General features: G+C 40.7%; 7 protein-coding genes and 1 non-coding gene across 14 annotated transcripts in view; 2 read left to right on the top strand and 6 right to left on the bottom strand.

The window, feature by feature from the left end:
* The window catches only part of ADAMTSL4 (ADAMTS like 4), a 10,884-nt gene extending 2,306 nt beyond the window's left edge, over window positions 1–8,578 (top strand). For 3 of the 4 annotated variants that reach the window (XM_040230756.1, XM_040230757.1, XM_040230759.1), the window contains 17 exons: window positions 79–309; window positions 525–582; window positions 882–1,237; window positions 1,418–2,096; window positions 2,337–2,439; window positions 3,180–3,316; window positions 3,678–3,882; window positions 4,136–4,308; window positions 4,458–4,569; window positions 4,663–4,848; window positions 5,028–5,157; window positions 5,684–5,888; window positions 6,195–6,371; window positions 6,667–6,873; window positions 6,967–7,146; window positions 7,419–7,563; window positions 7,717–8,578. In XM_040230756.1, the coding sequence (XP_040086690.1) occupies window positions 290–309; window positions 525–582; window positions 882–1,237; window positions 1,418–2,096; window positions 2,337–2,439; window positions 3,180–3,316; window positions 3,678–3,882; window positions 4,136–4,308; window positions 4,458–4,569; window positions 4,663–4,848; window positions 5,028–5,157; window positions 5,684–5,888; window positions 6,195–6,371; window positions 6,667–6,873; window positions 6,967–7,146; window positions 7,419–7,563; window positions 7,717–7,853 (3,210 nt within the window). In that variant the 5' untranslated portion in view covers window positions 79–289 and the 3' untranslated portion in view covers window positions 7,854–8,578. The remainder of the gene's footprint in view (window positions 1–78; window positions 310–524; window positions 583–881; window positions 1,238–1,417; window positions 2,097–2,336; window positions 2,440–3,179; window positions 3,317–3,677; window positions 3,883–4,135; window positions 4,309–4,457; window positions 4,570–4,662; window positions 4,849–5,027; window positions 5,158–5,683; window positions 5,889–6,194; window positions 6,372–6,666; window positions 6,874–6,966; window positions 7,147–7,418; window positions 7,564–7,716) is intronic. The other variant, XM_040230760.1, reaches the window with a different exon arrangement.
* Window positions 8,579–19,903: 11,325 nt separating this feature from the next.
* On the bottom strand, window positions 19,904–27,667 carry MCL1 (MCL1 apoptosis regulator, BCL2 family member). Its single transcript, XM_040230787.1, has 3 exons — window positions 22,560–27,667; window positions 21,962–22,209; window positions 19,904–21,428 (listed from the first exon to the last, which is right to left on the bottom strand). Exons 1-3 carry the CDS (start codon window positions 23,245–23,247, stop codon window positions 21,312–21,314), a joined length of 1,053 nt encoding a protein of 350 aa, XP_040086721.1. The 5' UTR covers window positions 23,248–27,667; the 3' UTR covers window positions 19,904–21,311.
* Window positions 27,668–33,287: 5,620 nt separating this feature from the next.
* TRNAE-CUC lies at window positions 33,288–33,361 on the bottom strand. The gene has a single exon. It is a non-coding gene; the product is annotated as a tRNA-Glu (tRNA).
* Window positions 33,362–45,340: 11,979 nt separating this feature from the next.
* ENSA (endosulfine alpha) lies at window positions 45,341–52,234 on the bottom strand. Its single transcript, XM_040230810.1, has 4 exons — window positions 52,021–52,234; window positions 50,236–50,361; window positions 48,767–48,933; window positions 45,341–46,097 (listed from the first exon to the last, which is right to left on the bottom strand). Exons 1-4 carry the CDS (start codon window positions 52,075–52,077, stop codon window positions 46,082–46,084), a joined length of 366 nt encoding a protein of 121 aa, XP_040086744.1. The 5' UTR covers window positions 52,078–52,234; the 3' UTR covers window positions 45,341–46,081.
* A 12,823-nt stretch (window positions 52,235–65,057) lies between these two features.
* On the bottom strand, window positions 65,058–109,769 carry GOLPH3L (golgi phosphoprotein 3 like). Of its 2 annotated transcripts, XM_040230797.1 has the most exons (5): window positions 109,564–109,768; window positions 107,332–107,538; window positions 86,727–86,858; window positions 84,204–84,318; window positions 65,058–66,129 (listed from the first exon to the last, which is right to left on the bottom strand). In XM_040230797.1, exons 2-5 carry the CDS (start codon window positions 107,512–107,514, stop codon window positions 65,702–65,704), a joined length of 858 nt encoding a protein of 285 aa, XP_040086731.1. In that variant the 5' UTR covers window positions 107,515–107,538; window positions 109,564–109,768; the 3' UTR covers window positions 65,058–65,701. The 2 variants fall into 2 exon arrangements, with proteins under 2 accessions (XP_040086731.1, XP_040086732.1); XM_040230798.1 differs by lacking the exon at window positions 86,727–86,858 and having other exon boundaries at window positions 109,564–109,769.
* LOC120855943 (enhancer of rudimentary homolog) lies at window positions 102,193–103,411 on the top strand. The gene has a single exon (XM_040230813.1). The coding sequence runs from the start codon at window positions 102,704–102,706 to the stop codon at window positions 103,016–103,018; it is 315 nt and encodes a 104-aa protein (XP_040086747.1). The 5' UTR covers window positions 102,193–102,703; the 3' UTR covers window positions 103,019–103,411.
* Window positions 109,770–110,584: 815 nt separating the features above from the next.
* On the bottom strand, window positions 110,585–128,990 carry HORMAD1 (HORMA domain containing 1). 2 transcript variants are annotated; one of them, XM_040230788.1, is made up of 14 exons: window positions 128,958–128,990; window positions 127,961–128,105; window positions 126,371–126,434; window positions 125,935–125,971; window positions 123,861–123,881; window positions 123,568–123,594; window positions 120,673–120,740; window positions 120,030–120,181; window positions 118,622–118,881; window positions 117,118–117,184; window positions 116,957–117,030; window positions 116,135–116,218; window positions 112,371–112,439; window positions 110,585–111,228 (listed from the first exon to the last, which is right to left on the bottom strand). In XM_040230788.1, the coding sequence occupies exons 1-14, from the start codon at window positions 128,988–128,990 to the stop codon at window positions 111,148–111,150; spliced, it is 1,182 nt and encodes a 393-aa protein (XP_040086722.1). In that variant the 3' UTR covers window positions 110,585–111,147. The 2 variants fall into 2 exon arrangements, with proteins under 2 accessions (XP_040086722.1, XP_040086723.1); XM_040230789.1 differs by lacking the exon at window positions 123,861–123,881 and having other exon boundaries at window positions 110,713–111,228.
* Window positions 128,991–138,745: 9,755 nt separating this feature from the next.
* The window catches only part of CTSS (cathepsin S), a 24,371-nt gene continuing 19,523 nt past the window's right edge, over window positions 138,746–143,593 (bottom strand). For both annotated transcript variants that reach the window (XM_040230795.1, XM_040230794.1), the window contains one exon: window positions 138,746–139,559. In XM_040230795.1, coding sequence (XP_040086729.1) covers window positions 139,460–139,559 — 100 coding nt within the window. In that variant the 3' untranslated portion in view covers window positions 138,746–139,459. The remainder of the gene's footprint in view (window positions 139,560–143,593) is intronic.

Below are 143,593 nucleotides of genomic sequence, written 5' to 3'. Positions count from 1 at the left end.
GAGGCTGAGGGCAGACCTCCACCCCTTCAGCTTGGGTAGATGGACAAAGGCAGTGCGCCTTTTCCCTCTCACCTTTAGGATCATTAAGGGATGGACCAATCTTCACCCCACCATTCTCACTCTGAGTTGTCCTTCTGAGAAGTCGTCCCTCCCAATCCCCAGCTTTCCGGAGACGGGACCAGGCTTGGGTCCTTACAGAGCGCGACCCCCACCTGAAGCCCAGATGCCACTGTAGACTGTTTACTCCGGTCCCCTCCTCCCTGGGCCCAGGGCCATCAAGGGAGGAGCAATGGATAAGTGGGCGGGCAGGTAAGTGGTAGGGGGCCAGGGTGGAGGGAGTGACTGACTCAGTATGTAGAAGTGAGGGAAAGGACCTCTCTGGGAGGGGCCGGGGGAAGTGATGAGTAACTTCTGCTTTCTGAGAAGTTGGTGTCAGGATGTGGGGAGTCAGCTGGAGGCAAGGCGTGGTGTAACACCTCCTCAGGCTCCTGTCTGATACCTTCGCTCCCGCTTTTGGTTTGCAGGCCCTGGTTGTGTCTGATGCTGCTTCTGTCCCTCCCTCAGCTCTGCCTGGATCAGGAGGTGAGCCAGGGACTAGAGGTTACGATCCTTTCATCTCTCTGTCTCTCCACTACCCACTATCTCCAGACCACATTTGCATTTTCTGCAGCCTCTGATAAGCCCTGGCCCCTTTCTCTCACACTTGGCCCTCCAGCCTCTCCAACTCCCTAACTCCTTGCCAATCACTTTAAGTCCCACCTCTGCTACTGAATATGACCTTGGGTCAGTAACAACTGCCCCAAACCTCAGCATGGACTAGATTTTCTGTATAGTTCCCTCGAAAATCATTCTAATTTTGTCTGAACTTTTTGTCTACCTAGGTGTTGTCTGGACACTCTCTTCAGACACCCCCCGAGGAGAGCCAAGGCCCTGAAGGGGTCTGGGGCCCTTGGGACCAGTGGGCCTCTTGCTCCCAGCCCTGCGGGGTTGGGGTACAGCGCCGGAGCCGGACATGTCAGCTCCCTACAGTTCAACTCCACCAGGGCCTGCCCCTTCCACCCCGGCCCCCAAGACATCCAGAAGCCCTGCTTCCCCGGGGTCAAGGCACCAGACCGCAGACTTCCCGAGAAACCCTTCCCCTATACAGGCCACCGCCTCGAGGAAGAGGTGGCCCTCTTCGAGGTCCTGCTTCTCAATTAGGGAGAGAGGAGGCTCCGGAGACTCCAGGAGCCAGGAGGTGAGGGGTGGGGCTTTGAGGTAGGGGTGGTACCTTGAGGTAGAGGCGGGGCTTGGGATGAAGAAAGGGTAGCAAAGGATCCAGGGCTTAGAAAGTATTCCCTGGTGCTAGGAAGTAGGATGGGGAGGCCGGGTCAGAGATGGCCAGCGCTGTGACTCCACGTCTGCAACACCTTCTCAGGTCCCGGGTTCGAGACCCCATCAAGCCAGGAATGTTTGGCTATGGGAGGGTGCCTTTTGCTTTGCCGCTCCATCGGAACCGCAGGCATCCCCGAAGACCACCGAGATCTGAACTCTCTCAAACCTCAGATCTTCCATCCCTGACTCCGAGAACAGAGCCACCTTCCACAAACCACACCCAGAAAACAGAACTGTCTCCTACAGAATCTTCTGCCCACACCCTCCCACCCCAAGTAGAGCCAAGCCCCGAAGCTGCTCAGACAGCAGTGCCCTCTAGAGCCAGGCCTGCCCCCACAGGGCCACACCCCAGAGCCCAGGCCTCTGGCACAGAGCCCTCCTTTCATTCCCCATCCCCAGGAGAAGGTAGCTCCTTTCACCTGTCCCTTCAGCCAAGAAGGCCAAGTTCCCAGGGTTGGGCCAGTCCCAGGCTGGCAGACAGACACCCTAATCCTTTCCTTTCTGTGCCTTGGGGCCGAGGCCAGCAGAGCCGGGAGCAGTGGAGACCTGGGGGGAGTCTCCATGGGTCCCTCACGGAGTCTGCCCCTCCCCAGCCAGATGGCTGGCTGCCTCTGCTGAGCTCTGGCCCCAACTCCAGCCCACTCTGGAGCCTCTTTGCTCCCAGTAGCCCTGTCCCAAGATGTTCTGGGGAGAGTGAACAGCTGAGAGCCTGCAGCCAAGCGGTGAGTTCCTTCTTTGACCCCTCCCAGACTTCCAATTCTGCTTCCCTGACCCCAAGTCTGGGTCCTTAGCCCGTCAGATCTGGACCTGAGGGAGAAGGGCCTTGGCATCCGACCTCTTCAGGGCAGGGGGCTTGGAACTCTTCCCTAGACCTGACCTTCCTCTCTACCCCCCAAATCCAGCCCTGACCCACACCCCCATTTTCCTCCCCAGCTTTGACTCCTCTGTATCCCCCACCTCAGCCCTGCCCCCCTGAGCAGCCAGACCCCCGGGCCCTGCAGTGTGCAGCCTTTGACTCCCAGGAGTTCATGGGCCAACTGTACCAGTGGGAGCCCTTCACGGAAGGTGAGGTTTCTAGCCATCCCTGGGACAGGGGGGCTGAAGATTGGGGGATGACGGGGAAGGAGACTCAGCCCTCTTTGTCTCCTCTGTAGGCTCTTGTGTTTCTCCTGCATCACTGTCTTCCTTATTTCCCACAACGGGGGTAAAGAGACAGAACAGGCCCAGAAAGGGGTGAGGGTTTCAGACAGGGCCCCTGCTGTCAGATGTGGTGGAGGGTCAGCCGAGGAGTCGGGCTGGGAGAGGGCTGCATTCAGAGGTGCTCTTCAGCGGACCTCCTCTGGGAAGAAGCCCGTCCAGGAGGTGGAGTGGACACGATAGGGGCCGGGCATGGGCAGAGAGATCCTGTCCAGTGGTGACAGCCGGCTGGGGGTGTGCCACTGATCCTGGACCATGTTACATCACTTTGTCCCAACTTACCATCCTTTGGATTTTAGGCCTGTGTCACCTTGATACTAAGACAAGCCCTCTTGAGCTCTGAACTCCCATAATCGTAGTTTCAGGTATCTCTTCAGAGTTGCCCGCCCTTTTCCTGGTCTCAGTGATCCCAGCTGATCTGACTTGAGTTTTGTGTGACCCTCAAACTGACCTTTCAGAATTGTTGCGTTGCCTTTAACGACAGGGCCCCCGGCAACCTCAGGATGCCTTATTGCCAACATAAGGGCTGTTCTCAGGGTCCTGGAGTCTTTCCCAACTGACCTCCTGCCAGGGAACCTAGCTAACCACCCTTCTACCCTGTCTCTTAGTTCAGGGTTCTCAGCGCTGTGAGCTGAACTGCCGTCCCCGTGGCTTCCGCTTCTATGTCCGTCACACCCAAAAGGTCCAGGACGGGACCCTGTGTCAGCCTGGAGCCCTGGACATCTGTGTGGCTGGACGCTGTCTGGTGAGGGCAGAGGGGGAACATGCATGGGTAGAGGGGCAGTGTTAGTAACTACTACACACACACCGAGAGCCTCCTTGTTCATGATCACAATGGCGAAACACCAGGCAGAGATGGCAAAGAGGAGGGTTCTTACCTGCCAAGCAAGGCTGAGCAAAAGATGTGAACAGCGGGAAAGACTCCCCTGGGCCCATCCAAGCTTCCTGGAGGCTAGCTGGGAATGGGGGTGCTGACAAAGAAACAGTCTCACTTGTACAGCAAAGGTCGAGACCCGTGGTGAGCTGAAGGCTCCAAGAAGCCCAGGCCAGGGTGCGAAGTGATGTCTGGCTTCCAGCAGCCTCTGCCTCACTCTGCTTTCCCCCAGAGCCCTGGCTGTGATGGCATCCTCGGCTCTGGCCGGCATCCAGACGGCTGTGGCGTCTGTGGGGGTGATGATTCTACCTGTCGCCTCATCTCGGGGAACCTCACCGAGCGGGGTGGCTCTCTGGGTTATCAGAAGATCTTATCCATTCCTGCCGGGGCCTCCCGACTCCAGATCGCCCAGCTCCGGCCCAGCTCCAACTACCTTGGTGCGTCCCTGAGCTCCCCCGAGTCTTAGGTCCCGACTCCATCCCTGGTCAGTTGGTTCTGCCCGGCACACCCCCATTCAGCACAGGAAACAAGCCAGCAGTGAAGTCAGGGCTCCCCTCCCTCTCCTTCCCGGGTGGGGGCGATGAGGAAGCCACAGGAGCATGGGGGAGTGTGCAGGTTGTGGGGGTATGTGGGTTCCCCGCCAGTAGGGAAGACAGGATGACCTCACGTGTCCTGATCTGCCACCTCCAGCACTTCGAGGTCCTGGGGGCCGGTCCATCATCAATGGAAACTGGGCTGTGGATCCCCCTGGGTCCTATACTGCCGGCGGGACTGTCTTCCGGTACAACCGTCCTCCCCGGGAGGAGGGCGCTGGGGAGAGTCTGTCTGCAGAAGGCCCCACCACCCAGCCCGTGGATGTCTACGTGAGCGAGGGGCCTGGGCCTGGGGAGGCCGCACCGCTGCGGGAGGCCTTTCCTCTGAGGGGAACCTGGGGGTCTCAGGATGGGCAGAAGGCTGGCAGATGCCCCCTGGCCAACCCCGAACATTCATTACCTTCTCTTTCTCTCCCCAGATGATCTTTCAGGAGGAAAACCCGGGTGTTTTCTATCAGTATGTCATCTCTTCACCTCCCCCGAACCTTGAGAACCCCACTCCAGAGCCTCGTGTTCCTCAGCTCCAGCCTGGTAAGACTTTGACCCCCAGACTTAGAAGGAGGTGGGGTGAAGCTGAGCGTGAGGAGGCCCATCTGATTTGTCCACTCAACTCTCTCTGCCCAGAGATTTTGAGGGTGGAGCCCCCTCCTGTTTCAGCGCCCCGCCCTGCCCGCGCCCCAGGCACCCTCCAGCGGCAGGTGAGGATCCCCCAGATGCCCGCCCCCCCCCCTCCCAGGACACCCCTGGGGTCTCCAGCCGGATACTGGAAACGAGTGGGACACTCAGAGTGCTCGGCATCCTGTGGAAAAGGTGAGACCTCACACACCAGCCCCCGTGGCCCATATTCCCGGCTTGGCACTCCTAATCCCCTGCCCTGGGCGTGCATCACACCTTGACTCTGTGCCAACTCAGAGTTCAGTGCCGGGGACCCACTAACACTGGATACCGAGCCATCCCACCTTCCCGGGCTTCCCTTTATCCCCCTTCAGGTGTTTGGCGCCCCATCTTCCTCTGCGTTTCTCGAGAGTCAGGAGACGAGCTGGATGAACGCAGCTGTGCCATGGGTGCCAGGCCCCCAACCTCCCAGGAGCCCTGCCACGGCCCCCCATGCCCACCATAGTGAGTGTGCCCCCATGGGAGGGCTAGGGTCCTAGGGACACAACAGTTGCACCCATAGGATCTCACTTGGACTCTGCACTCAATACAGGGTCTCCTGGCCGCATTCTCTTAGTTTCTCATACAACTGAGGGTGTGTGTGGGGTGTGTGTGTTAGTCGCTTAGTCCTGTCCAGCTCTTTTTGACCCCATGGGCTGTAGCCAATCAGTCCATGGGATTTCCCAGGCAAGAATACTGGAGTGGGTTGCCATTCCCTTCTCCCAGAGGATCTTCCTGACCTGGGGATCTTCCCCGACCCTGGGATCGAACCTTTGTCTCCTGCATTGCAGGCAGATTCTTTACCACCTGAGCCACCGCAAGACAACCGTGAGCCCCACAAGGGATCCCAGACTCCAAATGTTAAATTAGCCCACTCGCCTCTGACAGGTCCCCGCTCCCAGTCTGTTGTCCCCTTTCCTGAACATGGCAGCCGCACATATCTCTGTTTTTGCCATCTGTGTCTCTGTCCCTTCCCCGCCTCTGCCCACAGCTGGGAGGCCGGCGAGTGGACGTCCTGCAGCCGTTCGTGTGGGCCCGGCACCCAGCACCGTCAGCTACGCTGCCGGCAGGAGTTTGGGGGCGGTGGCTCCTCCGTGCCCCCAGAGCGCTGTGGGCACCTGCCCCGGCCCAACATCACCCAGCCCTGCCAGCTGCGCCTCTGCGGCCATTGGGAGGTTCGCTCGCCCTGGAGCCAGGTGAGTGGCCCCGGGCAAGGAGGCTCTCGGACAGGGAGGATCCTGGAGGTGTGGGCACCCGTGAGCTAGAGCTGTGGTTTTCCCAACTCTGTATTAATCAGCAGAAACTTTTACAAATGAGATCTCGTATGAGCCTGTAAGGCAGCTAAGACATGCCCTGTACTCAGCCTGCTCCTCAGCCCATGAAGCCCTGTAACCTCTGAGCCAGGCATCAGAGGCCCATCCTGGTTCAGAAGCCCCAGAGAGGGAAGACGGTGGGTGAGGAAGCCAGGGAAGCCCAGCCCTCCGTGCCCCTCGTCCCCTCAGTGCTCTGTGCGATGCGGGCGTGGCCAGAGGAGCCGGCAGGTCCGCTGTGTCGGCAACAACGGGGATGAAGTGAGTGAGCAGGAGTGCGCCTCAGGGCCCCCACGGCCCCCCAGCAGAGAGGCCTGTGACATGGGGCCCTGCACCACGGCCTGGTTCCACAGCGACTGGAGCTCCAAGGTGGGCCCCCCTCTCTGCTGAGCCCCAACATCCCTAGTGCCCCCCATCTCCCACAACACCTTCTCAGGTGTCTTCCCAACGCAGTTGCATAAGCATTGACTGGGCAAGCACCTGCTGTGTGCTAGACAATGCCAATGTTGGGAACGTGGAGAAAAACTTACACTAAGGTCCTGAACCCTGCCTGACAAAAGTCCCCCAGGGCATTCCCTAACTCCCGGATCCAGGAGGTGTCTGTCCTTGACACCCTCCCCTCGCCCATGTCACCCCGACCCCTTCACACTCTGCTTCCCAACAGTGCTCAGCGGAGTGTGGGACGGGAATCCAGAGACGTTCTGTGGTCTGCCTTGGGAGTGGGGAGGCCCACGGGATAAGCCAGGAGGAAGCAGGGGCAGGAGCCGGTGAGCAGACCTGTGCACCCGGAAGCCGGCCCCCTGACATGCGTGCCTGCAGCTTGGGGCCCTGTGAGGTGTCGTGGTGCTGGTACACTGGGCCCTGGGCGGAGGTGAGCTGAGCGCCTGGGAGGGGCCCGTGGGTGGGATTCCTGAGGGCGAGGAGGTAGGAGTCATCCTGCTCCCCTCCCTGTCTCCTCCGTCAGTGCTCCTCAGAGTGCGGCTCTGGCACGCAGCGTAGAGACGTCATCTGTGTGTCCAAACTGGGGACTGAGTTCAACGTGACTTCTCCTAGCAACTGTTCCCACCTTCCCAGGCCCCCTGCCCTGCAGCCCTGTCAAGGGCAGGACTGCCAGGACCGGTGGTTTTCTACACCCTGGAGTCCGGTGAGTGCCTGGCTCCGCTGCCCTACCCAGTGTGGACTACCAGGAGAGGAGAGGCTTCTCTCCTTGGACATCCCTCTGTGCCCCCTAGCTGAGGCCAGGGGCAGTTTAACTTGTCCCCCTGCCTAGACTGGGAGGAGAGGTGGGCCCCTCTGCGTGGGGGTTCATAATACTCCAGGAGAGGCCCCCAACTCCTCCTCTGAGGAGGAGGCCTGCGGTGCAGGAGGAGCCTGGAGCACAGCAGAGGTCTGATTTGATAGCTGGGGTCTCCCCAGTGTTCTCGCTCCTGCCAGGGTGGCATGCAGACAAGGGAGGTCCAGTGCCTGACTGCCAATCAGACCCTCAGCATCCGATGCCCTCTTCACCTGCGGCCCGCCAGGAAACGATCCTGTAACAGCCAGCCCTGCAGCCAGCGCCCTGGTAAAGAGCCCCCTCTCCCCCATCCCCAGTAGAGCGAGTTAGCTGAAGTGTGGGTGGAGATTAGGAAGGACGGACGAGTGGGAGTGGGCAGCACGCCTCCAGCGGGATGGATCTTGGTGACTTCTTGTGCCCAATGGCCTCCTCTGTCCCCAGATGACCAATGCAAGGACAACTCTCCACACTGCCCCCTGGTGGTGCAGGCCCGGCTCTGCGTCTATCCCTACTACACAGCCACCTGTTGCCGCTCTTGTTCCCATGTCCTGGAGCGGTCTTCCCCAGAGCCCGCCTGAAATGGGTCCAGGAGACCCTCTCCTTGTGGTTTTCTCATGCCACCATCAGTCACCCCTCAATCATCCCACTCTGTATCCTCTGGCTCTCCAGCCTGTCCTGGTCTCACTAGAGACGTCCCCCAGGGTGATGGAAGTTGGCAAGATGATGGACAGTGACCATCAAGATGTGTGGCTGGGTCTGTGCCTGTGTGGGGTGTAATGGTGTGTGTGCACACATGCACCCAAATGTGTATGGGCCCGTATGGATGTGTGTGCACCCATACATCTGTATCACTTCTCAAAAAGAAGTAACACAGTCCCCCGGGAGGGGATGATGCCTGTTTCCCAGAGAGTTTTCTGGGATGAGAGGAAAGCAAGTTTGCAGCTCTTTGGGAATCCAAGCTACTTAGAGTCTGGCCTCCACATTAATCCCAATTTTGTGTCCTAACCCTCATTTCTCTTGTTCAGGCCATGTATCATGTAAACCATCCTTCTGTCCTCTGACCCCTTCTGCTGTTACCTAGTTTCTATCCCTCCCTCTCATAGCTAATGAGGGGTGGGGGTGAGCAATTGCCTTCCAGGAAGAGAGACTGTCTCCCAGAGCAGAGACCAGCTGGGCAGAGGATGGAAAAGAGCAAGTTTAGAATAACACATCCTAGCCCCTGCTTCTGCTCCCCACCTCCTAAAATGGTTCCTACTCCAGAACTAATTTATTTTTATTAAAGATGATTATGACAAATGAGAAACAGGCTCTTCATTGTCCTCATGGGAACCCAGCTGTACAGGCCACCTAAGCAAGCTGTGTGAGATGAGAATGAAGGGTGGGAAGGGGAACAGCGCTTGGAGCCCAGATGGAGAGAGTCTGGACGCAGAATGCCTAATGAAGGAGCCCCAGCCACCTGAGACCCGAATGAAGCCTTGGTCAGAGGCAGAGGGTCCTGGGGGATCGCAGGCCCTGCAGGTTGGTCATCGACCACTAGAGGTCACCACTCCCCCCAGCTTAGGTACAGAGTTGGGCACTTGGGTCCAAAACAGAAACTACTCGGTCTACGGTGGGTTTCTCGGTAGGCTGGGTCCTTCTGTAAAGTCTCTTGGAATCTAGCAGCACTTTTTTTCCATCTGGGGCTGAGCTGAATGACAGCTGCCTTATCAGGGGTCCTTTTTCCTGTTCTCTTTCCTTGGCCCTGACTTTCTGCCCCTCTCATCTTTTCTGCTATTACCCATTTCCCTATTAAGCTCTTGGTTTGTTGCTTTTTATAGAGTGGGAGGAAAGGAAATGATTCCCACCCCACCCCTCAACCCCGCACCCTCCGCCCCCAGCAGAAAGGGCTGGAGGAGGAGGAGCCTGGCCTGGCTCTAGGGGACTTGGGGGTGGAGTCGAGGGTGGAGCCAAGGCAGTACTGGATGTCCAGCCAAAGACACATTCTTCAGAGATGTCTCACCCTGGTCTCCTCCCAACCCAGCGCCCATGTCCGCTCTCAAGGTAAATAGTTTGTTGGAGGTGGTGTGAGCGTGGACAGCCTTTTCCATAACACAAATCCTTTCCCCGACCCCACCCCTACAATTCTGAGTCCTGATCACCACTTGTAGAAGCCACACTTCTGGGGGAGGGGTCCCCATGTCTAGGAAAGAGGGAAGTGCAATAGAATCGAGCTTCTCTCCCCATCAGGAGGACCCCTCCCCCGTCCCTTCTCCACAAGTCTCGCCAAATAAGATCATAAAGCCCTGCAGAAACAGCTGAACTAGGTGACTACTGTCCTGAGCATGTACACCTAGACACACCCAGACCCTGGGAAGGACCCCAGAGCTACCCGAGGGGACAGGACTTCTCCATTCTGGCAGCTCCCTCACGTCGTTCTGTTGCCTTGGGAAGCAGGCTTTCTTTGGGCTGAGAAGGAAGACTCCAGATACCATCTCGGGAGGACAGTGTATCAGGAAGGAGGCAGAAGAAAATGGGGGGAAGGAAAATGAAACTGACTCCTTCAGGGTGGGAAATGAAGAACGGGGTACCGAGGGGGCCCAGGATCGGTGTCTCTGCAGGCATCAGACGGCTCCTCTTTGGTGAACCTCTAAGGGGATCAGAGATGTGGGGGCACCAGGGGACTAGAACCTGAGCCAGCCCTGCAGACACTGAAGGCTGAAGGCGGAGTCCTGAGACCGAGGGTGTGGTGAAGAGCTGGGGCCCTCCCAGTGATTCCTGGAAGCTGAAGGCTGGGCGGTGGCCCCAGTTCAGCTGACTTCCCCGAAGTTCCTCCTCCCTCTTAGGGCCTCTCAGGACTGTTGCTGGGCAGGTTTGGAGTTTGGCCTTAGCCTGAGAACCAATCACAGGTGGGGAATGCAGCCACAGCCCCTCTTGAGGCTCCCCCAGCTTCAACACCTCCCTTCCCTGATAGCCCCCAGCTCCCTCACAGCCTTCAGCCTCTGACTTCTCAGGATGTGGGCTTTCATCTGGGGGGTTACCCCCTTTCCCCTTTCATTTTAAAGCTAGGGTTCAGTGCAGCCCCCAGGGATTCTTTCCTCTGGTTACTGGGGTCAGAATGGGAAGGGGAGTCACTGTGAAAGTTTTCAGGAAGCGGAAGCTGACCTCAAGCACCCCTTTTCCTGGCCTCTTTCAGGGGATCACTGTGGCCAGACACCTCTTTGCTGACCTCTGAAACCCTGTGGAGGGACTTGGGAGAGAGGAAGCTGTAACCCAAGTTCAGAGATGTGGTGCAGGGGCCCTTAGCCTTGCTGCTCTGGGGGGAATTTAGGGAAGGACTCAGAGGAACTAGACCCCTGAGAGTTGAGGTGGGGGTGGGGTGGCGATAGGAACAATCTTGATGAGCACAAGAGAGATCAAGCATGCAGAAGGCCAGGAGATTGCTCGGGCTTCTCATTTCTGAGTGTGCTGGGGGAAGATGACTGGTTCTAATCCGGGGACTTAGAAGTGAACTTCTGAGGTCTCTGTTCAGCTGGGTCAGAATTCCCCCCACCCCCCTCCCAGCTTCCCCAGGGTAATCACCCACCCAATTACGCTTCAGCCTTCAGACTAAATTTAGCTTCTAGACTTCCCCAACTGGGGGCCTCCCTGCAAGCAGGTGCTCACAGCTGCAGGGGTGGGTCTGAAGAGACCCGTACTTTTAACTGGTCCAGATTCAACCTCTGTGGTAAGGAGGAGTGAAGCCCAGCGCCAGGGCCCAGGTGCTGACCCACGTGATGCCATGAGTGTCTCAGAGGGTCTTAAGAAACCCTCTCTTAAGAGCCCTTGAGGCAGGATCTAGACAGACCTGGAGAGCAGAGGGAGGAGAGTGAGAATAAAATGCAAGGAACTGTTAATTCCTTTCCAGATTCTCTCCAACCAGATCCTCTTTCATTTTCTGCTTTTCCCTTCTCCCCCATTTTACAAATAGAGACTTCATTTGAACTTAACACCCTCCCCCACCAGAGTAAACTGAATCAGGAAAACCTCTTCTTAAAGCATGGAGAATCAGGCTAGAGATTATAATTTGGAGGTGGAGTGGGGGTGGGGGTTCCCACATTCCCACCCTCTCTCCTACCAGCATCCCTGAAATCCATATCTCTGGTTCTGGGAGTCAGCTGGGTGGGGAAGTTAGAGCAGAGGGGGGCTTATTTGTCACAGGCAGGTGATGAAGAGATGTCAGCTATAAAGGGTGGGAGGCACCTTCTACAGGAAGTAGAAAGCCTCAGGAAAGTACCTAAGACTAAGTCTGTCAACAAGAGAGATAAACAGTTTGGGTTAACCAAACTAGACAGTACAGATCTTCAATCTGACCTCGGCTCTTTGACCCTGGAGACTGGGGAAAATTCTAGAGGAGGATGTTTCATGGCTGAGGTCAGACCCTAGAAAGGATTGGAGGGAGCAACGCACCAAGGCAGTCCAAAGCAAGGTGTGTGTGAGCCATGGCAGTCAGAACCCAGGGAGCCGACCAGCTACACCAGCTGAAGGGGAGGTGCAGAGATGGCTAGGGACTGGAGAGGCCAAAGCGCCTTTTCAGGGAGCACCAGAGAGCTGTGTTTGAATGTCCTGGCAGAGAATCTCAGTATTGAAGAAACAGGTTCAATTTCAGGAAGGTTCCAGGTTGGAGTTAGGATGTATGTCTATGTGTTTGTACTCCTCTGAGCCTTTCCTGAATCTTAAGAGACAGCTCCACAGAACCTGGAGTGAGGAGGAAAAGAAACGGGGTGAGAGGCTGAGGTTACTCCTAAAAAGAAGGATGTGTGTGTCCCTGGTTTCCCTAGAATAAAAGGCAATGTGGCAAAGACCTTGCCCTTGATGGGAGGGGGCAGAGTTAATCTGCCCTAGGACCAGACCCCTTCTTTCATTTCTTCTTCCCTCCCCTTGCCTTGATTCTTGGTTGCCTGACTCTTTCATGACATCCTGACTCCTTTTTAGCTCAGGTAGAGGAGAGGGCAACCTCTTTCTAAAGTACAAAAATGTGACTTCCCTGATGGGCCAGTGGTTAAGACTCCACACTTCCAGTGTACGGGGTGTGGGTTTGATCCCTAGTTGAGGAACAAAGATTCCACATGCTGCAAGGTGTATTAAAAAAATAAAACCAGAGAGTATAAATATTTCCAATTTTGCAGGCCATCAAGCTCTGCTGCAACCCTTGACTCTGCTGTTGCAGCATAAAAGCAGCCCTGCACAATTTGTAAACAAATGATCATGACTGTTTCCATTGCTCAGTTGTGACTCTTTGTGACCCCACAAACTAGCCCACTGGGCTCTTCGGTCCATGGAATTATTCAGGCAAGAATACTGAAGTAGAAAGCCATTCCCTTCTCCAGGCGATCTTCCCGACCCAGGGACTGAATCAGCATCTCCTCCCTGCATTGCAGGCAGTCTTTACCATTGGGAGCCACCAGGGAACCCCCCCCAAACATGATTTTACTCAATATTAAGGTCCTATGAGGCATGTTTAGTCGCTCAGTCGTGTTCAATTTTCTGTGACCCTTTGGACTGTAGCCTACTAGACTCCTCTTCCATGGGATTTTTCAGGCAAGAATACTAGAGTGAGTTGCCATTTCCTCCTCCAGAGGATCGTCTCGACCCAGGGATCAAACCTGCATCTTCTGTGTGTCCAGCATTGCAGGGAGATTCTTTACTCGCTCAACCACGGCCAAGTCACTTCAGTTGTGCCCGACCCTTTGCAGCCCCATACACTGCGGCCCACCAGGGCCCCGTCTGTAGGGTTCCCCAGGCAAGAATACTGGAATGGGTTGCCATTTCTTCCTCCAAGGGATCTGATCCAATCCAGGAATTGAACCCACATCTCTTAGGTCTCCTGCATTGGCAGGCGGGGTCTTTACCAAGAGGGCTGTCCCAAACTTTGACACTGAAATTTTAATTGCATGTAATTTTAAAGTCACAAATTTTTCCCAACCAGTTAAAAAGGCAAAAACTGTTCTTAGCTCTTTTAAAAAATTATTTTTGGCTGCGCTGGGTTTTTGTTGCTGCTCTTGGGCTTTCTCTGGCTGCGGCGAGCAGGGGCTCCTCTCCAGTTGCGGTGCAGAGGCTTCTCAGTGCGAGGGCTTCTCTTGATGGAGAGCACGGGCTCTAGCAATGCAGGCTCAGCAGTTGGAGCTCAAGGGCTCCAGGGTCTGGGCTCAGTAGTTGTGGCGCACAGGCTTATTTGCCCTGAGGCATGTGGGATCTTTCCAGACCAGGGATGGAACTGGTATTCCCTGCACTGCAAGGTGGATTCTTAACCACTGGACTACCAGGGAACAACAACAAACAACAAACCAGGGAAGCCCCCCGTTCTTAGCTTCCGACCTACACAGAAACAGGCAATGGGGAAGATTTGGTAGGGCGCTAACCTACCCCCGGGATTTCTGCCATCTGGTTGAACTCCCACAATGCCCAGGCACAGAAAATCCTGTTTGCGTCCCCTCTGCTTCAAAATACAGCTGCAGACCCTTTTAATTTGATCTCCTATTTACTGATACCAGCTTCTTAGTGGTTTATCCCTGGGAATTCAATGACCTGGACATGGTCAAGAGTTAGTCCTTATGGGACGTTTCCCAAAATCCCTTACGTTCATTTTAAAAGCACTTGTGTGTATTCTTTTTAAAAATGATTTATTTATGGCTATGCTTGGTCTTTGCTGCTGCACAGGCTTCTCATTGCAGTGGCTTCTCTTGCTGCAGCTCCGAAGCTCTAGAACAGAGGCTCAGTAGTGGTGCACGGGATTAGCGGCTCCGCAGCATACAGGATCTTCCCAGATCAGGGATCAAACTCATGTCTCCTGCAGCGGCAGGTGGATTCTCGACCTCAGGACCACCAGGGAAGCCTTCTCTCTTTAAATCTTTGCAGTAATAAGATCGGAAAGACAAATATAGTTTACAGGGGAGAAAATTAAGCCCTGAGACCTAGTATTTTCACTTTAAATTTTTTTTTTCACTTTAAATTTTAATTCCTTTGATCTGTTATTCAATTTCATTCCCACAGAGCACACACTTTATCAAAATAGTTACTGGGCCGCAGTGATCCGAACTTGGATGGGATAAACTGTTTCTTTCATGATTTTGCTGCATTTCAGGCAAATCCTGTCTAAATTTCATTTTTCAACTTAAAGTTTTGAGGAATTGATTCAAATATATTCTGTGTTTAAGCCCCATGAAATAATTAAATATACATCATCTTTGTGTAAGATACACTGTCATGCAAACATAGGGTTATGTATCACTAATTGAGTCATGTTTTTCCCCCCCTAGGACAAACTTTATCAAAGTTGTGTTGATGTGTTCTGTACTTAAAAGCAACTCAGCTGAATTGCTTTTTTAAAAATAACCTACTTCTGGGATTGCTGACCAAATCCTTACTTTGTGTAAGTTTTTTTTTTCACTCAATAGCATTGAGTGAAATGGATTGATCATTATGGTTCATGAGGGGGAAAACAAGGTACAGAACCTCTACCCTGTTTTAGATCTGACCCCAACGACCAAACTTTGAGAGAAAGGGGCAAAGCAGCAGGTAGCCAGCCACTCCTCTGCCATTACCAAGCTCCTCTGCAGAGCTGCTCTTCCTTAGAGATGAAAACAAGCCACCTCATTTCAAAACATGCACACAGACAAAACCTCACGTCGTTTCAACATGAGGCTATTTCCCTGTTTCTGTTTCTCTACCCTGCCTCATGGAGGATTTCTGAGAAATGAAAAACTGTTACCTCCCCCAGTGTCAGTCTGCAGTTTTGTTTTTGGCTTAAAAAAAAAAAAAAAAGAAAACCACCGATGAAGAGTAGAGAGGAAAGGAGTATACAGCTTGGGCATACAATATTAACTCCAAACTTTACAAAGAGAAATGCCCTTCCCATTACCCTTCAGCCCCACCTTACCTTAGATCTGGGCTTTCACGGCCTAAGGAAATCAACAAAGCAGTGAAACAGCTGCTTCTTGCAGTAGCCCAGCTGTCCCCCCGTCCTGTTCCCACCAATGTTTCTAAGGGAAAATCCCTACCTAGCACCCCCCCCCACCCATTCCCAAATCTGAACACCTGAGTCATACCAGCCCTGTAGGCCTGTCAATGAAATGTGCAGCACAATGTTTGAAACCAGCTTCTCCTACTAAACTGGAAAACAGATTGTTTTTAGGGGCCCAGAATTGAAGGCCTTTCTTAAAGTGGAAACTCATCTAATTAAGGTAGAAATCCAGCAAACAGTTTTCCTTGGCTCTTTCCCAGCACACCTTGTTCCAGGATAACCTGAATAAACACAGGCATGTGACCACAGTGGGGGTGGTGAAATTCTGAATGGAATGCAGCTTCAGCTAGCTCGGGGGCTGGGACTGAGACTTCTGGCAGTCTGTGGATTTACACAGGCAGAGAAGCCAAAACAATGAGCTCATGGGCAAGAATGCAGCCTGTGGGGAAGTCTGGGCAGTCAGAGCAAACTGGTTTTTGAGCCAGGATGGGAATAGCTGTAATCGAGTCTCCCACGGGAACAGGATTAGGGAGAGTGGCGCCGTCATTCAGTTTCTTGGGGTCCAGTTAAATGACTTTTGGGGGCTGTTATTTTCCTTTCCCTATGTGAACCTGAGTGGGTGAAGATAGCTGGTGAATATGAGTGAACTAACTTAGGTGGTGCTCTTAAGACTTCATTCAAAGCAGGTCTGCCAATGCCAGCTCCAACACCAGGATCCAGTCAGCGATGGCTATGATCCTTGGGTTTTGTGTTCAAGACTGCCACTTTTAACAAGATAGAGGAAGCAACCAAGTCTTGTCTTCTTTACTTCCCAGATAAACACAATCCACTCAGCTGTATGTCATTTACACCAAATTCATACTTTTAAAACCAAAGAGACCTCTCTTTTCTTTTTCTGCCAGTGTTCTCCAATACTTCTACATAAGGCCCTAAATGGAAGCGACTGAAGAGAGCCTGTATTCACTGCCATGCAAAGTGAAGGGGAAGGGAGGCAGGGAGGGAAGATGAAATGAGTAAAAACATTATCTACAAATCTCCTTTTCATAGCCTCCACTAGAGGTTCTTTCCCTGTTCTACACTTCTGTGCACGTTCTATTCACTTTAAGGTCCAATTTCCAATGTTCCCTGCCTTGTCCCAGCCCTTGTTGCACTATATATATATTTTACAATACCTTTAAGCACCATGTGCACTGTACTCTTAATTACTTTTGTCTGTTATCACTTTGACTAGATTGTGAACTTTACCACTGTGCTACAGTTGCTTTCTTTCCATGGATTTGTTACGCATAAATTCTTCAGATGTATGTCCTAAGAACAAGGGCATTCTCTTACATAACCACAATTAAAACACTCAAATTTAACATTGATCAGTACTACCTAACATATTGCTTACATTAAAATTTCTCCAATTGTTCAAGTCCTTTATAGCTTTTTTTCCCCTCATCCAGGACCCAAAGTTCACTGTGCATTTGCCTGTGATGTTTCCAGTGTTCCCTAGGTGTTTTATTTTTAATCCATTCTATATATAAAAGCTTACATCTACTTGCCCCCAACCTCCCACTCCTTCCTTGTCAGTTTTGATTGAGGGGAGGAATTGGTCTTCCTAACTCCAGCATCCTAAAGTAGACAGTGCCCAGTAAGCAGTCCCCTGCCAGGTGATGGACAAATCTCAAACATCTGGCTGCCTTGAGCTCATTAAATGTTTCAGTTCCAAAACAAAAAGTCCCAGTTCACTGCAATATTGAAACATTCTTAGCAAGGTAACCTAATCCCTAACCAGGGAATGAGGAAGACAAGGTAAAACTGGTAAAAATACAGAAACCCAATGGGAGAAACAAGCCATGGAAATAGATACTCGGAAGGGGTAAAATCCATAGCAGTACTCTTGGCTCAAACACATTTCACAACAGCCAAGAATTATTTTTCTATACAGGTACAGAAATGAACTGCCAGAGATACCAGGTATAGCTGGGAACAAAAGCCTGCCATATGTATTTTTTTTCCCCCACTTCACAAGAATTACCAGTTAAACAACATGAAATTCCAATTCTGTTACATCTGCCTGGAGGCAGATTCCCAACCCCCATCCTTCCACATACTTCACATAACTAAGATAACACTGTAACAACTTTGAAACTAAGTAAGAGGGAGAGTCAAGCTTTCAAATCTTGAAACTGAGAAGCCTTTGAACAGTGTGGGAGGGTTCCAGAAGATAAAGTTCTGTAATCACTGAACAAGTAGGGCCAAAAAGAACTAGAATAAATTAAGACTGACTCAGCTGATCATCTTGAACTCCAGGAATTAATGGTCTGTGCTCTGGGCATTTGGCTGGAGCCATGCTACACACCAGTTGGCAAGTTATTACACTTTAAGAGCTGGGACTCAAGTCACAAAACAGGAACTGAAAGAACAAGCCTAGTGGTGTTTAAATGAGGAAAGTGTTGATTGACTCCCTGAGTGACTCATATTACTGGTTACCATTTGACCCAAGTTTTTAAGGTGTTAAACTAAGGAATATTGCCACAGAAATAGCTTCAGATCGCAACATAGCAAAGGGAGAAACAGTATTGTTCAGCAGAACCTGACACTGATCAGGGCTCCAGCTCTCCTGTCCTCTGCCAACTCTCCCCGCACACCTCTGTATCAGAGTTCAGCTGTAAAAAAGTTTTCTTCGTAAACTACCATCTTTTGGCAGTTAGGCTTCAGAAAGAGGAGCTGCCAGATGTACGTAACACGAAGTGGGGGAAGCACAGAATCCGGTTTGCACGCTTAGTATTTTGTGGTCAGGGCTTAAAACCAAAATGCAAACTCCATATTTGCACATTTCCATGGTGACTCCACTCTCTTTCAAGGTAACTGAAATAAAGACAGGACAGCGCTTCTGAAGCTGACTTGCTAATCCACACCTCCTTTTGGGGAGGAAATGGGAAAAGTACTGAAACATCAGTACCAACCACCTTATCAAAATTCTTAACTTTGGGTGTTAATTCTTCTAGCTCCTTCAATCATCTCAAAAGGTTGAGTGAGATAGAGTGATACAATAACTGCTATTATGAACCTCCTTACTTTCAAGTTATACCAACATCTGGTGGTTAAAAGAAACCAGGACAGGGTATTGATTTTTGTATTAAAATGTACAGGAACTGCTCCAAAGTACAACAGTAATACATGTAATTAAGAGCCCAACACCTCTAATTTGAATGAAAGGAGTTATTCTAAAGGGAACTGACCTTCACTCTAAGGCAAATCAGCTTTATGGAGCTTTTGCTGGTTAATTCACCTAGACTGTACTTATTTGCTCAGCTGACTTCCCTCAGATGCTTGCCTAAGAGGGGGAAGGAAAACAAGCATTGATTAGAAAACACCCATACCACACCTTGTATTTGAATAAAATATTTATTTTCTTCTCAGGAAAAACAGGAAGTTAGGGAAACACACTACATTTTATAGCCCACATTAGTTTGTTGGTCCTAACCCTTCTTGGCACAGCTGTTAACAGCATTAGCTGTTTTAACCAGAACCAAGGTGTTCACCCCCAACAGAATGTACACAGACAACACTAAAGGACTGCAGGATTTTCCCTGAGAGAAGCATCAGACAGAAGCTGCTCAGAGCCATCTTTCCAAGCAGCCCCTCCCTTTCCATTGTGGAGGATTTGCCTGCACATATGTAGTCAAGTCAGCACTTACAACATATGCCTCTTCTCCCTACAGAAGCACTCACCTTGCCCCAAACCACTTGGGCTCCCTAAACCCTCATCGCCAGCTGCTGACCAAAATATCAATTTTAGATCCTCCTTTACATTTCAGCACTCACACCTAGTAAAGCGGAAATGGGGCCCCTAAATTCCATCAGTTTACATCTCTGTGCTTATTTCCACAACTGGCTATGGGGAGACAGGCCTTTCAGTCACCTTAACTAGATCTTAAGATTAATTAACTATATAAAGTGCTTTTAGGTCCTTAGAGATAGACATGATATAAATAAGTGGTTTCTGATCAACAATGATAAATACACAGATAAAAAAATAGCTCTAGCTAGATGACCTTAAGGCTTAGAGATGGGCAGGCAGGGCAATTGTTCCCTTATTACATTCGCCGTCATTTTATTCATGTCTACTTTCGTCTGGAGTCCACAAACTAAAGGTCACATTCAGAGGCTCAAGTTTTCAAATGATCCTGGTTCCACTGTAGTTTTCTTCGGTTTACTAGTAACTTTTATATAACTTTGAGGTTTACCAAAAGAGCCCATCAGTTTTAAGTGAGCATATTCAAATGCAAAGGTACCTAGAGAAAATCACCTAAGAAGTTGTCCCCTTCTCTGAAAATCCCTAAGGGGACTTTTGAAAATTTCTCCCCAGAGTTAAGCAACACCCAGTAAGATACTAGTACAAGAAGGGACTCTTCTCACCTCAAGACTGTTACTGTCAGCATCCACTGTACTGCCATCTCCTAAGATAGAATTCAAAAATGAGGAAGGTCGGTGGACTCCGTGGGCAGTCACTTAGGGTCCTAATGCCAAAACTAAAAGGGCTAATAAGAGTTCAGGAATGGCAAGATAAATTTGTAGGGACTAATATAAATATGTGTTGAGGGAGCAGAATAAGCAGCAAATATTTAAGGAAAGATAGGAAATAAAGTTCAAGAATCATTAATAAAAATGAAATAAGTATTTTTTTATTCACAGGCTAGGCTTAGACCTGTGTTTTTAACAAGCAAGCCTAATAATAGCACCATGGTTAGACAATAGCTTGCTTTGCCAAGCCATTATTGTACAATTTATTGAGCAAATAGGGGGTCAAGTGTCTCTCATCCACCTGATGTGATCTTTTTATACATATTCCTTACAAGTCCCATTTTGAACAGCTGAAAATCTTTTAGCAAAAGCTTTGAAGATGAGCTCATGAACTCAGTTTAAACTGCACCAGTTAAATTAGGTCAAATGGAAGGAACTCAAAATAACTAGTTGCCCAATCAGAGCCCATCATCTGAAAGTCATCAGCCTGTGTGTTCCACCCCCCCAAAATAAACCTTAAAACCTTGACTCAATTATTGAAAACCCAGGTGTAACAAAGTGAAAGGATTAATTTCCATTAATTTCTCAGTCCCAGGTTAAAAAAACCTCAAACAGCAGTTTAAGAAATACTTACCCAAATCAAGATAGGAAAATGAAAGCCTGCATAGTTATCAGAATTGTTGTACTACACCAAGTTCCATACAATTACATCAGCTGGTTCTGTATACAATCTAGTATTGACTAGAACAAAGATTAGACTAGAAAAGCTGTTAAGAAATAGGTTCTTAACTATAGAGACAGAATTTAAGGGTATGAAAAAATGAAAGTAAAATTGTTTTATCTTTCTGATTAATACTAATTTCCAAAAATATAAACCAATTTTCATAAGCAAATTTCAAAATTGAACATTCCAAATTTGTAATTCTATTCAAACTTTCAATATTCTTGGCCATGACATTAGGCAAATAAGAATCCCTCAAAGTAGAACAGATATAAACATCCTGAGCATTTGGTCTATTGAAGAATCCCACTTGGGAAAGCTAACTACAGAGGAAAAAGCTTCCGTTCACACTCTGCTGTACAGTACTGAGGCTTCTTGTCATAGTTCTATTACTTGCAGCTTAAATTTTACATATGTCACTGGCGTTGTTAGTGCTTCTATTTTAACACTATAGAAGTTTATGAATTCAGTGGGCATATCTATGACTAACTAGCCTGTCCACTGGCCAATTTCCTGTTCTAGGAAAGGTTAAGTCTCTGCCCTCTACCGTCTTCACTAAAACGTCCATTTCCATAGCTTCCCACAGGTTGCCTGTTGCTGAAATGGAACTCAGCTTCTTTCAGATACTGACTCTTCAAGGGAAATTACTTTTCTCATATGTTTATTACTGTTAGCCACAATCCTCCTGTCACTTGGTTTTATCCATCGCTAGGTGATGGCCTGCACAGCCTGATGTCCAACTTCATAAATACGTGTGAGTTCACAGTGGTGATTTTGGTGGCTGTTTCGGTGGCTGAAGAATCAATTATTGCACTTAAAAGGCTATCTTATTAGATATGCCAAACCAGCTCCTACTCCGGCAACACCTGCAAAAGCCAGCAGCACATTTCTGATGCCGCTTTCTAGGTCCTCTACATGGAAGAACTCCACAAACCCATCCTAGAAAACGAAAAAGAAAAGCACATTTTCAAGCACAGGATTCTACTGACTTAAAAACACTATTTACAAGGAAAAGATGAATTAAAATATCTAAGATTTCCCTCCAAACCTAATGACGAACCAATTATTTACCCCCAACTCTGCAAAGGAGACACATTATGCAATTAAAGGGAGGTGGGGCCCGCTCAAGAATGTATTCACTACCATCCCCAAGGGATTCTTCTTTCATTTCTTCATAATCTGAATTAACTGGGGTGAGGAGTAACCAGCTGAATAATAAAATACCCGAAGCAAAAGACTCAAACAATAAAACAGCCTAAGAAAATCAGGATTTTTGATGCAACAGTTCAAGACACACCCACCATCCTTACGGGCCAACTACTTAAATCAACACCATGCAACCAGAGGTCCTCAATTAGAGCCTTGAAAACTAAGCTGTGTATCTTAAAAACCTTTAGATATCCTCTTTCTCTTATAAAATCCTCCATCCATTTCCATTCCAAGTCCCCTACTCGACCTTAAATCAAACTTACCCAGCCTCTTTGTTTGACTATCCAGTCTCGTTTTGACCTTACGAGAACATCTGTGATGCTTTCTGCCAGTGGTTCGATGCAGCTTTCTTGATTTATACTCTTCAAGTGTTTGGCCACAAAGGCACCAAAAGAAATAAGAGTCACAATCCTGCCCCAGTTTGTTACTCCGTCACTGAAAACATGAACCATCACTCGAGACAAAGACTTGACATCGTCTTCGTTTTTGATGTCCAGTTTCCGAAGCATGCCTAAGAGGAAGAAAAGCACGCACGTTCCCACGGTCGCTTTTGTCTACACCAGGGCACGATTCGCCTGCCCACCCACGGCGAGGGAAATTGCTATTCGGGCTCTACAGCAAGCACTCTGGGCGATCCCACTTGAAAAGTGACATCCCACCCTTTCCGGGCTTTGAACAGAGCTGCCATTTCCAAAAGAATTAAGTGGGCGGAAACAATGACTCACGACCAGAATATTCGGGTTTCAGAAATAGGAGAGTCCTTTCAATACAGACTCGTTTCTGTTTCCACCCACCGAAGATGGGTGAGTCCAGAGAGCTGGGGAAAAAAGGCAGCACGACTTCCAGGACTAACCCCCTTACCTTGGAAAGCCGTTTCGTGGTTGCGCTGCACCCCATCCCCGACTCGGCGCAGGGTCTCCAACGCCTTCCGGCTGGTGGCCCCAGACCCGCCCAGGGGCTTCGCGTCCTTGGCGCCGGTTGCCTGCTCCAGGAGGTACTGAGAGATAATCTCCAGGGACTGCCGATATAACTCGTCCTCCTCCTCCTCTGATGGGGGCGGCGTCGAGGGCAGAGAGCCGTCCGAGCCTGGACTGTTGTTACTAGCTTCTCCGACCAACAAAGGTAAAGGCCGGACGGCAGGCCGCTTCCCGAGAGGGTCTGGTTCGCACCCGTCCAGCTCCTCTTCGGGCGACATGATGGCGTCGGAGATCGGGGATTCCATCTCTTCAGGAGGCGACGCGAGGCGTGTGGGCGCGAAGAACAGCAGTCTGGTGGGGGTCGCGGTGACGTCGGGGCCCTCGGCGCCAATGGGCGAGGGCCGCGCGACCCTCCGGGCGTCGGGCGCAAGAGTGGCCGGGGGGCTCGGGCCGGCGCTTCCGCCAATCACCGTGCCGGCTTCCCCTCCCCCTACCTCTCGCCGCGCCGTGGCCTCCTTCCCCGCAGCCAAAAGCCGCCCCCCCGGAGAGGAGGCGCCGCTGCCCTGTCCTAATCCGGCTCCCCCACAGTAGAGGTTCAGTCCGATTACTGCGTTTCTCTTGAGGCCGAACATCGCGAACCGCTGCCGCTGCCGCCTGAAAAAAGTGGAGGCTGAGCCCGATTCCTAACTTGAAGAGAGCGGAAGTAACCTCTGAGAGAGGCGCTCCGAGATCACGGTTTTAGGGCGAGTCCTACGCAATGGCGTCAGCAGCTCTTAAAACACTTTATCTGTATCCCGTAAATGGGGAAGGCAGCGAAAGCTTCCGGCGGTTGCGCACGGCACCTAACCGGCGGGGTCAAGGCAGGGGCGGGGCCTGGGGCAGGGCGGGGTTTCCGGCTCCCCGGAGCCTCTCGCGGCGGGTTACGTAAAAACGGCGGCCCGGCGCCTGAGCTGGTGGGCTTGCGCTCTGGCTTCGCGCCCACCTGGGCCTCTTATTATTAATGGCTCTCTCTGTGCTTCCCTAAGCCGTGATATGGGAGCCGCTGCTGTTGTTTTTGTGCAAGAGATTTTTTCCCCCCCCATTCCCAAAGCCTAACTATCGAGTCACTCAGACTTTGAGGGAAAGGGATGAGTAAATTCTGCTAATATGGGGAACAACAGTCTTAGATAATATGGATTAAGTAAGAAGGCACTGTTGGGGGGGGGGTCTATAGTTATTTTGCACATCCTCAGCTCCTTGGAAATGGGGAGGCTCAATGGACTGCCCTATTGTTCCGTCGCTCAGTCGTGTCCTATTCTTTGCGACCCCATGGACTGTAGCAAGCCAGGCCTCCCTGTCCTACACCATCTCCCTGAGCTTGCCCAATCTCATGTCCATTGAGTTGGTGATGCCATCCAGCCATCTCCTCCTCTGTCATTCCCTTCTCCTCCTGCCTTCAGTCTTTCCCAGCATTAGGGTCTTTTTTAATGACTCGGCTCTTCATCTCAGGTGGCCAAAGTATTGGAGCTTCAGCATCAGCATCAGTCCTTCCAGTGAATATTCAGGGTTGATTTCCTTTAGGATTGACTGATTTGATTTCCTTGCAGTTCAGGGGACACCAGATTTGAACACTACAGTTCAAAAGCATCAGTTCTTCTGTGCTCAGCCTTCTTTATGGTCCAACTCTCACATCCATACATCCAAATGACTACTGGAAAAACTATAGCCTTGACTAGACAGACCTTTGTTGGCAAAGTAATGTCTCTGCTTTTGAATATACTGTCTAGGTTTGTCATAGCTTTTCCTCCAAGGAACAAGCATCTTTTAAATTCATGGCTGCAGTCACCATCTGCAGTGATTTTGGAGCCCATGAAAATAAAGTCTGTTACTGTTTCCAGTTTCCCCATCTATTTGCCATGAAGTGATGGGAGTAGATGCCATGATCTTAGTTTTTTGTATTTTGAGTTTTAAGCCAGCTTTTTCACTCTCCTCTTTCAACTTCATCAAAAGCCTCTTTAGTTTCTCTTCGCTTTCTGCAATAAGGATGGTGTCATCTGCATATCTGAGGTTATTGATATTTCTTCCAGCAATCTTGATTCCAGCTGATACTTTATCCAGCCTGGCATTTCTCATGTATTCTCATATAAGTTAAACAAGCTGAGGACTGCCCTATAGAATCACTTTATGTAAATCAACAAAACAAAATTGTTCTGCTCCAGCTAAATTTTATTTCTGTCTCCCTATTTGCTTTCTCCCATTCCCCATCTCTATACTCTGGTGCTATTTACCTACAAGCCTTGGTCTGTCAGCACCTCCTCTAAGACATTTGACTCTAGGGGTAAACTCCTTGAGGACAAGGATCCTGATACATACCATATGTATGAACTAACATTTATTGAAGTAACTTCTTTTTGTTAAAAGACCTGTAAAAATAATAGCTAAAATTCAAGAGCAAAATATTTGAGGGACATAAGCAGGAAAGGTGAGCAAGTTTCCTGTTTCTGTAACTATCTGTTTAGTAAGAAAATGGGACATTCATAACACACAATTATGTATTTGGGCAAGACCTAAAATCAGGGAGATTTATAATATGTGGTAGAGAGGATGGAGAGAAACATCTTGTGGTTGTAGTGAATAAGATATAGTTTCTCTATTTAAGGAGCTTCCAATCTTGCACAGCAACTAACTATAATGTGAGATGGAATTTATGCTTTATAGGAGGCATCAACAGTTTAATATTGGAGTTGAGAGGTTGGAAAATTTGCTTTGGGCTAGGCAACCGAGAGGAAGAAGACATGGAAGTATTTTCTGATCTGCTTTCTAGAATGCAGTTTTAGATCAAGGGGAGAGTGGTTGAGCAAATTTGTATGCTCAATGATGTGGTGGGAGGTGGGAGGGAGGTTCAGAAGGTAGGGGCCATACATATATCTGTGGCTGATTTATGTTGATACACTGCAGAAACCAACACAATATTATAAAGCAGTTATCCTCCAATTAAAAATAAATTTTAAAAAATTGTGGGTGAAAGCTTTTTCTTCAGAGGCTAAAAAAGGAAATGCATTGCAGGTGTCCCCTTAATTATAGCTAGAAATCTCAAGTGCTCAGTAATCTGATTGTATTTGCTTAATCAATTCAGTCTCCTGTGATCCAAGATGACTATTGCACATCTTGTCTTATGTCCTTAAGCCTCCCATATTCTTTCCTCCCTTCCTCACTCTCAGTTGTTAACTTACTTCACTGAGAAAATGGAAGCAATCACAAGAGATACTTTATTTCTTACCACCAGCTCTACTTATTTACTATTTCCATTCTGTTTGCCATCACTATGGTTAAAATGATTGAAATTTCTCAGCTATCTCAGATCAACTGCTTGTGCACTGGATCCCATCTTCTTTGCCTCCACAAATGCTTGCAGTTAATCCCCTGCATCATCAATTCTCTCTGTATACTGAATAATTCCATCACCAAACAAACAAACTTGATGTTCTCCCTCACATCTTTAGAAAGACTTCCCAGAACCTAAATTCTCTCTCTTTTTTTTTTTTTTTTTTGGTTGCACTGCATAGCATGCAAGATCTTAGTTCCCTGACCAGGGATTGAACCTGTGCCCCCTGCAGTGGAAGCTTGAATTCTTAACCACTGGGCTGCCAAGAAGTCCCTAGAACCTAAATTCTTGATGTTCCCCTGTGTAGCAAAAACCTTCAACTTCCTTTATTTTCTCTCTTGAACCCACCCCAACCAAGCTTTCATTCCAACTACTCCACTGAAACTATTCTTGTCAATGTCAGCAATGACCTTCACATGGCCAAACTCCAGTTGTTGATTTGGAGTCCTCATTTTACTCGACTTAGCAGTATTTAATACGTACTTAATCATTCCCTTTTTGAAACATTTTCTTCATGTGATTTTTTGGGCACCATAGTCTCCTGGTTTTCCTTCTTCCATACTAGTTACTCTTCAGTTTTTTTTTTCACCTTTTCCACTGGCAATCCGCTTGGATACCTTGTTTTCTTTTGAAACCCTAGCTATGCCTGACCCATGGCAAACACCCCATTGTTGAATGGCTAAATATGAATGTTTATTAATATGGGATATACAAAGGCTAGAAAAGCAGGATGGGGTCATATTATTGAGGACTTTGAAAACCAGTTGAAAAGCTTAGACCTTTTCTAGGCAGTTGGGGACCTCTAAGAACTAGAGTGGGCTCCCCTGGTGGTTCAGTGGTAAAGAACCTGCCTGCCAACGCAGAAGTGGATTCGATCCCTGGGTTAGGAAGATCCCCTGGAGAAGGAAATGGTAACTCACTCCAGTATTCTTGCCTGGGAAATCCATGGACAGAGGCGCCTGGTGGGCTACAACTTGTGGTCACAAAGAGTTGGATATGATTTCGCAACTAAATAACAACAACAAGAACTACATTACCATGATATAAGCTCTAATTTAGGTTCATTACTCAAACTGTTGGTTTTAGAATGGATGCAGAGAGAAAGGATTGGAAGTAACTAAATTATGAGACTACTGCAATATGATAGGCAAGAATTAATGGTGACCTGAACTCAGGTAGTGGTTGTGGAAATGGAAAAAATAACATGACATTGTGGAGGCAGTCTATAGGGCTTGATGACTAAGAGGATGAAACAACACAGTGTGACATTATCATAAAATAGGCATCCATATTATACAAGATCAACAGGCAGACCACCTTCCAGACTGCTCTGGATGGCCCTAGAGAAGCACTGCTCTAACCAGTGGGGGGAAGGGTCTACACAGCTCAGAGGCAAGGAGTCAGCATGTTTCCAGCATGTCCAGGAGGGCTTGTCCTCAGGGAATTTTAGTTCACTTAGAAGATCTCTGCTTCCCCAGTGACTCAGCTGGCAGAGAACCTGCCTAGCAATGCAGGAAATGCAAGAGACACGAGTTGATCCCCTGGAGAAGGAAATGGCAACCTGCTCGAGTATTCTTGCCTGGAAAATTCCATGGACAGGGGAGGCTGGTGGGCTACAGACCATGGGGTTGCAAAGAATCGGACATGACTGAGTGTGCACGCACACACACACATCAAGAATGGCTCTTGTCCTTCAGTTCAGTTCAGTCGCTCAGTCGTGTCCGACTCTTTGCGACCCCATGAATCGCAGCACGCCAGGCCTCCCTGTCCATCACCAACTCCCAGAGTTCACTCAGACTCACATCCATCGAGTCAGTGATGCCATCCAGCCATCTCATCCTCTGTCGTCCCCTTCTCCTCCTGCCCCCAATCCCTCCCAGCATCAGAGTCTTTTCCAATGAGTCAACTCTTCGCATGAGGTGGCCAAAGTACTGGAGTTTCAGCTTTATTAGCATCATTCCTTCCAAAGAAATCCCAGAGCGGATCTCCTTCAGAATGGACTGGTTGGATCTCCTTGCAGTCCAAGGGACTCTTGTTCTTAGGATAGCTATATTGGCCACAGTTCTTAACGGGAAAAGCATTGTTGACATCCTGACTATGCCATTCTTTCTTGTAGGCGTGTATTGAATCCTTTGAAATGTCCCCAAACTGTGAGCACATTTCCTCTTTAAAATGAGGCTTTGTTTCAGAGAATTCATTTACATAATTTCTTTCAAAATAGAAAAAGAAAAGTCTTAGTATAATATCTAAGATGTACTCTACTAGCTTTGTTCTCGAGTCCTTGGGGCCTGAAATTGGGCATACTTAGCATCTCATGTTGGCTTATGCTTGTGCGCAGACTCAGTTGTGTCTTGATTCTTTGCAACCCCATGGACTATAGCCCGCCAGGCTCCTCTGTCCATGGATTTCTCCCAGCATGGATCCTGGAGTAGGGTGCCATTTCCTCCTCCAGGGGATCTTCCTGGCTCAGGGATGGAATCCACGTCTCGTTTCCTGCATTGGCAGGCAGATTCTTTACCACTAGTGCCACTTGGGAAGCCCCTCATGTTGCCTTCTCCCTTTCTAATTAGAAAACCCTTGCTCTTATTCTTACTGTCTCTCTAACTCTTTTATTCCTCAGCCTAGTAAAGCAACATTTTGTCTTTATTTTGTTTTGAGGCCCTATATACAACTCAAGTTTGGGAAGACTCTCTACTCGGCTGTTAGAAATTTCTAGAATTCCTAGAGCCTCTTGTTCTTTCTTTAAATCGAGTCTAATCTTTTGCTTTTAAGCTATTTCTAAGGCCTCTTCATATCATACTTTATCACACGACCCTCTAATTTTTGAAGGTTGACAACCTGGCTGCTAATCAAACAGAATCACATCCCCCAAGACAATCTCATGACTCTCTGGTGGACTCATCTGAAAATGCTCTAACATGATATTAAAAGATCATATAGTCATCTTCTTGCCTTATTTCTAAAATGCACGTAACTTTCCCTAAACCTTCCCCCATAAATAATCTCTAAAGATCATTGTTGATTACACACTTAAAAGGTTGATCTCATGTTTTTAATGTCAAAATCATTAATTGAACTTGACATTTTCTACACTTCTTACTGAATATCGTATTCTTTCATACTGTGCCTTTAGTATCAGTATCTTCCTACCTTCCCATCGTTAACACTTAATCCACCATCTTTGCCTGTAAAATCATAATTTCAGGCCCTAGTCTCCACAGGTAACACTAGCATAGATTAGGGTTCAGTAGCCCTTCAGAAGGTGTGACAGACATTGCTGTTTGCCTTATCCAATATTCATTCTTATTCCTTTCGAACAAACCCAAAGTTGGCATGGTGGTTCCATAATGATCAGGAACTTATATTCCTTCTATTATGTTGTTCTGCTATCTTCAAACATACTTTTCTACCTCATGGTCCAAGATGGCTAGCTTTACACATGCTATTTGCATTCTAACCAGCAGGAAGTAGAAAAGGGTAGGCAAAGGGTACCTAGCTTTGTTTAATGACACTTCCCTGAAGTTGTGTATCTTTTTTGTTAACATCCTGTTAGCTCAAAATTATTGCTTCCCTGATGGCTCAGTGGTAAAGAGTCCGTCTGCAATGCAAGAGATGCAGGAGACATGGGTTCGATTCCTGGGTCAGGAAGATACCCTCCAGACGGAAAAGGCAACCCACTGCAGGACTCTTGTCTGAAAAACCCCATGGACAGAGGAGCCTGGAGGGCTACACTCCAAAGGGTCTGCAAGAGTCAGATAGGACTGAGCGATTGAGCACAGGCACACACCACTAGAGATTAGTTACATGGTCTCCTACCTGCAAAAGTCTTTATTCTAAGACTACAGTCTTTATTCTGAGTGTCTGTGTACCCAGCTAAAAACTGGGAATTCTGCTGCTGTAGAAGAAAGGAAGCATAACTAGCAGTCTCTTTCATTCTGTGTAAAACTATAGGGAGAAAATTGTAAAATTCTATTGAAATACATTAAATAAAACCAAATAGAGACACAAATCATGTTCACATACAGGAAGACTCATAATTGTAAAAATGTCAGTTCTCCTTCAGACTGATGTATAGGTTGGATGTAGTTCCAAATAAGGAAATGGATAAATTTATCCCAAAACTTACTTGGAAGACCAAAGGGCCAAGACTAGCTGAAGATGCTCTTGAGAAAAACAACAACGAGGAGTAGTAAGCTTGAAAGGGGTAGTGAACTTGGTTTATATTTCAATTTTAATTTTTTTCATTTTGGCCTGAGATATAGAACTCAGACTTCTCCTCTGTGAAGTCTGAGAATGGAGTCTGCTATTGTTCAATTTTCTGTGAAACTCTGTAATAACAAAAAATAGAAACAATCTATGTCCCAACAACAGAATGGTTAAACTGTTATACATTTGTATTATAGGACCCTTACTATAGCAGCTACAAAGAGTGAGATAGCTTTGTATGTACATATATGAAAAAATGTCTGAATTATAGTGAAAAAAGATGTAGAATAACACAAACCATCTGGTACTGTGTATGTTTGAAAAATCCTATACAACTACATATTGCTAAATGTATATATACATGTAAATAGGCAGAAAAAAATCTGGAAGGATGTATAACTAAAGGACCAGGATTTGAGAAATGATCAAGGAAGACTGCCTTTGTAGTTTTTCTTAATGAAGATTTTAATCTCTATTCTTTACAAGTTTTATAAAGCAAATGTATTCATATATTATTTATAAAATAAAAATAAAACTCTATTTCATCCTCAACATTACACCCCTAGGTTTTAACTAGTTTTAATGAGTCAACGGTGTGATAGGGTTCACACTGAAGAAAATCTGAGAGGACCTAGGCTCTCTCACAGTCCATGTCTACAGCCAGGAGGTGAGGATTTATTTCTTCTTGCCTCAGTCAGGTCACATCTGGACCAAACTTAGAGACACATACTGACACCATTGGAACTCATCCGGAAAGTAGTCAGGGAGATGCCAGAAAGTCCATTCCAGGTCAAGAAGTAATAACTGAAGGAAGGGAGAATGTTTAGACTAGTGAAATGAGATCTATAGAGAAGTTGTCCTCACATACTTGAAGAGTTTTAAGAGGGTGAAGATAGTAGTAAATTCTAAGACACTGGAGTTATTCAAGAAAAAAACTAAATGATCACTTGGCAGGGTGCTGCGGAAAAGATTAATTCAGGAGGAATTAGAACAAGTTGATCCTCAAGGTCCCAAATGACTTTGAGTCCATTTTAAATTCCCTTGGTCTCAGCCAGATTTACCAAACCCCAAGTCCCTAAAACTCCCTTTTTTTGAGTAGCTTTACTGTGGAGATGATCTTAGCCTTTCAAAAGCACTTCAAACTACAAACTGGAAGGAATAATCTCATTCCATGAGTGCCAATTAAATGTCTCACAGAATAACTACAAATATGATAGTTGGAATGTTTAACAAGTACCAATTGAAGGGATGCAATAAAAAATTAAAGTTCAATTCTGTAGTAGCAGAACATACTCATGATTTAGAAATATTTGAACAAACTCATCAGTCTTCATTATAGGTGAGCACGTATCCACCACCACCACCCTCTGCCCCCACCACAGTTAGGACCAATACAGCTGGCAAGCTGGCTTTGTGGAAGGGCAACAGTTGGCCTCTCCTCTCCTTCCTAGAGGCTGACACTGACACCTCTGGAAGGGAGCGGAGGAAAGTGGGAGGAAAGTTCTTGGTGGCTTCATGCTCTCATGCTGACGCTGGCGGCGACTGTCTCCTGGGCGTTTGTGTGGATCCATCAGAGGATTTCCTGCTGGGCCCTCCAAAGGCAGGATCAGCTTCCCTGAAGTTAAGTGGCATGACACAACGTATTTCTACAGCCACCACTCCCTCTCTTATCCTTTGGTTTTCCAGAGGTCCATTCTACACAGAACCTTTTGTTAAGAGTCCCACTATGTTTCCGGGAGTTCTCTTGAGCAGGATTGAAACTGGCTCCATACTCGGTTCCCAGGATTCATGGATATTTGACCCTTTGTCAGAAGGGGATGCAATTACTTCCGAAATGTATCTGTTACCTCAGACTCCCTTGTTAGCCAACTTTTGCCTTGAAATTCCTCTCCTGTGAGTCATATACAGTCTAATGATTACCTCTCACCGAGGAACAAACATCAGATGCTTCAGTGAAAACAGGAGAGTACTGCCTACACCTTCTCCCCCACATTGGATATGACTCATGACAGGGTCCTAGTTCTCTCAAAAGAAATCTCCCCTGTAAACCCTATCTCCACTTTTTATACTCTTAAAATGGATAAGAGGGTTCAAGAATTGTGGAGCTGGTCCTTGGTAATTTCCTTTAAACCTCTGCACTTCTGTCTGGTGTCACCCTTTGGAATTCCATATCTATTATATCTTGGTACCCCAGCTTAAACATCCAATTAAAATCGTAAGTGCAAAACATAAATAATCTCCTTTATCAATCCTGCTTTACATCCTCTACTATTCCCTTTGAGTCTGTGTGATTTAGTCATACTTCACAGACCAAGTCATAGGGTTGTCATCAACTTGGTCAGACATGGTTTGATTATACTTCCCTTTAGTGATATATTAAAAAAAAGCAAGCTAACGTCTAGCGTCCACTACAATGACCCCACTGCCCTTGAGAGGGAAAGCTCAGGACTCCCTCTTGGCTCCAAACCTAGTTCTCTATGAGGGTATGCATAGGACATGTGCTCTGGGTTGGGATGGGGGTGGTAGGCTGCCATGGACTCTGGAGTCTGTAATTATCAAATGACCTTAAATAAATTACCTTTTCTGTATTTCATTAAAAGTTTGTCAAATAGTCTTACTATTCAAAATTTAATTATAATCACATAGTTAATACAGAAATACTCTTTGTAAACAAAAGCAAAACATGACAGATGAGACTAAATTTCCTTTGATTATCACCTCCAGTTCCATTCTTCTAATTCCCTTCCAGATGTAACCACAATTCTCAATTTAGAATTTATCTTTCTTTTTTCAATCAAATGTTTTTTTTTTTTTTTTAAATCTGTAAAAATAGGACAGCAATGTCTATTCTGTGACATAGGACAGAGGTGAAAATGCAAGGTACATAATGTTTTCTTCTATTTTCCTCAGTGTGTTGGGAAGAACTCAGACTTCCTGTAGGAACATAGTTCCACACTAAATTCAAGCTGAAGAAGAGAAATCTTACCTATTTTCACGGGTGGAAGTACCTGCTCTCTATCTGATATTAGTAAATTCCAGTTTAAAAAGAATTCTTTATTTATTTGGCTGTGCTGAGTCTTAGTTGGGGCAAGTGGGATCTACTTCCCTGACCAGGGGTTGGAACCTGGGCCCCCTGCATTGAGAGCACAGAGTCTTAGCCACTGGACCACCAGGGAAGTTCCAGAAAATTCCAGGTTTTTGTTTTGTTTTCTCCCCCCCAAAATCAAGACATCATGCACAGAATCTATAGTAGGAATAAGCCCTAGCCTGTTACTCCGACATGGGCAGGCTCCTCTTGGAGAGGGGTCTGCTGGAGATGAGCAGACAGAGCCCAAGGCCCAGAGAACACTCCCTCCTTTATGTGCTTCCATTTCAGCCAGGCAATGGTTTTACGTCTTGTGTCATTTCTTTCCCGTAGCCTTCATTTCAGACTGCAGAGGGGAAGAGATCATATATGCAGATTTTCCTTCCCCAAACAGCTTTCCAACTGCGTACGACAAAGGCAAAAAACAAGGCAATCTTCCCCCGACACACAATTCTGCTCTTTCATCATTCTACAGGACAAAGGACACTCCCTCAATAGCTTTCTTCTTCCATCAAAGAGAAAGCAGGAGCTAAGATTTCCAAAGGCACCTGTGGCTGGTTCCCAGGTGCCCCAGAGCAGGCTTTAGTTTAGCATAGGAACAAATTCCATTCATTGAGAATGTACTTTGTCAGTCACAGGTTTCTTTATACATATCTAATTTAATTCTAGCAAAAGTCATCTAAGGTTTATATTGTAATTTTCCTCATATTACAGATTAAGGGGTGGAGGTTAAGTAATTCTGTTCTTAAACTGTGATTTCTTGAGGCAAAGGAGATGTTCAAGAACAGTACTGGTCAGTAGGAAGTGTTATTTGGGAGCAGGAAGAAGCAGCATGAAAACATGGGGAGAAAAGAAGAGGTGATGGGGTGAGAACAAATTAAGAGAAAGAAAAACACACATCCCAGGAAGAACTGCCAGTCATCGCCATTGCTCAGTCTGGGCCATGCCCTAGGGTGTGTGTGAGTGTGTGTGTGTGTGTGTGTCTGTAAACAAATCTTCATAGCAACCATCTGGTTTCTGTCTTTTTATGACAATGCAGGCTTGCAGTGCTAAATATGGGCATTGGTGAGGATGAGTGTGGGCTGGGGAGGGGAAGTAGGACAGCTGAGTCAAGGGGAAATTGTGCAGAAAGGGCAGATTCCTTTGGTATGCCCTTATCTCCCCTTCCCAGCCCACTGTCAAGATAGGAAAGGGGCTTAAAGTTCTGCTCTCTCCTTGATTCACAGCAGTTACAGCTGAGAGTTAAGCCTTGCATACGTTTTGTCTTATTTTAACCAATTATGTAAATTCCTATCCAGCCAGGGGGAATCCCCTTGGTGCAAGAGGGGAAGGGTAGAAACTTTTGCTTCCCATTTTCACCACAGGTGCCACTTTCAGGGCACCCATCTGAGGATCCCATCTGATGAAGGCCTAGAGGCCCCAGGGGGAAAGGTGAGAGAGAATCCAGGCACAAGGGTGAAGGAATAACAACAGGCACTGCTGAGAGGATTAAACAGCCCCAGGCATGAGTTACAAGAACCTCTTCCTTTAGTCAGCACAGTGGCTCCCAACCAGGGGATCCCAGGGGACACACGGCAATGTCTGGGGACTTTTTTGATTGTCCTCACTGAGCATCTAGTGCATAGAGGATGAGGAGGCTGTTAATATCCTGAAATATACAGCACAGTTCCCATAACAAAGTATCTGATCCAAAATGTTAATAGTCCCAAGGTGGAAGGTAATAACATGCTGGTCCTACGTAAGTCCTCTCCTTGGTCCCCTGTGGGAGCACCAGTGACAGGTCAGATTACTTGAAGGGAGCACCATGAGACGCCAGCTTGTTTCCCTCAGCCCTGAATTCCTCTCAGACTTCCAACTTGGGTATTTTGTTTGTTTACTTCTAAAAACAACAACAAAAAATTTCAGCTGGAGTCCCAAATATGCTGTGAGATCAGCTTCTAGAGAAGAGGGCCTTGAGCTGTCTGACAGAGCCTGTGCAACTGGGCAAAAGGCACGATCTCCTGGCCACAGTTTCACTGAACTCAATGATTTCAAACGTCCTTCTGGTTCCAAAACTCTGTACTTTTGGATAGTTTCTGCATGTACCCAGTTTGGGTCAGCAGAAAAGGAAATGATTCAGAAATGTAATAGAGGGAAGTCTGAGGGTGATTCAGACTTTCCTTATCATAATAGATGCTTCAGACATGGACTTTAACGTCAAACCAGGACTCATGATCACTGAATGATGCCAGGACTTCCCTTTGTATATTTGCATGCATACATGCTAAGTCGATTCAGTCGTGTCTGACTCTTTGTGACCCTATACTGTGGACTGTAGCCCACCAGGCTCCTCTATCCATGGGATTTTCCAGGCGAGAGTACTGGAGTGGGTTGCCATTTCCTCCTCCAGAGGATCTTCCTGACCCAAGTCTCCTGTCTCCTGTGTTGGCAGGCAGGTTCTTTACCACTACCGCCACCTGGGAAGCCCTTGTTTATTTTGAGTAGGTGGTATCTACCTGGGGTGATTAAAGGTGCTATGAAAGACAGTTCAAGGAATCCACCTGATTCAGACTGCGTATGAAGTTAGATTAAGTTATCTCTGCTGCCGCTAAGTTGCTTCAGTCGTGTCCGACTCTGTGTGACCCCAGAGACGGCAGCCCGGCAAGCTCACCCGTCCCTGGGATTCTCCAGGCAAGAACACTGGAGTGGGTTGCTACCTGCCCCAAATTTCCTTCCTAGGCTACCTATGTTTGAATTTCTACCATGAGAGTTTTATATGCAGTTAAAAATATAAATATTGTAGTGCAAGTATCAGTTTGATGTTACTAATTGGGTTTGGGACTGTAAGGTAGGTAGGTAGCTGGTACTTGATCAAGAACAATACTTGTTGCTCTAGCAGTTGACATGAATAATTCGAGAAAAGTTTTTGTACTGTGTTCAGCCTTTTCAATCTAAATAATAAAGATTTAATAACTAAGAGTTCATGTTTTGTATTACTCTCTAGTATCTACCCATGATAAATATATCAGAAGAAGGTTAAAAAAAAGTCCATCTGTTATAAAAACACCAAGTGCTTCTGTCACAAAAACTTCCGTTTATACCAAAGCTCTTCTCTTACCTGAAGGGGCCACTTTACCACAATGTGGCTGTCAGTGTTGAGTGTTCTCTTCCTGTCAGAAGTTAATGTTTCACAGAAAAAGCAATCCTTGGTTGGCATTCTGAGCACTTGACCTTTACCTACTCTTAGTCATGTGGCTCATCTAAAAGTCTTCCAAGAGGGAGACCCAGCTTTGTGTGCGGAGTAACCTTCCAATGTGGTTCTCTCAGAAGTTTCATTTCCTGGCTTATCCACTACTGCTGCCATTCAGAGACTGTTGAAAGAGGTCAAACTCTTTACTTTTTTCCAAATACTCACAGACTAATCTGAACATAAGTTAGTGAACAATTTAGTCCTTCAACAAATATTTATTGAACACATATGTGCCAAACACTTGATACTGGGGATGGAGCAACGAGCATGACAGAGTCCTGGCAGGAGGCCAATACTTGATAAAGGTGTGAATGAAGGACCCTCCTCCAGCTGTTTCTTTAATCTAGCTTACTTGTTCCTTTCTGAGCACTGTTCAAACTACTATCCCATTTCCTTTTCCCCAGAATGTCTTTTCAGAGATGGAAAGCTTAATCTTCCCCTCAGAACCTTGAGAGGCAGGCCTGAGGACGCTGCACTCCACAGCCCTGTGAGGCCTTCAGTCAAGACTGGCACCAAATAACTTTTGAACCAAAGCCTTAAGGCTAATTCATTGCACAAGTGGTTGCCATCTCTACGATCTTTGGACTCTGCCCCAAATGCAGAACTCTCCTACTTTCAACCTTGGTCCTGTCATTTCTCTGATACCTTACACAGAAACTCCTCTTTAGAGAACTTCCCTCAACCCACTCATTTAAATTACACTGAAGCTACCCTCAAACATGGCTTTATTTGCAGACCTACACGGTTTTCCCCTTCTATATCAGAAAGGGGGGGAACTGAGACACTCCTAGTTCCCTAGTGCCTTCCTCAAGCCCTGATTTTTCCAAGACATTTGCATGCAACCCCTCCTACTTTGGAGTTCATTCTGTCAAGCTAAATTCTCCTTCATATTCTCTGCTATTCTTGGTCACTCCTATACCAGGACTGGAAGTTGGCTTCATCTTCTCCTCCCCAGTCTTGCATAATTCTAGATTCATTTAAACACCTTGATTTACTGACCCAACACTCTAAGCCCATAATTCTTTTATTGTTGCTACTGTTGTTTTCTAAGTTAAGACACTTCAACTTTCCTTTTATATAAAAAAATACAGTTAGGCTTAATAAGATAGAACAAAAGCTCAAACACACGAGCCACCTACCCTGGCAGCTTGATATGGAAACTCCCTTAGTTCTTTAATACCCCAACGATCTTTACCTTTACTCCACTTGAAACACCTGTTCCTACTGCCCTTGTCATGACATGACATGGAAGAGTTCCAACTCTGAAATCTTAAACGCCAACATCATTCTGACACCATGTCCCAAGCTTCCAGCTTTATCACTTCTAAGTCATCTGCTCTTTGACCTTATTAAGACTTCTCTTGACCTGAGTTTATCATACTTTCCTTAGCCTACCTTCTTACCCAGTCTGAATCAAGTATTCCTTCTTTCAGAACACCTTCTATCCCCTTGTTCCTGTCAGTCCTCTTCATCTGTCTATAAATCATGATCCAGGATCTACACAATAATAAGTCTTCTCTGCTCTTGTACCCAGGCAGCTAGGTGTTGCTAGAGAAAACAGCAGAAATAAACGAACTGATACCATTCCAATGGTATCATTGAGAGTTGGACCATAAAGAAGGCTGAGAGCTGAAGAACTGATGCTTTTGAACTGTGGTGCTGGAGAAGACTCTCAAGAGTCCCTTGGACTGCAAGGAGATCAAACCAGTCAATCCTAAAGGAAATCAACTCTGAATATACATTGGAAGGACTGATGCTAAAGGTGAAGCTCCAATACTTTGGCCACCTGATGTGAAGAACCAACTCACTGGAAAAGACCCGGATGCTGGGAAAGATAGAAGGCAAAAGAAGAGGGTGGCAGAGGATGAGATGGTAAGATAGCATCACCGACTCAATGCACATGAACTTGAGCAAACTCTGGGAGATGGTGGAGGACAGGGAAACCTGGTGTGCTGTAGTACTTGGGGTTGCCAAGAGTTTGACACGACTCTGTGACTGAACCACCACCACCATTCCAGTGGGTTATGTGTTCCAAGGATTATACGTTCATGGTTTCTGTTAGATCCTCAACACTGTTTCCTAATTCTTTTACATAATAATAGTACTTTTTGTCATCTCTCTTTCGTCTTCCTCCCTTTCATCCTCTCTTCAATACTATGGCCACTCTTAAGTCCCCTAACTCCCGCCTTCCTGACTCTCAAGTAGTAACTTCACATCCTATTCCACGAAGAACAAGAAGGCGGTCAGACAAGGACTCCTATAAATTACCGACCCCTATTCACAAACAGCTGTGAGTTTACCCGTTGTTATATATATATATATTAATCATTTTTTACTGCTTTACAATGTTGTGTTAGTTTCTGCTCTACAGCAAAGTGTATCAGCTATGTGTGTGCAGAATCACCTATATATAAATAAATATATATATATATATATGTATGTCTCCCCTCTTTTCTGGATTTCCTTCCCACTTAGGTCACCACAGAGCATTGAGTGGAGTTCCCTGTGCTGAACAGTAGGTTCTCATCAGTTATTTTATGCACAGTGGTGTGTATGTGTCAATCCAATTCTTCTCACTACCCCTTCCTGCTGTGGGGTCCATAAATTTGTTCTCTATGTCTGTGTCTCTATTTCTGCTTTGGGAACAAAGTTCTGTACCTTCACCTTGAGTCTCAAGCACGATGAGGCATCTGTCCTGCTTTAGACCAATTTCTTACTCAGCTGGCTTGCTAACTAGATTAACCTCAGTACCTCACCTTGTACAGAGGCTAGCACATATGTCCTCAATTAATGTTTGCTGAACTATTGTTTAATTAACCACATCCATCTGAGTTGTTTCCACACCCCACCCTTTTTGGAGCCCTGCTTTTTGGTTATCATCCTTCTCTATGATGCCTCTACTTTTACTTGTTTCTTTTACTTGGTAAATATACATGCCTATCATTCCCATTCTAAAACAACAACAGACAAGAAAACCTTCACACACCACTCAGGTTTACAAGCAAGATTCTACCTCTACAATACACTGAAACTGGTCCCAAAAGATTACTAACTGGTAAATCAAATGGACACCCTTTCGTCCATCAGAAAACAAACAAACAAACAAAAACTGTGATTTTATTCTTGTTTTTAGAATTAAAAGTACCTATAATCATCAAATAGATGCTCATTGTCAAAATCTTGAAAAGTACAGAAAGTAGAAACACACACACACTCCTTAAACCATAATCTTGAAAGTTATTCACAATTTTGGCACACTGCTTTCCTGAAATTTGGGGGCACCGTGGTGGCTCAGATGGGTTCAATCCCTTGGTCGGGAAGATCCCCTGGAGAAGGGAATGGCAACCCACTCCAGTATTCTTGCCGAGAGAACCCCATAGACAGAGGAGGCTGGCAGGCTACAGACTATTTGGTTACAAAGAGTTGGATGCAACTGAGCGACTAACACTTTATTACACAGTGAGATTTAAACTTAACTTGTAACAGTAGTTTACACTACTGACTGCTTCCGTTTCTCCATTAACTCTGTTCTTAGGCACCCCATCATCCTGACTCTATTCTAGTTAGCCTGTTTTTCTGTTTCCTTCAGGTGTCAGCCTTCATTGGGCCAGTTTGTCAGTCTTTCTGCTCTCCGTCCATGGCTTTACTCGTGTATCCTGAGGTCTACAGAATTTGTATCTCCTATTCTGAAATTTTCTCCAACCTCTAGATGCATAAATCCAGTAACTTAACATAAATCGAGTAACCTACTCTTGGATGTCCTACAGGCACCTCACATCAACTCTTCTGCAAAATGAGCTCATTGTCTTCCATGCCAAACTTGCTCTTCCAGCTGTATTCTCTCTGGATTACGGCATCATAGTTCACCTAGTAACTCAGGCCAGAAACCTCAGAATTCTTTAATAGTGTCCTGTCTCTTTCCGAGTCCCACTCCTCACATCAATTTCTGCTGATTGTACTTCTCATGCATTTCTTGAGTCTGTTCAGTCTTCATCCCCACTATCATTACCTTATTTCCTCATCATATCTAACCTATAGTACTGTAGCTACATACAGGCTGTTATTGTACCTCAACTAACCCATGGTTAACACTTTACAAGTACAGAATTCTCCACTTAGATGTTTGTTAAACTTATGTCTCAAATTGAATTCATCATCTTCCTTTTCACAGTAGCTTTTTCCTTTCCCATCCCATTAGTAGTATCTTAAATACACCCATTTTACCATCTCCAGTCTCCTCCTGACACTACAATCAGAAAGATTATCTAAGGGACCAATCTGATCATGTCATTTCCTTGCTCAAAATCTTTATTCAGCATCTTCACACTGACTCCAGGATGAAGCCTAATGGGCCCTTTGTGACCTAACCCTTGGTTAATTCCACCCAGGTCCAGCCTACTATGCTACAGTTACTCAATTATTTTAAGTTTCCAGAATATAATACCTCTGCACCTTTGCGGCTGTTCCTTCCACCTGGAAGGCCCCCTTTCCCAATCTAACCCCTTTCCCTAAGTCCTACTACTCTTATCATATTTCAGCTCAGAAGCTACTCTCTGTGTAAGGGTTTTCCTGGCTGATCTCCCGTTTATTCAAATTAGGTGCCCAGACTCTCTACTCCCAGAGCATTTTATGCTCTTCCCTATCTTAGTTCCGAATCCTTGTACTCTAATTATTGTCAGTCTACCTATCTTCAGTATATCCCTCAATAGTCTGTAAGCTCCCTGGGCAGGAACCATATCTTAGGCACTGCTGCAATCCCTGAAGTAAAGGCTTTACATGCTCTATGTTGTTTAATTTTCACGGCAATCCCGTACAGTGGGTACTACATCATTCCTATTTTATAAAATAAGTAAACTGAAGCAAAGAGAGTTTAGGAAACTTGTCTCAAGTCATTCAGATGTATCAAAATCAGGATTTAAAATCAGGAAACTTGATGTTAGAACCAGTCCATCACTAAATCTATCACTTCTAAATCTCATTGGAGAGACTGGTGCTGAAGCTGAAGCTCTAATACTCTGGCCACCTGATGTGAAGAGCCGGCTCATTGGAAAAGATCCTGATGGTGGGAAAGATTAAGGGCAGGAGGAGAAGGGGATGACAGAGGACGAGATGGTTCGATGGCATCGCTGACTCAACGGACGTGAGTTTGAGCAAGCTTTGGGAGATGGTGAAAGACAAGGAAGCCTGGCATGCCGCAGTCCATGGGATCACAAGAGTTGGACACGACTGAGAGACTAAACAACTAAATTTCATCTCCACACAATTGGGCAGTGACCTATTTAAAACACAGAACCAACTAGATTTCTTCTTTACAGTCAGCTCCGTGGTTCCTATGCCTGCCTGCAAATCTTCTGTCTGCCTTTCTGGCCTGGTCTCCAGTCCCTCCCCAGGATTCACTTGATACTGTACTGCAAAATCAGCAGATTCCACATTGCCTCATCCTTCACTTAGTGTTAGTCCTGCTACCAAAATGCCCTTTCACATCTTTCTAGAAAAATCTCGTTTCTCCTTTGGAATTTGCTCCATGAAACCTTTCCTACTTTCTTTTGGGGTGTGCCATGTGGCTTTTGAGACCTTAATTTCCTAACGAGGGATTGAACCAGGCCAGGTAGTAGAAGCGTTTCCTGATCACTCTTTTCGCCATCCCATTGCAGCCACTGGAATTCTGCCTCCACTCTCAGCTGTGTCATTTGCCCAAGTTACTGATTTAGTTTTCTCACTTCTATAATGGCAGTACTAGCTACTTCGTAGAACTGTTGTGAGGTTTAAATGAAATGATGTAAATTAAGGACTTAGCAATGGGCTAGATGTAACTACTATTAAATGCTTATCCATATTCCTCTATGTAGCTAAACTTCTACTGCTGCAAGTTTAACACCGCAGCATGATTTCCTCATGTGTAGTTTCCACACCAGAGTGGAAGCTCCTTGCAAGTTGTTTAGTTTCTAATTTGCAACCCCATGGACTGTGGCCTGCCAGGGTCCTCTGTCCATAGGATTTCCCAGGCAAGAATACTGGAGTAGGTTTCCATTTCCTACTCCAGGGGGCATATTACAGGCACTTATCAACTAATAATTGAACTAGATTATTTAATACTACCTTTTAAAGCCCAGTTCAAATTCCATTTCTTCTACTATTTACCTAATGATTCCAGCCCCTTCCTTTCTCTGAATTCCTTTACCACTATCCTGCATTATATGTAGAAGTGCTATCTCAGTGAAGCTTCAAGTTCCTCCAGGGCAGATACCATCTCTTACACTGCTTATTTGCCCAGTAAGTGCTGCTGCTGCTGCTGCTAAGTCACTTCAGCCATGTCCGACTCTGTGCAACCCCATAGACCGTAGCCCACCAGGCTCCCCCGTCCCTGGGATTCTCCAGGCAAGAACACTGGAGTGGGCTGCCATTTCCTTCTCCAATGCATGAAAGTGAAAAGTGAAAGTGAAGTCACTCAGTCGTGTCTCTTAGCGACCCCATGGACTGCAGCCTACCAGGCTCCTCCGTCCATGGGATTTTCCAGGCAAGAGTACTGAAGTGGGGTGTCATTGCCTTCTCCTAGTATTTCCAATGGCAAAGAGTCAAAAACTGCTAGTATTTCCCCAAAGTCAGAGTTCAAATTCACTTGTGAATTAAAATATCACTGCCCAAGCATGGGGGGCCTTATCTTTGTAAGTAAGTCACCCACCTCTAAGGAAATTCAGCCAACAACTCATCTCCTGACTCTCCTCTTAGTTCACAGGAATTCTGCTTAAAACTACAGTAATCTGGACACCTTCTGGTGGCCCAATGGTTAAGACTGTGCTTCCACCACAGGGGGTATGGGCTTGATCCTTGGTCAGGAAATTAAGATCCCATATGCTTTGTGGGATCTTATTACATTAATTTGCTTTTATTTGCATGCCACTATCATACCTTAGCTTTGGGAAGAGATCTTTCCTTTCCTTGTTGACCTCCTTCAAGGTCCAGTAGAGGGCACTATACACATAAGGGCTGCTAGTGTGGGTGTGGCTGGCAGACCAACAGTAGATATCTTCAATGGCAATTCTCCCAGCTATTTTCCTTTTGCCTGTCTTCCATGTTCAAGCCACATCAGCTTAAAAATAAATGTGGCTGGACAATAATAATGGTGACTTCATCCCTGCCACCCTGCATATCAGATGGCTCTACTGAGAGACTTGTCAACACAATTATCACTCAACCATGCTGGAGGAGTGGCAGAACACTTGAATCCACTCTTTTTTTTTTTTTGAATCCACTCTTTGGAATAAAGATAAAACACTAAGCTAAAACAATGAGCAACAGCTTTTTGAAGCACTGAAGAATCGGGCTTCCTGACTGCCTAGCCCTGTCATATGAGAGTAAAGGAAAACGAAAGGCAGGTTTTAAACTGGAACAGAAAGAGCAATGACCATTTCTGGGCACCCCAGGATTCCTAAGGCTACAGCTTAAACCTAAGGACCAGGAAAGCCAAGAGTAATGGAAAAGCATGTAAAAGCCTAAAAGTTAAGAGATGTTAACTCAAGGTCTTCAATAAACTAGCACTGCCACCTTATAAATAACTTATTTCTATGTCAACGTCCCTTCTCTTTATATTAAATGGAACTTAACTAGATGCTTTCGCATTTGGAGCCTTGTTGACCTTATTGCCCAGCTGTTGCCACTTGGCAAACATAAAAGTAGGGACAATGTGCTCAAAAAGAAGTCATGGGACTAGTTTAAGGGGAGTAAGACTCAAGAAACCCCATCATAATAAACACTCCTAGCTTTACATACATACACACATCTCCCAGCTTTAAGATGTAAGTTTATACTACTGAAGTGTATAAACTTTTTCATGTATTTTCTTCCAGTTAGATAAGAAACCCCGTTAAAGGTGGGGCATGCCTTTCTTTAATGTATCTCCAAACCACCTAGCTCAGTGTCTAGCATGCTGTTCAGAAAGGCTGATGGTTAGCAGGCATCGCAGTCCCCTGACTAAATTAGGAGAGAGCAAGTCAGCTTCCTGAGAAGCTGAAAACTTATTTGGAAAGTTTCTGATTAAGAAGAGAGAATGAATCACACGCTGAGAACAACATTCCTTCTCTAGAAGTACTCCACCCTCTCAGTGCGATAGAAATTTCTCTAGAGCATCTAGTCTCTGGGAGTCTGTCTTCCCTGATGCATGCTCATTTGAGAAGGTAACTATGGTAAAATCTCCGAATCATAAAATCTCCTCTATGCCTAAAATCTCCTTGGGCAAATGGGCAAGTCTCCATCTTCACACATAGTAGATTGGTGTGAGTGTGACAGAAGAAAAGTGTGAGTCTGTTTCTCCTCTGGCAACACTTCTTTTGTATATTACACTCACAGGTAGCTTTACACCCATTTCAGTGGCAGGATTCCAGCGATGGTTAGCACATCATGAGGAAAGAAGTGACTCTGCCTCCTGCTGGCCACTAGCAGAAAGGCTGATCACTAGTGGTTACAATTCTTCAGAGACACAGGAGCTTGAGAAAAGGAAGACTGAAAGGGAAAACAGAGTGGCTTCCTTTCATGCTTAGCCTGGAGTGATCTTCAGGTGTCAATAAACCCTTCAGATCAAACACCGCAAACCCCTCATTCTGTGAGTCAGAACCTGAGGAAGATTCATCTTTGCATTAGCTATAGAAGTCCTGGTCTATATGCCAACGTCCCTGCACCCTCTCCCTAAATGATGGAAACGGAGAACCCAGACACATCCCATCTGAAGGGCCCCTGTTCCTTAGAGGCTCAGAACCCCACACCAGCTTCTCCTGAATGGTGTCTTCAGTCTTATTTTCTTCCCTTTGCCAAACCCCAATAAAACACACCAACTGCTGCAGAGAATTTCTGGGTTGGTTTTTTTTTTTTTTCCCGTGGATCTTCTTTTTTGTTTTTTATTTCAAATACTGAAAAAGTCCCCTGGGCTCTGCGGTGCTCCCCACACTCATCCCCTTTCTCCCACACTCACTGCACTTCTTCCCACAAAAATCTACTTCAAAGACAGCATTTTTTCCCCCACCCAAACAATTAACATTCAGTTCTTAGCTTGTTCTGCAGAACCACAGGAGTCATCCGCATCTTTCATATTTAGACAGTTTCTTTTATCTGACATCAAGTCCCAGTCATATCCAAGCTAGCAAGGCACTCTCTACACAGCTCAATTAGAACCCCTCACCTTTAGTCCATTTCACTCCCCCCAACCCAACCCCACCCCACACCAGCCACAAGGCCAAGAAGGAGGATAGTTAGGAATGTTTTTGTTATCAACTCTAAGTCCTAATTCATAACCCCTCGTATCTCCCACTCCACCCTCTCAACCCCCCCACCCCACCCCACCCCCAGGATTTCACTGAGATGTCTCCCAACCATTACTTGGAAAAAAAAGAAAAAACAAAAAAGAGTCAAGGTCTTGGTGCTCGGCCCAAGGGGCTCCATGCGCTGGGACACCGACGGGCAGGGGCTTCTGCCTCTCCAGCCCGCACCCGAGCCACCTCCTGACCCCTGGCTGCAAAAGCAGGGAGGGACAGGAGCCAGCACAGGACCCAGGGGGCAGCGTCTCAGGATCTGGCGGAGCCCCGGGCAGCATCATTCGACTTGGCCACTGCGGACGAACACAGAAGAAGAGAAAGAAAACACTGTCAAGTAGTAAGGGAAAAAGCCCTAAGTTCCACCCCAGTCTCTACCCCATCATTCTCCCACACTTATCAATCACGGGGATACACGGCACATCTCTTAATCCTATCCAGAGAGTTGTCTTTTTTTTTTTTAAAAGAAGAGGAAAATTTCGGTCTTCGCCTAGTTGCCAAAACTGTTCTCTGTCTTTTTGGAGATACTCAAGAAAACAAAGAAAAAAATTCTTTAGACAAGATCAAAATAACGAGGTTTTCAGAGCAGGCTCAGTTTCAGGGCCATGGCCAGAGCCACTTGTCACAGGGGAGATGGACGGACTGGGGTTGGGGGGCACAGGGTGATGAGGCGGCAGCTGCATGGAGGCCAGGGCCAGACAACACACGTGTTGTTTTGAATGGACTTAATATTCTAGGTTTAATCAAACAAAACGGAATTTCAAAATGACCCTTTTTTGCCATGGAAGGTATGCACTTCATGCTGTGGAAGCAGGTGGCATCTTTGTTTCCATGACCGGGTGGAAAGAGAGACCAACAGTCTTTCTGATTTCCCTATTTCTTCTATTCCTTCCTGAAACTGAGACTCACTGTGACTTCAGTCTTGAGGATTCACACTGATTGATAGAGAGAGCAGCTCAGACAGAAAAGAGTACAAAATTCGAAAAGATCGGAGATGAAGAAAACGTACAAAATTATATATATATTTATATATATAATAACATGACATATCTATGTACAACATGTCTGGGACGGTTGAGGAAACTATACAAGGATATTCGGCATTTTCCCCTTCCCACATGGACTTTAGACTAAGGAAGACAGCATGAGGAAATGAAGCAAGAAACACAAAAATTATATACAATTACAAGTGACAGTCAAGGAGTTGCCCTATGGGCCAGGGCATCACGGCATCCTGCTCTCTCCCTCCTTCCTCACCAACTTTTTCCTATCCAATCTGAATGACGGCCTGAAAAGTGAACGGCTGGTCAGCAAAGACGTGTAGACATACCCCAAGGCCCCATGTGTGCATCAGCAAGTTCATCAGTTGTTCTCATTGGGCCAGATGTGTGGCGTATCAGAACTGGTGGGCTGAGAGGTCAAGAGAGGACTAAAGACGGACTCTTCCTCTCTTGAATTGCTAGCTCTCACTTGGCCCTCTCTGTCCTAACTAGCAGACTGCATTCAGTGTGGTTCAGGCCAAGCTCGTGATAATGAGACAGACAATGCTGGCCACTCGCAGCCCCTCTTTTCTCCACCTGGTTCATGATCAGCATTGCTACCTCTCAGAGCACAGGAGCTGAGCTCCAGGAAGGCTGAGGTTTCTCAGTGCTCCTTCTATTTCTCCCTAACCGCCTTCCCCCGCTTTCTCCAACGTGAATCATCTCCTGAGAACCTGCTACTCCAGCCCCACAGCAGCACTAAGCCCCAGAGCGACCGTTCTTCCCTTTTCTTCCTGTCTCCCTAACAATACACCTGGGCAGCTGAGAACATCTGAAATGTGGGACTCCACACGTGCATGACTGAGCATGTTTCTTCAGGCCCACAGCCTGGCTCCCAGAGCAGCCTTTTAGCAGCCAAGGCCCAGATTTTAGGAAAGAAGCGAGAGCAGAGGCAAGAGGCTTCATGGCTAGCTTCTTAGAATTTTTTTTTCTTGACCCTCAAGACCATGACACTTATGAGGTCCTCTTGCCTGCATTTATAATCCCTAAATCTCAACTTCTCTCCTCATGTGGTCTTCAATGAGCTCTCCTCTGTAGTTTCCCCTATGGTCCTTCCTCACTTTTGGTTTTACAATGAACAGCACAGAGTTCTTCAGGATGTTAGAATCAGAATCAATCTGATCTACATTTGGATCTATATTACAGATGAAGAAGTAGAAATCCAGAGAGGTGAAGTGACTCGACCAAGGCTACAGGTCAGTTCTGTTTTCAATTGAATGGAAACAGAACCCAGATATCCTGACTGCTAACCCAGTGTTCTTTCCACTATCCCATGATACCTTCAAAAAGCAACATGCTGGAAGAGAGAGAGAAGGTGCCCATTTTACATGAATAATATTCTCCAGGGCAAATTGTAAAAGATACTGAACAAAGAAGGTTAGGTGGGCATTATAGTTTTAGGAAAGCACATCAGTTTTTCTTTTTGAGGATTTGCCAAACCTGCCATAATGAAAACATGAAAGCAATAGCAGCCCAAAGGACAAAACACTTAAAGCACAGAAAACAGATCTCGTTCAATCTATCTTTCCTAATCATATCAGGTTAGCCTCGGAATGTTAAACCTGTCATATTATTCCCAAGGCTTAGCCTCACCTATTTTGGAACACATTCTCTTCCAAAAGGAGAAATGATATCTCCCCAGTTTCTCACACAAATGAAAAAGAAAGTCTGCAGCATTATCCAATCCTAGGCTCCTATTTCTGAGCCCCTACTTGGGCCACATGAGGGTGTGGAAATCTCAATTTAACCAAAGCAGTGAACTCAGAGCCTCTCTTTAGCCCATGTTATAGTCTCAGCAGCCCCCAGAAGCAGCATAGTCATTTCTGGCGAGCAAGCTGAGAAGAGACAGCTAAGTGCCTATGTCCCTGCCTATGATATAGAAAAGTCCAGTGGGTGAGAAGGGGGGCAGAGGGGACCCAGGTTACCCCGCAAGCTTGCTGGTGACGAGCGAGGACTTTCTCTGGGGCAGATCCTGGGGGGTGGGGATGTGGTCACCGGTCACCAGGTTCTTGTCTGGTCCTGCACTGGGCAGCTGCTTATTCTTCATCTTGGCTTTGGCCATGTTGTAGTCTCCTGAGTCAAAGTACTTTTGCTAAGAGACAAGAAGGAGGTTTAGGTGAGTGAGGAGCTCTGGTCTTCCTCAAAAGCAAGGAGACTTAGGTCCACCATAAACCCTATAAACCTGCATCCACACTCAGATCTTTCAAGTCTTTTTTGATTAGCCTCATGTATACACAGCTTAGTATTAACTATATTTAATTATGCTTTCTCCCCAGTGTCTTCTGACTTTTTCACATTTGTAAGCAGTTTCCCAGCTAGGGTGTATATTTTTGGAGTTAAGAGATAGCTCCTATAGCCTTTTGTAGCCCCATGAGTCCACAATGCTTCAACCATATTTCTGACTTTAATCCCAAAGGTTTATAAAGGACCTATTAGCCTCCAATGGGCTTGGTATTGGGGAAACAGAAATGAATAAGATATATAAAGGGTCAACCTGGGGCTACCAGGAGATGATCAACCTCAAGCTAACAACCTCAAAACAAGAAATTATTCTCTCAGACTATGAATAGAAACTGGGCTTGTTTCTGAGGATAATGTACTTTCCTCCTACTCCAACCACTCCCACACATGTTCCATGGCTGTGACAGCCTGCCTACGCCTGTCTTGCTTACAGCAAGGTAAACTGCAAATCAGCATCACTTCATCATCTGTGACTAAGACTCAGTAACTGGGATTCTCCACAGAGATCTGTTTCCCTCTCCATTTCATCCGCATAGAGTAATACACTCCAGGTTAATGACTGACAATCCCTCAGTCAGCTTTAGGTACCTCTGAGGACTTAGGAACCCGAAGAGGAGCTAGAAGGCTATGAAGGTAAGACTCTCCCTTGGGAGAAGGACCACTCTGGACTTTTCCAGTGAGTCTCTTCAGGGAGCATTGTTAATGGCTGGTGCTAACTTCAAGGGTCTGAAGAAATCATTTCAAGTTGAGGAAATCTGTAGGACAGATTTCTGGGCCTTTCTTCGGAAATGATGCACCTCAAAATTTAGCTCTAATCCTACATCTGCAGTCCTAAAACTCCCACCATCCAAACAGGCAAACACCTGGAGGGTGTCAGCATTCCAGACTCTGACATCCTTCCCTCACTCTTCCAAGGCCATACCTAAATGCCCCTCCTTTAAGCTTTAGTATCCTGAGGGAAATCAGAAAATAACTGATACTCTTTCAGGAATTTACAGTATTTGCCTTGGGTTTGTTTTACAAGTTTCTAATTTTTCTTTACTGCTGCCCAACAACAAAACCTTCATATCAGTGTTCAGCAGAACTTCCACAGATCTCATCCCTAAGGCCCCTTTGGTTCCAAAGTAAGAGGGTAAGAGATTGTGCTCCATACCCCTTTCTGGAGTCTCTTCATGAGGAAGTCGGAGCCTCCAGGCTTTTGTCCTAGGCTTGGATATTTGGCTTTTAGCTTTGCCTCCTCAGCTTTTTCAGGGAGAACACCTTCTTTCTCTTGGGTGTCCTGGAGGAAACAAATGGGGTCAGTAAAATTAAACACTGAGAAGCAATGCTTCTAATATTTGCTAACTGTTACACTATTACCTTTTCCTGGAGATCTACCCATTTGTAAACATGCTATTCACACTCTTAAATAAAGCCAGACCTTTGTTCAAATCCCTGAAGCTCAAGATGACTGTATTGTGAGAAAAAAATATAAGCTGTTTGTCACACTACACCCAGGGAACCACCCCAGTGACCTGTGAGTACTCGTTTAAAAGTAATACCGAAGAACAATACTTTAATCAAAGAGCAAGCAATAGCTCACTTAGAACAGAAGCTAGGAAAGACAGAAAAGAGCTAGCAGGGATTCTGGTGATGCAAGATTAGTAGGGAGATCTCCAGCTGTCTGTAAAATACAGTACAGGTCAAATGGGAAATCAAAAGGGATAACTGCTGAGATGTTCCCTCCTAAGCTAGGCTTTTGATAAATCTCTCTATGGAGGATAGCTCTGTAGCCTTCTCCAGAAAGCACCTTAGCAATGGACAGTACTGGACAGCAATAATGGACAGCATTGTTTCCATAAACATTGTAGTAGGAAGGTGACAAGTAAACAAGAAATTAATCTCAGGAAAATTAAGATATAGTGGGTTCACCAGTACTTACCCACCACCTCTGTCAAAAAATCAACACCTTCCCTAGTGATGGAAGTTTGGGAAACATGCCAAGAGCCCAATTAACTTGCAGGGTCTCTTACTGTTGTTGTTACTCTCTGCTTCCCTTTCTGTGGGCCCTGCCGCCCTTTTCTTTGACTTTTTAAAAAAGGACATGAAGCCAATTTGTGGTTCTTTTTAGTGGAATTGCATTACTTTGCCTTGAAAACCTGGCCCATATATAACCCAGGGGTTATTTCATGAACCCGAGTCCAGTACTAAATGTTATAAATCAATACAAAACACCTAAAGAAGTTGGCGTGTTTTCATCACAGAATTGTGGGTGAAATAAGTCCCCACTATCTTAGAAGTCGGGGGGAAATATGGTGGCGTCTTTCTTTTCACGACTCTCTAGGGGTCTTTCCTAGGTTAACCTCCATTATTCTGTTTGAAACTCTAGCCCTCTTCAATTTTGTAAGGTCCTCTTTGAAGGTGGGCAACAGACCATCTCCAGCGATCAAAATGTCTCTTTGAGAAAGTTGCAGTCTTAAATTAGCCATGATAATAATTACTCTTCTCCCTTCCCCCGGTGCTGATCCCTTTTTAAACGTCTATATCTTGACCTGTATCTTTAGGATATAGAATGCAGGACCCAGCCTGGCTGTTAGTTCATTTTACCCCTACTAACCTATAACATACATCTCATCCCGAGACCACCAACCCCCTTTCATTCACCTACTCTTTTCAAACACCCGCCCCACGCTCAGGTTCGGCCAATTACAGCACAGCTTCAATACGTAAAGCAGTAGGTCTACTGACCAATCAGGAAGGGTACTATACTGATTGACAATCCAGCCAACTAACCAGAGCCAAAGCAGCAGGCCCTGTTGAAACTCACCCTGCATGACGCAAGACGTGGCCAACCCCTGCAGAGCCCGAGACCATGGCGACCAATCCGCACTGGTGGGAGACCGCCTCCCGCCCCATCACAATCGCCCCCAACTCGCCCACCGCACCCCCTCCATTTCACCTGCTTCTCCTCGCCGGTCTCTTCCGTAGGGTTCTCCTCTTCTTGTTTCTGGGACATGGTGGGACCGGGACTGTGGAGTGTGGGGGACCCGGGAAGTCAACCGGAGAAGGGAAGGGGGAGGGGAAACGGGACAACCAGCGCTGCTTCTTCAGCTCCTGTCACTAGGATTGCTCAGTCAAAATGGCGGCCCTTGCCTGTGACGTTGCGACCGCCCCTTCCTATGGGAGCCAATGGGAGCGGTGGATAGGGCAATGACGTAACGATCTACCAATAGTTGCTGGCTAAATGTGGGTTCTATGGAGGCGACGGGCAAGCTGGAACGCCAATCTGGAGAGAGTGACTCACAAGGACCAATTGGAAGCACGTGGGGGAGGTTAAGGGGTGGTGCTGGTAGCTTTGGCATTTTTGCTCCTTCGGTGGGGGTCGGATTTTCTCCCGCCCTACCTCGTCGCCCCAAGGGGACTTTTCTGAGCTTCGAATTGGAGAGCGAAAGGATGGAAACCTTTTATTTCCAGGTGAAGAGGATTAAGCTTCGCGCAGTAGCAGAAAATTAACAATCTCCAGAAAATAATATGAAGGTCAGAGTGGACTTTAAAGTGGTTCTCCTCACTCTTCCAGTGTGTCATTTAGGGTGTGGAATGGAGAGACTGAGTGGTCCAGCAGAATATGGATGGCTTACGTTTCCTCGTTTAACTCAACGTACAGTTTTTTTTATTCGTTCAGGGCCATCCCATGGAAACTGAGCTCGTTGAAACAGCACAGGTCTAGGTACATGGTAAACATTGCGTAAATACTCGCGAACATATTGAGTGTTTGAAGATGGCTTTAGTTTTACAAGGAATATATATGTAGTAAGGCAGTCTTTGCCATAGAGGGTTTTCACAGTATGTCAGGTGTACCCAAATCCTCGAGATTAAAAGAGACTCATCTTCCTAGAGTGTTAGTTAAAAAACGTCATTTTTATATTAAAACAGTCTAATACTAACACTGAAGAATTGATATTAAATTTTAATTTTCCAGGGAACGTGTTGTGGCAGCCTTAGGGCTATCTGTTCATTTTTCTGTATAATTAAGTACATTTCTAGTGGGAAAATCTGAGAATCTTAGAACACACAGGTTATTATACAAGGCAAAATCTGGTAATAAACTGGTAAAGGGGTTCAAAGAAAAGTTCATATTCAGCAAATGGCAACCCACTCCAGTATTCTTGCCTGGAGAATCCCATGGACAGAGGATCCTGGCAGGTTACATACAATCCATAGGGTTGCAAAAGTTGGACAGGACTGAGCGACTAAGCACCCTCCCCACCCCCCCACCCCCACCCCGCAAGAAAAGAAGACTTACTAATGGAGGTGTGTATTTGAAATCAGCTTTAATTTTGCCAGGTAAAGGTGATGGAAGGACATTCTAGGGGATGGGGTCAGTATGAAAGCTAGAAAAATAGAACTGAGTCCAGAATATGGAGGGCTTGAGTGTCAGGATAAGAAACTAGCAGGTAATTTAGTTATCTAGGAGAGATATTTAAGGCTTTTAGGCCAGAGAGTGGCAGATCAGAATTGTTCTTAAGGAAGATTACTCTAGTGGTAATGAGTAAAAAATCATTTAGAATTCCAAACAGAAAGATACTAGAGAGGGACAATCTAGCTAAGAGTCCTCTGCAATACTCTGGTTGGGAAGTAATTAGTATTTAATCTACAAACGAGGTAGTTTAGAATAGAAAACAGTGATTCTAATTGAGAAAGTCTGTGGCAATGGAATCTACTAGATTAGCAGCAAACTGAACATAGGGAATGAGCAGGCCGCGTGCCTCAAGGTGAATATTTGTAGAAACAAATTTAAGGAAAGGAATCAATTTGGAAATGAAATTGGAAGTAGATAGAAAATGAGGTGTTCAATTTTGAAAACACTGACTTTTTCAAAGCCAGTGAGCCATTTGGTGGAGATATCCAGGCAATGAAGTCTTAGGATAAGTGAACTCAGATCTCCATACCTGAAATTTTAGCATTATAGGACATATAGATCTGGAGTTTGGGATAAATGTTGAAGCCAAATATGAATAAAATTTGGACTTCTTCACATAAATATGGGTTTCCCAGGTGGCGCTAGTGGTAAAGAACCGACCCGCCAATGCAGGAGATGTAAGAGACATGGGTTTGACCCCTGGGTTGGAAAGGTCCCCTGGAGGAGGGCATGGCAACCCACTCCATGGACAGAAAAGCCTGGTGGGCTGCAGTCCATGGGGTCACAAAGAATTGGACATGACTGAAGCGACTTAGCATACACGCACAAAAATATAAGTGAAGTTGTGGGATTAGATGGGATCATCGAAAAAAGTAGAAAAGAGACCCCAGGACAGAAACTAAGGAAAAGTTGGCAAGGGCCACAGATATAAATGATCAGAGTGGTAAGGAGGAGAACCAAGAGAGAATTCCTTGAACAGTATGAAAAGAGAGAAGGCACAGAGAAGTTAAAAGTCAGAGCGGACGGAAGCTAGTTGTGCTGTGCTCAGCCACATCCGACTCTTTGCGACTGTTTGTAGCCAGACAGGCTTCTCTGCCCATGGGATTCTCCAGGCAAGAATACTGGAGTGGGTTGCCATGCCCTCCTCCAGGGGATCTCCCCCACCCAGGGATCAAACATGTCTCATTGGCAGGTTCTTTACCACTAGCAACACCTGGGAAGCCCAACGGAACTTTATAAAAATACAGGGCTGATTTCCTTAGCCCTCTTTCACCCCAATTGAATCAGCATCTCTGCACTTGGGTCTGGAAGTCCGTATTTAAAAAGAAACACAAAACTACCTAAGGAGAGACTGCAAATAAGGCTGATTTGGAATCCCTATGGAATGGCAAGACATGAGGCTGTTCTGGTTACTGGGGTCCCGGAAAGACTTGCAAGTCATGCGGAAGTGTTGAGGTTTCATGAAGACAAAGAGGGAATGTCTGATTTAAGTAGGGAAATGCTACTGTTAGATTTGGGATTCGGAAAGAGGTAACTGTGGAGATTGAACTGAAGTAGAGAGGAAGACTCTAGGGTTGTGGTAATCCAGGCAAGACTTGAGAGGCCTGATCAAAGGCAGGGCTGTGTGAATGGAGGGGAGCTGAAGAGATAAATGATATTGGATGTGGGAAGTGAAGGTGAGGAGAGAACTAAGGATGACTTCCAAACTCCTGAGTAAAGGATGGTACCATTTACAGAGCAGCAAATACAGGGAGAAGAGCACATTGGAGGGAGGAAGTGAGGAAAGAAGAGAACCTGAATTACTTGTTTATTCCTAGTCTTTTGGTCTTTTCTCTTATTTGTGTCTCAATTTTCAAGGGAAGATCTAAATCTTTTCAGAGTATGAGAGATGAGATATTCTGGAATAACACTGTAAAATTTGTCAGTGCTTAAGCAAGATTGTGAGGATCACAATAAACTGGAAAATTCTGAGAGATGGGAATACCAGACCACCTGACCTGCCTCTTGAGAAATCTGTATGCAGGTCAGGAAGCAACAGTTAGAACTGGATATGGAACAACAGACTGGTTCCAAATAGGAAAAGGAGTACGTCAAGGCTGTATATTGTCACCCTGCTTATTTAACTTCTATGCAGAGTACATCATGAGAAACGCTGGACTGGAAGAAACACAAGCTGGAATCAAGATTGCCGGGAGAAATATCAATAACCTCAGATATGCAGATGACACCACCCTTATGGCAGAAAGTAAAGAGGAACTAAAAAGCCTCTTGATGAAAGTGAAACAGGAGAGTGAAAAAGTTGGCTTAAAGCTCAAATTCAGAAAACGAAGATCATGGCATCCGGCCCCATCACTTCATGGGAAATAGATGGGGAAACAGTGGAAACAGTATCAGACTTTATTTTGGGGGCTCCAGAATCATTGCAGATGGTGACTGCAGCCATGAAATTAAAAGATGCTTACTCCTTGGAAGAAAAGTTATGACCAACCTAGATAGCATATTCAAAAGCAGACATTACTTTGCCGACTAAGGTCCATCTAGTCAAGGCTATGGTTTTTCCTGTGGTCATGTATGGATGTGAGAGTTGGACTGTGAAGAAGGCTGAGCGCCAAAGAATTGATGCTTTTGAACTGTGGTGTTGGAGAAGACTCTTGAGAGTCCCTTGGACTGCAAGGAGATCCAACCAGTCCATTCTGAAGGAGATCAGCCCTAGGATTTCTTTGGAAGGAATGATGCTAAAGCTGAAGCTCCAGTACTTTGGCTACCTCATGCGAAGAGTTGACTCATTGGAAAAGACTGTGATGCCGGGAGGGATTGGGGGCAGGAGAGGAAGGGGACGACAGACGATGAGATGGCTGGATGGCATCACTGACTCAATGGATGTGAGTCTTGAGTGAACTCCGGGAGTTGGTGATGGACAGGGAGGCCTGTTGTGCTGTGGTTCATGGGGTCGCAAAGAGTCGGACACGACTGAGCGACCGAACTGAACTGAAGCAAGATTGTATGGAAGAATGGCCATTATAAAAAGTGAAACGACGGAAATGTCTGGGTTTAATACATATGACAATAGTACCCTCCGATGGACCAGACTCAGAATACCAGGGAATTAACTAAGCTCAATCCTTTCTTGGGTTGGCTGCCCAAGAAACCCAACAGTGATACTCTTCCCAGGCCTGCCTGCTCCTTTGCCCTGAGATGTTTGAGCAGAGATCTGAATAAGGTGGGGAGTAAGCTAAGCAGCTACCCCTGGGGAGAACTGGTCCAGGCACAGAGGGAACAAGCAGATGCGAAGCTCCCGAAGCAGGAATGTATTTACAGTGTATCTGAGAAACAGCAAGACAGTCAGGGGAGCTAGAGCTAGAGTAAAAGAGGAGATGTAGGGAAGGAGCAGATTGCTTTTGGTGCTTTGGATTTTATTGTGTGATGGGCAGCCCTTAGATGGTGCCGAGCAGGGGTGGAACACAAGTTGATACAAGTATTAAATGGATCACTGTGGCTGTTCTGTGGGGAACAGGAGTGGAAGCAGCAGCAGGATATCAATTAGGCTCTTATAACAGTTGCAGAGGAAAGACGGCAGTGGTTTGGACTAGGAGGTCATAACTACAGAGAAGGTTGAAAATAGCTGGACATGGAATTTTGAAGGTACAACCAACAGAATTTGCTGTTATGAGAATACAGGATAACTTCAAAGCTTTTGGTCTGAGCAGCTAGGTGCATGATGGCACCATTTAATAATATGGGGACATCTGAAAGTAGGAGGTTTAAGAGAAGAAATAGAGATTTTGTTTTGGACACATTATACTCTAAAGACATCAACTAAGATGTGATATTTCTTTTTTTTCTAAAAGAGTTTGGTTCTTAAAAAATTACCACTTTTATTCATTTTTTGACACAGTGGTGAGGGGAACAATATTTTATTTTTTGGCCACACTGTGCAGCATGCAGAACTTACCCACCCAGGGACAGAACCCATGTCCCCTGCAGTGGAAGCAGAGTCTTAACCACGGGAACACCGGGGAAGTCCTAAAATGTGGTATTTCTGTACAGTGGAATATTAGTGAAAGTGAAGTCGCTCAGTCGTGTCCGACTCTTCACAACCCTGTGGACTGTAGCCCACCAGGCTCCTCCCTCCATGGGATTCTCCAGGCAAGAATACTGGAGTGGGCTGCCATTTCCTTCTCCAGGGGATCTTCCCAACCCAGGGATTGAACCCGGGTCTCCTGCATTGCAGGCAGACGCTTTATCCTCTGAGCCACCAGGGAAGCTGGAATATTATTTGGCAATGAAAATAAATGAAGCACTGATACATACTACAACATGGATGATCCTTAAAACATTATGCAAAGTGAAAGCAGCAGTCACAAAAGACACATATGTGTTTCCACTTATTGGCAAATCTGTAGAGACTGAAAGTACATTAGTGTTTACCTAGACTGGCGGAAATAGGGAATAACTGCTAATGGGTATGGGTAATGATGTGTTCTAAAATTGTTGTGATAGCACAATGCTGTGAATATACTAAAAACCCATCAAATTACTCACGTTAAATGGGCATATTGTATGGTATGTACATTTTATCAAAAAAAGTTATGTAGTTATCAAAATATGTGGTTATCAAAGCATTATGAAATTATTTTAGTAAAAATTTAACCTGCTAAAAATAAAAGGAAAATTAAGTGGTCAAGGGTGCTAATCTTTCTCTGTTAACCACAGGAAACCTGGCTATTCAGACTGTCTCTGTCAACACACCATAACCAACATAGGACAGTTTGCTAATTGCAGGAAAATAGTCCCCCCCCCCCCCCACAAATAGCTTCTTGATTGCTAGGTTCCTATAAGTCATTCTTAGTGTGAGTGTGAAGGATTGGATTATGTTTAACTTTCATGTACATTGCCATCAGTTTTCCAAAATATAGAAAATCTGATCTTTGAGAATCTCATACAGTCTGTGTTTCTCTCTCTCCAAAGTGCATGCATGCAAAAATATTGTACATATTTTCAGGGTATAGAGACCCTCTGAAGCCTACAAAGAAGTCCAGTTTCTATTAATTTAAACATTGTCACAGGAATTAACAGTGGCCTTCATTTATTGGGCTTCCCTCGTGGCTCAGCTGATAAAGAATCTGCCTGCAATGCAGGAGACCTGGGTTCAATCCCTGGGTTGGGAAGATCCTCTGGAGAAGCGAAAGGCTACCCACTCCAGTATTCTGGCCTGGAGAATTCCTTGGGCTGTATAGTCCATGGGGTCACAAAGAGTCGGACATGACTGAGTGACTTTCACTTTCATTTATTCAATACAGGAGACCTGGGTTCAATCCCCGGGTGGGGAAGATCCCCTGCAGAAGGAAATGGCAACCCAGTCCATTTTCTTGCCTGGAAAATCCCAAGAACAGAGGAGCCTGGTAGACTACAGTCCATGGGGTCGCAAAGAGTCGGACATGACTGAGTGACTTCACTTTTCATTTATTCAGATTTGTGTTCACCTCAATCATGTGCCCCAAATTTATGACTTGACAATATAAGAGCTCTATAGTATGGCTGATGGGAGCCTAAATTAGTACAACCATACTTTGGAAAACTATTGGCCCTATGTACTAAAGCTAAGTGTAATTCAAACCCTGTGGCCCAGCAATTCCACTCCGAGGTGATATATCCAGCTGAAGTGAATCCTCGTATTCACCAAAACGTGTTCATAGCCACTCTATTTATAATCACTCCAGATCCCCTGGAAGAGGGCATGGCAACCCATTCTAGTATTTTTGCCTGGAGAATCCCCATGGAGAGGGGAGCCTGGTGGGCAGGTCCATGAGGTCACAAAGAGTCAGACATGACTGAGTGACAGCACAGCATAGAACAATCCAAAATGTTCAAAGTAAAATAGATAACAGTCACAAAAAATACATACTGTATGATTCCATTTATATAATGTTCAAAGGCAAAACCAGTCTATTGTATTAAAAGGATCATGGTTACCTCTAGAGAGGGATATAGTGATTGGGAGAGGATACGAAAGGGGCTTTTTGCGAGATGATCATGTTTTGTTTCTTGACTGGGGTGCTGGTTACATGGGAATGCTCACTGTTGATTATTGAGTTGTATATTTTTATTTGTCTTGATTTATGTACTTTTCTCGGAGAAGGCAACGGCACCCCACTCCAGTACTCTTGCCTGGAAAATCCCATGGATGGAGGAGCCTGGTGCGTTGCAGTCCATGGGGTCGCTGAGTCGGACACGACTGACTTCACTTTCACTTTTCACTTTCATGCATTGGAGAAGGAAATGGCAACCCACTCCAGTGTTCTTGCCTGGAGAATCCCAGGGACGGGGGAGCCTGGTGGGCTGCCGTCTATGGGGTCGCACAGAGTTGGACACGACTGAAGCGATGACAGCAGCAGCAGCAGCATGTACTTTTCTCTTGTTAATTTCATAAAACATTTAAAAAGGTATCTAATGTGAAGAGTAAGATGGAGTCTAGAAGCAAAAGGCTTAATTGTCATCTAATTTTTAACACAGGATCATGTTAAAATGAAAAGTATTTGTTCAGGCTTTTAAATATTCATGTTTAAATATAATCAACTACTGTTACCTTCTCTAGTCTTTCCCTCTTTGATCATGAACAACTCTTCCTCCCTGCTCTCAAAGGGAAAGAAATTCAATCAATATAAATTATCTAAGAGTTTAGATAACTAAAGTTTCTAGCCTCACATAGCAGTTCAAAAAACCTGGGGTGACACAGCTGGGAGGGGAACTTTAAAAAATATATTATTAAGGCTAACCCACAAGTATTTTGAGGTATTATATTAATATCATGGCTTTTTATGTCCAGAAATCTTTGAGGAAGTACTCATCTTTTGATTGGAAGTGGGATCTCAACATCTCTGAAATGTGAGGAAAACTTTGGCTCTGAATTTCACCCCCATCAAATCGGGAGAAGGATATACATCTACTAGGTTTGCTTATGTGGCAAATGTATGGGGATTTGGTCCAGAAGCCCTTCTGAAGAGGGAGAAGAAGCCTCTTGATTCCTAGCTGAGTTTCTAAATTAAGTTTAGATAAAATATTCTTTTATACTTGGGAGGTTCACGTAGGTTGAGAAAAACAAAGTGGTGGGCAGATTATTGAAATTCAGGGGGGAAAATCTACACAGAAGCATGTCTGTTTGAAGAGTTCTTATGGAGTACTTGTTCCCCACCTTCCACCCTAGTGGAATCTACTTTTTTACAATCTGAAATGTAAAGAAAAACTAATGGCAGTGAATTGGGCTGCTAGAAAAAGATTTCTGCCAGGAAGTGACCCTTGGTTTTCTGACTTGCATTCTGTGAGAATTTTATTGCTTTCTGGGAGGGATGGCTCCCTTTCTCACATCAGTAAGAAGTCGTGTCTCTTTCCAAATTATATACACACCTGGAACTCACTGAGGAGAAAAGGAAGACAGACAAAGGCATTGAGAAGAACTGGGGATGCAAAACAAAGATTCATGCACACATGCAATAGGTGATAGAAAAATATTAAAAAAATCCATTCTACCTAACATTTCATCATTAAAGCAATGATTATTTAAAAATTAACATTTTTATTATTTTAGGGAATAAAATTTTTAGAAATTATATGAATATATGTGTTTTAGCTATATAGAAAATGGGAGGAACAAATTTTTAAAAATCTTTCAATTAAAATTCTTCATAGTTTTGTTAAAATTTGATATCAGAAAACATTCACACAAGAGAGTAGAGTGAAATATTTGAAGTGTTATAAAACAAAAACAAAAAATAAAACCACCCATGAATCAAGAATTCTATAACCAGTAAAATTATCTTTCCAAAGTGAAGGATGAAGACTTTCTCAGACAAAAACTGGGGAATTTATGTCCAGCACACTTGACCTGTAAGAAGTGTTAAGCTATTCAGGGAGAAGAATGATGTATCAGAAATTTTTACATAAGAAATCATCAGAGAAGGAATAAAGGTAAACAAAAACATTTTGCTAGTTTCAAAAACCCTTCTTTAGTCTACAATTTGAATATAATCTCTTAGAATGATCTCTTTTGGAAATAAATATGAAAAGCACACACAATTCATGAAATTCTAGCATGTAACAAATTATTTTATACGTTTTTAAAAAGTTCCTTTATTTTTGGCTGTGCAGGGTCTTTGCAGCAGGTTTTTCTCTAGTTGTGGTGCACAGGCTTCTAATTCAGTGGCTTCTCTTGTTGCAGAGCATGGGTTCTAGGGTGTGTGGGCTTCTGCAGTTGCAGTTCCCAGGTTCTAGAGCACAGGCTCATAGTTGTGGCCCATGGGCTGAGTTTCTCCTTGGCATGTGGGATCTTCTGGACTAGGGACTGAACCCATGTCTCCTGCATTGGCAGGTGGATCTTTACCACTGAGCCACCAGGGAAGCCCTATTTTGTACATTTTGTGTTTTGTTTTTTTATTTTCCTAGCCCAGAATAGCCTCAGCTCTTCCTTCTCAACCTGAGAAGATTCTTCAAGACTGAGTTTAAATGGAGGAAGCAGAGAGTAGTGGTTAAAAGCATGCATTTGAATTCAACCTCTGCATGGTGTCCTTAGGCAAGCCTCACTACCTCTGAATTTTCTTTAAAAAATAACCTTCTATGGTTTTTTATAATTCTGAGGAATAAATGAGAAAATATATGAAGTGGTTAACATAGTAGAAGTACTCAATACATGAAAGCCACTAGAGTGAATAAATATACTCCTGTAAGTTTTTCCTAATGTTCCCAGGAAGAATGCTACTCCTTTGTGCTTCTAAAAATTAAGTTTATACTTCTACTTGAGCATTTTTCACGGAGTATCTCATTTGCCCACTTAAATGTGAGTTGTTGGGAGCTGAGATTGTGTCCTATGTAACGCCTGTGCACTATAGCTAGTCAAATCTGTGTGCTGCAATGAAGACCCAGCACAGCCAAATGAATTAAAAATAAACAGTGTTCTCAAACTTTAACATGTAAGTTTTTAGAGACTATGTTTTAAATGCAGCTTCCTAAGCCCTCAACCCCAGTGACTGATTTACTAGGAACCCCTATTTTGGGAAAGCACTTACACCCACAAAAGTTACTTTGATGCACCATATTTTTATAAACATTGTTATACTTTGTTTTTATACTTTCTCTGAAATACAAATAGCAAGGAAGTAGACAATTCTAGTGAATACATTTCATGTTGTTTCTTATGCTGTGTGCCTGTGTGCCAAGTTGCTTCAGTCCTGTCTGATTCTTTGTGACCCTGTGGACTGTAGCCCGCCAGGCTCCTCTGTCCATAGGGTTCTCCAGGCAAGAATAGTGGATTGGATTGCCATGCCCTCCTCCAGGAGATCTTCCCAACTTAGGGATTGAACCTGAGTCTCTTATGTCTCCTGCATTGGCAGGTGGGTTCTTTACCACTGGTGCCACCTGGGAAGCCCCCCTTATGCTGTAGACATTATAAAAGACAAAACAATAAGCCAATAAGTCAATTATCTTTCTTTTCACATGTTGTTAACTCTGTTATAGTTAGGTTTGTTACCTACACTTGGAACTTAAAAGACTTTCAGCTCTTCAGTAAGTTCAGGTGTCACTTGCAAGTAGTTATTAATAGACTAGAATATACTCATTCTCTTCCTGGTACTAATGATGTAATTGGGTAACTTATTTTGCTTGAGATGGAGACACTGTTCTTCAGACTTTACATTAGCTAGTATTCGGGTTAATGTGCCCTGCCCTCCAGTATGTGTGTGTGTATATATATATATATATAGATAGTGTATATATATGTATAACTAATATTTGTGTATTCCTAATTTTCCACAAGGGAGTTCGGGTGGCTCAGTGGTAAAGAATCTGCCTGCCAACGCAGGAGACGCAGGTTTGATCCCTGGATCAGGAAGATCTCCTGGAAGAAGAAATGGGAACCCACTCTAGTATCCTTGCCTGGGAAATTCCATGAACAGAGGAGCTTGTGGGCTACAGTCCATGGGCTCACAAAGAGTCAGACATGACCTAGCAACTGAGCATGCATACACAGTTTTCCACACAGAATGAAACAGAGGCTGGTATCCTACGGTAAGCAGGGAGTGTTACTGGCCTTGTATGAAAAGTTATTTCAAGTTAAAATAACTTTAGTTGTAAAACTGCACAGAGAGACCAGGGAGCCAATAATTGATCTTTATTACACAGAAATGCGAAGGCCATATGCATTAAATGGTGTTTTGCAGTGAACATTATGCAGAATCAAACTGAAGACATCCTCCTCTTAATGAGATACAATATAAAAATAAACACTGACCAAGAGTTGCCAGAAAGAACTCAATTTCCACTCTCCCAATCAAGCTGAAACTCTCCACAGGAAAACCTGGTTTAAATTCATGCCAAACTGTTCGAATGGAAAGAAAAACTAAGTCAGGTAGAGACATCCATGGACTGGTTTTTATAGTTTTAGGGAGCCAGACTGAAGCTCTTCTCAGCTTCACATTTTTTAGGAATTTGTTTCATTTAAACTTTTTATCTTTAGTCACCTAAGTGATAACCTAAAGTGAAAAAAAGTTAAGTGAGTTGGGGAATTTTGTGGGGCTAGACAATTTTAGAGGAGGGAAAGTTACAATCATTCTTTTAATTACTTCTGATCAGGAAAATGTGATATCAGGTCTGGATCATCTGTATTAGCCCTTTAATAGACTCTTTGTCTGTAGTGGTCAAGAGGCAAGATCCATTCAAGTATCAGCATTAACAAATACTTGACATTAGCACAGTTTGGTGCCTGTCCTCTTTATATTCCCAAATGCTGGACTTTATATAGGATGCTTTTTTTTTTTTTTAATTTTACTTTACAATTCTGTATTGGTTTTGCCATACATTGACATGAATCCATCACGATGCTTTTAACATCAAATTGCCTTCTGAATATGATTTTTCTCAATAAGCTTCTCTTTGCATTTATTTACTACTGACTTAAAAAACGTTTTAGAGAAAGAGTTAGACAAAGGATTGTGTTGAGACAAGACTAATGACTAAGAGGGCATCTGTGGATTAAATAGATAAAACTATTTCCAGGACCTCTAAACGTACACAGAATAGGTGGCACTAGTGGTAAAGAACCTACCTGCAAATGCAGGAGACTGAGACTCGGGTTCCATTCCTGGGTCGGGAAGATCCCCTGGAGGAGGGCATGGCAACCCACTCCAGTATTCTTACCTGGAGAATCCCATGGACAGAGGAACCTGGCAGGCTACAGCCCATAGGGTCACAAAGAATTGGACAGGATTGAAGTGACTGAGCACGCACACCCATCAATTTATGTAGGAAGCCAAAACAGGGAACATGATCTAGAGTTTAGATATATTGTCTGGACTCAGGATGGTGCTATTCAGCAATTGAAATTTACAGCTCCCTAAATTCAATCAGAGTAGAGACATTTAAAGTAGCCTGGAGGAATCCAGATAGTTATGTGCTAAAGAGTGGAAATTCTGATGCCACTTTCCTTCTTTGCAAATTGTATTGGTGACTGCATAAAAGAGGTGGTTAAGAGATGCATTTTTTAAAAAATTTAGATTTCTGTTCTAATGAATGATGGAGTAGGACAATGCTGAGAGAGAGTAGAGAATATATTTACGGTTCTAGGACTGTGAGAACCAGGTAATCACATTGGGATAGTCTCATTAATTTAGAAAAGGAAAGATGAGAAAATCAGTAGTGGAACATACATTTATATCTCAGAGACCACCTGCTCCAAAAATCAGTTTTATTTCCATTGCCCCTTATTCAAAGAGATGGTTACTTCAATAAGCTACATTACTTAGCAGAGCCTGAGAGATAGGCTGAAAACATATATTTAAGACAGAAAACAAACTTTAAAAAATGAGATAAATGGTTTGCTCTACATCTCATTCACATTCTATGTCTAGAGAAATCCAAATCTCACTGAAATATTCTTGATAATCCAAAAGCACACTGGATGGAAGTGAGCCAAGAAATGAGAGAGAGTGTTTACCGGGTGAGTGCTGGTTCACCCAATTTATTCACCTCTGGAGTGGAAGTATAGGGAGATATAAAGCCTGCTTATAAGAGACAAGGTCTATGGAGAAGCCCTGAAGTTGCTTTCCCCGAATAACAAATTTGATTCAAGAGGAGAAAAAAAAATGATGGAAAACATCTCATCACACAAAACTCGGTGATGGTGTCTCTGATCGTCACTGGCCAGCAATGGAAAAGCAGAAAGCCAACAGCTGGCTTACGATTTATTGAAGGCTGCCAGTACAGCCCAGATCATCTCTGTGGCACTGTGCTTTGTCCCCTCTACCTCAGGGTCCAGTTCTACGAGGTCCTTGGCTCGATTCATGGCCATATCGTACTTGTCATCTGTCAGAGAGGAGAAGACATTCTCTAGCACGTCGGAGGAGTGGGCTAGCACCAGCAGTGCTAGCGTTCGCTTGTCCATACGCTGAGGGTCATTTACCCACCGCTCTAGAACACTATCTTGAAGTTTTTTCACTAGTCGTTGCTTCTCTGTTGTATTGGTCACTGGGTGAGTAGTCATGTCAAATAGGAGGAAATTCTGCTTCTCAGTGGTTAGAATACCCTTCTCTACTAGGTTCTTTGCAATTCTCTCTCTTACATTTCTCAGCTGGTACTGTAATTTGAAAGGGTTCCAGGTCTCACCTATGGGAAAAATAAATAGAATGCTTGAACAAGACTATAAACCAACTAGACTTCAGAAGACATCTATAGAATATTCTACCCTATAACAGTAGAATGCACATACTTCTCAAGTGCATATGAAACATTTTCCACGATACACCATATGTTAGGCCATAAAACAAGCCTTAATAAATTTAAAAGAATTGAAAACATACAAAGTATGCTATTCAGTCACAATGGAATTATAAATTGATAACAGAAGGACATTTGGGAAATTAAAAAGATGTGGAAATTTAAAGACACACTCTGAAATAACCAATGAGTCAAATAAGAAATCATAAGAAAAAATTAAAAACTACTTTTGAGTTGAGTGAATATACCAAAACTTATGGGATGCAGCTTAAAGCAGTATAAAGAGGGAAATTTATGATCCAAATGCCATATTAAAAAAGTGAAAGTCACTCAGTCCTGTCCAACTCTTTGCAACCCCATGTACTGTAGCCTGCCAGGCTTTGTCCATGGAATTCTCCAGGCAAGAATACTGGAATGGGAAGCCATTCCCTTCTCCAGGGGTTCTTCCCAACCCAGGTCTTCTGCATTGCAGGTGGATACTTTACCATCTGAACCACCAGGGAAGTCCTGTATTAGAAAAGATGTCAAATCAATAACCTAACCGTCTAACTTTAAAAAACTAGAAAAAGAAGAAAATACTAAACCCAAAGCAAGCAGGATAAAGGAAACAATAGAGTAGAGAGGAAATAGAGAAAATTAATAAAACTCTGGTTCAGTGAAAAGATGAAAAAAACTGACAAACCCAGAGTGATCAAGGAAAAGAGGACTCAAAATTACTAAAATTGGGAATGAAAGAGGAGACATTACTACTAAACTTACAAAAATTAAAACAGTATGACAACAATTTAGACAACCTAGAAGAATGGACAAATTCCTCGAAATACAATTACCTAAACTGACTCAACAAGAAAGAGGGAATTTCAATAGAACTATAACAAATAATGCCCTGGTGGCTCAGACAGTTAAGAATCTGCCTTCAATGCAGGAGACTGGGTTCTATCTCTGGGTTGGGAAGATCCCCTGGGGAGAAGGGAATGGCACCCCCACCCCAAATGTCCCAGTATTCTTGCCTAGAGAATTCCATGGACAGAGGAGCTTGGTGGGCTATAGTCCAAGGGGTCGCAAAGAGTCAAACACAACTGAGCAACTAATACACACACACAATAACAAGTAAAAGGCTTCCTAGGTGCTGCTAGTGGTAAAGAACCAACATGCCAATGCAGATACGAGTGAAGTTGCTCAGTCGTGTCCGACTCTTTGCAACCCCATGGACTGTAGCCTACCAGGCTCCTCCACCCGTAGGATTCTCCAGGCAAGAGTACTGGAGTGGTTTGCTGTTTCCTTCTCCAGGAGATCTTCTCAACCCAGGGATTGAACCTGGGTCTCCCGCGTTGCAGGCAGACGCTTTACCATCTGAGCCACCAGGGAAGACTCTAATGCAGATATAAGATGCGAATTTGATCCCTGGGTTGGGAAGATCCCCTGGAGGAGGGCGTGGTAACCCACTCTAGCATTCTCTCCTGGAGAATCCTATGGACAGAGGAGCCTGGTGGGCTACAGTCCACTGGATCACAAAGAATCGGACATGACTGGAACAACTTAGCACACATAACAAGTAAATAGATTGAATAGTAACTTTTAAAACTTCCCACAAAGAAAAGTGTGGTTAAGACAGCTTTTCTGGTAATTCTACCAAACATTAATGGAGAATTAATGCCAATCCTTCACAAACACTTAAAAAAAGAAGAGGCAGAGGAGGGAACACTTCCTTAGTCTAAACAGTAAGTATTCCTCTGATACTAAAATGAGACAAAACTTCACAAGAAAAATATAGACCAGTATCTCTTATCTATATAGGTAAAAAATACTGAACAAAATATGCACAAACAAATCTAGCAATATAATAAAGACATAGGGAACTCTGATAGTCCAGTGTGCACTTTCATTGCCAAGGGCATAGGTTCAATCCCTGGTCAGGGAACTAATATCCTACAAGCAGTATGGCTCAGCTGAAGGAAAAAAAACAAACAACCCCATCCCTAAACTACGTAATACGATAAAGGGGGACTTAAAACAGAAATGTAAGTTTGATTTAAAATACAAAAATCAATAAAATGAAAAGCAAAAACCAAATGATCATCTCCATAGACAAAAGAAAAGCATTTGATAAAATCCAACACTCTGACGTCATAAACACACTCCATAAGCTAGGAACAGACAGAAACTTTCTGAACTTGATAGAGGAATTTATGGAAACCTCACAGCTAGCATATTACTTAATAGGGAGAGACTGAATGTTGTCATCTTAGATCAAGGATAAGACAAGGAAGTCCATTCTCATCATTGCTATTCAGCACCATACTGAAAGTTCTAGGCAGGGTGATTAGGTAAGAAAAATAAATAACAGGCATCTAGATTAGAAAAGTTAAACTATTTTTATTTTCAACTGAAATAAATTCAATTTTATTACAATTTTAATTACAGCAAAATTATAAGTAACAAAAGAAAAAAATTAGGTGAAATGGATCAAAATTAAAAACCTGTACTTTAAAGGATACCATTAAGAAACTGAAAACACAACCCACAGAACTGGAGAAAAATTTTGCAAATCATGTATCTGAAAAGACTTGTATTTAGAACATATTTTAAAAGTACAACTCAATAGTAGAAAGCAAACCCAATTTAAAAATGGGCAAAGGATCTGAACAGACAATTCTCCAAAGAAAATATACAAATGGCCAATAAACACATATAAAGATGCTCAACATCATTAGTCATTGCTGCTGCTAAGTCGCTTCAGTCGTGTCCGACTCTGTGCGACCCCATAGACGGCAGCCCACCAGGCTCCCCCATCCCTGGGATTCTCTAGGCAAGAATACTGACATGGGTTGCCATTTCCTTCTCCAATGCATGAACGTAAAATCGAAGTCGCTCAGTCGTGTCCGACTCTTCGCGACCCCATGGACTGTAGCACCCTAGGCTTCCCTATCCATCACCAACTCCCAGAGCTTACTCAAACTCATGTCCATCAAGTTGGTGACGCTATCCAACCATCTCATCCTCTGTTGTCCCCTTCCCACCTTCAATCTTTCCCAGCATCAGGGTCTTTTCAAATGAACCAGTTCTTCACATCAGGTAGCCAAAGTATTGGAGTTTCAGCTTCAACATCAGTCCTTCCAATGAATATTCAGGACGGAGTTCCTTTACGATGGACTGGTTGGATCTCTTGGCAGTCCAAGGGACTCTCAAGAGTCTTCTCCAACAAAGCATCAATCTTTGGCACTCAGCTTTCTTTATAGTCCAACTTTCACATCCATACATGACCACTGGAAAAACCATAACTGACGAGACAGACCTTTGTTGGCAAAGTAATGTCTCTGCTTTTTAATATGCTGTCTAGGGTGGTCATAGCTTTTCTTCCAAGGAGCAAGTATCTTTTAATTTCATGGCTGCAATCACCATCTGTAGTGATTTTGGAGACTCCAAAAATAAAGTCTATCACTGTTTCCACTGTTTCCCCATCTATTTCCCATGAAGTGATGGGACCGGATGCCATGATCAAATTTGCTGGTATACTGAGTGCAGCACTTTCACAGCATCATCTTTTAGGATTTGAAATAGCTCAACTGGAATTCCATCACCTCCACTAGCTTTGTTCCTAGTGATGCTTTCTAAGGCCCACTTGACTTCACTTTCCAAGATGTCTGGCTCTAGATGAGTGATCACACCATCATGATTATCCGGGTTGTGAAGATCTTTTTTGTATAGTTCTTCTGTATATTCTTGCCACCTCTTCTGTTAGGTCCATACCATTTCTGTCCTTTATTATGCTCATCTTTGCATGAAATGTTCCCTTGGTATCTCTAATTTTCTTGAAGGGATCACTAGTCTTTCCCATTCTACTGTCTTCCTCTATTTTTTTGCATTGATCACTGAGGAAGGCTTTCTTATCTCTCCTTGCTATTCTTTGGAACTCTGCATTCAAATAGGTATATCTTTCCTTTTCTCCTTTGCCTTCACATCTTTTCAGCTATTTGTAAGGTGTCCTTGGACAATTACTGTGCCTTTTTGCATTTCTTTTTCGTGGGGATGGTCTTGATCACTGCCTCCTATACAATGTCACAAACCGTCCATAGTTCTTCAGGCACTCTATCAGATCTAATTCCTTGAATCTATTTGTCACTTCCACTGTATAATCGTTAACAGATTTGATTTACGCCATACCTGAATGGTCTAGTGGTTTTTCCTACTTTCTTCAATTTAAAGCTGAATTTAGCAATGAGGAGTTCATGATCTGAGCCACAGTCAGCTCCCGGTCTTATTTTTGCTGGCTGTATAGAGTTTATCCATCTTTGGCTGCAAAGAATATAATCAATTTATATTTTGGTATTGACCATCTGGTGATGTTCATTTGTAGAGTCTTCTCTTGTTTTGTTGGAAGAAGGTGTTTGCTATGACCAGTGTGTTCTCTTGGCAAAACTCTGTTAGCCTCTCACCTGCTTTGTTTTGTACTCCAAGGCCAAATTTGCCTGTTACTCCAGGTATCTCTTGACTTTTCCTACTTTTGCATTTCAGTTCCCTATAATGAAAAGGCCATCATTTTGGGGTGTTAGTTCTACAGGGTCTTGTAGGTTTTCATAGAACCATTCAGCTTCATCATTACTGGCTGGGGCATAGAGCTGGATTACTGTGATACTGAATGGTTTGCCCTGGAAACGAACAGAGACCATTCTGTCATTTTTGAGATTGCATCCAAGTACTGCATTTCAGACTCTTTTGTTGACTATGATGGCTACTCCATTTCTTCTAAGGGATTCTTGCCCACAGCAGTAGATATAATGGTCATCTGAGTTAAATTCACCCATTCCAGTCCATTTTAGTTCGCTGATTCTTAAAATGTCGATGTTCACTCTTGCCATCTCCTGTTTGACCACTTCCAATTTGCCTTGATTCATGGACCTAACATTCCAGGTTCCTACACAATATTGCTCTTTACAGCATAGGACTTTACTTCCATCACCAATCACATCCACAGCTAGATGTTGTTTTTGCTTTGACTCTGTCTCTTCATTCTTTCTGGAGTTATTTCTCCACTGATCTCCAGTAGCAACTGGGCACCTACCGACCTGGGGAGTTCATCTTTCAGTGTCCTATCTTTTTGCCTTATCATACTGTTCATGGGGTTCTCAAGGCAAGAATACTGAAGTGGTTTGCCATTCCCTTCTCCAGTGGACTATGTTTAGTCAGAACTCTCCACCATGACCCGTCCATCTTGGATGGCCCTACATGGCATGGCTCATAGTTCCATTGAGTTAGACAAGGCTGGGGTCCATGTGATTATAGCTGATAAGGTTCTTTAGAATGTTAATCATTAAAAGCAAGAGAGTTCTAGAAAAACATCTATTTCTGTTTTATTAAAAAAAAAAAAAAGAATGTTAATCATTGAGAGATTACATCTGGGATAATGGCAGCAAGCATTAGAAATTCATCTTTCCACCTAGACAATAATTATACTAGTAGCATCTATCTGAAACAATTATTTTTGGAACTCTTGAGCTTCCACAAATACTTAGTTCCAGGGGAAGCTAGGCTGGCAAATGTGGTCAATATCAATTTCAGTCAATTTCAGCCTTCAGTGCAGCAGTGACTACTTAGCCCCTAGTCCCATGAAAGGTAGCTGTGGGAACAGAAATCTGTAGTTCTGGTGTAGCCTACTGGAATCAGGATGAGCAATAAGGACCCTGTCTTTGAAATCTCAGGACCAGTATTCTGGTTATGGATTGTAGCTTTTGATGGCTGACATACAGCTAAAGGCTGCCACTGTTCCAATCCCCACCAGCTAAAGCAGCTTCAGGGGATTTAAAAGAGAAGCTTTTTTTTTACATTCAGAAACAACTGCATGTACACAGTATTTAAGAAAGCACCTGTGGTTGCTTAAGAAAACATGTAATCTCTGAAGTACAACCTTGGAAAAGACCTGAGATCTGAAGCTTTCACCTCAGTTGGATCTACAACACAGAGAAACCATAATATAATCAACAAAATAACAACAAACAACTCAGCAAAACCTGGGGAATGGGGAAAGTCTGATTTCCAGAGTTACTGTATTCTAAGATTTCAATATCCAGCTTTCAACAACGAAAAAATTGTAAGGCACACAGTGAAAGAAAAAGGTATGTTCCACTAAAAGGAACAAAAGAAAAAGACAAAATTTGTACTTGAGGAAGCCAGATGTCAAGTTTACTAGATAAATACTTGAAAACAGCTGTTTTAAAGATGTTTCTTTATGATGCTTTCTTTAGCAAATAGCTAAAGGAAGACATGGATAAAGACAGGAAAATGATGAACAAAATTAGAATACCAGTAAAGAGATAGAAATTACAAAAAGGAACCAAAAAGAAAATCTGGAGCTTAAATACAACAGCTAAAATGAAGAATATACTATATGGGTTCAAAAACAGATTTAAGCAGGCAGAAGAATTAACAAATTTGAAGATAATACAATTGAAGTAATAAAGTTTAGGGAAAAACAACAAAAATGGTGAATGAAGCCTAAGGAACCTCTGAGACACCATCAAATGGACAAATATTTTCATTGTAGGAATCCCAGAGGAGGAGAGAGAGAAAGGGCAGAAAAATATTTGAAAAAATAATAGCTGAAAATGGTCTAAATTTCTTTTGTGAATCTACAAATCTAAGATACTTAATGAGCTCAATGTTGACTAAAATATCCAAGATACACTGTAATCTAATTATTGAAAGCCAAAGATAAACAATCTTTTAAAACCAATTTTAAATTGAAGTATAGTTAATTTACGATGTTATGTTAGTTTTAGATGTGTGATATTGAGTTACACACACATGTATTTGGGCCTCCCTGGTGGCTCAGATGGTAAAGAATACACCTGCAGTGCAGGAGACGTGGGTTCGATCCTGGGTTGGGAAGATCCCCTGGAGAAGGAATGGCTACCCACTCCAGTACTCTTGCCTGGAGAATGCCAAGGACAGAGCAGCCTGGCAGGCTAGTCCATGGGGTTGCAGAGTCAGACAAGACTGAGTGATTTTCATACACACACACACATATATATATTTTAGATTCTTTTCCATTCTAGGTTATTATAATTGGCTGACTGTATAGTTCCCTGTGCTATGTAGTAGGTCCCTATTGTCTACCTATTTTATATATGCTCTGCTTAGTCACTCAGTTACGTCCAACTCTTTGTGACCCCAGGGACTGTAGCCTGCCAGGCTCCTCCTCTCCACGGGCATTCTCCAGGCAAGAATACTGGAGTGGGATGCCATGCCCTCCTCCAGGGGATCTTCCCAACCCAGGGATCAAACCCAGGTCTCCCATACTGTAGGCAGATTCTTTACTGTCTGAGCTATCAGGGAAACCCATGAATATTGGAGTGGGTAGCCTATACCTCTCCTCCAGATCTCCTGACCCAGGAATGGAACTGGGGTCTCCTGCATTGCAGGTGGATTCTTTATCAGTGGAGCTAAGCGTTAGTCCCAAACTCCTAATTTATCTGCCCTCCCCACCACTTCTGCTATCCACTTTGGTAACCATAAGTTTGTTTTTTATTTCTATGAGTCTATTTCTGTTTTATAAATAGTTCACTTGTATCATTTTTAAAGATTGCACATATAAGTGGTATCATATGGTATTTGTCTTTGTTTGTTTGTTAGCTCATATCTTTATTAACCAATATACAATTACTTGTCTTCTGGTTTGTTGAAACAATAGGTCAGACAACATTTGCCACAATAACGTCTGTCAAAGTGACTGGCCATAAAATACTCCAGGCACCACATTCCTCTGAGGGACACTCCTGGCGGAGGTGACTGATTTTGCCATTCTCATCCACTTTATAGTATTTCAGAACAGCCAATTTAACCTTCTTTCTCTTATGCTTATTCTTGGGAGTGGTGTAAGACTTCTTCCTTTTCTTAGCACCACCACAAAGTCTCAACACTAAATGAAGAGTGGACTCCTTTTGAATGTTGTAGTCAGACAAAGTATGTCCATCTTCCACTTGCTTGCCAGCAAAGATCAGTCTTTGCTGGTCAGGAGGAATTCCTTCCTTATCCTGGATCTTGGCCATTACATCTTCTATTGTATCCGAGGGCTCGACCTTGAGAGTGATGGTCTTCCTTGTCAGAGTCTTCCTGAAAATCTGTATCTTGGCAGTGGTTCCACCACAGATGGAGGGTCCCAAAGCGGTATTTGTCTTTTTCTGTCTGAGTTACTTCACTTAATATGATAATCTCTAGGTCCATCCATATTGATGCAAATGGCCTTATTTCATTCTTTTTCATGACTGAGAAATATTCATATTATATATCCATATCTATATATCTTCTTTATCCATTCAGCTGTTGACAGACATTTAGGTTGCTTCCAGTCTTGACTACTGTAAATAGTGCTGCTATGAACACTGGGTTGAATGTATCTTTTTGAATTAGAATTTTCTCAGATATATATGCCTAGGAGTGTGATTGACAGATTGTACTTAACTCTACTTTTAGTTTTTTAAGGAAATTCCATACTGTTCTCCATATTGGCTGCACCAATTTACATTCCTACCAAGTGTAGGAAGATTTTTTTTGTTCCACACCCTCTCCAGCATTAATTTAGTTTACAAAGATAAAGAATCTTAAAAGCAGGAAGAGAGAAGTGAGTTGTCATACACAAAGTACCTTCAATAAGATTATCACCAGACTTCTCATCAGAAACTTTGGAAGCTAGAAGACAGTGGGTTGACATACTCAAAGGGCTCAAAGAAAAAAATCTGTCACCTAAGAATGCTATATCCAGAAAAAGTGTCCTTGAAAAATGAAATTAAGACTTTCCCAGGTAAATAAGGAGAAGGCAATGGCACCCCACTCCAGTGCTCTTGCCTGGAAAATCCCATGGACGGAGGAGCCCGGTGGGCTACAGTCCGTGGGGTTGCTAGGAGTCGGACACGACTGAGCAACTTCACTTTCACTTTTCGTTTTCATGTACTGGAGAAGGAAATGGCAACCTACCCCAGTGTTCTTGCCTGGAGAATCCCAGGGACGGGGGAGCCTGGTGGGCTGCCATCTATGGGGTCGCACTGGGTCGGACACAACTAAAGTGACTTAGTAGCAGGTAAATAAAAATTGAGGAAGGTTGTCACCACTAGACTTGCCTTGCAAGAAATGCTAAAAAGTACTGCAGGTTGAAATAAAGGAAAGCTAGAAGTAACTTGAAGCAGTAATGAAGAAATAAAGACACTCAATAAAAGTTAAATACATGGACAACTATAAAAGTTAATTTTGGTTTATAACTCTTTTTTATTTTCTATATACTTTAAAAGACAGATGCATTAAAGAACACTTATTAACCTATGTTATTGGTCATACAATTTATAAAGGTATAATCTGTGACATCAAAACGGAGAGTGGTATGGAGCTGTATAGGAACAGACTTTTTGTGTTATTGAAGTTAAGTTGGTATAAATTCAAATTAGGTTGTCATAACTTTAAGATATAAAATGTAATTTTCCCATGGTGCAACAAAGAAAATGTCTATAGAATATACACTAAAGAACATGAGAAGGGAATCAAAATGTTTCACTATAAAAAAATCAACCAAACATAAAAGGAGATAGTAATGCAGGAAATGAAGGACAAAAATCTATAGGCCATATAGCAAAATAGTAGTGTCTCCTTATCAGTAATTACTTTATTTATTATTTATTTATTTTATTCTTGACTGCACTGGGTCTTTGTTGCTGCGCACAACCTTTCTCTAGCTGCAGCGAACAGGGGCTTATGCTGTAGTTGTGGTGGGAGGACTTCTGTTGCAGAGCACTGGCTCCAGGGTATGCAGGCTTCAGCAGTTGTGGCACATGGGCTTAGCTGCCCCATGGCATGTGGGATCTTCCCAGGCCAGGGATCGAACCAGTGTCCCCTGCATTGCAAGGCAGATTTTTTAACCACTAGACCACCAGGGAAGCCCCAGTAATTACTTAAAATGTAAACATACTAAACTATTTAATCATAAGAAAAAATTGGCAGGATGGCTTAAAAAACATGATCCAACTATATGCTGTTTATGAGAGACTCACTTTAGATCAAAGGACATAGACAGGTTGAAAGTGAATGGATGGAAAGAGATATTCCATTCAAATAGTAACCAAAAAAGAGAAGGGATGTCTATACTAATTTTGGACAAAATACACTTTAAATGTCTCTGTGTCACAAAAGAGACACAGAGACATTATATATTAATAAAAGGTTCAGTACAACAAGAAGATAAAACAATTATAAATATTTACACTCCTAATAACAGACTCAAAATACATGAAGCAAAATGGACAGAACAGACAGAAGTAAACAGTTTTGTATCACCCTACTTGCAGAATACAAGTTCTTCTTAGATTTATATGGCACATTCTCCAAGAGACACCATATGTTAGGCCATAAAAGAAATCTCAATATATTTCAAAAGACAGATATCATACTACAAAGTATCTTCTCTGACCATAGTGGGAAGAAATTAGACATCAACAAAAGAAGGAAAATGAAAATTTGCCTATATGTGTAAATTAAACAAGCTGCAAGGAGATCCAACCAGTCCATCCTAAAAGAGACCAGTCCTGGGTGTTGTTCACTGCAAGGACTGATGCTGAGGCTGAAGCTCCAATACTTTGGCCACCTCATGCGAAGAGTTGACTCACTGGAAAAGACCCTGATACTGAGAGGGATTGGGGGCAGGAGGAGGAGGAGATGACAGAGGATGAGATTGCTGGATGGCATCACCGACTCGATGCACATGAGTTTGGGTGAACTCTGGGAGTTGGTGATGGACAGGGAGGCCTGGCGTGCTGTGGTTAATGGGGTCACAAAGAGTTGGACGTGACTGAGCGACTGAACTAAACTGAACTGAAACACCAATGTGTCAAAGAAGAAATCACAAAGGAAATTAGAAAATACTTAGAAATGGATGAAAACACAACATATGAAAGTATATGGGATGCAGTGAAAGCAGAGGGAAATTTGCTGTAAATGCGTAAATTTAAAAAGTCTAAAATCAATCTCCTAACTTTATACTTTAATGGACTAGAAAAAGGAGAGCAAAATAAACCCTAAGTTAATAGAAGGAAGGAAACAGATTAGAGAAGAGATATACAAAAAGAGAGATCAGAAAAACAACCAACAAAATTAAAGAAACTAAAAGTTGTTTCTTTGAAACAATCAGAATTCACAAACATTGAGCTAGACTGCCAAAGGAAAAAAGATAGAAACAACTAAAAATCAGAAATGAGAGTGAAGGCATTACAATGGATCTTGCAGGGATTAAAAGAAGGATTATAAAATAATACTATGATGCTCACCATCACTCATTATCAGAGAAAGGCAAATCAAAACCACAATGAGGTACCATTTCACGCCAGTCAGAATGGCTGCGATCCAAAAGTCTACAAGCAATAAATGCTGGAGAGGGTGTGGAGAAAAGGGAAGCCTCTTACACTGTTGGTGGGAATGCAAACTAGTACAGCCACTATGGAGAACAGTGTGGAGACTCCTTAAAAAACTGGAAACAGAACTGCCTTATGACCCAGCAATCCCACTGCTGGGCATACACACTGAGGAAACCAGAATTGAAAGAGACACATGTACCCCAATGTTCATCACAGCACTGTTTATAATAGCCAGGACATGGAAGCAACCTACATGTCCGTCAGCAGATGAATGGATAAGAAAGCTGTGGAGTATTACAATGGAGTATTACTCAACTAGTAAAAAGAACACATTTGAATCAGTTCTAATGAGGTGGATGAAACAGGAGCCTATTATACAGAGTGAAGTAAGCCAGAAAGAAAAACACCAATACAGTATACTCACGCATATATATGGAATTTAGAAAGATGGTAATGATAACCCTGTATGCGAGACAGCAAAAGAGACACAGATGTATAGAACAGTCTTTTGGACTCTGTGGGAGAGGGAGAGGGTGGGATGATTTGGGAGAATGGCACTGAAACACGTATAATATCATATATGAAATGAATCGCTAGTCCAGGTTCGATGCATGATACTGGATGCTTGGGGCTGGTGCACTGAGACGACCCAGAGGGATGGTACAGGGAGGGAAGTGGGAGGGGGGTTCAGGATGAGGAACACGTGTATACCTGTGGGGGATTCATGTTGATGTATGGCAAAACCAATACAATATTGTAAAGTAATTAACCTCCAATTAAAATAAATAAATTTATATTTAAAAAATACTATGAATAATATTAAACCAACAAATTAGACAACCTAGAAAAATGGACAAACTCCTTGAAAAGTTCAAATTATTTAAACTGACAAAGAAACAGAAAATTTCAACAGATTTATAGCAAATAAAAAGATGAAATCAGTAATCAAAAATCAAAACATCCCAACAAAGAAAAGTCTGGGGCCTGGTGACTTCATCAGTGAATTCTACCTTACATTTATAGAAGAATTAACACCAATCCTTCACAAAGTCTTCCAAAAATCTAAAGAAGGAACACATTAACTCATTCTGCGAGGCAAGATTATCCTCATACTAAAGCCAAATAAAGACATCACAAGAAAAGAAAGTTACAGACCAATAAGTCTTATGAATGTAGATTCAAAATCCTTAGTAAAATATTAGCAAACTTAATCCAACAGCATGATAAAAGGATTATTCACTGTGATCAAGTAAAATTTATCCCAGGAATGTAACAGAAACTCAAACAGACTAAGGATCTAAATAGATGTTTTTCAAAAGAAGACATAAAAATGGCCAAAAGACACATGAAAATACGCTCAATGTCAGTAATCATCAAGGAACTGCAAATCAAAACTGTAATGAGATATCACTTCACACTTGTTAGGATGGTTATTATTAAAAAGATAAAAAAAAAACAAGTGTTCAGGGAAGTCTGCTCAATGTTATGTGGCAGGCTGGATGGAAGGGGAGATTGGGGGAGAACAGACACATGTATGTTTGGCTGAGTCCGGCTGGCCACCTGAAACTATCACAACATTATTAATTGGCTGTACTGCAATATATAATAAAAAGTATTTTAAAAAAATAGGGACTTCCGAGGTGGTCCAGTAGCTAAGACTCCACCCTCCCAATGCAGAGGACCCAAGTTTGATCCCTGGTTGGGGAATTAGATGCCTCATGCTGCAGTTAAGATCCTGCATGCTGCAACTAAGACCCAGTGCAGCCAAATTAGTAAATAAATAAAAATAAATATCTGAATATTTTAAAAATTAAAAAAAAATGTTGGCAAGGACATAGAGAAAAGGGAACCCTCATGCACTGTTGGTGAGAATGTAAATTGGTGCAGTCACTACAGAAAACAGTATAGAAGTTTATCAAAAAATTAAAATGATAACTACCATATAATTTAGTAATTCTACTTCTGAGAATTTTTCCAAAGGAAATGAAAACACTAACTTGAAATGCTGCAGTGAACTACCCATGTTCACTGCAGCATTATTTACAATAGCTAAGACATGGAAACAATTTAAATACCAATTATGGATGAACAGGTAAAGAAAATGTGGTATACACACACACAAACATACACATACACACACACACATATACATACATTGGAATACTAATCAGCCATAAAAAGAGGAAATCTTGCCATTCATAACAACATGGAGGGGTCTTGAGGGCATTATGCTAAGTGAAATAAGTCAGACAGGGAAAGACAAATACTGTATGATCTCACTTGTATCTGGAATCTAAAACAAAACCAAAAAATTCCAAAATTTTAGATACACAGAACAGATTGGTAGTTGCTAAGGGTGGAAAGGGGAAGAAAGCCACAATGTGTGAAGATGAAAAGATATAAAATTTCAGTTATAAAATAAATCCTGAGGATGTAATATATAGCATGGTAACTATAGTTACTAACATTGTATTATGTATTTGAAAGTTGCTAAGAAAACAGACTTTCAAATGGGCTTCCCAGATGGCACTAGTGGTAAAGAACCTGCCGGCCAATGCAGGAGACATAAGCAACGCGGGTTTGATCCTTGGGTTGGGAGGATCCCCTGGAGCAGGGCATGGCAATCCACTCCAGTATTCTTGCCTGGAAAATCCCATTGACAGAGGAGCCTGGTGGGCTACATACAGTCCATAGGGTCGCACAGAGTTGGACACAACTGAAGCGACAAAGCACTAAAGAAAACAGATCTTAAAAGTTCTCATCACAAGAAAAAAAAGCTATGTGTGATGATGGATGCTAACTAGACTTATTGTGGTAATTATTTCACAATACACATAAATAGTAAATCAACATGATATACATCTGAAACTAATATAACATTTATGCAATTATATTTCAATAAAAATCAAACAATGTATCAATAATACATCATTTAATATAATTTTAAAAAACCCCACATGACCATGTCACTTGATTCAGAAATGCAACTTAGAAACCAACAAAATTCTGTACTGCAATTATCTTTAATTAAAAAAAAAAGAAAAGTAACAACAAAAACAAACACCCTTTCATTATAAAACCTTCTAGGAAACTAGGAATAAAAAAAAATTCCTCAATATGATAAAGAGTATTCAGGAAAGCCTTACGGTTTATCTCTGTCTGCAGATGACATGATCCTATACATAGAAAATCTCCTCAAATACTCAAAAAGCAACTAGAACTAATAGACTCGACTAAGTTGCTGGGTACAAGATGAAAAAACAAAAATCAGTTGTTTCTGTATATCAGAAATGAATAATCTGAAAATGAAATTAAGAAAGCAATCCCATTTATAACAGTGTGTAAGAAAATTAAATATTTAGGAATAAGTCTAACCAGTGAGGTGAAAGATTTGTACACTGAAAACTATAAAACTGATGAAAGAAAATTAAAGAAGACCTAAATAATGGAAAGACAGCCTAAGTCTCTTTTAATGGACAGGAAGATTTAACACTGTTAAAATGGCAATAACCACCCAAAAAGATCTACAGGTTCAACCCAATCCCTATAAAATTCTAACAGCCTTTTCCACAGAAGTGGAAAAGTTGATCCTCAAATTCATAAAGAATTGCACAAGACCCAGAACTGCCAAAACAACTTTGAAAAAGAAGGATAAAATTAGTGGATTCATACTTTTTCAACTTCAGAACTTATTACAAAGCTACAGTAAGTAAAACAGTATGGACAAACATACAGGTTAATACAACAGAATAGAGAGTCCAGAAATAAACCTTTGCAGATATGGTCAGCTGATTTTCAACAAGACTTCCAAGGCCATTCAAGGGGGAAAGAATAGTATTTTTAACAAATGGTTCTGGGAAACCGCATATCCACATGCAAGTTGAACCTTTATATCATATTCGAAAATTAAGTAAAAATGGATCAAAGAACCAATTTAAGAACTAAAACTGTAAAACTCCTAGAAGAAAGCATTGGGAAAATCGTTATGACATTAGATTTGGCAAAGATTTCAGTGATATGACACCAAAAGTCAGGCAACAAATAAACTGGACTTCATCAAAATTAAGAACTTTTGTGCATCAAGAGTTACTCTTAATAAAGTGAATAGATAACTGATAGAATGAGAGAAAATATTTACAAATCATATATTTGATAAGGGATTACTGTTAAGACTATAGAAAGAGCTTGAAAACTCAACAAAAACAGAAGCCAATTCAAATATGGGCAAAAGACCTTTCTCCAAAGAAGATACATAAATCATCCATGAAAAGATGCTCAACATCATTAATCATTAGGGAAATGAAAATCAAAACCACAATGAGATACCACTTCATATCTACTAGAATGGCTATAATTATAAACAAAACAAAACAAGCGCTAATGAGGACGTAGAGAAACTGGAACCTTACCATGCTGGTAAGAATGTCAAAGACTGCAACTTCTGTAGAAAACAGTTTGGTGGTTTCTCAAACTATTGAACATGACCCAATAATTCTACTCCAAGATATATATCCAAAAGAATGGAAAGCAATGACTTTATCAGATATATGCACAACAAGGTTCGCAGCAGCATTACCCACAATAGCCAACAGATGGAAATACCCAAGTGTTCATTAACAGATGAAATTAACAAAATGTGGTATATCACATACAACAGAATATTACACAACCATAAAAATGAATGAGATTTTGATGTAAGCTGTAAGATGAATGGACCTTGAAAAAATGCTTAGCTTTCAAGTAAATCAGGCATAGAAGGACAAATACTGTATGATTCCACAATGGCACCCCACTCCAGTACTCTTGCCTGGAAAATCCCATGGATGGAGGAGACTGGTGGGCTACTGTCTATGGGGTCGCACAGAGTCGGACACGACTGAGCGACTTCACTTTCACTTTTCACTCTCATGCATTGGAGAAAGAAATGGCAACCCACTCCAGTATTCTTGCCTGGAGAGTCCCAGGGATGGGGGAGCCTGGTGGGCTGCTGTCTATGGGGTCTCACAGAGTCGGTCACGACTGAAGTGACTTAGCAGCAGCAGCAGATCAGGTAAATTCATACAGACAGAAGGTAAATAAGAAGTTGCCAGGGAATGAAGAGAGGGAGGAAGAGGGATATTTGGATGATGAGAAAGCTTTGAGTGTAGAGAGAAGTAATAGTTATATAACACTGTGTTTTTAATGTCACTGAATTGTACACTTACGATTAAGATAATAAATATGTGTATTTTACCACAATAAAGTTAATTATATACCCCCGAAATGAAAACGTGTCCACACAAAAACTTGTCTATGAATGTTCATGTTAGTCAAAAAGAGGAAATAATTCAAATGTCCATCAACTGATAAATAAATAATTAAAGTAATATAACCATCCAATGAAATATTATTTGGAAATAAAGAGTCAAATTAAAACTGGGGAAATTTGTGACTTCACTGGCTGTCCAATGGTTAAGACTCTGTGCTTCCACTGCAAGCAGCAAGGTTTGATCCCTGCTTGGGGAACTAAGATTCCACATGCCACGTGGTGCAGCCAAAAAGAACAAAAAAAAAAACACAAAAAACCTAGGCAAATTCTAACAAGATTGGTGAATCATATCAATTTCAGTACTCTGATTATCATACACTAAAAATTTGAGAAATTTTACCAGTGGGGGATTCTAGACAAAGCATATAAAGGTATCTCTCCATATTAATTCTTACAACTGCATGTCAATATATTGGGTTGGCCAAAAAGTTCCTTCGAGTGTTTCTGTAAGATGTTATGGAAGAAACAGAATGAACTTTTTAACCAACTCAATACAAATGTCTCAATAAAAACGTCAGTTTAAAAAAACTGCTCCAGAAGGTGGTACTGGCTATGACCTCAAAGTGCCCTGTGGAAGATTCTCCTATAATTTTATGCCATAGGCTTAGTTATTCATATTAAAGTTTTTGAACTTGCCTTTGAGGAAAAAAGGAATGGAGTGCTGATACATGCCACAACATGGATGAACCTTGAAAATATTATCCTTGGAAGTCAGTCACAAAAAACCAAAAGTTGTATGGTTTCGTTTATATGAAATATCCAGAATAGGCAAATCTACAGAGATAGAACGTAGATTAGTGGTTGTCGGAGCTGGGCAGGAGGGCTGGGAAACATGGGGAAAACTGCTAGTGAGCATAGGGTTTATTTTGGGGATGATGAAAATGTTCTAAACTTAGGTTGTGATGATGGTTGCACAACTGTGTGAATATACTAAAATCCATTTAATTGTATACTTTTAATGGGTCAACTGTATGATGACCCTGTATGTGAATTATACAACAACTGTATGTGAATTATACATAAACACAGATGTTAAAAAAATTTCTTGTGAGCTTATGAGGTGTACAGAGGTAAGGTGAAGCTTTGGAAAACTTTATGTATTGATTAATCATGCCTTTTTTGGTCCCTCAATAGTACAGTTTATAAGTAAAATATACATATTTTACTCAGCACCCTAAATTTCTATACTTCTTCTCCCAACCTTAAGAGTAGGGTAAAGATTATAAAATGTGGGATATTTTTAAAATCATTCTGCATCTTCTTACCGGTGAGTAGCTCTATCCATGTTTGGACAGTTTCTGTGGGTTCAGTTGCTTTGATGTGTTTGAGAGTTTCATCCAGTAAAACATCACCCGTTGGGCTGTCTGACTTTAGCAGTACCTTTCAGAAAAGAAGAAACAAGAGACTCTGGTTCACCTACTTCATTCAAATTAAAATCACTGAATATGCTATACATATGAAGTGAAGCGAAGTGAAGTGACTCAGTCATGTCCGACTCTTTGCAACCCCATGGACTGTAGCCATGGGATTTTCCAGGCAAGAAGACTGGAGTGGGTTGCCATTTCCTTCTCCAGGGGATCTTCCCGACCCAGGGACCGAACCTGGGTCTCCGGGATTGTAGGCAGACGCTTTACCATCTGAGCTACGGGTTAAATGTCACAGGAAAAGCAAAGCAGCATAACATATTGTGTCTGTTTCCTCAAGAAATTTAAAATCTAGTATGGACAGATAAAAATAACATTTGAACTGGGCCCCAGTGGCAAACGATATAAATGGTAATGGAGAAAAAAGATTCAATAATAACTCTTTGAGCCTGGAAAACCAACTTGTGAAACAATTAGTAAAGATAGGAAACTCAGGTAAAGTTGATGAAGCTTGGTTTTAACTGATACGGGATAGCCAAGTTGAATGTCTGGACAATAGTTAACTATGTTCCTGGAGGTGGAAAAAGAAGACAGGTCTAGTAATTTGAAAATTAATAACGTAAGGGTGATAGATGAAGCTGTAAAGGTAAATGATCTCTCTAAAAGGATACAAAGTGATATAAATTGAGATTTAGATATTAAGGAATGGAGAAGTAAATGAAATAGGGTACCACTAGAGAAGCAAGAGGATATAATATAACAAAGGTCAAGAAGAGAGGAAATTTCAAATAGGAGGTAGTCAAAAGTATCAAACACCACATACAGGTTAAAAGAGAAAAATAAATTGAAGACTGAAAATTAGCTGGTGACACCTAAGAAGGTAGTTTCACTAGAGTGCTAAGTATGACAGTGAAGTTGTGAGTGGAAAAAACAAGTAATAAGAAAATGGAGAGAGTCGTATAACTCATGCTAGAGAGGACTTGCAAAATAATTGGAAGGAGGGAAACGGAATGGTTATCTGAGATTGACCAGAGTTAAGACTGCATCTGACCCACATGTTTACCTCCTCGTTATATAATACTGTTTCATAATATTACACCTATAGATAAATACAGAAAAATAATCAACACTATCTTAGATCTGACTTTTCTGCATAAAAAGGGAAGACAAAACCATGAACTTCTTACAACTTTTTAGACCAAGGATACTTAGATTTCTATCTCTGTTACAGGATAATTAAACCTGTTAGACAATAAATTGTGGAAAATTCTGAAAGAGATGGGAATACCAGACCACCTGACCTGCCTCTTGAGAAATCTGTATGCAGGTCAGGAAGCGGCAGTTAGAACTGGACATGGAACAACAGACTGGTTCCAAATAGGAAAAGGAGTACGTCAAGGCTGTATACTGTCACCCTGCTTATTTAACTTCTATGCAGAGTATATCATGAGAAATGCTGGACTGGAAGAAACACAAGCTGGAATCAAGATTGCTGGGAGAAATAGCAATAACCTCAGATATGCAGATGACACCACCCTTATGGCAGAAAGTGAAGAGGAACTAAAGAGCCTCTTGAAAGTGAAAGAGGAGAGTGAAAAAGTTGGCTTAAAGCTCAACATTCAGAAAATGAAGATAATGGCATCCGATCCCATCACTTCATGGGAAATAGATGGGGAAAGAGTGGAAACAGTGTCAGACTTTGTTTTTCTGGGCTCCAAAATCACTGCAGATGGTGACTGCAGCCATGAAATTAAAAGACGCTTACTCCTTGGAAGAAAAGTTATGACCAACCTAGATAGCATATTCAAAAGCAGAGACATTACTTTGCCGACTAAGGTCCATCTAGTCAAGGCTATGGTTTTTCCTGTGGTCAGGTATGGGTGTGACAGTTGGACCGTGAAGAAGGCTGAGTGCCAAAGAATTGATGCTTTTGAACTGTGGTGTTGGAGAAGACTCTTGAGAGTCCCTTGGACTGCAAGGAGATCCAACCAGTCCATTCTGGAGGAGATCAGCCCTGGGATTTCTTTGGAAGAAATGATGCTAAAGCTGAAGCTCCAGTACTTTGGCCACCTCATGCGAAGAGTTGACTCATTGGAAAAGACTCTGATGCTGGGAGGGACTGGGGGCAGGAGAAGGGGACGACCGAGGATGAGATGGCTGGATGGCATCACGGACTCGATGGACCTGAGTCTGAGTGAACTCTGGGAGTTGGTGATGGACAGGGAGGCCTGGCGTGCTGCGATTCATGGGGTCGCAAAGAGTTGGACGTGACTGAGCGACTGAACTGAACTGAACTGAACTGACAATGGGACAACTGAATAAGTGATATTTTTATTGTCTCACGTCTCAAATCTTCCTATTCTTCCAAAATGGACTGTTGGTATCTGCCCTTTCATAAGAGGATATTCATGGAGGATGCTCTACCTTTCTGTCTAGTAGTCGCTTCTTACGCATGGTTGGGGGTTCTAGATAGATTCGACCTCGCATGGCCAGCTCTATCAGGATGCCGCCTCGCAGGCCAGATGATATGCAGTCATTCCAGAAAGATGTGTAACCCTAGGAAAGGGGAAAAGAGAAAAGAAAGAACGTTCTGAAAGGGGTATGGACTTGCAGCAAGCACCCAAAGAATGTTCCATTTTGTTCTGTGATTCATTTCGCATCACATTACATGAACTCAAGGCAAAATACAGAATAAATGAAAAAAAAATCTCTTTAACTTCCTTAATCCACCCCTCCCCACAAAGTATGACTTTCTAACTTCAAGTTCTTTGTGAATTCCTATGGTTGGGCTGTTAATAACTGGCATGCCAAATTTCAATTTTTGAAAAAAATTTTGGTTTCTTTGCTTCCATGACATTCTAAATTTCACAGTGGGATACAAATAAGTAGAAAGATGTATACTGTTTGAGCTTTTTTACCTCCAAGGTATGTATTAGTTGCAGGCTATTTTGATGGATGGTGTAGTAGAAACCCACCTCTGCCATTGACTAGTTAAGTGCCTTGGTATGTTACTTAACCTTTCTTAAGTGCAATGTCCTCATCTGTAAAACAAGGACACTAATGTCTATACACGTTTATTTTGAAGAATAAGTAAGATATATATTATCAATATAAGACACCATTAAAAAAAAAAAAGAAACCATTTAGCATAATACCTGGCATATTGTACGCACTTACATGTTAGTTTCCCTTCCTGAGGAACTACAGGGAATACAAAGATATACAATTAATAGCCACTATCTTAAGGATCTGAAAATGTAGCTGGGAAGACCTGAAAACTTGAGAGAAGCTTTCTGTGACAATATAAAATTTAAATAAAGGCTCAACTGAAAAATGGAGTAGAAGAAACAGGTATAAATTACTATAGAAGGCCTGGTTTAGATGATACTTTTTCAAATTATAAATTACTTTTGGGCTAGAGCAGTCAGGAACTCTTATGGGACTTGAGCTGGGATTTGAAGAATAGGTTGGATTTAGCAGGGAGTGAGGGTTTTCCAGATGAAGGAAGTCATTCAAATTCTACCTATTCTTCAAATGGGCATTTTAAGCAAAAGCATCAAGGAAGGAGACCTCAAATATGTTTAGAGATTTAACTCAAGGATTTAAAGAGAACTCATGAGATCAAGTTGGTCGGGCTAGGCTGTAGAAAGCCTTGAAGCTTTGAACTTTTTACTGAAAGGCAATATTGAATTCTGAAGGTTCTAAGCAAGGAGTTGTGATTAACACAAGGAAGACCTATCAGTTTTGAACTGTGTAACACGTTTTAGCTGTCTTTGGGTGTAGCTTTCCCTCTCACTGGAGAGAGGCTGGGTGTGATGTTGGCAGATTCTAGCATGGCTTTCAAGCATGAACAAGACTAAGTCACTATTCATAACAGTAATGTCTAATATATATTGAACACCTAACTATGTTGTAGATTTGTGCTAAGCTTCTTTGCATGCATTATATGATTACATCTTCACAACAATCCTGTAAGGGAGGTTCTACTATTATCCACATGTTAAAGATAAGGAAACTAAGGCTTATGGAGGTTATGTAACATGACAGGTGTGGATTCAATCCTTGGTAGGAAACTAAGATCCTGCATGCCAAATGGTGTGGCCAAAAAACATCCAGTTTTCCTCTTTATTGATTTAGAAGTTATACATTCACTTTTCTTTGGGAAGTTATCATTGAAAATTTAACATGCATGATAATTTAAAATTAATATACTATTATTAAAACAAATCAATACATTAATCTCTCCTAATTGGCCAATATTTTATCTTTTACTTCACAAATTAGACATCATTATTTTATACAGGTAGCACTTGTTTAGATTTACTCAGATGCTTACCAAATTCTTTGCTCACCATTTCTTCTTGCATCTCAGATCTCCTTTCTGGTACCATTTTCCTTCTTCCTAAAGTAGAATTTCCTTAAGTAAAAGTCTGTTGAAGGCAAATTCTATTTTGTTGATCTGAAATGTCTTCATTTTACCATTGTTTTAAAAATATTGTTTTTCTGGATATAAAATTCTGATTGATAGTTTTCTCTTTATCATATTGAAGATATTATGCCCTCCTCTTCTAGCTTCCGTTGTTGCAGTGAGAAATCGATCATTCTTATTGATTGTGGTAGGTGGCTTGTCTTTTTTCTTTGGTCCTTTCAGATTTTCTCTTTTGGTGTTTTTCCATTTGACTACAACATAAGTGTGTGTGAATTTATGTATCCTGTTTGGTATACACTTCCTGTATCTGTAGGCTCATTTATTACTTCTCAAAAAATGTCAACTCTTATTTCTAAGAATTTTGGCTTTCCTCTATTCCCTTAATTCTTTCAATTTTTCTTATTCTAACCTCCATGCCTTTTAACCTCTCCTATATATTTTCCATTTCCATTGTCCCTATATTGCTTTTTCAAGAGTTAGTTCATATCTGACCTCAAATTTATTCTCCATCTATATTTAATATGTTAAACTAACCCCAAGAAAGTGTTAGTCGCTCAGTCGTCTCCAACTCTTAGCAACCCAATGGACTATAGCCCTCCAGGCTCTTCTGTCCATGGAATTCTCCAGGCAAGAATATTGGAGTGAGTAGCTATTCCCTTCTCCAGGGGATCTTCCTGACCCAGGGATCGAACCTGGGTCTCCTGCACTGCAGGCAGATTCTTTACCATCAGAGCCATTGCTTTACATCTCTTAAAGTTCCATTTATTTTTCACATTTACCTGGTCATTTGTGATCATTTCTTCTTTTGTGATTCATTTTGTGTTCATTTTATGATTATTTCTTTAAAAAATCATAGACATTTCACATTGTTTGATCATTTTAATATGTAAGGTCCTTGAATGAACCATTGTTACTTCTGCTGATTCTTTCTCATGGGTGTATTTTTCTTTGTATGTTTGATGACATTTGATTAAGAGGCCCATATTTAATTTTTTGTAAATCTATGAGATTTTGGAGGCCTAAACTGAGAATGTATTCCTTTACTTTTTTTTTTACCACAATATGTGGCACATGGGATCTTCCCTGATTAGGGATCAGACCTGTGCCCCCTGCATTGGGAGCTTGGAGTCTCAGCTACTGGATCACCAGGGAAGTCCCTGAGGATGTCTTCCTTTAGAGAATATTTGCATTTGCTTCTGCTGTGAGTAAGGCATGGTGGGACTGGGAGACTACCAAGAATACAGTTTTGGTAGGGTGGGGGGTTGGGGAGCACACCATATGACTTGTGAGATCTTAGTTCCCTGACCAGGGATCAAACGTGGGTCCCTGGAAATGGAAATACCAAGTCCTATAAACTGGACAACCAGGGAATTCCTCCAACAATACATTAAAAAAATTAAGCCTTACCACTATACTGCAGAACTAGAGGTCTTCTAATTCCATTTTCCCCATAACCTTCAAGCTCAAATAAATTATATAACTCCCTTCCCCTCTGCTCCTCCCAGTCAAATCCAAATTTCTTAGTGAAAGTAGTAGTGAAAGTGTTAGTCACTTAGTTTTGTCCAACTTTTTTTGACTCCATGGACAGTAGCCCACCAAGCTCCTCTGTTCATGAAATCCTCCAGGCAAGAATACTGGAGTGGGTTGCCATTCCCTTCTCCAGGGAATCTTCCCTACCCAGGGATTGAACCTTATTGCACTTAAATCAGGAGGCTGCTTACTTGTTTCTCTCTGGCATATTTTCCCTAGAACACTATTCTCCAGCTTTCTGGAACAATTTTAAGTACTCTTAATGCACCTTTTTTGCCTACTGGCCTTTGCACACACAGTTCTGTCTAGAAGAAACAAAACTTCTCTACTTAGCTCTTCCTTGTTCTTAAGGATTGAGTACAAGGGTCACATCTTCCACATAACCTTCTCCAACATTATCTTTTCCTCCACTCCACCCTCTGGGTTAGGTTCTCACCTGGGTGTGTGTGTGTGTGGGGTCTACTTCTCCTCTATCATTTATTATTTCATATTGTAATCAACTGCTTGTCCTCAGTAGAATATAAATTTATTATATATTCTATATAAGGAGAGAATATATGACAGTATTTCTCAATAAATGTTTCTGGAAAGCACAAATTTATGATTTAAAGTAAATATGTTAACTTGGTAAAAGCTCAGCCTGAACTATAAGCATTCCTAGGTTTATCCAAATTTCCTGAGGGTCTGATCTTAGACTCAAAGGTGGGATTAGTTCTCTTCACTGCTTGCCTCATGGCTACTTCAAGAGTAATTCTTATAACTCCTCTTTAAGGAGGGAGTAAGCCTACCCACCCCCGCCCCACTCCTGAGTAATACTTGGCTTTATAGAAGTTAGCTGCCTAGTTAAGGTTAAACTATAACTTTACTTTAGAATATATAATTTACTTAGGTATAACTTTTAATCCTGTTGACTATGAAGCTCAACAGGTGTACAAACATTTCAACTAGTAATATAGCAATTAGAGGGAAGTTTTCCTAGTTTTTTCATTTCTACCTTACCATATAACTTCTGTTTCAGTAACAACGATATCAGATTGTCAACAGAACTATAAATGAGAAGTACTGCAAATAAAGAAACAATGGCCAGGATGTACAAACTGTGTTTTTCAATAGCACCCTTTCCCAACATAGTATCTCACACTATATAAAACTCTTCAAATCAGTTTTTTAACTTTTTATTGAATCATGTCATAATAGTAAAAAAGTATAAGAATATACATGAAGACTTTTAAATACAGTTATAACTCTGAAGTCCACTAAATTTATCTAGCTGTCTTGGTAAATTCTCAAGCCATGTATAATGAAGATTCCGTGTTAAAGGGTCAGTGCTTTAGTATGCAGGATGATCTAGCATGTGCATACTGAAGTTTATCATTCAATCATTACATTTAATTACCAAAGGCTAAGTACATGAGGGAAAAAAGAAAGATTTTAGAATCTACTGAGACACCAAAATTGCACACTGCTTCTTGATGGACAGAAAATACTGGAGGACTGGCAGAATGAGATCTTTGAATAGCAGAGTTTGTCTTGATTATAAATGTAATACATAATTGTCAAAAAAGAAGAGATATTTTAGAAATGTGTAATTTAGAAAGTAGAAGTCTCATAATCTTATCACTTCCACGTAACAGTTTAGTGGATATTTTCTAGACTTCATACGCATAATGTATTATATTATACGTTTGCTAATATTACATACAGAAATATGATTATACTGAGTGGCAACTTTCCACTTAGGCATTATTTTGGATATCTTTCCACATCACTAAACACACAGCTACCTCAACCATTGTTATGGGCATAGTACTGCTTTTTAGATACACTGTAGTTTATCTATTCAAGTCCTTATTGATGTATGTTTGGGTTGCTTACAGTTTTTTGCCATTATAAAAAAATGCTGTAAAGAAATATTCATTTGTATGTGTGCTTCTGTTGAATAAATTCTTAGAAGAAATTTTTGAGTCAAAGATTATACATATTGAAACTTTTGATAATGCTATTTTATTCTTGTAAAAGTTTGGGCAATAAGATTTCAATAAATTCTGAGAGTCAACACCTTTGCGCTGAATTTCCACTTAGTCAAGTGTTCGTTATTCAAACCTCTTTAAAGACACACCTTAAAACAACTCTGAAGGTTAAAGATTTTAAACTTGCCTCCTTGGGGTAAAAAGAGGAAAGAAACCAAAGAAGCGTAAAGCATCATTAAAAGGAGCTTTAACAAATGTTAGAAAATCCTTAAAGTTGAATGAAAAACAGGCAAATATACAATTTCATATTCAAGATTATCACAGTTACATAAAATACTGTCTACTTTAAAAGGTGGTTTTCTAATTTTTCCAAATTAAAAAAATATTTTATTAGGAAAAAAATCTTTCTCTCCCCCAAATCTGAAGATTCAACATTAAAATTGCTTCACTTTCCATTACAGAGGGAATTTTGCTGTGTCTTCCTGAAGCCTTTCCTACATGCCCGATTCCAAAGGCCAATGTCTGCAAGATGATCGCTAGGATTATCAAAAATTATACAAGAAAACAAGTTTTACCAGCAAAGGGAATTTTATTTCATTTTTTCCCTCTAAAAATTACTTTAAGAAGAGTTAATCTACTATTTTCCTTTAAAGTACTCTATTAGGGACTTCCCTGGTGGTCCAGTGGTTAAGATTTTGCCTTCCAATACAGGGGGTGCAGGTTCAATCCCCAGTCAGGGAGCTAAGATCCCACATGCCTCATGGCCAAAATCCAAAAACAGAAAGTAGAAGCAATATTGTAACTAATTCAATAAAGGTTTCAAAAAAAAAAGTACTCTATTAAATGAATGGCTCCAAGATCTGATCTATTTTCCTCTTTTATAAATTAATGTGATTCATTCTAACTCCAATTAATATTTCTAAGTCTATAGAGCCAAAAGAGACATTTTAGAAAAGAGATTAAGCATTACTAAAAGCTCACTTTGCTTAATCATAATGGGGAATAGGAACTATGATGTTATTGGATGTTATTCTAATTTTTTAACAGATGATTTCAGCATGATTAGGAAGAATGGATTATAAACCTAGACTAATGGATATAATTTCTCAATAAACTACATGAAGACTATATCCTTTTAGGATTACTCAGAACATTGGGTGGGAAGATGCAAAGCTGATCATAATAATCAATTTATTAGTTTTCTCAGGGCTGCCAATTGAGGTTTTGTGTGTGTGTGAAAGCCAGGAATCCTAACAACTAGGCCACCCAGGGAACTCCTTTTTTTTTTTTTTTTTTTAAAATAAAAGCCACTATCAAAAGTTCAGAAAATAAAAACAAATAACACAGTGGTTGTATTAGTGGTAAAGAATCCACCTTCCAAAGCAGGAGAAGCAAGAGGCATGGGTTTGATCCCTGAGTTGGGAAGATTCCCTGGAGTAGGAAAAGGCAGCACACTTCAATATTCTTGCCTGAGAAATCCCATGAACAGAGGAGCCTGGTGGGCTTCAGTCCATGGGGCCACAAAGAGTCAGACACAACTGAGCAACTAAGCACAGTCCCTTGTCAGTGAAAAAGAAATCCAAAATAAAAGAAAACTGGTTAGCTTTGAATATTCCTACCTTAGCTTTACACCTCATTCTGACCAGTAAAAATGTCCTTAATTTTTATTCTAAACAATTAAAAAATGATTGTAGTACTAGAAACAGTAACTAACATATATGCCTTTCTTTTCCCACAATGTTACTCAGCAGTATACATACATTTTAGAAAATACAGAAAGAAAAAAGAATCATATAAAATAAAATAAAAATTGTTCATAACTTTTATCATCCTATTATTTGCATATATGTATATATAAAACCAGATTTTTCTTTATATATATACTACACATATCTTTTCTAATACCCACCAATTTTCCCATCTGCTTCTTCTCTCACCACAGTTTTGGGGCTTTCCTTCATAGAACATTTGCGTAAATTATGGAACAGAATGTACACACTATAGAAAAGAAAGTGAAGTCGTTCAGTAGTGTCCAACTCTTTGTGACTCTATGGACTGTTGACTGCCAGGCTCCTCTGTCCATGGGGATTCTCCAGGCAAGAATCACACACTATAAATTTTCATAAAATACTGAGGCACAGAGGTAGAAGAAACTGTGAGAAAATTTCATAACTTTTCCTAACAAGGAATCAATAGAATATAGCCTAAAATGGAACCATGGTTTAAGAAAACATGATCCTAACACCCTTTTTAAAAAACATTTTTGGGAAATTCCCTGCTGTTCCAGTGGTTAGGACTTGGTGTTCACTTGCCAAGGGCCTGGATTTGATCCCTGGCTGGGGAACCTTTAAGATCCCACAAGGTGCGTGGCCAAAAACAAACAAAAACTGCAATACTATCACACCTAAAAAATTAACAATTCCTTTATACTATAAACTATTCTGTAAGCCTCCAAATTTTATTAATTGTTTAACACATTTTTTAGGATAATTGGTTTGTTTGAATTAGGAGCCAAACAAAGTCTACACATAGTCTTACGTTTTCCACAAGCTCTTTTTTAACCTTATTTGGGTCTTTTAGTAAATGACATTTATGAAAAGTAAGTGATGAAGAAAAGCAATGTTCAGGTTAACCTCAATTTCTTCTTTATGTCAATTTCAAGTAACATGACATCATATTTTTTAAAAATGGAGTAAATCATACTATATGTGCTATTTTTTAAGTAAAATGTAATAAACACAATTTTACTGAAATTTAACACAAAGAGAAAATAAAGTGAACCTGAAGGAAATACTGAACTTCAATCGTTTTCTTATTACAAGAGATTTTCTTAACAGACTTATTTCTATGGTTAAGAAAACAGATTATTAAGAAGTTGAGTTTTGTTGTTCAAATGTTTCAATTTTAGACATCTAATTGACTTCTTACTATAAAAGATAAAGTTAATATCTCTCCTACACTTTCTCCCATCTTTATTCCTTTACTTCCCAATTTTTAAATTATAAATTTATATGGATACTACTCTTTTATTGATATATAGATTTAATTTCAGGTATACAACATAATGATGCTATATATATATATATATATATACACATATATACACACACACACACACACATTGTGAAAGGATCCTGGCAATAAATCTTAACATCAAACATAGTTAATTACAATTTTTTTCTTGTGATGAGAACTTTTAAGATCTACTCTCTCAGCAACTTTAATATATACAATACAATATTATTAATTATAGTTATCATGCTTGAAGATTATATCTCCAGGACTTTAACTGGAATTTTCTACCTTTTTGATTGCCCATAAGACTTAGAAAATGAAGTAACTAAAGACATTGAGAGGTATGATAAATGCAAGGGAATTTAGAGAACCGCAAGGTCACTTTTTGATTTGTAATGGGCTTTGAAAGGAAATGCAGAATTTAACATAAGTTATGGGGATAGTAACACGGCCAGAATATATAAAAAAGAAATGTGGGGATTCTGGGAAGTTGCCTTATAGGAAGTATCAGAAATCTGTTTTCCCACCAAGACACAATTTTATCAGTACAATCTGTCTGATATAAGTATTATCGAACTTGGGAAGCTCTTGAAGGTTTGCAACTTCCAGGGGGAGCCATGGATCACTAATTACAGTTAATTCTAGTCAATTTCAAATTTTAGTTTAGCACAGACTACCCATCTCCCATCCCCTAATCCCATGGCAGGCAGCCATGCATGTGGCTTATATGCAGCTTATATGCTCCTACTAGGAGCTAGGGTAGGCAATATCATGGAAGTGCATACACAGAGACCATTGTAACCTCCCTTGTTTGCTGCAAGCCCTTCACCTTCTGGCTGAAGTGACTGCCAGGTGATTTAAAGGGTTGATGTCTTTTTCTTCCTCTTTATTTTCTCTTGTCTCCTTTTTGGAGTCAGATACCAAAGACTAGGACATTCAAAAGCAACTACATACACAGGGGAAATTTAAATCAACTAAAAATGAATTAAAGACTTAAGCATAACTCCTGAAAAACAGTAAAACTACAAGAAGAAAACACAGAGGGTAAGCTCTCTCTCCAGGTTTTTTGGACTTGATGCCAAAAGTACAAACAACAAAAGCAAAAAAATTTAAAAGGGGACTACATCAAATTAAAAAGCTTCTGCACAGCAAAGGAAACCATCAATAAAATGAAAAGGCAACATACGGAATGGGAGAAAATATTTACAAACCATATATCCAATAGGTGATTAACATCCATAGCATACAAGGAACTCATATAACTCAACAGCAAAAAACCATATTGTGCAATTTTAAAATGGGCAAAGAACCTGAACAGACATTTTCCAAAGAAAATACACAAGTGGTCCATAGGCACATGAAAAGGTGCTCAACATCACTAATCATAAGGGAAATACAAATCAAAACCACAATGAGGGACCTTCCTGGTTGGTTCAGTGGCTGGGATGCCACGCTCCCAGTGCAGGGGATCGGGGTTCGATCCCTGGTCAAGGAGCTAGATCCCACATGCCACAACTAAGAGCTGGCATACAGAAACTAAGGATCACATGTGTTGCAACTAAGACCTGATGCAGTCAAATAAATTAATTTAAATAAGTTAATTAAAAAAAAACGACAATGAGATAACAACTCATACCTGTTAGAATGGCTATTATTAAAAAGATGAGAGAACAAATGCTAGCAAGAATGTGGGGAAAAGGGAATTTCTATATACCGTTGGTCGGAATGTAAACTGGTATAGCAACTATGGAAAACAGTGTGGAGGTTTCTCAAAAGAAATTAGAAACAGGATTACCATATGATCCAGCAATTCCACCTCTGTGTATATATACAAAGGAAATAAAACCACTATTGCAAAAAGATTTTTTCACAATAGCCAAAGTGTGGAAATAATCTAAGTGTCCATCAATGGGTAAATGGATCAAGGAAAAAAATATTACTTAGTCTTAAAAAAAGACAGAACCAGTCACTTGTGACAAAATGAATGAATCTGGAGGGCATTATGCCCCAGAGATATTTCACCTAGAGGTGAAATAAGCCAGAGAGAAAGATAAACACTGCATGGTGTCACTGACATGTAAAACAAACAAACTGAGCTCCTAGAAACAGAGTAGAAAAGTGGTTGCCAGGGATTGGGAAGTAGGGGGAAACAGGTAGAGGTTAGTAAAAGGGTGCAAACTTTCAGTTACATAATGAATAAGGTTCTGATGTATACCATGGTGACTATATTGACAACACTATATTGCTATCTACTTTTTCTTAAAGTACACTTGATTTACAATTTTGTTAGTTTCAGATATATAACAAAGTGATTTGGTTAGATAGATACAGATATTTCCTTTTTTCTGATTCTTTTCCATTATAGGTTATTACAAGATACTGAATATAGTTCCCTGTGGTATACAGTAAATTCTTATTTATTTTATATATGGTGATATGTATCTGATGTCACTGTACTGTATAACCAAAATTTGCTAAGAGAATAAATGTTCTCTTATACACACACACAAAGGCAAATATCCATCAGGTGATGGCTGTGTTAATTAATGTGATAGGGTAATATTATTGCAATGTATACATATACAAAATCATCATGTTGTATACTTAATTTCACAATTTTTTTCAGTTATACCTAAATAAATCTGAAAAAACAAAACCCAGCAAATCTGATTTCCAGAGTTACCTATCATTACACTCAAATGTCCAATTTTCAGTCAAAAAATCATAAACAGTTCAGTATCACTCAAACGAAAAAAACAAACAATAGAAACTGTTCCAGAAAGACCAGATGACAGACCTAGTAAACAATACTTTAAAATGATAGATTCTCAAATAACTAAAGGAAGATGTGTAGAAAGTCAGGAAAATAATGTATGAAGGAAATGGAAATATCAGTAAAAAGAAAACCTAAAAATAAATCAAAAAGGAATTCTAGAGCTAAAAGTATAATTACTGAAATAAAAATTTACTAGAGGGATTCAAAGGAAGATTTGAGCAGGCAGAAGAGTTAACACACCTGGAGATAGGACAAACTGAAATTATTGAGTCTGAGGAACAGAAAGAAAAAAGACTGAAGAATAATGAACATATCCCAGGGAATTGTGGGATATCAACAAAAGTGAAGAACCAACATACACACTTTGGGTATACTTTTGCTCTCTGCAGAGAGTGCAAAAGGGGCAGAGAGATTATTTGAAGTAATACTGGTCTAAAATTTCCCAAGTTTGATAAAAAGGTATGCATATAAACATCCAGAAGCTCAGTGAACTCCAAACAGAATGAACTCAAACATATGCACACTGAGGCACAGTAAAAGCAAACAGTTGAAAGTCAAAGAGAGAATCTTGAATGCAACAGAAGAGAAGCCACTTGTCCCATACAAGAGAGCCTCAATAAGATTATCAACAGATTTCTCATCAGAAACTTCAGAAACCAGAGGCAATGGGCTAATATATCCAAAATTCGAAAAGGGGGGGGGGAAACACCTGTCAACCAAGAATTCTCTATCCAGCAAAATTATCTTTCAAAAATGAAGGAGAAATTTAGAAATTTCCAGATAAACAAAAGCTCAGAGAGTCCCTTTCCACTAGGTCTACCCTGCAAGAAATACTAAAGGGTACCCCACAGGCAGAAATGAAAGGACACTGGACAGTAACTCAAAGCAGTATGAAGAAATAAAGATGTCAGTAAAGTAAACACATGGACAATTACAAAAGCTAGTATTATAGTAAAAATGATTTGCAATTCCACTTTTTGTTTTCTACATGATTTAAGAGACTAATACACTTTAAAACATTAGTCTAAAAGCGAGTATTGGTGTAACTTTGGTGTTATTCTATATTCTGTTTTGTACATAATTTAAGAGACTAATGCAGCATAATTAGCTTAAGTTTGAGGGCATAAAATATATAAAGATGTAATTTTGTAACATCAATAACTAAAAGGGGTGGGGTGGAGCTGTACAGAAGCAGTTTCTTTCTGTTATTTAAGTTGGTATAAATTCAACTTAAAATGTTATAACATTAGGATGTTAAATGTAATCCCCATGGTAACAACAAAGAAAACAGTTACAGAATATACAGAAAAGGAAACAAGAATTGAAACATGTCAGTATATATATGCTCAACTTGAACATAAATTTCGCAATTTATTGTTCCAGTTTAACTTTGACTCCCATAAAGAGAGGATAATATGTGCTGTGCAGGATCAAGAAAGAGAAAGTGCAAACTTTTTTGAAAACTCTATTGCTATACTAATAAAATATGAAGAGGTAGACAAAGAGATGAAATGGCTCACATCAAGTTTATAGAAGCAGTGGTCAGAGCCAAAGTCCAAATTTAAGCGGATGGCTTTTGTCTTAACGTCAATACCAGAAATGTTAAAACAGTATGCATCTGGGTACTGGGGAGCATATACAGAGGCAGGCTCTCAATGAAACAGCTTAAATTATATTTTCCTACTGTTAAAATAGGACTTTGGTCTCCCAGTTTATTACCTTTTGAACCAATAGTAAATAATCCTTTGGGATCACTTGACTGATATTAAAAAAAAAAATAGCAAAACAAAAGTTCTTTTTTTGGGGGTAACAGCCTATGTTAAAACCATAAAAGTTGACAAACAAGTCTTTCTGATACACTTGCCCTATTCACAATGGCAATACTAGGGACAAGAGATTTATTGTTCATTTTGTGTAATCAGGAAACTAAAAGACCAGGTTGTGACCTAAATTATAAATTACACTTTTAATCTTTTGATTGTAATAAAATGTTTTTGGACTAAGCAACTTTCAAAGAGGAGCAATTTTCTCCACCTATAGCCATTCATCCACAAGTTGTATACTAACTTATTGCAGCTGATTTTGTTTTTAACTTACAGATTGTTTCTTCACTGAGATTTTTTTTTTAACCAGCTTAAAAAAAATTGGCACTTCCAATCTCCCATTGCTAATAAATTATAATGAGTAAATTACAATTGATGAAGGATTAGTAAGTTTGAAAAGATAAGAATTAACATATTTTAGATTTATAATTTAAAATGAAAGTTTTATTCAGTTTATCATTTTTTTATAGGTATGAATGGTGACATTGTTTGAAAGAACATAATTGGTAAAAGTACAAGAATATTGTTAGCAGCACTATTCATAATGGACTCCTGAGTGTCCATTTACTAGTAGAATGGCCATATATTCATATAATGAAATACTACACTGTAATGAACTGAATTAAATTATATTCAACAATATGGATAGATTTCAAACATACTGAACAAAAGAATACATGACAGTATTAACCCCAAAACATAAAGTTTAAAAAACAAGCAAGACCGAAATATATTATTTAGGGATTTATACACGTTAAAACTATAGGGAGGTAGAGCAGCGTGTGATTAGGGGAGGGCACAAGATGATGCTTCCAGGATACTGACAATGTTCTATTGCTGGTGGTTACATGAGTGTTTGTTCTTGGGGACTTCCCTGGTGGTTCAGTGGCTAAGACACTATGCTGCTGATACAGGGAATGCAGGTTCAATCCCTGGTCAGGGAACTAGATCCCATGTCTCAACCAAGGGTTCACATGCTGCAACTAAAGACTCCACATGTTGCAATTAAGACAGCCACATGAGTGTTTAAAACTACTTGTTAAATTTTACATATGTGTTTTAAACACTTTTTTGGATAGGTTGTATTTTATAATTTTTGAAAAGTTAAACAATGAAACACACAACTGGATGTCCAGCTCTGGTACTTCTTTATAACATCTAAGTTCATTTAAAGGAAATGGGATGCATGTGGTTATTCCAGTTATGGATCACTGAAATTATTTCAAACATGCAACTGATGTTCTTTTTTCCTAGAAACTGTCTCTCTTCACTGACTAACTCTTGCTCATCTTCAGAATTCAGATGAAGACATCACCTCCCATAAGTCTTCTCCAGTATCTTTTCTCTCTCCCTCTCCCACCTATTATTTTCCACACCTATCCAAGTTAGGTATCTTTCTTTCTGTTCCCTCAGTGCTCAGAACATAGTATGCATATATCCCACTGTAGCGCAACAGTCTGCTGACTTTTCTGACCCCTCTCCTAACTTCTCCAGCCACTCTCAGGACATAGACTATAAATAATCTCAAAAGCTGGGACTATTGTTTTTGTTCTAATATTCAGCACTTGTCGTATATGAGATATTTAATAGATTTTTGGTGACTAAACGAATGAATGAAAATATATTTCCAGGGGACTTTCTTGTGGTTCAGTGGTTCAGTGCAAGGCAAGGGATACCAGTTTGATCCCTGGCCAGGAAGATTCCACATGCCCCAGGGCAACTAAGCCTGTGCATCACAACTACTGAAGCCTGCATGCCTAGAGGCCTTGTTCAGCAAAAAGAGAAGCCACCACAATAAGACTGCACACTGCAACTAGAGAGTAACCCCTTCCTCCCACCTTCAGCTCTCTGTAACCAGACAAAGCCCATGTGCAGCAACAAAGACATAGCACAACCAAAAAGAAATAAATAAAAATTTAAAAAAGAAAACACATTTTCATAATACCAGTGAACAATACTGTCAATTTTTACTACAGTGAGATGAGAAATACAGTGAAAAGCTTTTATGTTACATTGCATAGTTATTGTTGTTCAGTCACTGAGTCACGTCTGACTCTGCAACACCAGCAGCACGCCAGGTCTCCCTGTCCCTCACCATCTCCCGGAGTTTGCCCAAGTTCATGTCCACTGAATCAGTGATGCCATCCAACCATCTCAGCCTCTGTTGCCCTCTTCTCCCTCTGCCTTCAGTACTTCCCAGCATCAGGATCTTTTCCAGTGAGTCCACTCTTCGCATCAGGTAGCCTAATTATTGGAGCTTCAGCTTCGGCATCAGTTCTTCCAATGAGTATTTAGGGTTGATTCCCTTTAGGACTGACTGGTTTGATCTCCTTACAGTCCCAGTGACTCTCAAGAGTCTTCTCTGGCACCACAGTTTGAAAACATCAATTCTTTCGTTCAATTCTTTGCCTTCTTTATGGTTCAACTCTCACATCTATACATGACTACCGGAAAGACCATACAGCCTTGACTATATGGATCTTTGTTGGCAAGGTGATGTCTTTGCTTTATAATACACTGTCTAAATTTGTCATAGCTTTCCTTCCAAGAAGCAATTGTCTTCTAATTTCATGGCTGCTATCACCATTGCAGTTGATTTTAGAGTGCATATAAGTACTCAATAAATGGCATTATTAAGATAAGAGTTTTGCAAGGAAGGGAAGAGGGTTAAAAAACACTATCCAAATTTAAAAGATTATGACCAAAAGTCAAAAGCATTAGTAGGTTCATGCTTCTTATAGGTGACTTAGTTATAAAGATTTTCATAAAGGAGAAATTTAAAATATACTAGCAATTCAATTAAAGCATTATGTGCGGCGGCGGAGTAGGCATCGGCTGCAGCGGGAGACTTTGGCGCGATGTTTCACACCATCTTGCTGGTACAGCCTACCAAGAGGCCAGAAGGCAGAACTTACGCTGACTATGAATCTGTGAATGAGTGTATGGAAGGTGTTTGTAAAATGTATGAAGTACATCTGAAGAGAATGAATCCCAACAGCCCCTCTATCACATATGATATCAGTCAGTTGTTTGATTTTACTGATGACCTGGCAGGCCTCAGCTGCCTTGTTTACCGAGCTGATACCCAGACATACCAGCCTTATAACAAAGATTGGATTAAAGAGAAGATCTACATGCTCCTTCGTCAACAGGCCCAACAGGCTGGGAAATAGTTGAGTTTGGAAGCATTAGGGGAATGGGAGTGGGCTTGGAACACAGGTGTGTGCAGTGTGCTGTAGTGGAAGTTTTGTATTATAGTTATCCTGTTTCCATTTTGGTATACCCTTGCCAGAATTGAATGTATTAGATAAAATGTGATGATCTTATTCAATCCGAAAACCCCTTTGCACCTCCCCTTTTTTTTACTTAAACATTTTTATGATGATTTAGATGGAAGTTGGTTTTTGTCAGTTAACATTGGTTCCAGTCCCTCAAACTGTTCATACCTGCTTTATAACATCCACTATACTAACCCTCCTTCAAATTGGGGTGGGGAGTGGAGGCACAGTTTAGTTACATCCTCAAGATAAAGTCTTGGTGAAAAACAAATAAATGTTCTTTAGTTATATTTTTCAAAAAAAAGAAAGAAAGCATTAGCTGTCCATAAGTCAATATTAGTATCTATAAAAAAACTTTTAACAAAGGCGATAATGACAAACAGGATCTTGATTTTAACAGGAAATAAACCTATTTTATTGTGGTCACGCTGGTAACTCAAGCTTAACTTTCTCAGTTAAGCTTAGTGTTATTGAACCGAGGAAATATCTAATTTTAAATGTATTTGAAAGGTTAGACTCTTCAACACATATTTAAATTTCCTGATTATTTCACAAGACAATGAAGCTTAATATTTTAAACCAGTCTATGGCAGCTACTCCTCAGAAGAATTTTGAGAAAGTATGACAGTAATATTTCACAAGCAATTTGACTATAAGACCTACCATAATTTATTTCTAGGCCTACAATTCTTGAAATATTAGTCTCATTATGTTATTTTCTTACAGCTTTTTAAAATATAATCTAAAAAAGTTATAGCATTAGGTTCTACACAGAAAATTTAATGGAAATCTTCAGCAAAAGTTAACTTTGGGATGCAAAGGTTAACATTTAAGAATTTTTTTTTGACATGTCACAAACAAATGATGTAAAAACATGAAATTACACATATACCAAAACATATACCAAAGAAAATAGAGCAAAAATATTCTCCAACTAGACCCAAAAATGAAATGGATGTTGCTGTTTTTATTAGGCTGATTCCCTTTTACTTAAAGGAAAGAGTCTACAAGTCTTGCCTGGCACTCAAAATCATTTCTACTCTGATCTGAAGCTAATTTGTCAATTTTGAGAAAACAACGAGATCACTGTTTTCTAAGACTACCACCTGCTTCACTCATGCTGTTCTGGGTTGTAGTTTTAGCAGCTAAGTTGTGTCTGACTCTTTCGCGACCCCAGGTACTGTAGCCCGCCAGGTTCCTCTGTCCATAGAACTTTCCTGGCAAGAATACTGGAGTAGGTTGCCATTTCCTTCTCCAGGGGATCTTCTCGACCCAGGGACTGAATCCATGTCTTCTGCATTGCAGGCAGATTCTTTACCACTGAGTCACCAAGGAAGTACATATTTTAGTCATACTGGTACTCAATTATCTCACAGATTCATAAAGCTCAAGATACCATTGCTAACTCATCCAAAAGTTGATGAGTTCCGTTCTCTCCATTTATGTAAATCTATGGGCTTCCTCAATAGCTCAGTAGATAAAGAATCTGCCTGCAATGCAGGAGACATAGGAGTCTGGGTTTGATCTCTGGGTTGGGAAGATCCCCTAGAGAAGGAAATGGCACTATTCTTGCCTAGAAAATCCCATAGACAGAGGAACCTGGCAGGTTACAGTCCAATGGGTCTCAAAGAGTCAGACAACTAAGTGTACAAACATAACACCCATTCTTAAAGATCCAGCTAGTTTCACTGCCTTTTGTTCTTCCCCAAATTATTCCAACCTATGATGATCCTTCCTCTCTCCAACTTCCTCTGCACTTACTGTTCTAACATGGAAAAACTTGGTGTTTTTAAATTGTTGTTTACTTTAAAAATCTTTTGAATTGTGAAATATAATGCACATAGAACAGAGTACACAAAAGTGAAACAATCAATGATTTATCCCAAGGTGAATATCTATGAAATTTTCTCCAAGTAGAGAGTCAGAAAACTGTTAGAAAAGCCCCTTCATGCTCTTTTCTAATCACTAACATTCCCTCCTCCTCTACTTTTCACAAAAAGGTAACCACTACCCTAACAAATATGGTAATCCCCTTTTCTGTATAATTTTACCACCTAAATATGCAACCCCAAGCACCATAGCTTAGTTTATTTTATATTTACCTTACTATTTGTATAATGCTATGCCATGCTTAATGCTTAGTTGTGTCTGACTCTCTGCGACCCTGTGGACTGTAGCCCACCGGGTTCCTCTGTCCATGGGGTTTTCCAGGTAAAAATACTGGAGTGGGTTACCATTTCCTGCTCCAGAGGATCTTCCCAACCCAGGGATCAAACTGCGCCTCCTGCACTGACAGGCAGATTCTTTACCACTAGCACCACTTGGGAAACCCTGTATAATGCTAAGCACATTAAATGTTAATTAAATAAATCAACAAGTGGTTTGAAAGATAAGAAAACAAGTTGAGCTGGAAATCAATGTAATATTTTTAGAGCTAGTTATGCTACTGGCATTTTGGAACAACTATTACAACTTTAATAAATCAGAAAGTTTGACTTCTCCTATTTTTGTATGCCTGAGGATTTATCATTTCTCATTCTTTTTGAGTCAACTGAAAGCTAAAAATTTATCAACTATCCCCCAAAATAAAATTAGAACAATTCAAAAGGTGGATATTATCTACCCATCTTTACACAGTGTTTTACCAGTGTATCTAACACCTACTATGATCATCTCTCTAAACAAGCTTCTTTTTTTTATCTTATTTCCTTAAGTTTATATTAACTATTATAAACTTAGAAACACAAGTTTCTGTGTCCAAAAGACAAATCCAAAGTAAGTTTCACTACAGAACCGAAGCAAAAATTCTAGTATCAAGGTTCAGCAGGAAATTAATCATTCCTATTCAAAACTAAACCAAACAAAACAGCTTTTTATATCTAAGTTCTTCTTTTATAGTCAGTGAATGTTTCTGAGGCACTGTGTAAACATCTCAAAATCTTTATACCACCTAATCTTCAGACCTACTCTCTGTCTTAGCGAGTCAGTTTTGCTTTTTCACTTATTTAACTTTTATAAAACTAGAGCCTCACCAACCTTCTCAGCAACAGGAAAATATACTTCCAGGCAATATTTTCTGGTATATTTGTGTCTTGGCCAAGTACATATGGGCATGTCTCTAGTATTAGTTTTAACAATACACAGGCTATAATGTCTATAATGTTTTGTAATCTTGTTCAAGTTGGTAATTTGACATGACAAAAAACAGAAGAGGGAAAAGTGATAGAGAAAAAAAATTAAATAGCATAATACAAAGTAAAACAAGGGTATTCTCAAGTTGAGGAGTCAGTGTAGTAAAGAAGAGATATTACTAGACGTATGTAGCCAATTCATTTCTAAGGACAATTATCAAAGCCACATTTAGTATTTTTTAAATATAAAGTAACATTTAAATTTGATGTTTTCAAAACTGAGGGCAATAATAAATATGCCTTTTTTGTATATACCAAAGTCTTCTTGGAAAGGAAGTAGATTGTTTAAAATATTACTTACATTATCTGTATAACCTCTTCATAAGGGAGGAAAGTGACAGGAAAACACAATAAATAGTTAAATCACAAATGAAGGATAATGTATACTACTAGTAGAAAAGCAAAAAAAATATTTGATTATATCACAAGACTTGCTATCTCAAAACTAACCTCACTATAAAATAAATGTTCTATTAATAAGGGAAAAATAAGATAAAAAGAGAAAGCTGCAATTAATTTTAAAATATTTTCTAAAATAATCCTCATCAATTGTTGATCTTTAACTTCTAAAGATCCACAGAATGGAAGTTATTCTTACTGTATTATAAGAAACCTACCCATTATTTATTTTTGTAAGCAGCTAACCACACATGTTCCTTGTCTTTTCATTTAAAAGACTTTTCTCCCTAAAGCTCAAGAAGACTTCAATGTGTGTGGGTCCCCTTTCTTAGTTTAGTAAGAGGTCATTTCACCATCAATCTCACTTGGGAAACTACAAACACTTTACACTGTGTCTTAAAATTTTGGAGTAATTCTGTAATTACACTTCAAGTGATTATACTTCTGGATTTTACCTTCCAAGAATCAGCCATCCTCCCAGACTTCCCCATGCCCCAGATGGCTGAAGCACAATGCTAAGGCCAGTTTAGCATTAATGAAAATATTTTATCAGATACTTCTTAAAAACATTCCAATATTTAAGTCTTTGAGACAGCCAAGCAAACTGAACTGCATTACCTCTTTATCTTTTAGTCCCAGGAGCAATACTTCTTCCATAAGGGTGAGGCGGATATCCTTAGAGTCTCCACTGTCCTCATTGTCTTGATTTCGGTCTTGATTCATATCTTCCTCACTTTCTACCTTCTTTTCAGAATTCTTCCCTACTTCAGTACGACGGGCCCGGTGAGTTAAGGTGGTCATTCTCACCTGTTTCTGGAGAGGGTGCTGAAAAAATATATGTACGCTTGTATAAATAAACATCTAAATATTAATGCATGCATACTAAAAATGTATACAGATAAGAAATATTTACAAACTTAAATGAGAAAGGAAGGAAGGAGTAACGACCAGAAAAAATTAGGTAGATAACACAGTATCTTTTCCAAAGTATAACAAGTTGAACTGCACTGGAAGCACTGACAAGAAATCCAATCAGTAATTCTAAAGACCAGGAGAAATGATATTGTTTTTTAAGCCTGCTGATTTCTTGTGCATAGCCTATAACCTAGGAGGGAATTTCCATTATTGTGATTCCTTTTACAAAATGGATTCTCCACAAGTTAAATAATATGGAACAGCAAAAAAATGTGAGCATCCAGCTTCAAAGAGCATACAGTAATTTATATATAATTTCTAAAAATATTCAATGATGCATTATAAAACACAAAAATTAGTAAAAAAAAAAAAATTAAGAAAAACTAAATAGAAATACATGTTCTAATACTTCCTTCCCAAACCCAAATGACTCATTTCATGCAACCACTTTGGAGATCATCAGTCTAGAGAATAACACTCAGAATATTATGTATAGCATTTCCATATAACTACAAACTTTCATCACTATTCCTAGGCTAACCATCTTGCAAATATATAAACAGGTGACAACAAAAAGTACTGGCAAGAGAATGTTAAAAGATTAGCAAATTCTTTCTCAAATACAAAAAAAAATCAGCCTTTTTATATCATGCACTATAGGTTTTCGCTTTTTTTCTGCCTTTTCATACTGTTCATGGAGTTCATTTGGCCACCTGATGCGAAGAGCTGACTCACTGGAAAAGACCCTGATGGGGGGAAAGATTGAGGGCAAGAGGAGAAGGGGCCACAGAGAATTAGATGGTTGGATGGCATCACCGACTCAACAGACATGAGTTTGAGCAAACTCCAGGAGATGGTGAAGGGCAGGGAAGTGTGGTGTGGTGCAGTTCATGGGATCGCAAAGAGTTGAACACGACTGAACGACTGACAACAACAGCCATTTTAAAAATCTACAGTCAAGAAAAATTCCACTATCATGTGTGATAAAGTTTAAAGTTAGCATACTTCACATCAACCTAAATGCCAGTTCTTAAGGTGAAGTACAATAAGTATTTTAAACCAGCAATTATCGAAAAGAATAGCTTTTTCAAGGTCAAAAGAAGCACATTCAAGAGCCTCTGTGACTGGATCTCATTCTATCTTCTAGCAATATTTCCCATTACTCCAAATGTACTGTTAAGCCATTTCACAAACATGTCATGCCTTCCTTTGTAGAGGATGGAGTTCTCTCCCCCTTCCTTTCCTCTCTAAATTCTACTCATTCTTTGAAGTCTTACTGAGGACCCACTGTAAGTGTCCCATGGCTAGGTCTCTCTCAGCTGTACTTTCAAACAACTTTATTTATACTTACTTCCTTTAAAGTATTTATAATAGTCTTTCTTTTGGTATGGCTGTCTCTCAACTGTAAACTTCTTGAGAGCAGGGATATTGTCTTCTTGGGTTTCTATATTCTCCATAGCAACTACCACAAATGTCTTTAACGTTGTAACTGCTCGACAAATATATACTGATTAAAATAATATTCAGAAATGCATGAGAACATTTAAAACATAAATAAAGTGACTTACAAAAGATTCTTTGTTCAAGGCTGTATTTCAAATAATTCTTGGTGGGAGGCAGGCGTAGGAGTGAAAAAAAGAACCATGAAATAAATGCTTATGGGCACTAACCCTATCTGGCACTGTGAATAGGGCTTATTTTCTAATCCAAGCTAAGAAACTTAGTATCTTCAGGGCAAAAAAAAAAAAAAAAAGGAGTGGGGATTTTCTTTGAAGAATTAATCATCCCTGGACATTTACTAGTTAAAACGCCTATTAAAAAACAAACAAAAAAACCGATGGCCCCCAAATTAAATATGAACCTCCTTCTCTCCATAAAGTAAAATATTTGGAGGGATTTTTTTTGGACGTTAGATGTATTTCCCCCGTTGCTTACCTGACGTTACTCCTGGGTTACAGCCAAACGCAGGTTGCAGCTTGCGCTCTATTTTATGGGGACATTTGTCCCCACCCCCACCCACTACCCCCGTCCTGCTAGGTGAAAAAACTTCTCAGCCACGCAGAGAGAACAAACTTCCTGATCCTTCGATGCAGAGAAGGAATAACACATCAGCTTCCTCAGGATCACTAGGCAACCTACCTTGGTGTTTCTTCATTGGACCAATCAGAAACCTCCAAGGTTGAGTTCAGCCAATTAGAGCTTGCGAGGGGAGGCTCTCCCCCCAGCTATTGTGTTGCGCTCCAGACAAACACGACCAAAAGGAGGCAGGTTTGGGTTTAACCTGACAGCTGGTCAATCCAATGAAAGAACCTTGGTAGCGAGAGGAAAGAGGGCTGCGATCCCCACCCCCATTAAACCGGCCAATCAAAGCGTTTAGTGAGCTATCACCAGCTTCCGATCTACAAAGGTTTTTGTTGGGCAATCTCCGTGTAGCAGGTGTGTTCTGAGATGAGTTGGGATCCAATAAAGCTAAGAATACATAAACATTTAAAAATTGGTTGTTTTCGACAATTAGCTTATCGCTAACTTTCCTGTTCCAGAAAAACCCGATCTGGGTCAGTTTGTGGACGTTTATTTGGTTTACATTAAACAGGATAGGCACATTTCTACCACAGCATTCATACTAACATTTCCCATTACTGTTTCTTACTGGCAAGTTCATGGATAATGTATATTTTTTAGAATATGGCTGCTGAAAATGCAAGAGGCAAACAGACTAAGTTTTAAGCCTTCCTTTTCTAGAGCACAAGAAATACTAAAGTCTAGAACCGGGTCTCAGGTTTCTCACTGAAGGCACAATATCTTTCACATTACCATCCAAAAGTTCTAGGAAGTGTGCTCAACTCTTGAAAGAAATATCTACCAAAATGATTTCAAAATTAGTGCCTAAACATTTTCTACTATTTAAATAAAAATTAGAAGCCATGAAAGAGTCTAGACGCTGAACCATATTTTATTTATGCTGCCAAAAATGCTAGATTTTAAAATCAGTCATTTTGTCTTGTAAAAATTATTTTAAAAGGTAAAACACCATTTTAAATTGTACATTATATATTATCATGTTAATACGCTGTGTCAAAGTACTGAAGACATTGTTTTAATAAGACAATTAACAGCCAGTTAAACTGTAGTTTTAACAGGTAAAAAGTGAATTTCTAGAAAAATTTAATACAAAAATAAACATCATTTACTTCAAAAAATGGCTTTTAGAGGGCCTTAAAAAATTAATGTGTTTAAAGGAACTGTCTGCCAAAATGGGAGATACATCAATATCGAGAGGATAATTAACAGAATTATGACACTGGTACCTCTTTTTATACAGAAGTTCTCTTGAATTTGTCTCAGATAAGATTAAGGATCACAATATGATAGTCAGTTAAGGATTCATTTTAGTGTGCTGACTGCTTCAGACCATATATAAGTTTTCAGAGGTAGGACAAACACACCTTAAAATAGCAATATAGCAACCTTTAGTTTAAATGTTGTGAAGAACTCTGCAAATATGCAGAAAAAAAATTTTTATATACGCTCCTTCGGTTCACTAAACTTTCTTCTTTTTGGCACTGACTCCTGACTGGAAGAATCAAAGGGATGAAGGACCTGTCAAAAGAAAACAATTACTAAGAATACTTTCCAGTTTAAATATCTTTAATTTTAGAGTTTTTTTTAATGTCTCTGAGTTTCCTTCTTCCCTTTCTTCCTTCTTTCCTCCATTCCTTCCTTTTCTTACTTTTAAAATTTTGTTATTTATACCTCCTAATGGCTGCTGAATACAGTCTTGCAAAGTATAAGGTTTTCATTAGGGATGCTGGAGTACTTAGAAGATTTGATATTATGTCCTCAAAATAGTAGAACTTCCCTGGTAGCTCAGTTGGTAAAAAATCTGCCCCCAATGCAGGCAACTGCCTTCAATGCAAGAGATCTGGGTTTGATCCCTGGGTTGGGAAGATCCCCCGGAGAGGAAATGGCAACCCACTCCAGTATTCTCGCCTGAGAAATCCCACAGACAGAGGAGCCTGGCAGGCTACAGTCCATGGGGTTGCAAATAGTTGGACATGAGTTAGCAACTAAACCACCAACTCAAAACAGTAAAATATTTTGAAGGGAGTGAGAAGAGTCAGACACGAATGAGTGACTGAACTGAATAATACTCAAAATTCTGGTTGAAAACATATAAATATTTATCTCAGAAATGACAAATACATCATCTGATTTGCTAAAATAAGGTTCCAAATATAATACAACTTGTTATAGAATTTAGGTCAGAAAAATTTTCTAAGGTACTAAGAGGAGATGCTATATTTTTGGAGAACATGTGGATTTAGTAACTTAACTTGTTTCTACTTCAGTTTTAATCTGTAGAAAGCTCAGATGAAATCTGTGGCCCAATTTTAATTCTACATAAATAAAATGGCCTGAGTATTCTTGTACTTTCATTTTTTTTCTTATTCTATTCATATTTTTCCTGATGTTGATTTTTATTTTATACATTCCTCCAACTATTTCAAATCATTCATGGAATAAGACAGTAAATGTTTACATGGGAAAATTAATAAAACAATGTACCACATTTTATTTTAAAATGACCCAATTTTTTAGAATCGAATATATTTAAACAAGATCTGAAAACTAGAGCTTTGAGGTATATCTGGGGATATCATATTTATCATTAACTTAATCTACAGCAATAATATTCTGATACTTGCCATTTCATTCAACCTATATATTATTATAAGACTTACTGTTTTCCCAGATTCAAGCTGAGTTCTCTTCCGATTTTCCTTAGATTTTACTTGTTGATTTCCATTAGCCTCCACAAAGACAGAATAATTACCAATTGGTTATTTCTCAGAGAACAATCAGCATGATTGTTCAACCACAGGCAACTATATGCAGTTTTTTAAAAAAAACTTTACTGAGATATAATTCAGATACATAAAATTCATCCATTTAAAATATACAAACTTCAGTGATTTTACGTATATTCACAGAGTTGTACAACCATCACAGCAGTCAATTTTAGAGCACTTTCATCCTGTAAAAGGCTTCCCAAGTGGCACTAGTGGTAAAAAAAATCTGCCTGTCGATGCAGGAGACACAAGAGACCTGAATTTGATCCCTTAGTTGGGAAGATCCCCTGGAGTAGGAAATGAGAACTCACTTCAGTATTCTTGCTTGGAAAACTTCATGAACAGAGGACCCTGGTGGGCTACAGTTCATGAAGTTCCAAAGAGTTGGACATGACTGAGCACACAATATATCCTCTAAAAAGAAATCCTATACTCTTACAGCTATCACTCTACTATTCCCTCATTCTTTCACCAGCATTGACTTTGTCTCTATAGAAATCCTTATTTTGGACTTTCATATAAATGGAACCATATAATATTTCTGCATGTGTGTGTGTATGATTGGTTTCTTTCACTGAGCATGATGTTTTCAGGGTTCATCCAAGTTGTAGCATGGACTGATACTTCATTCCTTTTTACGACTGAATAATAATAGTCTACTGTATGGATATACCACATTTGTTTATCCATTCATTTGTTAAGAACATTTAGGGGTTTGCCCCCATCCTTTGGCTATTGTGAATAATGCTACACATACAATTTTTAAAATGAATATTAGATGATGACAAGTTATTCATTTTCATAGTATTATCCTCAAAAAGTACATATTTATTTTCTGATGCTTGAAATGTACTTTTCAATAACTTCCTTACTATATATATTAAATATCTTCACTTCCTGCCTGTTTCTAACCATAATTCAGTCACTATTGACAAAATTAGGAATACTTTGGTGGAGTAAAGGATAGTAAAGGATACTCATCTTAAATAGAAGCCGCCTAGAAAGAACATTTTGCTGCTAGAGGTAGTAATTTTTGGAATTATTTTATTTCTTGCTTGCCAGTTCTAACTTTCCATCAAGAATGTGGGAAAAAAAGGACACCTAAAAATGGCACTATCATCAGTGGTGTTCTGGTAAATGTTTAACAATCAGTTCTCTGGGAGAAATAAATCCTGAGTTAAGGCATGGCCAACGGACTGGAAAAGGTCAGTTTTCATTCCAATTCCAAAAAGGGCAATGCCAAAGAATATTCAAACCACGTACAATGCGCTCATTTCACATGCTAGCAAGGTAATGTTCAAAATCCTTCAAACTAGGCTTCAACAATACACGAACCAAGAACTTTCAGATGCGCAAGCTGGATTTAGAAAAGGCAGAGGAACCAGAGATCAAATTGCCAACATCCCCTGGATCATAGGAAAAGCAAGGGAATTTCAGAAAAACATCTACTTCTGCTTCATTGACTATACCAAAGCCTTTGACTGTGTGGATCACAACAAACTACGGAGAACTCTTCAAGAGAAGGGGGTACCAGACCACCTTGTGAGAAACCTGTATGCAGGTCAAGAAGCAACAGTTAGAACTGGACATCAAACAACAGACTTCTTCAAAATTGGGAAAGGAGTATGTTAAGGCTATATATTGTTACCTGGCTTATTTAACTTATATGTAGAGTACATCATGTGAAATGCTGGGCTGAATGAAGCACAAGTTGGAATCAAGATTGCTGGGAGAAATATCAACAACCTCAGATATGCACATGATACTACCCTAATGGCAGAAAACAAACAGGAACTAGAGGGCCTCTTGATGAAGATGAAAGAGGAGAGTGAAAAGGCTGACTTAAAAGTCAACATTCAAAAAACTAACATCATGGCACCCAGTCCCATCACTTCATGGCAAATAGATGAGAAAAAATGAAACAGTGACAGATTTTTTTTCTTGGGCTCCAAAATCACTGCAGATGGTGACAGCAGCCATGAAATCAAAAGACATTTGCTCCTAGGAAGAAAAGCTACGTCCAACCTAGACAGCATGGCATCACTTTACTGACAAAGGTCTGTCTAGTTAAAGCTATGGTTTTTCCAGTAGTCATGTAAGGATGTGAGAGTTGGACCATAAAGAAGGCTGAGCACTGAAGACTTGATGCTTTCGAACTGTGGTGCTAGGGAAGATTCTTGAGAGTCCCTTGGACAGCAAGGAGATCAAACTAGTCAATCCTAAAGGAAATCAACCCTGAATATTCATTGGAAGGACTGATGCTGAAGTTGAAGCTCCAATACTTTGGCCACTTGAAATGAAGAGCCGACTCGTTGGAAAAGATACCAATGCTGGGAAAGACTGAAGGCATGAAGAGAAGGCGATGACAGAGGATGAAATGGTTGGATGGCATCAACGACTCAATGGACATGAGTTTAGCAAATTCTGGGAGATGGTGAAGGACAGGAAGCCTTGGCATGCCACAATCCATGGGGTTGCAAAGAGTCAGACATGACTGTGCTACTGAACAACAACAATGCTGTGAATACTTTCATTATGTCCAGTTTCAAGGTAGGTAGGAAAAACATAATGTCACTGAATGAAGAGGGGGAAAGAAATCCTCCAGCATACCACTGTTAGAGTGTGCCATTTGTTTCCTAACTTTGGATATCTTTTTTTTGCTGAGCTGTACAGCACGTGGGATCTTAGCTACCTGACCAGGGAATGAACCTGTGCCCCTGCAGCAAAAGCATGGAGTAAATAACCACCGGCCTGCCAGGGAATTCCCTGATATAATAGCTCATATATTTTATAGAATGCTTTTTATTCACCTTTGATCCTTGGAGAGTAACTTAAAAGACCTAAAATAAAATATAAACCTCTATTTGCATACGTGCTAAGTTGCCTCTGTTGTGTCCTATTCTGTGACTCTATGGACCACAGTCCACCAGGCTCCCCTGTTCATGGGATCCTCCAGGCAAGAATACTGGAGTGGGATGCCACTTCCCACTCCAGGGGATCTTCCTGACCCAAGGATGGAACTCGTGTTCTCTTGCGTCTCCTGCATTGGCAAATGGGTTCTTTACCACTAGTGTCACCTGGGAAGCCCAAATCTCAGTTTAGTACAACTCAGATAATAAACTAAAATAAAGTAGTGGTGTTTTTTCCTTAAAATATTAGGTTCCCTTTATGTAAGATATGTATGTATATATACTTTAACATATAATTATTTTTAATGTCTTATCAATAAGATAACCCACTCACAAGATAGAACATGGGAACACTTTAGCATTCCTGGGAATTTCCTGGGAGTCTGGGAATAGAGGAGGGTAGTGTCACTATCCTGAGGAAGTCTGGAGGACAGTGTCACTTCTCAAAGCTCCTCTGCATTTCCCTCTCCACTGCACCTTCAGTGAAATTAACCATTCTTTCCTTTGTGTCTCTGTAGCCTATTCTGACTGCTATCATAGTGCTATATCACTGCTTGTTTACCTCAAATTACTAAACTTTAAGCTAAGAGCATATTATATTTCCAATACCTAGCAAAGTGACACATATTAATAGTATGTGCTTACTAAATGTTGGTCCAATAAATGAAGTATTCAAAGCAAAATAAACTCAACTACGGGGAAAATTACAAGGTTAGAATGAAATCAAATCTAAAGAGATGCCTTTACCATTTTATTCTGAAAAACTTTTCCACTTCTTGTTTTGCTTTCAGACACATCAAGCTCAGATGTTTTACTGACTAACTGTTCAACCTAGAAAAGAAAATAATTACATGAAACCACTAAAACAATACAAGAGAAGCTTTTCATAATAATGGGGGTCAAAAACTCAATCACATAAAATTTAGGGTCTTGCTATTTTGAGTTAATTAAAGTCAATAATTTTGTGTTGATTTTTACTGTCATAAAAAGTACAAAGGTAAAGATACTGAAACTGACTCTGTACACTGTACATTGACCATTCATTGAATTGAGAAAGATTGAAATTATCACTAGATACCACTCTTTCAGAAGATAAGAACTTCAGCCCACACCCACTGGAGAAGGGGTGTGCAGAAGAAGGTAGGCAATCATCAGCCCCATTATTTTCAGGTTGAATTTTTCTAAATGTTATTTCAGGATTTTACTATATATAGAAAACAAAATTAAACATGTTCTGCTCCAAGGCAACAAAAATGTATTATACACTCCATTTGCAAATACAAAGGTGGTTGATTTAAATTAATAATTGCTTAAGATACTATTTACCTCTGAAATTCTGAGATTCTTTGAACAGTACTTAGGTTTATTACTAAACAAATCAAACAATAATGCACTCAAAACTTTTTAACATATAATTTCCAAATTTTGTTAGTAAGCATTCTTAATAACTAATTTTCATCTAAAATACCTAAATATAAGAAAATCTGAGAAATAATCAGATAAGCATGTAAGAAGCTGTCTTTTGAAAAAATTCAAGTTAAAAATGAGATAGAACTATGAAGTTTATACCTGAGAATGAGAAACTGAAAAATCTGGACTTCCTTTAGATTTCACTTCATCTTCCTCACAAAGGAAACCTGCTTCTGTTAAAAAAATAAACAAATAAAAGAGTTGAAATGGTATAAAATTGAATTGGAAGTGAATTAATTTACATTTCATTAACTTCTCACCTCTATGTACAGAACAGCCAGGGTTTGTTTCCTGCTCTTCCATTTTAGTTTCAGTGTCAAACTCATCCTACATAATGACATGAAGGAAAAAAATGGACACATTCCAAAAAGAAATTAAAGCAACTGGGTAGTATTTATTAACGAGCTTGTTTTACATGAAGGTTAAATATAACATAACACTACAATGACCTCACGCTTTTTACAAATAAAGTGGTCTTATACTTATTATAAGGCAGCTTATTTATCCAAAGTATAAAATCCTACTTTTCTTTACTTTGCAAGATTGCTTTAAGGTAGATAGTAAAAATACACAACTTTCTGAAAAATGTATGATGATTCTAAGAACCCCAGATCTTACTATCGTTTGAGACCATTGAATTAGACATGGTAACACAATAAGCTACAACTTCCATAGCTCTGAAATTTTTGTATAGATACTAGTATAAACTCTGAACCCTCTTCAGGGAGTTGGGAAAGGATAAGCACAGTTATGGTAAGACATATAAAGTATGTCTACTTTATTATTCCCCTTGTGACATACGTCAAAGAGCTTTAAATATTTTAAAGAATGCTTCATAAATCCCAGCCATTTTTGTTTATAAAGCAAGACTGGCATTTAGGTTTTAGGAAGACGATTCCTTCTTGACTGAACTGGTTGAAAACTGAGTTTTCTATTTGTAAGGATTTGGCTACAGAGCCTAAAACAGAATAGTTAGTCCCTATCATAAGAACTGTGATCATAATTTAGAATAAAATAAGAGAAAACCACAAAGGTGAGATTAAAGAACAAACAATAATGATGAAAGATTTTCTGGGAATGAGGCTGTAATTTTAAAAAAAATCTTTTTTAAATAGTTCAATTCATCCATCCATTCAACCAATATTGAGAACACATTCTGTAACTCTAAATGCTAGGTACAGATGAAATACAAAGCTGAATAAGACACTTTTCCTGACTTCCAGGAACTTCCAAGCTCCTTCAGGACACTGATTTTCAGGCCCTGAAGAAATTCAACCACAGGCTTACATGAGCACTTAATAAGGGTGTTGAAGAAAAGATTCCAGCATTAGTCTGGGTGACTGGAGTCATTCAGTGGTTTTCTTTTCTTTTTTTGAACCCGGACCCAGATAGTGAAAGTGCCAAGTCCTAACCACAGGACCACCAGGGGATTCCATGGTTTTCAAATTATGCTCCAGACAAAGGGGATTTCTTAAGAGTCCACCATGAGGGTAGGTGAGATGGTGAATGGCTGGGCCTCTAGGACCATTCCCTACTTCATTCACAATAGTTGTGCTTTTAAATTTCTGAGAATAATATTCTTCACACCCATGTGAAAAGTTTTAAAACCACAAGCCTAAACCTTCTTTATGGTACCTGTCAAACTTGAGTTTATGGTATAATAAGTATTTATAGCTATAATAAGTATTTATAGCTATTGAAGTACTCAGAATTCAATAAAACATTCATTACTACTGTACTTTGTAACTCTTTAAGTATACTTACACTTATGTAATGCTCCTGGTCATCTTCTAAATCATCTTTGTCCATAAGAATTTTTTGAAGTGGTGTTTTTAATTGTTTTGGTGATAATATACCTGAACCAATATTTTCCATTCGTTCCCTCTCAGTGGTCACTTTTACTTTGAAGGTGTGAAAAGGTGTTGGGACTTCTCCCACATTTAAGTACATAGGCTCCCCTTCAAATATCACTCCTTCACAATCACCATCCTTAAAACCAGGAGGCTGGTAATCTGGGGGTGTAACTGCAGAAAAGTAAGTATAAACTATGTTGTTCATGAAATTGAAGAAAATATATTAATTTTTATTATTATAGAATATACTGCATATTAAAGAAGTTTTAAATAGTATAGAAGGACATACAATAATAAGTAAAATGCAGTCTCCTACTATCTCCAAGTTCCTATTTTATTCCTTAAAGGTAAACTTTTTTCCTTACACTTGACTAGCTATGTGACTTGAGGAAACTATTTGTCATTCTTGATTCAGTTTCCTCATCTGTCAAGAGGGGAAAATACTAGTACCAACCTCATAGGGTCACTGTGGTATTAAAGTCTATAAAATGATCAGAACAGAACTGACACAGAGGAAGTATTCACTAAATGTTAGTTATTATTGTTGATGCTTTGTGTTCTTCTAGAAGATACTATGCATGATATATATATATATATATTCTTAAAAAACACAAATGAAGTCATAGTCTTCTGTACCTAGCTGCTTTTAACATCACTTTTAAATCTGCTTTAATATTTTTTGGATAATAATTTATCAGCACATTCTTTTAAATAGCTTGCACAGCATTCTATCATATAGATGCACTATAATTTACTTACTCAATCCTCCAATAAAGAACATTCAAGGTTAAATTTCCAGTTTGTTTCCATTTAACAAATGCAATAATGCATAAACATATAACCTTGCATATTTGTCTATGTATATTCCCAAGATACTTTTCTAGCTACAGAATTTCAGGATTAAAGAGAATTTAATATTTTAAATATTTTAAAGAGAATTTAAAATTTTTATATTGCCAAATAGTCCTCTTAAAATGTTATACGGCACATTAATGGTTACATTCCATCAAGAGTATACAAAAGTGCTTGATTCCCCCCACATCCCTGCCAATAATGATTTTATAAGTTGTATGATCTGGTAAGTCATTGCTTCATTTCTTTAGTTATGAGTGAGGCTGAGCTTCAAATGGGCATGTTCTTATCACTGGAGAAGTGTATGTTTTTTTCAAATACCAACACGAAATATAAATTTTATAATTGAAATATTATATATATAAAAAAATTTAGGTGCCTAAAAATATTTGGGATGGAAACCAACTGTTTCATTAATAAGAAAATATACAGCTACCAACTAAAACAGGATGATCTGGAAAAAGTACCTTCATCGTAGTAAAAAAGTTTCATGGTCAAACAAACATCATTAGGTAAAGGTCCCAGATTTTGCATTAGAATATAAATCTTGCGAATGAGAAGAATACTTGCTTTCTTAGTGTCAGCAGATGACGTATTAGGTTCACTGCTTTGGTTTTTACTAGAAGAGAATCACAGTTTCTTTTATGACATCCATGGCTTCTAATAATGTAACTTCATGTTTTACTACTTAAGATTCTTATTCTTATTAATGTATCAAGTTGTTAAAAGTTACAATTTCATGTGTTTAATACCACTATTATAAAAAATTTAATATCATTGTTAATATTATAATTCTAAACTAATTTACATATGTTAATACACATTTTATGTAAGACTTTTTAAAGGAAACAAATGATGAATTTTATTGTATTTCTAATCACGTAAGCATACAATAGATTTCCTACTCTTTGGCTCTGTTTCACAATTAAAATATATACAATTATCTGTAGAATTCTGGCTTGCAGCCACTCCAAAGATATTTTGTATCTCTGATAGTACATTAGGGATGTTCGAGAATTTCAGAATTATTTCTAAAGTTTAGCTATAGAGTATTATTATGAATAAGTGGTAATCTGCAATATGAAGAGAAAACTATAGAATAATAATTACCTTGTGAAGTCCATGACTGGTCCATTACTGGTGTACTTGAATTTAAATTGGTAACATTCTGAAATTGTCTAAAATAGAAAATATCATAGTTGCAAATCTGATATATAATACTGGTGGCTATCACGATGGTGTGATCACTCACCTAGAGCCAGACATCCTGGAATGTGAAGTCAAGTGGGCCTTAGGAAGCATCACTACAAACAAAGCTAGTGGAGGTGATGGAATTCCAGTTGAGCTATTTCAAATCCTGAAAGATGATGCTGTCAAAGTGCTACACTCAATATGCCAACAAATTTGGGAAACTCAGCAGTGGCCACAGGACTGGAGAAGGGCAGTTTTAATTCCAATCCCAAAGAAAGGCAACGCCAAAGAATGCTCAAACTACCACACAATTGCACTCATCTCACACACTAGTAAAGTAATGCTCAAAATTCTCCAAACCAGGCTTCAGCAATACATGAACCATGAACTTCCAGATGTTCAAGCTGGTTTTAGAAAAGGCAGAGGAATCAGAGATCAAATTGCCAACATCTGCTGGATCACTGAAACAGCTAGAGAGTTCCAGAAAAACATCTATTTCTGCTTTATTGACTATGCCAAAGCCTTTGACTGTGTGGATCACAATAAACTGTGGAAAATTCTGAAAGAGATGGGAATACCAGACCACCTGAGCTGCCTCTTGAGAAACCTGAATGCAGGTCAGGAAGCAACAGTTAGAACTGGACATGGAACAACAGACTGGTTCCAAATAGAAAAAGGAGTACGTCAAGGCTGTACATTGTCACCATTTATTTAACTTATATGCAGAGTACATCATGAGAAATATTGGGCTGGAGGAAGCACAAGATGGAATCAAGATTTCTGGGAGAAATCTCAATAACCTCAGATATGCAGATGACACCACCCTTATGGCAGAAAGTGAACAAGAACTAAAGAGCCTCTTGATGAAAGTGAAAGAGGAGAGTGAAAAAGTTGGCTTAAAGCTCAACATTCAGAAAACGAAGATCATGGCATCGGGTCCCATCACTTCATGGCAGATAGATGGGGAAAGAGTACAAACAGTGTCAGACTTTATTTTTCTGGGCTCCAAAATCACTGCAGATGGTGATTGCAGCCATGAAATTAAAAGACGCTTACTCCTTGGAACGAAAGTTATGATCAACCTAGACAGCATATTAAAAAGCAGAAACATTAGTCAACAAAGGTCCGTCTAGTCAAGGCTATGGTTTTTCCAGTGGTCATGTATGGATGTGAGAGTTGGATTATAACTCAGAAAACTGAGCACCGAAGAATTGATGCTTTTGAACTGCGGTGTTGGAGAAGACTCTTGAGAGTCCCTTGGACTGCAAGGAGATCCAACCAGTCCATCCTAAAGGAGATCAGTCCTGGGTGTTCATTGGAAGGACTGATGTTGAAGCTGAAACTCCAATACTTTGGCCACCTGATGTGAAGAGCTGACTCATTTGAAAAGACCCTGATGCTGGGAGGGATTGGGGGCAGGAGGAGAAGGGGACGACAGAGGATAAGACGGCTGGATGGCATCACCGACTTGATGGACATGGGTTTGGGTGGACTCCGGAAGTTGGTGATGGACAGGGAGGCCTGGCGTGCTGCAGTTCATGGGGTCGCAAAGAGTCAGAGACGACTGAGTGACTGAACTGAACTGAACTGGTGGCTAAGTAGCTATATATAGATTTTTTTATGTCTCACCATTTAATAATTCTTTCTGCATGATAATACATATTCATCCATTTAAACTTTCCAATCCTAAATAGTCAATTCCAGGGCCTGGGATTTGGGACTTCAGTGCCGGTAAGATACTTATTCCCCACTCACTGCAATTTATGTTTTACATACCAGAGGGAAGGAACTCCTTAATAGGCAGGTAAGGGAGGTAGCACATCTTTTCCAATAACAGAATGGTTAAGCACAGGACTTAAATCCTTACTATATGGTAAGCACAAGCATTACTATAAACAAAGCTAGTGGAGGTGATGAAATTCCAGCGGAGCTATTTCAAATCATAAAAGATGCTGCTCCTAAAGTACTGCACTCAATATGCCAGCAAATTTGGAAAACTCAGCAGTAGCCACAGGCCTGGAAAAGATCAGTTTTCATTCCAATTCCAAAGAACAGCAATGCCAAAGAATGTTCAAACTTCTATACAGCTGCACTTATTTTACATGCTAGCAAGTAATGTTCAAAATCCTTCAAGCTAGGCTTCAACAGTACATGTACTGAGAACTTCCAGATGTACAAGCTGGACTTAGAAAAGAATTTAGAAAAGACTCCAGGTGTGTGGACTCAGAAGTTGTGTAGCACTGGCCTAGTAGCTCCAGGGCACATAGGATCCTCCTAACCCGGGGATCAAACCTGTGTCCCTTGCATTGGCAGGTGGATTCCTAACCCCTAGATCAGCAGGGAAGTATACCGTTTTGTTTCTCTGGTTTTCCCTTTCACTTCTTACAACCCTTTCTTTAATTGTCAGATGAACAGGTAGATGTGATTGGACTAGGGTTTACAGTCAAAGATCAAGGATTAGTATCATATTTTTCTAAAACTCAACTCCTTTTATGATTCTATAGAAAGAATACCATTAAAAATAAAAACACTGTAAAAGATCAGAAGTCAGGAGATTTAGGTTATTTCTAATGGTTTGTATCTTTGTGGCCTTGAATCAGTCATACAAATCTCCCTTATAGTTAAGGGTGTTAATCTGTTTAAGGGTAACAATACTCGCCTTGTCTTAACTCAGAAGTCTTTATGAAGTTCAAATGTGAAAATATATGTGAAAGTGAATTGACAAAAGTACAATTAAAGCATTAGAAACTATTATACTTTTATGTTACTTATAGATATTAGAGGCATTATGTTTCTTTACTAACTTAAACATACCTGAGGGTCTTCTGGATTGGTGTACACCTATTTAAAAATAATTTACAACTGAGTTACATAAGTTACATATAAGGAGAACTAAACTGGATATTTTGATTAAAATATTAAATGAATTCAGTAAAGCAAAATACAGAACGACCCACCCCCCCACAACAAATATTACTTTTTTCTAATGAACAGATCAGTGGTTTGTATCAAATGATATAATAAATAGATGGTTTCAGCATTATTTAATTAAGCAACGCTGAATTTAACAGTCTTTTATAAGGAACATACAATTTAAAAATACTTACAGCTAGAACAACCATCCTCAGCTGAAATATAACAAAGAACAAAAATCTTATTTTTATTCTATATTTTTGCATGATGGATCATAAGAATTATTTGTCCTATTTCAACATTTATTCCTAATAAAAATAATCTCACAAAAAACAAACTTCATTTGTTGCAGGTAAAGCGGTATCTCAAATATCCTTCCCTATTCCCCCAAATATTTATTTCTAGTTATCTTACTGAAGGTCGAAATTTCTATCACTGACTTAAGCAAATGAGGCATTACTGCCAGTTAAAAGGAAAATACATATTGTGATATAACTCATTAAATCTTACCCAATATGAGAACTGGTTGTGAGAAAAACAGTTCAGGGCCCTGCTCATTGAGTAAAGGGAAGAGACTGTGGGGCCTAACAGAATAGAGAATCACAGGAAATCATTCATTCTAGTAATTTGCCAAAATCCGAGTCACCCTTAATTTGGATCTTTTCCTTATACTCCAGAACCAATCTATCAACAAATCCAATAAGTTCTATTAGATACATCCTGAATCTTTTCATTTTTTTTCCTTTGTCATCCTGGTCTATATGTGTGTGTGCTCAGTTGCTTCAGCCGTGTCTGACTCTGGGCTCCTCTGTCCATGAGATTCTCCAGACAAGAATACCAGAGTGGGTTGCCACACCCTCCTCCAGGGGATCTTCCTGACCCAAGGATCGAACCTGGGTCTCCTGCATTACGGGAGGATTCTTTACCACTGAGCCACCAGGGAAGCCCCATCCTGGTCTAAGACACCATTATTTTTCATCAGTACTTCAGTAATGGATTAAGTGCTATTGACCTTAATTACAATCTTTTTCTCCTTTGATGGCATATTCTCTAAATAGCAAAGTGATTTTTCTTTTAATTTAAAATATAAATCTAATGATGATACATTTCTACTCAAATCTTTCAATGGCTTTTATTGTACCTAAAATAAAGTCCAAGCTCAACCTACTCAGCCCTGAATGCTCTGGCCCTGTCTATCTCCACAGGTTCATCTCCTGCCACTCTCTTGCTCTGCTCATCACACTCCAATCATTCCAGCCTTCTTTTTATTCCTTGAACTGGCCAAATTCCCCTCCAACTCTTTGCATTTGCTGCTCTGGCAGGAATATTCTTCCAATATCAATGCCTAACTGGTTTCTTCTAATTCAAGTCTCAGCTTCAGTATCACCTCCTCAGAGAAGCTCTTCAGACTACCTAGCCAATCTAAAGTTACACCACCTCTCCATTTGCCACATTCTTTTCCTTAAAATGTTAATGGCATTTAATACAATTGGATGTTATTTAATCTCCTTGTTTTATTGGCTGTTTTCCCATTATAGAAGAGGCCCTCTTTGTCTTGTTGACCATTTTAACTTACCAGCTCCTACCTAGAATATATGTGCCTAGCACAGAACAGGCACTCATTTAATGAATATTAAAAACATAATGTCTTAATGAAGAAGGCTGGTGACCATGGATAAAATTTTATCTTTTTCATAATTTTTTAGAGTTAGATTTGCTTTGTTGATATAAATGTAAGCTCAGTAAGTATACATAAAACCTTGTCACAGTTTAATCTAGACTATATGTAAGTTTATTTTTAAATTCTCATGAAGAATAATTTATTACATTAGTATAAATATGATTTTAGAAGGCATGTGAAACTAATGAAAGAACTATTTCAAAGGATGTTTTAATTCATTACGTTTTTATAAGTTAATATATGTTATTAATGCAAATGGGGCTTCCCAGGTGGTACTAGTGGTAAAGAACCCATTTGCCAGTACAGGTGACATGAGAGATACAGGTTCAGTCCCTGGATGGGGAAGATCTCCTGGAGAAGGGTATGGCAAATGAGTGCTAATAATCAAAACTGGCTTGTCAAAATTTGTTAAGTAATAATTCTGTTAGCTTTAAGTGAGTTGAATATGAATCTTTAAAATATTCAAACTTTTAGCTTTGGGCTGGCCTATACCCAAGTTAGTTTAAATTAATCTTTTACTATATGGTAACTGTTTTACATTTGTAGAATATAAACTATGAAAAAAGAATAAAGAGGTATTGACTTACATATTTTTTGTGTAAAGCATCATAGCATCCTAACATCCTAAAAAATAAATAAGGATTCATTTTTAGACTGAATTCACTTCCAGAAAATAGCTCTTTTAATGTATCATTATCTCATTACTAATACACAATTATTATTAATAATGAAGCTCCCTTATTTACTAGCTTAAACAATAAAACAAAACAATGTGATAGAAATATAAAATGTCAATAGGGGATTAAAAAAAGGAAGACAGAGGAACAAAAATAGGAAAATTAAGCCTGCTCACATGGAGCATGAAATAAAGAAAATTTAACGCAAAAATCCAAAGATCTGCAGACGTGGTATCCAGCGTTTAAGGGGGAAATCACTAAAACTGGGTTAAACACTTAAATGTATACAAGGTACCAAAAAAATATTTAAGAAAAATAATTTTCTTTCGTTATTTATTTTACTTACCACTTCACTAACTGTGTAGATCCTGGACAATTTTTATCTTCTCTCAGAATTTTGACACAAAGATCTAAATACAAAAATAAGGATACAGAGATACTTAAGATTAGTAAGCATCAAAAAACTTAAATGAAGATTATTTTCTTCAGTTGTGTATTACAGGTTTATTATTAATAGCAATGAACTTCCAGATGATTGATGTTAATAAAATTAAAGAAAGAAAGGTTGCATGGAAACAAATCATCTTTTTATCCTTATAAAATAGCATCATAATTGCTTAGGATGAATGTTGGTGCAGAGAAAATATTTTCCATTTTAAAAGATATAGAACACTTAGATATAATGTTTTCATGCAATTGTCATCTAAGAGTCTTAGAAAATTTGCTCTGGCCCCTTATCCCAATTAAATACTTGCAAAAGGCCAAGAAATTAAAAGGCTATCAGACAGAGCCCTGCAAGGAAGCAATTAGTAATACAGTGGAAAGGACTAAGATCAGTCAGTCTCAGGTTTCATATGTGAAAAACAGGAATAGTATCTAACTCATAGACCTGTAATATGAACTAACAAGATATCACACATAACATGGTGCTTAACATATTGCCAACAAAGTTGGTGAACAATATAAGGTACACATTATGTGATGGATGGTAAATCATTATTATAGTATAAAATGGCTGTATTACTTTTACTTCTTTAAAATAACACAAGAACATGCACTACCACTGTAGGAGACTATAAGTAATAGGATGTTTTTACCTATTTATTTCATCATTATAAGAGTAATGTCAGGTGATATTATACTTGAGAGATTGAGGGGAAATTTTATGACTAAGTGCTTTCAAAGGTATTGAATATACTTTGAAAAATCACTTATATGTCCACACAAAAATTTGCATATAATTGTGGCATTATTTGAAAAGCCAAAAGTGGAAACAACCCAAATATTCATCAACTGGTAGTAGGTAAATAAAATGTGGTATATTCATATAATGGAATATTATTTGGCAAAAAAAAGGCAGTAATCCAAGCTACAAAATGAATGAAACTTTAAAACATTATGTCAAGTGAAAGAAGCCAATTACAAAGGACCACATGTTACATTATTTCATTTATTTATATGTCTAGAATAGGCAACGGAGAAGGCAATAGCACCCCACTCCAGCACTCTTGCCTGGAAAATCCCATGGACGGAGGAGCCTGGAAGGCTGCAGTCCATGGAGTCGCTGAGGGTTGGACACACCGAGCGACTTCACTTTCACTTTTCACATTCATGCATTGGAGAAGGAAACGGCAACCCACTCCAGTGTTCTTGCCTGAAGAATCCCGAGAACGGGGGAGCCTGGTGAGCTGCTGTCTATGGGGTCGCACAGAGTCGGACACAGCTGACGCGACTTAGCAGCAGCAGCAGTGGTGAATATACCCAGAATCAATGAATTTTGCACTTTAAATCAGTGAATTGTTAAATATGCAAATCATATCTCAATACAGCTGCTATTATAAAAACAAACCCTTTAAGGAAAAAACTACCATTTTAGAGCAAGCCAAACTAAAAAATAACATGTTTAAAGAAAGTTTTTAAATAAACATTACGTTACCATCTAGATATCTTGTTCCATAAGCACATTCCGGAAATATTCCTCTCAAATATGTGATGCAGGATACTGAAACTGCTAGGAGCCTCTTCACTAACACTAAAGATTGCTGCTCAGTTGATATCTTATTAGGAAATATCAGTGCACTCTAAAATTCAAAGGAAAGTAAAAACATTTTATTTAGCTTTACTAAAAACACAATCTTGGAGAGAGGAGGGAGGGGCGTTCAGGATGGGGAACGTGTGTATACCTGTGGCAGATTCATGTTGATATATGGCAAAACCAATGCAATATTGTAAAGTAATTAACCTCCAATTAAAATAAATAAATTTATATTAAAAAAAATAAAAATACAGTCTTCTTGAACTTAAAGTAGATCTAATATTTCTGCATAAACATGGTACTTCTCCAAAATTCTTAACCATGGTGGTTAGAATCCCCAGAAAATCAGGATGGCTTCTACACTGTGAGGGTGTTTCCAGGGTGGCAGTCTAAAGGTAACAGGCAAAAACTGCTTAAATATCATTAGAAATCCCCTTGTAGGTTAACTGCATAACACATGGATAGATAGCACTGATTTCTCTATCTAATTTTTTCCTTCTTTTCTCTTTAGTCACTGACTGGGTTTAACACAGACTGGTAACTGTAATGCAAGACATGTGAAGAGAAGACAATTTTATATCTGTGGGGCATAAAAATTCATGTTCTAGGAGAGGACTAATATTAGTGATAATTTCATCAAGGCAACGTAATAGCATTCATTGATACCTAATGCAAGCTGAATTTGAAGCGGCAATTTAATTCAATGCATCAAGCATCCAATAAAATTCTCCAATAATTTAAATTAGTTTAGCAAATATCTATATTTCTTACAACATGGAGTTTACTGGCATCATTAAACTCTCAAAGGTTCAACTTTTTCAAACATAAAAATACTTGATAATTCAAGAAACAATAAAATTAGCTAAATTAAAATATATTAAAATACAAGAAATCATACCATGGAAGTTCTCTGTAATTGTGCAGTGGCCATCTTCTGATATTTTCTTTAATCCAACCTTGTGACAGAAATACAAGCTTTAACTTCAGATCTTATTTTTATCTCTAATCTGATTCACTACATGTAAAGTCAAGAGTTTTATGGGAATAAATAATGGGACTCTTTTTTTTTTTTTTTACTTAGAATCTTTGAAAACAGAGGTTCATTTTGCTATAAAATTAAGTAAACTGTTAATTTCAAGCCGCTTGACTAGCAAGCCTGACACAAAAATGGGTTATTAAGAAAGCTCTTTAAAAGTCTTTTTTTTATAAAGGGATTATTAAGAAAGCGCTTTAAAACAGTGCTTTTTTTTTTTTCAAAGCACAGTCTACTATTTTCTTCACTTCGCAATATTCAAACTGATAACACTGCACAGGTAGGTAATGAAAAACTGCCCCTGCCAAATCCTTTAAAATAATCTTTTAATTTTTTTTTTAATTGGTAGTTTCAAAATGACCAAATCACGTAACTTTCCTTCCCTGAACTTGAGCATGGCTCTGGATATAACATATTGTCCTACTCTGTGGAACAATGGCACCTTACTCCCGTACTCTTGCCTGGAAAATCCCATGAACGGAGGAGCCTGGTGGGCTGCAGTCCATGGGGTCGCGAAGAGTCGGACACGACTGAGCGACTTCCCTTTCACTTTTCACTTTCATGCACTGGAGAAGGGAAATGGCAACCCACTCCAGTGTTCTTGCCTGGAGAATCCCAGGGACGGGGGAGCCTGGTGGGCTGCCGTCTATGGGGTCGCACAGAGTCGGACACGACTGAAGCGACTTAGCAGCAGCAGCAGCAGCAGCAGCAGTGGAACAACCATAAAACAGCAGTAAAACATATTTTAGATTTTTTCGACTGATTCAGATTTCTCATTTCTTTGATATAAGTTTTGAGGGGTTTTTTTTTTTTTTGGTCCCAATTTCATTTTTCTTAGCCAGACAATTCATCTAGAAGAATTCACGGAAGAGTCTATTTACCGTGACCATTTACATTTATCCTATCAGGCCTGGACGGGATGCCAGAGTTCACCTAATCTCAAGAACCTCTGTGAAAAATAAGCAGGTATGCATTTTCTCCCTCCCCTGAATGTTTCACCACTAAGATCTTAAGAAATGTAAAAGTAGATGGGAGGTAACGGAGAAGACATTATAAAGCAAAAGACGAAAAGAATGAAAACAAAAACGAAACAAATATGTATTACGTGTCGCCTGAGAGTCCTGCCGACAGCAACCAGGAGACGGGAAAGAAATGGCACGCGCTCCGTCTGTCGCGCATGCGCCTTCCTTCAACGGTTGCCTGCGCAGGCGAGACAGTAGATTTTGACCCCAGATTCAGGTCACCTTTCCCGCCAAGAGCAGCGCAAGGCTCGCTGGGAAACCCGAGAGTCTGAAGATTTCCTTCTCAGACTTCGCAAAAGCCACGTGCCCGCGGGGAAGGTTCATTTTGTCTGCCAAGCCGTACCAATGTACATAACCGTCTTACAGTGAACAAAGTGTTCTCAACAGCCATTTAATTAATCATGTTAATTTCTGATTGTTTTTACACTTTTGTTTTGTTACGGGATCTACCACATATTGCATGCCTTCCCATCTTACAGTCTCCTGTGTCTTCAGCCAACAGTTGCTCTAGCAGTCTCCTATCTAGATATTTCTACTTTGCTGTGTCTGTGCTATGGGGACAGTGATAGCTTGAGTGTAATTAATGTCTCATTTAGAAGCAAAATAATACTCAGAGCTGGTAGGTAGTTAAAGATTGTCTAGTAATACAAACTTAGTTTGCAGATTGTTATATATATCTTTCATGCATTGGAAAAGGAAATGGCAACCCACTCCAATGTTCTTGCCTGGAGAATCCCAGGCACGGGGGAGCCTGGTGGGCTGCCGTCTATGGGGTCGCACAGAGTCGGACACGACTGAAGCGACTTAGCAGCATATATCCAAGTAGTGTCAGTAGTGTAGACATATATTAGTAATTCATAGTCTTTGGTGGGTCTACCTGCCTTACCAGTTAGAAAACAGCCACCCTAGATATGAAAAGCTTTTGTCACAGTCAATTCAGAGAGGAATGAAGACTAAAACTCTGTATTCAGGGTCAAAAATAGTGAAAATCCCCTGGTCTGATTATTTTGCTTTTTATTTCACTTACACTCAATGTTGGAGAAGGAAATGGCCATCCACTCCAGTACTGCTGCTGCTGCTAAGTCACTTCAGTTGTGTCTGACTCTGTGTGACCCCATAGACGGCAGCCCACCAGGCTCCCCCGTCCCTGGGATTCTCCAGGCAAGAACAGTGGAGTGGGTTGCCATTTCCTTCTCCAATGCATGAAAGTGAAAAGTGAAAGTGAAGTCGCTCAGTCGTGTCACTCCAGTACTATTGCCTGGGAAATCCCATGGACAGAGGAGCCTGGTAGGCTACAGTCCACAGGGTGGCAAAGAGTCAGACACAACTTCACTTTCACTTTCACACATAATGTTTTGTAAAAAATTAAACAGAAGTCTCACTTAAATGAAGTTGGGAGATCAGAATGGAGAGTTCTCATGCCCTGAGAGACAGCAGAGGTCAATAGGAAGAAGGACTTCACTTCTTTCCTTACACGGATTCAGCCAATGAAAAGTCATAGAATCTTTGTTTACCGTGGCCTTCCCAACTTCCAGTTTCTCTCTGTAAAAGCATTCTCCTCCCTATGCTACTTAAGGATTTGCACATGGCTGGCCCTGGTTGCAAACCATTGGAATTGCAATTTTCTGCTGACCCCAAATAAACCCATCTTTGCTGGAAAAATATCGTCAGTCTGTTTCAGGTCAACAGTTTACAAAGAACTTTCACATTCATTACCTCATCTTTCTGTTACTTTATTTTGCTTCTTCCAAGAATTTTGTGAGGATAACACAAGTATTACTCTATTTTAGGGTAAAATTGGTTTCCTGAGATGAGCTCACAAGTAATTTCAGTGCTGGCAGATGGGCAGTCACTGGACCATCTAATGATGACATATTAACTTTAGGACACAGCGCATGTGTGCTAAGTTTCTTCAGTTGTGTCTGACTTTGTGTGACCCTGTGTAGCCCGCCAGGCTCCTCTGTCCATGGGATTCTCCAGGCAAGAATATTGGAGTGGGTTGCTGTGTCTTCTTCCAGGGGATCTTCTCCATCCAGGGATTGAACCTGAGTCTCATATCTCATGCATTGACAGGCAGGTTGTTTACCACTAGCACCACATGGAAAGCCCTACAATACAGTGCTTCATATTAAATTTATTTTTGAGTCACTAACAACTATACAAAAAAAACGAAAAAACATGTGAAAAAGTAAATAGCTCATCTGTGAATGATAGAATCATAATAATGTTGTAGGGGAGGAATAATTTCTCCTCTGTTAGAGTTGTTAGAGTTTCTGGCTGCGCCTATGAATTAAACTGACAGAAGGCAGATCAACAGCAGAAAACATACAAGTTTTAACTATATGGTTTTTTTTTGTTTTTTTTTTTTTATTTTTAATTTTTACTTTACAATTCTGTATTGGTTTTGGCGTAGATGACATGTTTTTTACAGGTACATGGGAGTCTTCACAAGAAAAGTGAGGACCCAAAGAAGCAGAGTTGAATGCTTATGTATTGATTTGGCAAGTAGTAAAATTGTGAAAATGTGACTAGGCAAAGGGGGGATGCATTGGGATCGGTAAATGAGTAGAGAAATGACTAGGAAGGTGAGGGTTAAACAAAGTTTGTACAGATTTATTTCAGCATTTCCTTGATAAAGAATGTTTCTTTCCTTCTGGTAGAGAAAGGACATCTTTCCTATGGGAATTTGATCTCCTACTTTTAAGAAAAAGAAGAAAGATCAGAATGTCCTTTGTGCAGTCACTGTTTTTCAAGTGCCTTTAACTCAAAATAGGCAATACAGCAGAATGGCACATTTAGGGTTGGCACATTGACCCCCTTCAGTGCAATATCTAACTACTGGTTTAATCAACTGTATCAATGGCTCTGTTTTGAGGATGAGAGTGGAGAAATGGGTGGTGTTGGTCCAAGAGATCTAAAATATCAACAAGCATAATAATAAGCATACAGATACCATTTAAAATTGATAAGTAAAAAATAGCAATACAAATCTATCAGAAGGTAAATACTAGAAGAAACAACTAAAATAATTATCATTGACGTAAAACTATTCAGTCAGTTCAGTTCAGTCACTCAGTTGTGTCTGACTCTTTGTGACCCCATGGACTGCAGCACCCCAGGCTTCCCTGTCCATCACCAGCTCCTGGAATGTACTCAAACTAATGTCCATTGAGTTGGTGATGCCATCCAACCATCTCATCCTCTGTTGTCCCCTTCTCCTCCTGCCTTCAATCTTTCCCAGCATCAGGGTCTTTTCCAATGTTAGCATCAGGGTCTTTTCCAATGTTCGCATCAGGTGGCCAAAGTATTGGAGTTTCAGCTTCAGCATCAGCCCTTCCAATGAATATTCAAGACTGATTTCCTTTAGGATTGACTGGTTTGATCTTGCAATGCAAAGGACTTTCAAGTGTCTTCTCCAACACCAGAGTTCAAAAGCATCAATTCTTCAGCGCTTAGCTTTCTTTATGGTCCAACTCTCACATCCATTCGTGACTACTGGAAAAACCATAGCCTTGACTAGCCTGACCTTTGTTGGCAAAGTAATGTCTTTGCTTTTTAATATACTGTCTAGGTTGGTCATAGCTTTTCTTCCAAGGAGTAAGCATCTTTTAATTTCATGACTGCAGTAACCATCTGCACTGATTTTGGAGCCCAAGAAAATAAAGTCTGTCACTGTTTCCATTGTTTCCCCATCTATTTGCCATGAAGTGATGGGACCGGATGCCATGATCTTAGTTTTTTGAATGCTGAGTTTTAAGCCAATTTTTTCACTCTCCTCTTTCACTTTCATCAAAAGGCTCTTGATGAAACTATTGATAAAACTGAGCCTAAAGTGAGGCTCTTGATAAATCTATTACTTCTTTTAAAATGTTGATTGAGACCAAGAAGTTCAGCTTTTACAGATATTCACCATAAAACAATCTTCAACTATGCATGGTGTTAATCACAGTACCATTTTGCATATGCCTCTGAATTGTTTAATAATAGCTGTTAGGTACTCCAGGGAACATAGCATTTTTGCTGTCTAGAAACTGATAAATTCTTAATTATATTACACAAGCACTGCCAACATACACATATCTATATTCTACTGATCAATTTTTATACAATTTATTTGTTATTTGAAATTGTTAGGGAAGGAAAACTTTTCCTCTACCCTCTTAGTCTAATACTTGGGGTCTGAAAATTAAGCTGACAACAATCTGATTGGCAATAGAAAAAAAAAACCCACAGATTTAATTATATATATTTGTATGGGAATTCATAAAGAAATGTGACTCAAGGATGTGGTTAGAATGTAAAGTTCATATGCCATCTTAACAGGGGATAGAGAGAGACAGAGGGGAACTTAGAGGAGAACAAATGACTTACAGGTAAATATAAATGAACCCTTAGGAGAATGGATGTGATATATGTTAGTTTTATGACAATGGCTGCTTAGGTGACTTCTTATCCAGGTGCTGACTTATATTGACTTTTTCTCTTTGGACAAGTTTGTGTTCTGTCTTCCTGTTTAAGCTCTCCTACACAATGGTGTGATCACTCACCTAGAGCCAGACATCCTGGAATGTGAAGTCAAGTGGGCCTTAGGAAGCATCACTACAAACAAAGCTAGGGGAGGTGATGGAATTCCAGTTGAGCTATTTCAAATCCTGAAAGCTGATGCTATGAAAGTGCTGCACTCAATATGCCAACAAATTTAGAAAACTCAGCAGTGGCCACAGGACTGGAAAAGGTCAGTTTTCATTCCAATCCCAAAGAAAGGCAACGCCAAAGAATGCTCAAACTACCGCACAATTGTACTCATCTCACACGCTAGTAAAGTAATGCTCAAAATTCTCCAAGCCAGGCTTCAGCAATATGTGAACCGTTAACTTCCAGATGTTCAAGCTGGTTTTAGAAAAGGCAGAAGAACCAGAGATCAAATTGCCAACATCCACTGGATCATGGAAAAAAGCAAGAGAGTTCCAGAAAAACATCTATTTCTGCTTTATTGACTATGCCAAAGCCTTTGACTGTGTGGATCACAATAAAGTGGAAAATTCTGAAAGAGATGGGAATACCAGACCACCTGACCTGCCTCTTGAGAAACATACATCAATATATATGTAATTACAATTTGATGTAAGTGTTATGGCAGAAAAACACTGAATTCAATGAGAAAGTCAAGAGCAGAGAAGCTTAATTTAGATAGGAAGGAGGGTCATGGAAGATCTCGTCGAGGATATGTCTTTTGAGTTACAACCAGAAAAGGGGTATGGAGAAGTATTTTGGGCAGAGAAAATAATACTTGCAAAGGCCCTAAAGTAGAAAATACTTCAGAAACTGAAGGAAGGCCACTATGATAAAAGCATAGCAAATATATAAAACTGTCTCCAGATGAGAAAAGAAAGCCAGGATATGCAGAATTGAATAGTCTGCATTAAGAAATTTGTGCCTCCTCAAAGGTGTAATGGGAGATATTAAATGATTACAATTGGAAATGATATTATCTAATTTGTATGTTCAAAGGCTCACTCTGGTTGGTAGGAGGATGAATTGAAGGTTGGTAGTGGGGTGGCCCTTATGGCAGAAAGTGAAGAGGAACTAAAAAGCCTCTTGATGAAAGTGAAAGAGGAGAGTGAAAAAGTTGGCTTAAAGCTCAACATTCAGAAAACGAAGATCATGGCATCCGGTCCCATCACTTCATGGGAAATAGATGGGGAAACAGTAGAAACAGTGTCAGACTTTATTTTGGGGGGCTCCAGAATCACTGCAGATGGTGACTGCAGCCATGAAATTAAAAGACGCTTACTCCTTGGAAGAAAAGTTATGACCAACCTAGATAGCATATTCAAAAGCAGAGACATTACTTTGCCGACTAAGGTCCGTCTAGTCAAGGCTATGGTTTTTCCTGTGGTCATGTATGGATGTGAGAGTTGGACTGTGAAGAAGGCTGAGCGCCAAAGAATTGATGTTTTTGAACTGTGGTGTTGGAGAAGACTCTTGAGAGTCCCTTGGACTGCAAGGAGATCCAACCAGTCCATTCTGAAGGAGATCAGCCCTGGGATTACTTTGGAAGGAATGATGTTAAAGCTGAAACTCCAGTACTTTGGCCACCTCATGCGAAGAATTGACTCACTGGAAAAGACTTTGATGCTGGGAGGGATTGGGGGCAGGAGGAGAAGGGGATGACAGAGGATGAGATGGCTGGATGGCATCACTGACTGGATGGACGTGAGTCTAAGTGAACTCCGGGAGTTGGTGACAGACAGTGAGGCCTGGTGTGCTGCAATTCATGGGGTCGCAAAGAGTCAGACACAACTGAGCGACTGAACTGAACTGAACTGAACTCAGTGGGGTGGGAGGCATCAGCAAAGATACATTGATTCATCTTGAATAGTTGTATGCTTAAGGGCTGCTTTTATTTTTGTTTTTAAAGATAGACACGTAAGTTAGAGTGTAAATGTGTATATGATGCATCAACAAGATTCTCATCTAGGGAAGAGTAAGAAAAGGATCATTCTTTTCAAAGAAATAATGTCTGTCTTCATATTTTTCTTATATTTTAAAAATAATTTTTATTTATTGATTTTTGGCTGTGCTGAATCTTCATTGCCGAAAGGGCTTTTCTCTAGTTGCATGAGCAGGGGCTACTCTTCCTTGTGGTGTGCCAGCTTCTTATTGTGGTGGCTTCTCTTGTTGCAGAGTATGGCTCTCTGCAGGGGATTCAGTGGTTGTAGCACATGGGCTCAGTAGTTCTGATTTCCAGGCTCTACAATGCAGCTCAGTAGTTGTGGCACACGGGGTTTCTTGCTCTGTGGCATGTGGGATCGTCTTGGACCAGGGATCGAACCCATGTCTCTTGCATTGGCAGGTGTATTCTTTACCACTGAGCCACTGGGGAGTCCCTTTCTTATATGTTTTTAACGGGATTGTTCAGTGGATTCCTAGTTCTGGAATGCTTAAATACTCTTGTTTCTTTACCTTTATTATCCATTTAAATCCTAGATGTGCTCTTTGTTCTTGATTTGTTTCTATTTTTTTCCTTTTTTCACAGTTATTACATTTGTCCAGGGTTTTTATCACCACAGGCTTCCTTCATAACTCAATTGGTAAAGAATCTACCTGCAACGTGGGAGACCCCGGTTTGATTCCTGGGTTGGGAAGATCCCCTGGAGAAGGGATAAGCTACCCACTATAGTATTCCTGGGCTTTCCTTATGGTTTCCCTTGTGGCTTAGCTGGTAAAGAATCTGCCTGCAATGCAGGAGACCTGGGTTCGATCCCTGGGTTGGGAAGATCCCCTGGAGAAGGGAAAGGCTACCAATTTAGTATGCTGGCCTGGAGAATTGCAATGACAGTCTATGGAGTCACAAAGAGTCGGACACGACTGAGTAACTTTCACTTTTATCACCACACGTGTATACTTACTATAGTATTTTCTAGCTACTATTCTTTTTATTTTCTTCAAATCACCCTATATACAGCTTCCAGAATATTTTTAATTTCTTTTTTGATTTGAACTTTCCTTTGTGTAAGCTTTTTATTTTCTAAAAAAGGCTCTTTATTTCTGTAAGTTTAAAATTACTTATGGCTGAAAATTCCCCTTTGTGTTAGACATACAATAAAGATTTTTGTTATATATTTCATTATTCTACTTACTAGTTCAGAGGTTCTTCACCTAGGATCCACAGATTCCTAAAGGATCTATGGATAGAATTCATAAAATTTGTGGATTTTTATGGAGGAAAAAAATGATACCTTTATTTTTAGTAATCTCTAATTGAAAGCATTTCCTTCAATCCTGAACATAGTCCATAAACCACAGTAATAATAATACTTGTAATTCTGTCACTAAAAGAAAACTCAGGTATTTCTATACCATATTACAGTTTTTTTCAGATACCTTCAAATATCATTTATATTTGTCACTATTTCAAAATTAAGATAGTCATGAGCTCTTGTTATTTAATGCATTTTAAAAGAAGCATGTTTATTTCTATAGCACAAATTTATATTCAAAAATTTTAAGAACTATATTTTAATATAATCAGTAGCCTTTGTAGTCCTATGAATTTTATTTTAAGGATTTAAAAACACTTCTGAGAAGGTACCCATAGGTTTAATCAACTGACAAAGATTAAGAACCTATGTTTTTGTTCCATTTACAGTGCTTGAAAAATTGTGGGCAAATAAAAATTTAAAAATACTTAAAGAAAATATTCATTTATTTATTTGTCTGGGCAGGGTCTTACTTGTGGCATGTGGGACTTAGCTTTCTGACCAGAGATTGAACCCAGGCCCCTACATTGGGAGCTCAGAGGCTTAGACACTGGATCACCAGGGAAGTGCTGTAACACTTTTCAACTACAATGTTTTTCTACAGTTTTGATGATAGTCATATGTTATTACCATGTTTTTATAGTGAGCAATTCTTTTTCTTTAAAGTGTATTTTGTGACAAGGGAACCAAAGATTAGTTTAAATTCAGTTTATGATATACTGATGACATTATCCCATCCATTTTTCATATCATAGACATGAACTTAGACAATTTAAAGTTCCTGCTACCTCTTCAGGAACTGTCTCTTAATCTGGAGCAGGTGTGAGGAATATCAATCTGAATTAGATAAAATATGGGCAATGCATTATTTTAAAGAAATGCAGTTTGTTTATTTATTCAGGTTGACTTTTTGCCCCCAAAAGGTACTGGCCAAATTCCTAATGACTTAGGTAAAAATAATTTGAATTAGTATATTTATTGTTGATCAATAAAATAATTCTTACAAAGTGCTTGTAAATAGATTGTCTTATTAGCATTTGTCTTCTTTGACATTGCTGATTTTAAAATATTTACTGAATCCATTTATGTGCAAAGATACAATCTCAGGACATTAATAATCTAATAGTTTCTTCCATAAAGCTGCCATAGCACATCACTAGCATATTACAATTTATATTCTTATAACAGATTATAATAGTTACTTAAGAATAAAAGAGAATGGTATGTGGTAATGATACAGAGTTGAAAAGATATATATTTATTAAGCGTCTATATGCCATCAAGTTTCAACAGCATATTAGGGAACTTAAAACGACAAAGAAGAGAGTGATAAACATGACAGATTGTCTCAGTTGACTAACCTTCATACAATTATATCTATTGTACATTATTAATTTACTTAGCAAACTTTTCCCCAAGATCTGCAAAGCTAAAAAAAGTAGATGAATCAAACTATATTTTCTGATAGTACAGTAAATATATATTGATCATATCACACTTATTTCTACTGTTACAGCAGGTAAAATTAAATTGTGAGAAAGTGGTTCTTTTTTCTTGAATTGTTATAAAACAAAGAGGTCCTCTAGATTTCTGGGTAAGAAGGATAATTAGCAATCCCACAGTGATTTCCACTATTTCTTGCCATCCGTATATATCCTCGGTCACCAAAGTTGAGGCCCCAGCTTTAGAAAAAGAAGTAACACAAAATTACAAATGAATATAATCAAATCACATTATCAATTTTCAATCTTAGATTGCTTTTCTCCTAAAGTAATTATATAAGATAACCTATAAAGCAAAATTAGAACAACATAATATATAATAATTTCCCCAGTACTTTCAGGCAATTTTCAAAGGATGGTTTGATAGGCTTTATTGCTATATTGAACAGATTAACACCTAATTTAATACCTAGGAAAATAATATGTTTCATTATGAACCTATAAATCCTCCTGCTTCTGCAGAGAATGAGTTTTATTAGATTTTCCAAGGTCCCATCTTGAAGTATTTTTGTATAACAGGATCAAAGGCAATGATTTCCTATCAAACTTCAATTTCTTCAGAGTGTCATGTAGAAATATTTTGAGAGATCACTAGGCATAGGACAGGGGTTTTCTAAAAGAGTAGCTCTCAAACACCCTTTTGAAGTGGAGCTCAGACTTGTTTATAGTTAAAGCTGTACAAAAAAAATGGAATATGCTACCTTGGGAGGAGATGAGCTCTCTGGCACTGGAAGTGTTCAATCAGAGGTTTACATAACTTGTTAGAGATGTTGCTAGAGGGGGAATTTCTGGGTCAGATAAGGGTTAGAGGAGATCAATGGTTCATGACTTTAACATTTAACGGACTTTAAGAATTTCAAAAATTTTTGCAGATAAAGTTACCAGTTTTTAAATTAGCAAGTACTAGACATTACAAAGAAAAACTCTTTATTATCACCATCATGTTGTAAAAGAAAGGAAATTTTAACACCAAAAACAAAACTTAAGGGGAAATAATCTTTAAGGATAGTCCTTTGAATCAAATAATTTTAGATTTATGAAAGATTCACCAAAATATTTTTTTCTCCCTTTTTCACATACTAGTGAAAAAATTGACAAAATCCTTGCAAGAGAAATGACTTGTGAGGTTCTTTATTATTCTGAGATTTTATAATTATATAATTATACAGATAATTATAATATGAGGCAAAATTCATACTCTGTATGAACTGTGCTATAACTAGCATACAAATAAAAGCATAGGATACTGTGATTTTATTTGAAGAGCAGCAAGGAATTCAGTTGAAAGGAAAATTAAACGTCCTTAGGAAACCAGTGGGAAAAGAAGATAGAAGGTTGGTTTGGGGCCATGTTGTACAGAGCATAGAACAGCAGACTGAGGAACTTGCTTAACTCCCTAGGCAAAGGGAAGTTGTTGCAAATTTTTGCTCAGTACTCAAAGGAAGGTTGTGTTTTTACCTGCAGTGGAGAAACTAAGACATGCTGGCTTATTGGAAAAAGACAAATGGCATAATTTAAAGTAGCTGTTCTTCAATAGGCCTTACATTCACTGGACAATCTTCAGGTGTTATTTCTCTCTCTCTCATACCATTTAACACAGTTGTCTACTCTCATCTCAGGCTTCCCTTGTGGCTCAGCTGGTACAGAATCCGCCTGCAATGCAGGAGACCTGGGTTCAATCCCTGGGTTGGGAAGAACCCCCGGAGAAGGGAAAGGCTACCCACTCTGGTATTCTGGCCTGGAGAATTCCATGGACTGTATAGTCTATGGGGCCACAGAGAGTCGGACACAACTGTGATTCTCACTTTCACTACTCTCACTTCCCTTCCCTTCCCTCTTGGCTTTAAAATACTACTGTATCCTGATTTTCTCTTCTCCCTCTGATCACTCTTTCTTAAACACTCTTATGGGCTCCCCCCCCCCACCCCCCTCACCACAGGCTTCGCTGGTGGCTCAGTGGTAAAGAATCTGCCTGCTAAAGCAGGAGATGCAGGAGACACAGGTTTGATCCCTGGGTCAGGAAGATCCTCTGGAGGAGGAAGTGGCAACCCACTCCAGTATTCTCGCCTGTGAAATCCCATGGACAGAGGGGCCTGGAGGGCCACAGTCCAAAGTGTCCCAAAGAGTCAGACACGTCTGAGCGACTGAGCACCCACGTCATACACACGTCTTAGAGGATCTCAGTACTCCGGTCAGGGATTCAGCCAGGGCCCTGCAGTGAAAACACCAAGTTCTAACCACTGGACCTCCAGAGAACTCACTGGGCTCCTTTTTTGATTTCTTTCATTTATTGCCATTCCCATTTAAAATTCTTGAATGCCTCCCTAATACCTTGAGAATAAAATCCAAACTCCACTGTTACCTCTCATCAGTGGATGCAGGTTTTCAGTATCCAGTTCGATAAGCAAAAGCAATAATAATCTCTGGCTAAGCTATTATTAGTATCAATAGCCACCACTTATTGAGCACTTACTCTGTGCTAAATAGCTTAACATATATTATCTCATTTAATCATCGTCCTATGAGGTAGGTATATTATCTTCTTTTTACTAAAGAAAAAAACAGACAGGGGTAAAGTGGCTTGCCCAAAGTCATGCAAGTGGTTAATTGAAAAGCAAGGGTTCAAATCTAGGCTTTTATGCCAAAGCCTATACTAACTTTTAAACTATCCTTTTTTCTACATTCTTCCTGTGAGTGAGGTAGTATAGGGAATGAAATTCAAACCAGAACATCCAGGATCTTTTTACTGCCTAAAATATGGGTAAAAATTTTAGATAAACTAAATTTAGACTTAAGTTCTGGTAATGAAAATTGAGTGGAGGCTCTTATGACTAGTAATATGAACAGTCAGTGAGATTGATCAGTCCCTGATCCCATTCAATATCCAATTCAATTCAGTCCCAGTCCCAGAGAAGGTCAACTGGCCCAACTTTGTAGAACATCCCAGATCTCTTTTTGGCTGAGTACTGCTAACTCTGTTTTTAAAAATACAACTGATTAAAAACCTCAAGCTAGATAAATATTTGAGGACAAATTTTTGTCTTCAGAACTGTGCAAGATCAGTTCCAAATGTTCATTTCAGTCCTTACCAAGTTGTTTACTTTTATTAACTCTATAGACCTTTCACTCAAACTGTTCAACTTTGGGCAAGTTTCTTAATTCTCTCAGTATCAGGAGCTTCCTATTCTGTGTTATGGGGATAAAATGCCTATATCATAGATTACCTTAGAAATTAAATGAGAAAATGTATTTAAAGTGCTTGCACAGTGTCTGTAGTAAATGCTCGACAAGTAGAGATGGCTATTTTTATTTTTATCCAAGTATAAGTCCATCTGATTGGACTCAAAGGGGAATCCAACCCCTTTAAAAATATGTAGTGCTTTTCCTAGGGTGAGTAACAGTTCCATATTGCCTAGGATTGTCCTAGTTTTAAAAATAAAATCCTATGGACTTCCCTGGTGGCGCAGTGGATAAGAATCCACTGACCGATGCAGGGAACATGTGTTTGATCCCTGGTCTTGGAATATTCCACATGCTGCAGAGCAGCTAAGCCAGTGTGCTGCAGAAGCTCAGGTGCCCTCGAGGCTGTGCTCCGCAGGAGACGCCGCTGCAGTGAGAACCCTCCCCACTGCGAGGAAGGCAGAGAGAGCCCGTGTAAAGCAAGGAAGACACAACACAGCCAAAAGTAAAGGAAATAAGTAATAATAAAGAAACAGCATTTAAAAAATCATAAAGTCTTGTAGCCTAGGAAACATCTTGGTAATGAAACAGGGTGTTTGGTCCCTCTACTTTCTCCCTGCATACTATAGACACTAACTGATCAGAAATTCCTTCTAAAATACATGCTGATTTCCTTTCTAACAAATTATCTCACATCTCTTTCTAACAGGCTGCAGTGTTCTCAACTCATTTACTTTCTCTCAGTTTTGGACTTTGGCACATTTACCTTCCTCTGTTATGATTACCCTTCTTCGTCTGGCTATTTCTTTTTCCTCCTTCAAGATTCAGTCAAATAATCTGGCTAAAAGGCCTTCCCAGACTCCCCAGGCTAGGCCAGGAACTCTTCTGTGCTTCCACTGCAATGGACGCATACCCTCATCTTAGCATTTATTACATTCTATTGGGATGGTCACCTGTATCTGCCTGTTTCCTTGACGCTACGTTTTAGAGCATGAGTATCTTGAGGGATTTTTTTTTTTTTTTTAAGTCGCTCA

Source organism: Oryx dammah, unplaced genomic scaffold (genome assembly GCF_014754425.2).
Source record: "Oryx dammah isolate SB20612 unplaced genomic scaffold, SCBI_Odam_1.1 HiC_scaffold_28, whole genome shotgun sequence".
Lineage (NCBI taxonomy): Eukaryota > Metazoa > Chordata > Mammalia > Artiodactyla > Bovidae > Oryx > Oryx dammah.
This window is presented reverse-complemented; position numbering and strand designations above follow the sequence as displayed.

Excerpts from the sequence above, each read along its gene's own strand:
- MCL1 (XM_040230787.1), bottom strand. The coding sequence starts at position 23,247 with ATGTTCGGCCTCAAGAGAAACGCAGTAATCGGACTGAACCTCTACTGT. Across the intron at positions 22,210-22,559 it reads CCACGAAACGGCTTTCCAAG|GCATGCTTCGGAAACTGGAC; the intron begins GTAAGGGGGTTA and ends TCTTCCTCTTAG. Across the intron at positions 21,429-21,961 it reads TAGTCAAACAAAGAGGCTGG|GATGGGTTTGTGGAGTTCTT; the intron begins GTAAGTTTGATT and ends TTCGTTTTCTAG.
- ENSA (XM_040230810.1), bottom strand. The coding sequence starts at position 52,077 with ATGTCCCAGAAACAAGAAGAGGAGAACCCTACGGAAGAGACCGGCGAG. Across the intron at positions 50,362-52,020 it reads AGACCGGCGAGGAGAAGCAG|GACACCCAAGAGAAAGAAGG; the intron begins GTGAAATGGAGG and ends TGTTTCCTCCAG. Across the intron at positions 48,934-50,235 it reads TGAAGAGACTCCAGAAAGGG|CAAAAGTACTTTGACTCAGG; the intron begins GTATGGAGCACA and ends CTTGTCTCTTAG.
- LOC120855943 (XM_040230813.1), top strand. The coding sequence starts at position 102,704 with ATGTTTCACACCATCTTGCTGGTACAGCCTACCAAGAGGCCAGAAGGC.
- GOLPH3L (XM_040230797.1), bottom strand. The coding sequence starts at position 107,514 with ATGACCACCTTAACTCACCGGGCCCGTCGTACTGAAGTAGGGAAGAAT. Across the intron at positions 86,859-107,331 it reads TGGGACTAAAAGATAAAGAG|GGTTACACATCTTTCTGGAA; the intron begins GTAATGCAGTTC and ends CCCCTTTCCTAG. Across the intron at positions 66,130-84,203 it reads ATGGATAGAGCTACTCACCG|GTGAGACCTGGAACCCTTTC; the intron begins GTAAGAAGATGC and ends TTTTTCCCATAG.
- HORMAD1 (XM_040230788.1), bottom strand. The coding sequence starts at position 128,990 with ATGGCCACTGCACAATTACAGAGAACTTCCATG. Across the intron at positions 123,595-123,860 it reads TGAGGATGGTTGTTCTAGCT|GTGTACACCAATCCAGAAGA; the intron begins GTAAGTATTTTT and ends ATTTTTAAATAG. Across the intron at positions 112,440-116,134 it reads AAGTTTTTCAGAATAAAATG|GCTAATGGAAATCAACAAGT; the intron begins GTAAAGGCATCT and ends GTCTTTGTGGAG.